The sequence below is a fragment of the Balaenoptera acutorostrata genome, chromosome 3 (genome assembly GCF_949987535.1).
Source record: "Balaenoptera acutorostrata chromosome 3, mBalAcu1.1, whole genome shotgun sequence".
NCBI lineage: Eukaryota > Metazoa > Chordata > Mammalia > Artiodactyla > Balaenopteridae > Balaenoptera > Balaenoptera acutorostrata.
Genome location: NC_080066.1, coordinates 63,717,024 through 63,821,930, shown reverse-complemented (window position 1 = coordinate 63,821,930; position 104,907 = coordinate 63,717,024). Strand labels below are relative to the sequence as shown.

At 50.8% G+C, this 104,907-nt stretch overlaps 3 protein-coding genes across 19 annotated transcripts; 2 read left to right on the top strand and 1 right to left on the bottom strand.

The window, feature by feature from the left end:
- The first annotated feature begins 5,076 nt into the window (after positions 1 to 5,076).
- LOXL1 (lysyl oxidase like 1) lies at positions 5,077 to 29,031 on the top strand. The gene is made up of 7 exons (XM_007197743.2): positions 5,077 to 7,131; positions 20,460 to 20,568; positions 23,350 to 23,487; positions 23,979 to 24,135; positions 24,727 to 24,822; positions 26,432 to 26,547; positions 28,693 to 29,031. Exons 1-7 carry the CDS (start codon positions 5,904 to 5,906, stop codon positions 28,697 to 28,699), a joined length of 1,851 nt encoding a protein of 616 aa, XP_007197805.2. The 5' UTR covers positions 5,077 to 5,903; the 3' UTR covers positions 28,700 to 29,031.
- Positions 29,032 to 43,140: 14,109 nt separating this feature from the next.
- STOML1 (stomatin like 1) lies at positions 43,141 to 56,591 on the bottom strand. 5 transcript variants are annotated; one of them, XM_057544519.1, is made up of 7 exons: positions 56,347 to 56,591; positions 54,598 to 54,704; positions 53,387 to 53,536; positions 52,903 to 53,133; positions 49,645 to 49,840; positions 48,965 to 49,177; positions 43,141 to 48,441 (listed from the first exon to the last, which is right to left on the bottom strand). In XM_057544519.1, the coding sequence occupies exons 1-7, from the start codon at positions 56,477 to 56,479 to the stop codon at positions 48,248 to 48,250; spliced, it is 1,224 nt and encodes a 407-aa protein (XP_057400502.1). In that variant the 5' UTR covers positions 56,480 to 56,591; the 3' UTR covers positions 43,141 to 48,247. The 5 variants fall into 5 exon arrangements, with proteins under 5 accessions (XP_057400502.1, XP_057400503.1, XP_007197804.1 ...); XM_057544520.1 differs by having other exon boundaries at positions 48,965 to 49,174; XM_007197742.2 differs by having other exon boundaries at positions 48,965 to 49,174; positions 52,903 to 53,106; positions 56,347 to 56,590.
- Positions 56,592 to 59,065: 2,474 nt separating this feature from the next.
- Positions 59,066 to 102,856, top strand: PML (PML nuclear body scaffold). 13 transcript variants are annotated; one of them, XR_009007638.1, is made up of 9 exons: positions 59,066 to 59,272; positions 60,988 to 61,454; positions 78,815 to 79,395; positions 81,288 to 81,358; positions 87,156 to 87,275; positions 87,684 to 87,784; positions 89,407 to 89,459; positions 98,159 to 98,309; positions 99,378 to 99,514. XR_009007638.1 is itself a non-coding variant. In XM_007197730.3 (9 exons), exons 1-9 carry the CDS (start codon positions 59,144 to 59,146, stop codon positions 100,160 to 100,162), a joined length of 2,616 nt encoding a protein of 871 aa, XP_007197792.1. In that variant the 5' UTR covers positions 59,066 to 59,143; the 3' UTR covers positions 100,163 to 102,856. The 13 variants fall into 13 exon arrangements, 11 of the variants coding, with proteins under 11 accessions (XP_007197792.1, XP_057399688.1, XP_057399690.1 ...); XR_009007639.1 differs by having other exon boundaries at positions 99,383 to 99,503; XM_007197730.3 differs by having other exon boundaries at positions 87,684 to 87,942; positions 99,378 to 102,856.
- The last annotated feature ends 2,051 nt before the right edge of the window (positions 102,857 to 104,907 follow it).

Genomic DNA, 104,907 nt, shown 5'->3' with positions numbered 1-104,907 from the left:
GACGGATATTTTGTTTTGTTTTTGTTTAACTTGGCAACAAAAAAAAAATCTAGAATCCATCTAAATGACAAGCACAAAAAATAATTTTTGGTGGTCCAGTGGTTAAGATACCGTGCTTCCATTGCAGGGGGCACGGGTTCAATCCCTGGTCTGGAAACTAAGATCCCACATGCTGCACGGTGCGGCCAATAAATAAATAAGTAAATAAATAAATAGGACTTGTACTCTCAGTTAATAACCCGTGTTTAAAAGTCACAATTACTAATATAGGGCATATCAGTGTAAAAATGATCTGATAAGCCAATGGAACGGAATAGAAAGCCCAGTCAAACAGAAGAATATTCAGTATATGATAAAATGGACTTTCAGATCACTAGGAATTCATTTATGGATTAATTTATGATTCATGTTGGGACAGTGGCTTAATTTGTTTTAAAGTTGTGTTCTTACCTCTCACCACATATGAGGATAAAATAGATTAAAGAGTTAAATAAAAAAGTGAAGTGAAATTATAAAATCTTGAAATTTAATTGAAAATGTATACATTCTTGATGAAGGCAAAGGTCATACAACGATAAAGTCTGAGATCATAAAGGAAAAATCAATAATTTGACAGCTTAAAAATGAAGCACTTCCGTATATCAGGAAAGTATTAAAAATACTGATGCAAATGACAAACTTCAAAAATTACTTGCACAATATGTGACAAAGTGATATACAAAAAGATGATAAATATACTACATTTTATAAATCAATACTAAGCAGATGAATGTTACAACAGAAAATAGTCAAAGAATATGATCAGGAAATTCACCATTTATTCATTTATTCAACAAATATTTATTGAGTGACTCAAAGGTCACAGAGTCAGCACAACGATTCACCTCTATTCAGGACAGTCACTCTGTTCTTGTCTGTTTACGTGTATCACTCTCACTAGACTGTGAGCTCTTTGGGGATCCCGCAGCCAGCACAGGGCCTGCATGCAGCAGGCACCCAGGGAACATGCTGACCAAATGAATGAATGGACAAATGAAAGAATAATTGGGAGAAACAGATGAGGCAGAGTAAGAGAGATGTGAAAGAACAGAAACGAATAGTAGAGACTGCAAGCCACTGAAACGGAGGGAGACAGAGAAAATGAATGAATGAAAGAATGAATGAGAAAATGGGGAGTATTGAAAACAGAAACAAAAAAAGGTAGAGTAACCCAGAAAGACCCAAATGGAAGTTAAAGATATAGAGGCAGGAAAACAAAAGCAGAGAGACAGAGAGAGAAAAGAGCCTCCCTTAACCTTGCCAGGCTGCTATTAGAACCACTGGGTTCCTGCCTCAGTTTCTCTGCCAGTTCTCCAGAGTTTGCCACGCTGCAGCCCAAGGGACTGGCATCCTGCTTGGTCTCACCAGCTCTCTCCTTTGGGCAGGGGGCTCTGTTAGCTCCTTCTCCCTACCGCATGCTGGCTGAGTGCTACCCACCCCCCAACCTTGACATAAGGGGCTCTCCTACCCAGCAGGCCCCACCCAACATCTTCGGCAAAATCCCTCCCCGCAAGGAAAGCCCCTGGGATGATATCCCCTCTCCTGTTCCTGTAATAATGATCTTCCCTGCCTCTGCCAGCTCTGGACCCTGGGATGGAGGAATGGGGGGCGGGGGTGGGGTGGAGTGGGGTGGACAGGGAATGTTACCATTCAGCAAGCCCCAGAGCCCCGCCTGTCTCTCCCAAGGGGAAGAAAGTCAGGAAGGGGAGAAGCTGCTGGGCTGGTGGCCGAGGGGATCAGGGGATCGAGGAGGCTTCCTGCCTCACAGAGCTTTGCCTTGATGCCCAGACTATTTTATCAACTCTGGTGTTTCCAATTCCCCAGGGAACCTTGGAAGCTACGAGGAAAAACAGAGTAGGAGGTGGCCAGGGCCACCGAATTCCCCTGGGTCCTAGAGAAGGGTGGGTTCCTTCCCTCCCCCACCTCCCCCCACCCCATTTGTCCCTCAAAAGATTCTGACCTCACCACCCCCATTTCCGGGCTTCTCCAGAGTTCCAGCCCTGAAGAGAGGCGCTTCCAAACCAAAGGCCCCCAGCCCCCTCCGAGGGCCCTTCCACAGCTGCCTTCCTTGGTTCTGGGGACCAAAGCCCCCCTGCCTCCCCGACCATTGCACCAGATGTGGCTTCGGGGGAGGGGTGGGCACAGGGCCCAGCTGGCAGTGGTCACTTGGTGGTCCTCTCCCTGCTGAGTCAGCGTGTTCTGTGCCAGCTCGCCAGGCCTCCTCACTCAGCACTTCCTCCAGCCCAATTCCTAGAGGCAGCGGCTGGGGCCTGCACAGTCCAGTGCTGGCTGGGCTGGGGCTTCCATCCCCAGTTCAGCACAAATCCCATCAATGGCCTTTGCTGAGCTGCCCACCCAGGTGCCGGGTCCTGGGCTCAACAGCCAGGGATCAGGGTGGGTGGGGGAGACCCAGGCCTGTCCCATGTGGGGGACAGAGGGCAGGGGCTCCCCGGAGCCTGCCTCATTGTTTTCCTCCAACCATAGAAACATTCTGACCCACAGTGGGCCTCCTGGTCCTTTCCTCTGCAAAGCAGTAAGGCATTCCACTGCTCCTGTCCTTTCTCGGCTTCCCAAACCCTCTACTGATTGGGTCTAAGGCCTCCTCGTTCCCCCACAGATTTTCCAGAGCCTAGAGTTCTAGCACAGGGTCAAAGGACACTGGCTGTCCCATGGGAAGCCCAGCAGCAGAGCAGCCCGGTCCAGAACATATTAGATTCTTAATAAAGTCACACACTACCAACAAGCTCTTTCAGCCCTATACCCCAGCCCTCCAAGAACCCTTGAGCCTGGTTCCTAGTGCCAGGGACTGGCAACAAGCCTCAACCACATGGCTACGTCTTAAAACTGTGGGTGTGAACACAGCCTGTATGGACTGGGCCTAGTAAGGAGCTGCCCACCACCCCATCACCTCCAGACAGCTCAGGCCCAGCCTAGCCTGGTGACTGGAAGCCCTCATTTGACCCTAGCTCTGCATCCTTTGCAGCCTGCCCAGTTCTCTCTCAGACCCCCACTCTGCAGCTTCCAATCAAAGGATGCCAGGACACCTCCAGCTACTTGGGCAAGGCCTTGCCCTGTGTGTGGAGAGGTGGAACTAGGCAGGCTCCCCTGGGCTCAGAGATCTGAGGGGGTGTTGCCAGCAACTTTGGGAGACCCAGACTGGAAGAGAGAAGGAGGACGAGGAGGGAGTGGAGAGGAGGGAAGAGGACAGGCCCCAGGGGTTCACCCTGAGCTGGGCACAGTGAAGGATGCTGAAGACAGATAAAACATATGAAAGGGACAGAGAAAATGGGGAAGGGGGAACACCTTTGGGGATGAACCCCTCCCTTCTCTCACCAGTCCAGAGGAAAGAAAAAATAGTGGCCACATGCCTGGTACTGTGCTGGGTACTTTTCATAAACCTCTTATTTCATCCTCCCAAATATACCACAGGAAAGGTATTATTACCCCCAAGTTATAGATGAAGACTGTAGCTCCGAGAGCTTAACGAGCTTCCCCGGGGAGCATCTGGAGGCCAGGCCAAGACCCCAGGTCTCCAGTCTCAGCAGAGATGGCTGGCAGGGCCGCAGCCCTGGCCCCAGGAGCCTGTGCAGAGGCCCAAGCTATGTTCAGAGCAGAGTTTATTCAAACAGAGCCTAACAGGAAACTTGGCTCCTCTGACTCACTCTGATTCGACCTTATTAAGAAACAAGAAAGAGCAGCAGGAGCCAGCATTGGGTAGGGTTTCACGCCAAGAGTTGGCTCCCAGGCAGAGGCCGGCTGAGCACAACAGCCTGTGCCCTGATCTCCCCACAGCTCCAAAGCCCTGAGGCAGCCCCTGTCCCCTGCCTGGCTCAAGAAGAAGGGTTCTGCCTTCTCCACTCTGCCAGTGGGGCTCCCCTACCTCACAGCCATCCTGTATCCTTCCTCTGTTCCTCGTCTTCCCTTCCCCTCCCTGCCTGGGGGTACCCTGAGGCCTGTTTCCACTGCTCCTCCTCCTCTCCTGGCGCTGCTGCCCATCTGGCTGGCGGGAGGGCCCTACAGGACCCCAGGGATTCCAAGCAGCTGAGGCCAGCACTGCAGGGGGCAGGCGGGAGGGAGGGAAAGCTTAACCCTCCTGGTCCCGGCCCTCAGCATCTGGTTCAATGTCCTGAACCAAACCAATTGCTCTTTGCAGGATTCCTGTCTGGAGTCTGAGATCAAACCCCATACCGGGGAGCTGAGGGGCCTGTGTTGAACGGTTGCTGGCTGGACTACGAGGGTAGACAGAGGCACCGAGTCACCTGAACCAAGCCTCATCCTGAAGCACAGTGGGATGGGGGAACAAATGCTGGCTGGCAAGGATGAGGAAGCAGGGGTCCAGGGTGTCTGAGGAATGTCCACTCTGGCTGTCTCCTCCCAAGGTGGTCTCCAGGCATTTCCAAAGTAGAAGGGGAATCTGGAGAGACCAAGTTAAGGGCAGGTTCTTCCTCCTTAGTGTATAAGCACAAGAGGGAAATTTCTGTCCTCCAGTTCCCATGACCAAGGTTGGAGAAGGCAGTCCAGGGGAGGCATTCAGAGTGATTTCTTGGATGCCAAAGTGTTCAAACTTCTGAGGCCCCTCTTATTTCTGCTGAGAGAATAGAGAACCTGCCAAAGCACTCTTGGGGACCATCTGGTCTAATCCTCCACTGATCAGATGTGACTGGATCAGAATGGGGAAAGGACTTGCCCAAGATCACCCAGCAACCTAATCACAGCAACTGGACTAGTCCCATTCTCCTGAATCCCCCTTTCTGCTATGTGCTTACAGCACATAGTGCCTCCCAATGACGCCTATCCCATATCAAAGACAGCCCCTGAGTTTCACTTTATCCATGTGCACACTCAGGTTATTTCTAGGTTATACAGGACAGAAACCACACAGGATGGGCAGGAAGTTGATCTCTCCCATGATTTCACAACTTCTGTTCAGCACAAGGGCATACTTCCGCTCTACAGACTGGGAGAGTAAGGCCCAGGGACGTGCCAAGAGGGAAGAAGCTGAAGCTCCATCTGCTTTGTGCTCAGGCCCAGTGAACTAAGGTACACCCGAGGTCCAGAATTAGAGAGTGGCTCAGCTGGGATTCAGCATCTCGCCCAAGAAGGCCCACCAACAAGGAGGGTGTCTGATCACTGGCTTTGGATAATGGGAGCCCAGGAATCCTGGGGAGAGGCTGGAGTGGACAGGAGTCAGGGGCTTATTCAAGCCCAAACAAGAAGCCAGTAAGGTGAGACCAAGGATGCTGGGTCCAAAGCAAAGAGAAACGGCCAAGGTGGTGCTGACACCTCAGCCTTGTTATGGCTGCCAGGGCCCCACTCACCGGGCCTGAGTCCCCAGAGGTCCCCTCCTACTCCCTTCTTCATTCCCTTCCTCAGAGGCAGGTCTGGGGCTTGGCTGGGAGCTCCAGGGACTGAGGGAGCACAGCAGCTGTGGGACAGGCCACATAGCTAAAACCCGGCGGGCCATAGGGCCCCGCGGAGGAGGCCCCAGCAGGCGGACCAGGCTGCCCGAAACCTCCCTACGCTCCCAGCCTGTTGCTTATTCATTCAGAGTGGGAAAGCGCCAGCCCAGCGGCCAGCCAGTGCCGAGCTGGCCATGTAAGGCCCCCAGGCGGTCCTGCCTGCCCGGTGCCCTGCAGAGAGCCTCGTGCAGCCCTGGGCACCGCCCCTGCCCTGCCCTGACCCCTTGGCCTCGAAATGCTGTCATCGGAGGAGCCGTCCCGCTCGGGACAAGGCCAGGATGGACAAAGCTAGAGCTGGGGCAGGCAAGGAGCCGTCCTGTCCTCGAGCCCGTGGGAAGAGAAGCACGCACAGGGAGCCACTCCTGAGAGCCTCTCAGTCCACCAGGCCTCTGCAGAGGGGCCACCATGGCTCTGGCCCCAGCCAGTTGGCAGCTGGGGGCCCTGGTGTGGGGCGCCTGCGTCTGCGTCCTGGTGCACGGGCAGCAGGCGCATCCAGGGCAGGGCTCGGACCAGGGACGCTGGCGGCAGCTGATCCAGTGGGAGAACAACGGGCAGGTGTACAGCCTGCTCAACTCGGGCTCAGAGTACGTGCCTGCTGGGACTCAGCCCTCCGAGGGTAACTCCCGGGTGCTGCTGGCGGGCGCCCCCCAGGCCCCGCATCGGCGCAGCCACGGGGGCCTCCGGCGTCGGCAGGCCCCGTCGCTGCCCCTGCCCGGGCGCATCGGCTCGGACACCGTGCGCGGCCAAGCGCGGCACCCATTCGGCTTCGGCCAGGTGCCCGACAACTGGCGCGAGGTGGCCGTCGGGGACAGCACGGCCATGGCCCGGGCCCGCACCTCCGTCTCCCAGCAACGGCACGGGGGCTCCGCCTCCTCGGTCTCGGCCTCGGCCTTCGCCACCACCTACCGCCAGCCGTCCTCCTTTCCGCAGCAGTTCCCCTATCCGCAGGCGCCCTTCGTCAGCCAGTACGAGACGTACGACCCCGCGTCGCGGACCTACGACCAGGGCTACGTGTACTACCGCGGCACGGGCGGCGGTCTGGGCGCAGGGACGGCGGCCGTGGCCTCGGCGGGGGTCATCTACCCCTTCCAGCCTCGGGCGCGCTACGAGGAGTACGGCGGCGGCGAGGAGCAGCCCGAGTACCCGCCGCAGGGCTTCTATCCGGCCCCGGAGAGGCCGTACGCGCCGCAGCTGCAGCCGCAGCCGCAGCCGCAGCAGCCGCCGCAGCCGCCGCAGCCGCCGCAGCCGCAGCCGCAGCCGCAGCCAGCCGACGGCCTGGACCGCCGCTACTCGCACAGCCTGTACAACGAGGGCACCGCAGGCCTCGAGCAGGCCGGCACCGCGGGCCTCGAGCAGGCCTACCCCGACCCGGGCCCCGACGCCGCGCAGCCCAACGGTGGCGCCTACGGCGGCGACCCCCGCCTCGGCTGGTACCCGCCCTACGGCAACATGCCACCCGAGGCCTACAGCCCGCCGCGAGCCGTGGAGCCGCAGCCCCCCTTCCGCGTGCTGGAGCCTCCCTACCTGCCGGTGCGCAGCTCCGACGCGCCCCCGCCGGCTTCAGAGCGCAATGGAGCGCAGCAGGGCCGCCTGAGTGTGGGCAGCGTGTACCGGCCCAGCCAAAACGGTAGAGGTGAGTACGACCCGCCCCGACGCCCAGGCCCTCCTTCATCCTTTACCGAAGGCCTCCCCCAGCTGCTAAGTAAGGACCCCCACCCTCCTCCCCATCGGCAGCCCCAGTGCTTCCCACCTCCCGGCCTTCGCCCTGTCCACGCATCATCATCGGTGCCACGATTTGGCTAGGCAGGCCGGGGCTCTGACTTGGGGGGTAGGGGGTGGAGGGACTGCACAGGCTTTGGAAAGAGACACCTTCCAGACCTGGCTTGGGTCATCTGAGGACAAAGTAAAGGAGCCCCTCTCCCCTCCTCTTCCTCATTCCCATCAGGTCATGTCCTCCACTCTTGGAGGTGCCCCTCTGCCAGCCTCACAGGGTGAAGCAGGGAGCATCAGGGTCAGAAAGGCCTTAGGGGACGCCTCTGGAGGTGTGGCAAGTTCCCGGTCACTGGCCATATGTGAGCTTGGCCTGAATGAACAGGAGGTTAGAAGAGAGATTCTGGGCTGACAGGAGTGCAGACTAGACAACCCAGAGTTCCTTCAGGGGCACACTGCAAGGCCCAGACTAGAGAGGCGAATGGGGCACCGGCCTGGGCACCAAGAAACTTACTAATCGAGATAAGTAATATTTTAATGCATTTTTAAATCCAAAATAATGCAAAAAAATGAACAAAATATCAAAATTTTAAATAGAATCAGTTACGGTGCCATGCCAAACTATTCAAGCATGAGGCAAACTGAAAACTCAGCACTACTGATCGTCTTTATTTGAAATTTTGTTGTTTTGTTCATCACAGATTTTTTTTTGCGTTAGTTTTGATTTTTAAAAATATTGCCTGAAATGTTACTTCTCTTAGCTACTGAGTTTTTAGGCGCCCTCTTAAATTTTGCACCCCAGGCCAGGGCCTCAGTCACTTCACTCAGTTCACCCTAGTCCTGGCCCTGGGGGAGAGTCCCAGGAGGCAGCTGTGGACAGGGGTGCAGGGGGTGTTGAAGATATGACCTAGTCTTGGGAAAGCCCAAGCCATCTACACACGAGGACTCAGTGGAAGGGGCAGACTTCCTTCAGATGAGCAACTCCACATATGCTGATAGCAGGCGGGCTACCTTGGCAAGGGCCCACTAGTGGTCTGGCCAGGGCTGAACGGCCATTGGTCCTGCTGTCCTAGAATTCCCCTTCCTGTTTCTGTCTCTGCAAGTCCAAAGTCAGCTTTGGTCAAGGTTTTCCATTCAGTCCCCAATGCATATGCGTTCCACCCCAGCCTTGCCGCTTTCAGGCTGCAATTAATACCCTGATTCTTTACTCCTGACTCTCTGCTCCACAACAACGTTTCTGTGCCTGGCGCACCAGGTGAGGGCTGAGCACTGCAGGGCTCAGGGGCACAGGTAGTGCACCCCCAGCCTTTGCTCCTCTGCCTCTGTCCGCACGGGGACGCTTCCTTGTCTCCAGCCATACTGACCTTGGGTGAGAGAGGCTGCCGCTGGGGTGCAGGGGTGGGGACTCCCGTCTCTCTAGGGGCTGCTGGAGCCCAAGGCTAGGGGAGAGGAGTGTCCACACTGGCAGTACTCACTCCCTCACATTCAAGGCGTAGCACTCAATTTGGGTGCTGAATCCCACTTTGAGAACCTGCAGGAGCTCAGGACAGGAGCTAGATGGAAGGCCCTTCTGTGATGTGATGAAGGATGCATCCTCCTGCCACGGTGGCCTCACCCACATCTGATCCTCACCAGGGCTTGCAGCATCCCTGCAGCAGGGTTTCTTACAGCTCTGCATCAACTGCTCCCAGAGCTCCGTGGAGGAGAGCATGTTTTACCTATAGGCTAAACTTTTGTGGTGGCTTTTCTTAGAATGCAAGACCGCAGAGTGGGGCTCAGCCAGAAGGGCTCCACCTCTGGGCAGAGGAGAAAACCGAGGCCTCAAATAGCACTGCTGGCAGAGCCAGGCCTGGGACTTGACATCTACGCCCCAAGCCAGTGGGTTTTCTAAGGTCCTTCTTTAGCCTCTCAGTTCTTAAGGTTCAGAGGGGGACTGGCCAGAGCAAGGCTATGTTTGGAGCGGGGGGTGCTTGGTGCTTAGCAGGGCCTCTGGCCATTGCCCCTGAGCCCCAGTGTTCAACTGGGATTAAAGACATTTCTCCCTGGAACGCAGTATACTAGATGCCAAGCTGACTCCAGGCCCTGCCCTGAGGAAGGAATAGAAAAGGGGGCACCTCAGTGCTGTGATTGGGCAGGCACTGGGGGGATGGGTTAGGGGACCCAGGGGAGGGGCCTCCCCAGTCGGGGGTGCTAGGAACTCAGGGAGGACTTCCAAGAGGAGGAGGTGCCCAAGCATTGCCGCAAGCTGTCAGCACCCTCCAAGTGCCCCTTCCCTAGTCATGGGGGGGGAAGGTTTGTGTGGGGCGGTGCAGGCTAAATCGGGGCCCACAGAGAGGCCAGAGAGGGAGCAGACCTTCTCCCCCATCACTTGTTTCCCTTCCCACCCTGCTAGGCTGGGACCATGGAAAATCCCGGTTTGGGGAAGGCCAAGCCTTGTGCTTGAGATCAGACCCCCAGGCCTGGTGTGGGAGTCCAGAGCGGATTCTCCGAGACTGACCTCATTCCTCCTGGCCGCACACCCAGGGGTCTGAGGCTGGGTGCTGGCAGCCCGCGCGCGTGTGGGCGTGGACGTGGACATGTCCTCACAACACCAAACACATGTGCGCACCACCCACGTCCTCCACGTTTGGGCAGTTTCCAAGCGCCTGTCCAGAGCCTGGTTTCTTCCTCGGGTGCCTGCACCCCCTTCCCTCCCACCCCGGGAAGGGGGGCTGCCCAAGGCCTCCTGCAGTACCGTTGTCTCTGAAACGTGTAACGGGAGGGAAGGCGAGGAAACAGAGGCCCAGGTCACGTACCTGGTCTGCCTGTCACAGCAGATCTGTGCAGAGGCCTGGAGGGTGGCTGCCTGCTTCCCAGCCCCCTGCGCTGGGCCCCTCCCTCTCCCAAGCCGGGCCCTCTTCTCCTAGCCTCCTGGTCCCTGTTCCTGCCTCCTCACAGCCTCAGCTTCTCTGAGCTGGTGGTATCGGTGCAGACTAAGATGACTTCTGGCCCTAGAAGACCACGGCTTTTCTCTCAGGGCCTCCCCCTTACACCCTCAGCCTGATTCACTGCCTCCGGCCACCCTATGAAAGTAACGTGGAGCAGCCGCCCTGGCTGTCCTCCCGGGGCATCTCTGATGGCTATGCCCACCTTGCCTGGCGTGGGTCCTCCTTCCCTGTCCTCACACAACCAATCAGAGCGGTGACTGCCTCCTCCCTGGTCCCTTCCAGTCCGTCCTACGCGTGGGGCAGATACACCCTTGCATTGCTGACCATATTACTCTCCTGCTCAAGAAGCCTCTGTGGCTCCCAAGGCCTTCAGGACAAAATCTCAGTGCCTTAGCCTTTTGCACCGGAACCTGAGGCACCTCCTTCCTCTCCTCTCCTCCTTCTCCCTCTCTCAGGCCTCCACAGCCCCCACGAGGATCGTGCTGCTCCTAGGCCTAGGTGTTTCATGTCCCTGCACTCACACAGGGGTGTTTCTAGGGTATGTCCCTCTCCATCCAGCCTCCTGCACCCAAGAGGCCAGACGGGGCCCCTTAGTCCCTGAGAGCATCCCTGGCTCCCTGCTGCACCCCCTACTACCTGCCCCTCGACTCAGGTTGCCCACCCACCTCCACAAGGCTTGGAGTAGATGCAGGGAAGGACAGAGCAGGCCTGGCCACCCAGAGCATCCAGAGTTAGATCCCCCAGGCGACGATGATGACGACAACTTCAGCCATTGCAGAGGAGCCCTTGCTGAGCTTTGTGGCTTGAATGTGCAATTTCATTCACCCGCACAGCCTCCTAGAGGGGTGGGGATTATGGTCCTCTGGTACAGATGAGAAAACTGAGACCTGGGGAGGTCTCGCAGCTGGATGCAGCCGAGCCAGAATTCAAACTGAGCCTGTCATCTCTGCATTGCACTGAGTTGACCCAGGAGGACCCTCACACCACCTGCAAGCCAGCTGGGGCAGGACTTGAGCCTGGACCTCAGTTCCCCCAGCCACCTCCAGAGGGATAATTCTGTTAGCATACGTTGGACATTTTATACATCATCTCTTAATTCCCACAGCAACCCCACCAGCCAGATGCTGTTATCCATCCTGTTTCATAGATAAGGTGACAGGCTCACTTGCTGATTGTCACACGAACTCTTAGTAGTGAAACCAGGATATGAGTCTGCATGACTCCCCATCCTTAGTTCTTAACCCCCATGCATTATTTTTTTTTCTAAATTTTCATGTATTAAGGCTTACCTTGCACATCCATTTGGTCATTCAGCAGATACTTGACTCCTACCATGTTCTGGGCACTGGTTGCGACAGAGTGAGATGAAACAGAGAGAGTGCACAGCTTTGAGCACGTCCCCAGTGAGGTGTTAGCGTGAAGCCTTGTCATTCCCACTCTAGACTCCAGAACATTTGTTTAACAAGCACATCTACGGCACCTGACACTGTTCTTGGAGCTTTACAATTAGCTTAATCCTCATAACAACCCTCGGTGTTGTTATTACCCCCATTTTGCAGATGAGGAAACTGAGGCCCTCGGAGGTTAAGCCCAAGGTTGCATAACTGGTGACTGGTGGAGGCAGAATCACAGCTCAGCATCCCTCCTTCCTTCCCTGAAGTTGTCTCAAGTTGCTCCTTCAGAAAGAAATGGAGTCTTCAGGCTGAGGAAGTTGGGGTAAAGGGTCAGACAGCTATGGAGATAGAGGGACCTGGGTCCTCTTGTTACTCCCCTCTTTGGCAATGGAAGGTCACTAGTGTCGGAACAAACAAGTCGTGTCCGGGGCAGCCTCATCGCAGGCAGATTTCCTGTCTCCTCTTGTATCATTTAGTTGCAAGGCCACATCCTCTCTCCCCTGTTCTCAAACTGGACCATCCCTGCAAGAAGAGACAGCTCCCATTTTAAATAATCATAATAGCAACTGATATTATTGAACCCTTAATATGCACCAGACACTATGCCAAGCATTTTATTTTTATTTCCTCATTTAGTACCCCCAGCAACCTTGTGAGGTAGATGATATTTTACCCCCATTTTACAGAGGAGGCAACTGAGGCTAGAGAAGTTCAGTAACTCATCCAAGGTCTCAGAATTCATCAGCAGCCAAGCTCGGACCCAGGCTGACTCTCTCCCCCACTGAACCATCCCAGCCTTCCCTCTGCTTCTGCCCCTCAGGGAAGGGTATGTCTCCACGTTCATTGTTTCTCTCAGGTCTAAACCCCCTAGGACACAAAAAGTTGGATTTTTTGCCTTCAGTTCACAGGCCCCACAGAGCCTTTTGGGATGGTGGCTGAGCAGGGTGGGGAGTCCTTCGGGACTTACAGGCACCGGGCTACTGCCGCACTTGGCCCGGGAATTCTGGCCTCTCGTCCCGGCCTTTCGTCTCCTCTCCTCCCTCTCTCCCCACCCCAGGGACCCCCATCTCAATCTCCTCTCACCTCCAAAGGGGCACTTCTCCCTAGTAGTCCCAGCCCAAATCCACCCCACTGCTGTCCAAGCCAAGAGCACATGGAAAACTCCCCAGGGCAGTGGCTGGAATGGCAGGAGAGGAAGGGCGGGGGGAGAGGAGCGGGTGGTCCGCCCAGGCAGCCCACACCTGCTTCCAATTCTGTGCCCGGCATTCCTGCGGAGTAGCAAGCCGCTTGGGAGGAGGCTGGAAGGAGAGGCTGGGTCTCGTGCCTCCGCTGCCCTGACCTAACAGCCTCCTCACCACAGGCAGCTGGACCCAGAGGGCCTTTTTGTCTGGATCCAGGATTACAGGGCCGGGGCTGCACCTGGGTCCCTCTCCCCCTTACTGATGGACACCCAGAAACTGGGCATTTAGGTATCGCCTGAAAATGGGAAGAGGGTGTCAGAACACCAGAGCAGGAAGGTACACGAATGCAGAAGTCGAGGCCTGAGAGGCCTTTGCCACCAAAGTCTCAGGAGACAACCCACCCTTCCTCCCCGTTGTGGGCCAACTGGAACCATGGGTTTTCCAACCCCAAAGCTAATCCTTTTTCAAAAGAAAGGGCTTTTGGAGTCTGTCCCAGCCTCTGCCTGATAATGAAGGCTGTGCTCACACAGGCAGTGCCAACAGACCCTTTGTGGGGTGCCAGTATTTGTGCTTGTGCTCGCTGAGGGCGTACAGGTGCCAGGCCCTGAGCTGGGTACAGGGAATTCAGGGGCAGCCTGGACCCAACCCTGTTCTCACCGAGGTCTCAGCCCAGCAGCAAGAGACCAGGCAGGCAGGATGCCGCGGCCCAGACCCACTTCCATCTCACCCAACTCACCAGCTCTCAGAATACGCTGTGCACCAGAGACCTGGGCCAGCAGCTGGGCGGCAAGCAAAGGACAATCCCACCCTCCCCTTCCCCCAGGGGCTCTCGCCTGGCTGAGGAGAGCAGATATCATCTCATGAGGAAATTCAGCCATTCAACAAATATTCATGGAGTGCCTTACTTTGTGCTAATGCTGGTCTAGAGCTGGGTATTCATTAGTTTTAAAAAAGAGACAAAATCCTTGTCCTTGTGGATCTTGTATTTTCATGGGTAAACATAATAAGTAAATAATAGAAGGGGGTAAGTACTGTGGAAAAAATAGAGATAAGTCAGGGAGGTCTGGAGTGTTGGGAGAGGTTGCAAAGGTAGTCAGGGTGGGCCTCATGAAGGTGACGTTTGAGCAAAGACTTGAAGGAGGCAAATGAGTGATCCATGCAGCTATCTGCAGGTGGAGCATTCCAGACAGAAGAAACAGCCAGTGCAAAGGCCCCAAGGCAGGAATCCCCTGGGGCTTTCAAGTGTGTTCCAGTGTGGTTAGAGCAGCGTGGCATGGGTGTGGGTGCATTACGGGAGACAGATCAGAGAGGCAACTGGGTCCAGACCATGGAGAGCCTGTAGGCCACTGTGAGGACTTTGGCTTTTACTCTCCATGCATTGGGGAGCTCCTGCAGTGACATTTAAACAGGGTCTCTGACTGCTGTGCTGGGAATGGACAGTGGTGGGGGCAGGGAGGGGGAGTCTGAGAGGAGGCTGGTACAGAGATCCAGGTGGAGATATTGGTGGCCGGGCCAGGGGTAACAACGGAGGTGGTGGGCAGTCAGTTTTGGGATATATTTTGGAGATAGAGCTGATGGGATTTTCTGATGGATTGGATGTGGGGTGGAAGAGAAAGAGGGGTCAGGCATAACAGAAAGGGTTATGTCCTGTGCAGCTGAAAGGATGAAGTTGCCATAAGCTGAGAATGGAAGGCCATGGGCCGAGTGGGTTTTGTAAGAAAGATAAAAAGTTCAGGTCACTGTGAAGGGTCTGAGGGGCAGGGAGGGAACCCAGGAGACCGTACGATCCTCAGGGGCTTCTGGAGGTGGAGAGAGGGGCACTAAGCAGGGCCTGCAAGGGTGGGCTGGCAGGAAGGTAGGGGCTGTCTTCACACTGGGAAGAGTGTGAGTGAGTGAGGTGTGCAAGGAAGTGGCAGAAGGCTTGAACAGAGGGGAAGGGAGCTTACCTCCCCAAAGGTGAGCGGCAGCCTCCTTCCAGCTCAGCCCCGGCTACTTCCTGGGCAGTTTGCTCAATTGAACAAACACACATCCCCACCTCTGAGTCTGGTCCTGCCACTCAGAGGAGCAAGGCCATCGCTGCCCGTGAACTGCCTCTCCCAGCCTGGTGGGGGCAGCAGGCCCCTGCTGGAAGAGGGAAGAGGGAGGAGCACCGGGTGGTGGCAGAGGAGGGCCTACAGGCTTTATGACCATCCTGGCTCCTCTGCCTGGGCTGTATTGCCCTTCATGGTGGACCGCAGCAGATCCTGCAGCCACCTTGCCTGCCTGCTCGTCACTCAGGTGTGGCACTGCCAGGCTGATGCTGACAATTTAATGTCCTGATTATTAGATAATAATTTCTCAGGACCCAGAGCGCTGGCTCCCGCCCTGGAGGCCCTCCCAGCTCATCTTTATTCAGGCCATGTTCTGTGAGCTTTCCGCTTTCCCCACCTAGGGGCTCCTCTGGAGTCTGGCCGCTGGAGCCAAAATATCCCGCTCTGCGCATATTTCACAACCCACTGACCGTTTCCTGCTGGACATTGTTTATCCTCCAGCCCCAGGCTCAAGAGATTAGGGCTCTTTTGCATTCTGTTTTCCTTCATCTGCTTCTTGTGAGCAGGAGGCCTGGGGAGGAAAGATTTCAAAGGAGACGAGGTTTAAGGAACCCACAGAAAAAGGGAAGCCAAAAGGAAAACAGGTGAGGCGTGGGCAAAGCAGCAGGAATGTAACCTCAGACCCTCCACTCCGGGCAGCCGCCAGGAACTGCTGAGCAGAAGAGAACAGAATCCTCCTAAAGCAGGAAGGATTTAGGTCAGACGGTGGGAGAATTTCCTGGCAGCTAAAGTATCGTCTGCAGAGGTTGTGAGAGGTCTTGGGCTCTTGCCCAAGGCTGGGGAATGGACTGAATAGCTCCTGAAAATATTTTAATCTCCAAGTGTTTATGGAGCCATCAGAACTGCACTCAAGGGGCAGTTAGTCTAATCTCCCCATCGTCCACATGGGAGACTGACCCTAAGAAAGGGAAGGGACCTGGACAGTAGGGCGTTGGGCAAGATGGCAAAATTGCCTGCTGGAGTCTTTCCCACAGGAGGGCCCCGGCTGAGTCCTGCCAGGGAAGGGGAGGACAGTCCTCGGCTTCCCACGGGCTGGCATGTGGGCCAGCTGGCAGCTCCAGGCCCAGCCTGGGTGAGGTGGGAGGACATCGGCCCTGCAAGAGGCCTCGTGAAGGGGCCCTGGATCCCCCACAGAGGAAGCTCCAGGGGCAGAGCAGGGATGCAGAGTGCTGGTGCTTATCCCTCAGCTCTGTGTCTTCACTGCCCTGGAGGGTCTGATGGGGCCCCCCGAAGGCTGAAGGGCTTCCTCCAGACCAGAGGCTGCCTGCAGAATGGCCTTGGGACCCGATTCACTCACATCCAGCCCCTCCCCAGCCAAATAGCCTGGCTTTGGTCATCCCAGGGGTCTTTGCTACCCTCTGACTCAGTGTCCCCCCAATCCTGGTCCAGGCTCTCTGCAGCCTGAACCCCCGTGGTCAGCACATTGCTTCTGAGGAAGAGTTCTCACAGCGGGCCGGCCCCAGGCTCTAGGGCATGAGCAAGGTGGAGGACAGTCAGTCTGCATAAATGGAAGCAGTGAGACCTAGAGAGGGGCCAGGCCCACCCAGGGCCACGCAGAAGGTCTGTGACAGCAGGGTAAGAAGTCTGGCTCCTGCCTACCTCCTGGGCATGGAAGGCAGGATGCTGATGGTGACCAGGCCTCCCTGGGTAGCCTGAACAAGACCATCCACCCAGCCTTTGAGTGGTCGGCCCCATCCGCAGGGGTCCATCCCTGGGAGACTGGCTAGATGGGCCATGGAGGTTGCATACTGTGGAATCCTACTAGCAATGACAAGCAATGAACTTGACATATCTTAAAAGTTTACATTGGAAATCAAGAAACAGAATGAGACTATAAGACAATGTCATTTATATACTTCAAGGATACATACCCGCTTCCAACACACTGCAGATTTTACACAGAGACACAGATGTTCAAAGATACGTCTGAGGGTCAGGGTAAGGATAAAGGTTAAAAAAAAATTAATTACAAGAGGGGCCTTGCATAGACCAGTTTAGTTTGTTTGTTTGCTCTGAAATGAGAATTATGATCAATTCAGTTCTCTGCATTTATGAAAACAGGAGTCTGTGGGAAAACTTCCCACTGGAACCTACTTTATAATGTCTCCAGTGCCGGGTCCAAGGGCTGGATGACTCCGTATGTTCTGGATAAGAGATCCCAGCCCCCCAACACAAAAAATCATATCCCATGACTGATGGTTCTCCCTGCCTTTGAGTAAGCTTTATCCTCTCTCCAGGATCTTCCCTTAAAATGCACACTTCTTGGGGTGGTGGGGAGGGGTGGGGAGCACAGGTCTGGTTGTAACCGGACTTCACCCAACATTGGCCACCCTGCCTGGAAGGCCTGGTTGTACCCCACAAGCCAGAGACAGCAAACTGGTACCCTATATCCACAAGCCCCGACTCAAGCCTTCCCTCATCCTCCTTCCAACATCACACAACCCACCCACACACCCAAGCCCCTATGAAGGGGCTGAAAGCCCAAGCCTGCAGGCCCTGCTGCTGATGGAATGCCTCCTGGGAGAGCAGTGGAGAAGGAGGCATTGTTCCTTCCTGGGAAAACATACCAGCTGAGGGAGGGGGTCTGCTGTTCCCAGGGACCTCTGCAGGGATCCTGAAGGGGGTGGGGGGGAACCAAACCTGAACTCCGAAGGCTGCTCTCTTTTCCAGCAGCTTACCCCAGGGCAGTGAGGGTGTGACAGGGGTGGAGGGCGGGCCAGGGGGAGCTGGTTAGGGGAGTCACAGGATCCCTGTGATGGTCAGAGATGCAGAACAAAGAACATAAAATAATGATCAGGGTGATTCCATTTAAGTTCTGGAAAAGGCATAACATCTAAGGTGATTAAAAAAAAGATCAGTGGTTACCTGGGGAGGAGGGAGGGGGGATTTACTGGGAAGGGGCTGGAGGGAACTTCCAGGGATGATGGAAACAATCCATAGCTTGATTGTGGTGGTAGCTACACCATGTATACATTTGTCAAAACTTACCAAACTGTATGCCTAAAATCTGTGCATTTGACTGTATGTAAATTATAACTAAAAGAAATCATTTTTATAAAAAGAATAACAAGTAGAGTCCTGGAAGGAGGTTGGGACCTAAGAGCTCCTCCTGGGGCTTCCCTGACTTGCTGTGTGACTGGGCAAATTCATTGCCCTCTCCGACCCTCCGTTCCCTCCAGCACCTCTGTGTGCCCTGGTGTCCTGAGGGAGACAGGGTGAGGAGCACGCTCGTGGATGATTGGAACAGTATAGTATGAAGCCAGTAATCATTAAAGAAGCCTGCCTGACAGAGACTGACTGCCTAACGGTCAGTCAGCCCTGAAGCATGGTGGATTGCCCCACTGAGGGGGTGAGTGGGGCCCAGGCCCTGCCCTCAGGGAGTGCATAGTCTGGAGGGGAGTAGACACAAGTAAATACGATAGAATCTAGTTTTAGATCGATACAGATCTAGTAGTGAGACAGAAGTGTGTGCAGCTTGGAATGTCACTGCCAATCAGGGAGGACTTCCTGGAGCAGGAGGCACCTGCCTGAACCTGAGATTCCTCCACAGTAAAAGGAAGATGGTCATCTTTGGCTCAGTATAGGACCAGGATCAGGACTCAGTATGTGATCATAGCTGGGGTGCAGTCAGAGGCCAGGAGTGGTACCAGCCCTTGCTGGCCCTGAATACCCCTGGCCTCTTAGCTGGCTCTTCCAGCTTCCCTGGACTGCATAGCCAACTCATGAGATGGCCTAGAGAGGAAGGGTCGGGCCAGAAAAGCTTTGTAGAGCCATCTGTGCAGTGTTTATTGAAACCGGGCCTGGGGTGGGGGGTGGTAGGCCATCTGGTGCCAAATGCTGGGTCTCATGAAGCTTCAGGCCCAGCTGACCCACCACCACATGTTGCTGAGGGAAAGGCTCTTTGGTAACGGGAAAGGGGACCATTCCTGTCTTCTTCACCTCCCCCCTCCCCCACACACAAGCTTCTAGGGACCAGAGGGTGAGAAACAGCTTGATACGGAGGTGGCCCTTGCTTTCAAGGCCTGAGGATCCCTTGGGAAATGACTGCAGGCATTCTTGGGGGCTTGAGTAATGGGGCCTAGGCTGGCCAAGACAGCCCCCATCAGCCAGGAGCCACCTCATCCTCACCCACCCTTGTGTTCCAAGCTTCCTCTTCATTCCGAGTAGGTGAGATCACACCGGCTGCTCCTGCATGAGGCCGGGGCCCCAGGGCGAGCAGGGGTAGGGTCTGGGAACCCCAGGCATGTGTTTGTGAGGGGTGGCGTAGCAGACACCTCTGGGAAAGGCTTAGAAGCCAGAGTTCCCCTCCTCTGCCTCATCTTCTGGACCTATAAGCTGACAAGAGGGTTTTGGCAGCAAGAAGGGGCTAGAAGCCTGTCTGCATGACTCAAGCCCCTTCACTGTGCCTGCCCCCCAAGAACTGAGGGCTTGAAAGAAGCTAAGAGGAACTTACAGCTTCGTTTTATCATTTATCTGCCAGAATCCCTGCAGCCTGAGAGGGGAGGGTACATGGAGGTCCAGGCCCATTCCCGTTTAAGCCGGTGGCTGAGCTGAGATGGAGCCCAGGGTTCTGGAGTCCCCCTGCCCACCTCCCACCCCACCACGTGCCCCACCCCTTCCACACACCCAGCATCAAGATCTTTCCTTCTTTATTCCATGTGGATAGGGTCTGGACACCTGAGTTCAGTTTCTGCTTATTCCTAATCATTCTCACTGGAACTAAGTTATGTACGGGGACGGGGTCAGGGTGGGAGGCAGAATGGACAGACCCCTGGCTCTAGCATAACCTGGGGAACAAGTGATCCAGGGGCTGGAGCAGACTCCAGACTTCCCCTGGGCACTGGGCTCTAGGCCCTGCAGGGCAGGGAGCCAGGCCCTCCTCAGATTGGAGGCCTGAGGCTGCAGACAGGGGAAGGTGTGGTCAGGTCTGGGGGCCAATGACAGGATGAAAGGAATCCTGAGAAGGGCGGGCTGGGCGCCCAGGCTGAGAATCCTGCCGGGTCAGCAGCCTGCTCTGGGGACATGTTTTCCTGTGAGCCCCTCCCTTCCTCATCACCCCCACTTCTGCCAACCACCGTTCACCTGGCTCTGCCCAGGAGCCTTCTGGGACCCACTTGGGGTCAGAAGGCCAGGGTTCTCTCTTGGCGGTTCACAAAGAATGCCAGCTGCAGGGGTGAGAGGAGCAGAGGGTGTCTGGGGTCTGGTGACCAGAGGCCTGGGAAATAAGGACACCAAGGGGAGTGTCTCTGTCAGGAAATTACTTGGTTCACTCAGTCCTCCCTCCAGGCCCTTGTTCATGCTACTCCCCCTGCCGAGAATACCCTTTTGTCTTCTCCCACCCCCCAAATTCCGCCCAGTCTCCCAGATCTGGCTCATGTCCCAGGAGACTCAGCGGTCCCAACAGCATGGAATTCCAGAGGTGAGCCCCTGCTCCCTGACCTCCCTGACCCCACACCTGAGCCTAGGGAGAATGGTTCAGATCACACACCTTGCTCACATTGGGAGGCTTCCAGGAGGAAGTGACAGCCTGTGTAGAGGAAGGAGAACAGCACAGGGCGTTTGGGGTTGGGGAGGTCTCTGGGCTTTAAACCTGACCAGCCTGACCCTCCTCAATGCCAACTATTACTCCCTCCTCCCTCTCTCCCTCTCCCCACTCCAGGTCTCCCTGACTTGGTCCCGGACCCCAACTACGTGCAAGCGTCCACTTACGTCCAGAGAGCCCACCTGTACTCCCTGCGCTGTGCTGCAGAGGAGAAGTGTCTGGCCAGGTAAGGAGATGAGGATGAAGCGTGGACAGTCCCCAGGAGTCACCCAGAACCTGTGTTCATGGCAGCCAGGCTGTCTGCAGGCTGCACGACCCTGGCCTCTTCATCGGTGGGCCTTGCCTGCCCCAAGGCAGTCAGGAGGGGAAGGGAATGAGAGTGATCCAGCATTTCTGTATACATCACTATATGAGGAACTTAATGGCATTTAATCTTCACACCAACCCCAAAGGTCTGTGTTGCCCTGTCAGTAACTGAGGAGCAGTGAGAGGAACTAAAACCTTCAGATCTGAGGTGTCTCATGAGAAGGTTCCTCGTGGGGAGCCCAGGGAAGTCTTATAGACGCCTTCAGGATAGAGGGCAGGATTATGCAGCCATCTCCACGGAGGACAGGTGTGGGTTGTCCAGCAGGGGCTGTGGACATGGGTGACAATGAGGCCTCAGTTATGTGTTGCACTAGAGAGAAGGGAAGGACACCAGTTTACTTGAACCTGGGAGGTGAGCACAGCCAACTCTCCATTATTCCTGGTTATTCTGCCTCTTGCAGAGCTTGCTTCTGAATTTATTGACAGCGAATGTTCTGCTCAAATATGAATGCTTTGGGGACATCTCCCTGTGCTTAAAGAACTCATTAAAGATTATATTGACCTACTTCTTTTGTTGACATCTGTGTATGTTGAAAGCTCCTATATTTCTTAATTATTTGCTTTTTTTAAACATTTGAACTCTATTTACTTTCACTTTTGAGTATCTGGGAAGCCCTTTAGAATCTCAACATTTTCTCACTAATGAAACCTCTGTTCACTGCCACTCAGAATAGCTGACCACAAATTGTTATCCGTCTGTAACAAGATAAGGAGCTTGCACTGGAATGTAACTCAACTCACTGCTTCCTTCGTCGAGAAAGTCTTGCTTCAAAAAAAGAAGTAGCAGCTGAACTAGACATTGTGATTCGTGATGTAGTTGTTTTACATGCTGGTGCAAGTTCCTTATCTCACAACAGACTGGCAACAGACAGTGTGCAAACTGGCACCAGTCCAGGGACCACACGTGAGTTCCACTCAGTTGGCCTGCCCACTCAGGTCTCGTCCCTGGGAAGAGAGCATAATGTACTGCTCCTGCTACAGTTCCTCCAGTGGGGAGGAACTCAGCCTCCACGGCCGTCCATTGAGGCTGAGTTTTGAGGAGTTTGAGTCAAAACCAAACTGTTATTCCGTCTTCATGGAATACCCCGTGTGCCCACACCCGAGCTCCCAGATGGGCTGGGGCGGAGGCACTGGGGCTCCGTCCTAGGGCTATCCTGGTCTAGCTGGAGAAAGTGGCCTCTTACCCAGAACCAAGTGACAGGGAGTGGAAGGAGAGCTAGAAGGAGCAGTTGGCAGGCTGGAACTGTGGGCGGCCAGAGGAGGGAGAGGTTGGCAAGGGCTGAGGCATCAGCGGAGGTAGGGTGTGGGATACAGACCTAGAAAATGCAGCAGAACTGAAGCCCTGGAGCAGCAGGGCCCTCGGAGATTATCGGAAGTGTGGGCTGCAGACCAGTGCCAGTTCACAGACAGCAGGCAGAACTCAGATGAGGGAAGGGACTTGCTCCAAGTCTCACCACGAGTTTGTGGCCAAGCTGGGCCTAGAACCCGGACCCTAATGGTTTCCCACGGTGTGCTGAGCCCAACAGAGGGGTAGGACTTAACTGAACAGAGGGAAGGAGGATGTTTTGTTCCAACACAGACAACGACAGATTCCAAGCCTCCCTCAGACAAGGCCAAGGGCCTTACGTCCTGGCAGACAGGAGCCTACACCGCCTGTTGTCCAGACATCCTCTCAGAGAGAGCTAATCCCCATGACTGGCCACCTCCTGCCTCTAGCCTTAGGGCCCAGACCTTAATGATTGCCAGGGAAGTGCCCCTGAGTCTGGCCAAGACAGCTGTCCACAGTCAGCTGAAGAGGAAGGAGCCTTCAGCTAGCCCTCGTTCCTACCTATGGGATGTGTGATGTGTGTCCCCTCACTGCTGCCCCTCAGTTTTCTCTCTTTTCCCTTCTCTCCTCACAAGGCCCATCTCAGTTGGCAATTGGGGGTCAGCAAGTGAATTGTGAACAGGCAGTCTACACCAGACCAGTACTTCCTGAGCATAAAAGGGCAGGTCGCTGGCCCTGAAGCCACACAATCAGGGAGAGGTGGCCTACTCACACTGACCCAGCTCAGGATGTGTATGGTATCAGGGTGTGTTGTAGGCAGCACTGTTAGATCTCACAGGCAGTCACGATTCCTCTGAGTGGGGCAATCAAGGCAGACTTCCTGGAGGAGAGGACCCGAGTTGGGTCTAGGAGGCTGGGCGAGTTCTGGGTCAAGTGAACGGCACAGGCAAAAGTACAGATTAGTGAAAGACTTAAGTCTGTTTGGGAAACAGTGTTTGAAGCTGGAACCCAGGTGTAGGGGGAGGGAGAAGGTCAGAATCTCCTGGATAGGGCTATTTTATAAAAGCCCTCCGAAGATTTTGATTTGCCCCCACCCTCAGGGGCTGTCCCCAGCTGAGAGTCACCTGCAGGCATCAGGGACCCTCAGAGGGTCATTATCAGGCCAAATGCTGCTTTAGAAAGACTCCTTTGGCAGCTGCCAGCCACATGGCAGAGGCCAGAAAGGAGGGGATGGCCCGCAGAGAGGAGCAGAGGCCTGAGCCTTGGCTGCAGGGCAGGGGTCAGATGTGAGAATCTTCAGGAACAAGCCGACCTACGCTGGGTGTTTGCGTCTGGTACCCAAGCCCACTCTGGTCTCCCCGCCTGTCCCCACAGCACAGCCTACGCCCCTGAGGCCACCGACTACGACGTGCGGGTGCTGCTGCGTTTCCCCCAGCGCGTGAAGAACCAGGGCACCGCAGACTTCCTTCCGAACCGGCCGCGGCACACCTGGGAGTGGCACAGCTGCCACCAGTGAGTGGGCTGCCTGGCCCGCCCCCTCTTCTGGGCTAGGGCCCTGGGCCTGAGTGCCCCTCCCCAGGAGCACTCTGGAGGGGCAGTGCTGGTGGGAGGGCCCCGTGAGCTGTTTTCTGCCAAGGATCCATCACTGGGGCAAGGATTTCTCAGAGAAGCCTTAGCAAAAGCCGCAATGGAAGATGGGACACAGAAGGATCGGTCTTGATAGGGGACGGAAGTCTCTAAAATACAGGGCATCACCCAAGGGAGGCCAGTACAGGTGGGAGCCCAAGAGGAAGTGAGGGGTCCTGAGGAGGTGCCCTCCTAGGGTGACTGGCTCGGTGAGGACACCAGAGATGCTGCCTGTGGGACACAGCCACCAAGGAGCCCCAGGAGCCCTCAGGAGGCGGTGTCACAGCAGGGTCACCTGGGCCCATCTCAGGAGGGGAACAGGCTGGGAAGCCAGGGGTGACTAGGCCCTCTTCTCCCTCTTCTTCTCCTGCCCCCAGGCACTACCACAGCATGGACGAGTTCAGCCACTACGACCTGCTGGATGCAGTCACAGGCAAGAAGGTAGCCGAGGGCCACAAGGCCAGCTTCTGCCTGGAGGACAGCACCTGCGACTTCGGCAACCTCAAGCGCTACGCGTGCACCTCTCACACGCAGGTTGGGCTGGAGAGGCAGGGCAGGGGCTCTGAAGGACAGGGGGAAGCCCGCCAGGGATGGGGAGGCTGAGCCGAGCTAAAGACGGGCTAGTGCCAAGGCTCCTGGCCGCTCAGCTCAGAGAGTGCAGGTCTTCTTGCCAGTCCTGAAGCCACCAGAGAGCCCCTCGGGGACTACCCTCCACCTCCATTCCCAGGGGTGTCTGCTCATGGAAGGAGAGGAACATTTCAGCGAATTCTGGATGGCATGATATTCCATTTGCCTAGCTGTCCACCCGAATCCATCTTTCTGTCCAAACATCCAGAGAGTGTCCATCTATCCTGCCTGTCTGTCTCTCTATCCATTCCTCCATCCATCTCTCCCAGGCATCCCCCCACCTTCATTTCATCCCTCCATCTGACTATTATATCCATCATCTCTCTGGTCCATCCACCCAGTGGGCTTAGGACGGGGCAGACCCACTCTGAGCAGCTACCCCGGGCCAGGGTCAGGACGAATCACAGAGGAAGGAGGGCCCCAGGCTGCTGAAATGGGCATGGGGTGGCTCTGAGGAGTGCACAGCACCCCAACCTCTCTTCCTGTCCCTTTTCCTAGGGCCTGAGCCCAGGCTGCTATGACACGTACAATGCAGACATCGACTGCCAGTGGATTGACATAACCGATGTGCAGCCCGGGAACTACATCCTCAAGGTGGGGCCCCTGGTTGGAGGCACTCCTCCAACCTGATGTTCACGCTCGGTGTCCCCGCCTCTGACATAAGCTTCACCCTCTGGGCATATCAGCTGATGATGTCCCTGAGGCCTGCACTTCCCACCTGAAGGTTTTAGCCTCAGGCAGACACAGCCTCTTCCCATAAAAACACCGAGGAACCTTCGGCCCAAGTGTGGTGATCCTAGAGGAGGTGGTGACTCTGTCTTCCCTAAGTGCCAGAGGACTTGGAGAGCCATGGGGTCCATTCCCCTGTCTGTGGGCAGGGCAGGCTCTGTGCCATCTGGGAGAGGACACTGCCCTCCCTGAGAGAGACCCTCAGCTCCTCATAGGACGCCTGCAAAGCCAAGGGCACTTGTGACCAATAGTTCCTTCCGGCCTGAACCCCTCCTCCATGTACACTCACTCCAGTGCCCCGTCCCTTGCGGAGACAAGTAGAAGAGCACGTTAAGGACACACAGCCCAACATGGAACATACATGCAGGCTGAGCGGGGGCCGGGTCATCATGACCTCACCGGGGGAAGACAAATCTTAGCCTCCTCTTTGCAGGTGCAAAGCGAGGGTAGGGCTCACCCTACGAGGGCCCCTGGGCCCACTGCTCTATGCTGGAGTAAAGGAAGAGCAGAGAAGGTGGGCCTGGGAGGTGGCTTTAACCTGCATGAGGACAGGCTGCTGGGTGGCTGCATTCAGAACACAGCAACCTGGAAGCAGTTGGTTGCACCCCATCCTGAGCACCTCTCAGTGGGCTCGGTGGGGCCTCTGCTCAGCCTCACCCAAGGGCCAAGACTGTCAAGGGTATTCTTTTCCTTCCCTTATTCATCCACTCTCAACAAACTCGTGCAAAGGCCTTTCTGAGTTCTAGGTTCCGAGGATTCAAGACACATAAGTAATGCACAGTTCCTGCCCCTAAGGAATGTAACTTAAATATAACATCATTTCCTCTCTTCTTAAATGCTCTGCAAATAAGGCTGGGTGTAGCCCACCCCAGCGAAGCCCTCCCCTATCAATCCAACATTTAAAGGATTTCCTTGTGTCCGGACAGTTCCTCTGCAGACAGGTTATGCTTGGGTCATCATCTCAATGAGTGTCAGGTGCCCTGGGCTCCAGGGCAGGAGATGCTACCTGGCATCAGACAGGCCTTCCACGGGTCACCTAGACAGGCATGCAAGGTGAAAGGGTGCAAGCCTCGGATTCGGGGAGACCAGGCATGGGGTCCCTGCTCGGCCCCTCACTCACTGCTGGGTTCCCTCGGGCAGTGGCTCTGAATGCCCCATGCGGGGCCCCCTGGCCTGGGCTCTGACTCTGGGGAAACCTATCTTCCAAGAAGGATGATCCAGTGATGCTTCCTTTGACTATGAGCTGTCTCTCTCTTCATTCCTCTCTCTGTCTCTCTGCATCTTCCCCCATCTCTCCATCCGTGTGTCTCTGTCTCTGTGTCTCTTGGTCTCTCATGGTCTTTCTCCATCTCCCTGTCTCCCTCTCTCTGGCTCCTCTGTGTCTGCCTGTCTGCCTCTCCACCTTCCCTGGTGACCAAGTGAAGCACAGCCTCACGACCAGATCCCTTTTCCTTCTGTTCCTTTCCTTCTTCAGGTGCACGTGAACCCAAAGTACATTGTTTTGGAGTCTGACTTCACCAACAATGTGGTGAGATGCAACATCCACTATACAGGTCGCTATGTTTCTACAACAAACTGCAAAATTGTCCAGTAAGTGCTCTTCCCCCAACTCTCCGTCCCCCAGCCCCTCTCCTACCTAAGGAGCAGGCAGGGCCACGTGAAACACGTAGGATACCTGCCCTGTGGGTCACCTGGATGGCCACACACAGCTGCGGCTGGACCAGCCCACAGGCTGGGCAGGAGGAGCCTCGTCCGTGCCCACCCCAAGCGGAGCGCTCAGGCTGCGGGCATTGATCCGGGGCGTGGCTCCCGATCTCTCCTCAAGTGGAGACCAGCAGCAGGCAGCGGGGTTGGGTGGAGGTGCACGGGCTCTGCAATCCTAGTTCTGTGACCCCCTCACTCTGTGACATCGGGCAGTTCACCTCACCTCTCTGAACTACTTTTCTCTTCAACACTTCCCACGCAGACTTGTGAGGAGGATTTAAAGGCCTGACGTCTGTGTGTGTTCCAGGACCCTTCACACCGGTGCTCAATGAATGGCAGCTGTGTGATCATTAGTGTCCGTATCAGGTGGATTGAATTAAGCAGTCAGATTAGAACTGATGCTGGTTGGAATCACTTCTAAGCAGTCACCAGTCCCTGGGCCCAGATGTGGAGGCAGTTGATAAACTCTGCGGCCCAGGCCTTTGGCACATGGCTCCTCAGCTGTTGCTGCCCCGGACTGGCTGTCCTCAGCCTCTCTCCTGATTCCTCACATGAAGTACTTTGCAGAGGGACCCCCTGCTTACGAACTCATTAAAAACCCCATCCCACTCCATGTGAATTTTAAATGCTTGATCAGGTCAAAGCAACTCTTGTCCATTTAAAAAATAAAGAAAAAAAGAGGAGTCTCCTAGAGCTTTAGTCCATCAGCTGAGGAACAAATGGCAGGGACTCCAAGGCCCAGAGAACCATCTTTTCCCAAATATGTCTGCTTATTAATGGTTGATAGGTATGAGAGGTTTAGGCTATCACCAGGGTCAGGGCTCAGTGTGTGACCAGGATTAGGGCTCAGTGTGTGACCAGGATTAGGACTCAGCATGCGACCAGGGTCAGGGCTCAGCGTGTGACCAGGCTCAGAGCTTGGTGTGTGAGGGCTCAGTGTGTGTTTAGAGGTAGCCCTTGCGCCCTTGGCTGCTACCACTAAGCTAATGTTCACAGCCCTCCACCACACCGTGAGAACAGTAGCCTCTGGTTCAATTCAGAGATTAGGTTCCTCATTCACAGAATTAGATCAGAATTATCCAGGTCACAGAGCGTGTTTGAAACAACTGACTCCCGCCCCATCCCTGGCAACTTAGCCCTTCGGCAGACCTGGGTTTGCAGCACCTTCTCGCTCCTCAGGGCTTGTCTTGTTCAGCCATTAAAAATCCAGGAGTCATGTAAACGGTAGAGGCTTTCTGGGAAGCCATTCTAGGGAAGGAGAAGGAGGGCAGGGGGAAGGGAGGCAGGGGCATACATGGGCTGAGGGGTGCAAGGGAGGTGGGGAGCCTACATGCCCTCTTGTCCCCCCCTGCTGCTGGGAAAGGTACATCCAAATAGCCTCCCACTTCCCCAGGTGGCACCATGAGCTGGGCCCCTCAGCGGGGCGGACAGAGAAGTTGCCCTGCGCCCCCCTCCAGCTACCCAGGGGCCTGTGGGCACAGGGCATGCCGAGGCCCTTCCTCCCGAGCCCTTTACATAAGTGCTTGGGGAGGCTCAGGTCTCATTAGTGTGTCTCCTCGACCCTGACCACGGGCGGGCAGCTGGGCCAGCGCGCAGGAAGCCGGACGGAGCGTTTCCAGAAAGGCCACGGGACTGACGCCTGTGGGTTTCAATCATGTTTCTGAAGAGGAAAAAGGAGGCCTTTTTTTTTTTTTTTTTTCAGAAGTACTGAGTTAGAGAAAACAAGAAAGTATTTCCAGACAGTAGCAGCTCTGCTAATGGCCTAGAAAAGAATCTGGAACTCAGGGCATGGGGAGGGGTGACGCCGAGACCGTGCCCTGCATGGGAGTCCGTGAAACCCCTCTTTTTGGAGCCCCTTTTCCTGAGCCCAGATTACTGATGGAAATGGAGGCCCGTGCCTGCCCTCCCACTGTGGGATCCAGGCTGTGGAAGGGAAGCGCTCAGCTGGGGAGGCAGTGGGCGCCTTGCTGACAGTTGAGCGAGGGGCCCACGCCTCAGCCTGCCTTTGACGTGCTCTCTCTCTTTCCTTAGATCCTGATCTCGGAGAGGGTGCGCAGATGGCCGACCTCCCCACCTCCCAAAGCAGGCCCTGCTCCCCAGGCAGCCTCCCGCCAGGACAGGCCCGGCCCGAGGGGCCCGGCCACCACCCACAGGCAGGGGCAGCTGGACGCTGGGAGCATCCTTCCCTGCCTGCCTCAGGGAGCGAACGTGGACCAAAACCACAGGGATTCCGGACGCCAGGCCCAGTTGTGTACTTAACTTTCCCCTACAGCGTGATTTTGTTGGTTGTTGGTTTTTATTTTTTATAGTTTGGCCATACCACAGAGCAAGATTGCCCAGGCCTGGGCTGAATAAAACAAGGTTTTTCTACTCTGTGGTTCTGCACGTAGTCTGCCGGCCGGGTTGGCCAAAGCTAGGTTGGGCTCAGAGGACATCCTTGGGCTTCGTCCTTCCCTAGCAGAATGTGGAAAGGGCAGCCACCACCGTCTGAGGACCACAGCTTGACCAAGAGGGCCTCAAACCCACTGTGGAAACCCCACAGGGTTTATCTCAGGGCCCAGCCTGCTGCGTGGGAAGAAGCCCACATCCTGCTGGGGGAGGGGCCCTGGGTATCTTACCCTCCACCACCACCCACCCTGCAGCCTCCCACTCCCACCCCCCTACTCACTCACACAGTCACCCACTCCACCTGCCACTTGCTCTCTTACTCTCATATTGAGCACCTACTGAATGCCAGGCCTGTGGCGGGACTGAGCACACCCAGGAGAATCAGACACATTTCCTGCTCACAGTGGGGCGGGTGCACCCACCAGTGTGAACCCCATACCTAGTGAGACAGCCCCTGGGGGCAACTGTGGAGGCTTCATCTGGGAGGCAGCGTCTCCCAGGAAGGGAAGGGAGAAGAGTTTACTTGGGAGAGGCTGATGGGGGCGGTGGCCCTCTAGCCCCTGTCCTGGCAGTGGTACCCCGAGCTCCTGGACACTGGATCGGGGCAGGGAGAAGCAGAAGGAAGGCACCTCCCCTGTTCCTTCCCCTCCCAGAAGCCCTCAGGACACCTTTGCACCCACCTGCCTCCTGCCAGCTCCCTTCCTTCCCAGGGGAGTAACACTAGTGAGAAAGGGAGAGAAACTTTGTCCAAGAACCAGGGCTCTGTGTGAGCTGTGTGACTTTGGGCAAGGCATACTACACCTCTGGGCCTCAAGTTTCCCCATCAGTAAGACAGGAATGCTCTCCTGCCTGGCCCACATGCTGACTTGGAGAGCCGGTAAGCTACTCCTGCAGAGGCAGGTACTGGGTGAGCTGCAGGGTGTTGGACCCACCCCTCCAGATCACTGTGGTCTCCCCAGCCTATTGCACTCAGCGCTCAGAGTTCTCCAAGGAGAAGGGGGTCCGCCCTTTTGGCTCTCACGCTATTCATGCCTCAGGATCCCTGGCAGCAAGTAGGTGCTCTGACAGGGTGGAGAGGGGGCGCTTCTTGGAGCCATGCTGTGCCTCCAGAAGGACCTGGCCCCAGCCTACTGGAGCCCCTGGGCCACTCACCAGCCCAGGCAGGGGGTGGAGCGGAATGTGGGTGCAGCCCCTCTAGCCTTCCCTCCCTGAGTCCGTCCTGGCATGGGGTGAGTGCTGCGGCTCTGCCACTCTCCATCTGGGGCCGGGTGGCAGGACTGAGACGGGGTGCGGGCAGAAGCCTGTCATCCAGAGGTCACCGTTCTGCTGCACCCTGCACCCATGTGTGCCTCAGAGATGCTGTCCCGATTCCAGCCCCACCCCTCCTCTCCTTTCTAGGTGCCCCCAGGAGGGAAGGGGAGGGCTGAGACAAGGTCACCAAACTCCAGACTGTCTACCTATGAGATAGAGTCAAAAGTCCCCAGATCCCAGGTCAGAAAGCTGAAGCCTAGAATGGGAGCCTATCCCACTGAGGCCACAGGCTTCAGCAGATGCTCAAGGGAGGCTCCCGGGGAGGCACAGTGCTCTTGGTTCGGGGAGGGGGTGCTCTGGCTCTGGAAGGGCTAGAGGGTGGGGATGAGCGAGACCACAGCAGGAGGAACAGAAGGGGAGGAGGAGCAAACCACCTTCGTGCCTGAACCAGAAAAGGGTTGGTCCTTGGACGCCGTATTCCAAGAAAACAGTATGGGGCTTTCCTGGGCGGCGGGGGTCTGGGTGCCAAAGAGGCTCTCTCCTGGTCCACAGCAGTGCCTGTGCGCCCAGCCCCTCCCCTCTGCGCTGGAGGTCCCTCAGCCTGCTTCCACGGCACCTGCACCGGCCCCTCACCTGATGCCCACCCCTTGGGCCAGCCTCCTGAGGAAGGTTCCTGCTTGCCCTGCTGGTTCAGGCTGAGTGAGGTTAACAACATCTGCCCTTCCAGCTTGGGGCAGGGGGATCACTCCCCAGCTCCCACCGGGCATCTCCCCTTCATGGTCAAGATACCAAGGCGTCCTCCAAAGCCTCTGAGCCCTGCCGGTCACGCCCAGGGATGGGGCCTCCCCAGCTGCTCTCACTGTGGCTGCATCGGGTACACACCCAACCACAGCATTTGTTGGGAAGCCCTGCATGTGTCCCCACCAACCCCTGCCGTCCCCCAGATTTAGTCTTACAGGCAGTGTCTGCGGGCAGGGTTGGCACCAGATGGCCAAGGAGAATGAGAGGCAGTGCCCACACCCTGGAAACCTCACTGAAGTCCAGGGATTGGGTGAGGAGAGCAGCCAGAACCCGGGACCCAAGGGTGCATCTGACACACATCACCCTGGAAATAGCAGCAGAACTTTCTAAGAGTGAGAAAGTCCTGAAAAAGCTTTAACAAAGAAACTCAAGGTATGGAAGGCAGGGGAAGCAGGTATGGATTTTTGGTTCCCATATGCCCTGGCTATGTGAAATCACTTATTTAAAAAAAAATTTCTAAATAAAATTTAATCCACTTTGAGCCTCTGGCTACCAGGTGGGAAATTCAATGTCCTGAGTAATTTTACTCCCACCCTGGAGGCCTCAAAAGGCCCAGAACATCAGAGAGGGGCCCTGCGGTCTTCGGTCCCATCTAGTCACTGCATGCAGGCTCGTTGACTGAACCCCCGAGGGCGGGTGTCTCCACTTCCTGCAAAGCTTGGGCACAAGGACACCCAAGCAGCGTGTCCCTCAAGGTTCATACCTGCTCAGGGCACCACCAGGAGCAGGACACCCTCCTTGCTACTAGCAGAGCCATGGCCCCCATCTCCCAAGTCTGGGGGAAGCTGTCTTGACCTCTTTCCTCTGCCTGCTTCCACCACAACCCCCCTAACTCCTCACTCCTTTCCTCCTCCTAGTTGGGGCAACCTTCCATCACCCCACAGTGTGCCTTGGCTCACCGAAGCCACCTCAGATCTGGCCCTTGGGGTGGGGAAGCACAAGTACCTCCTGGGGGTGGAGGGAGAAAAAGAGCCAGCAGGAGAATACCACTAATGATGATGATGATGATGCTTAACTTCTTGAACAGTTAACCATGGCCAGGCTCTGCCCTAAATGCTATACAAAGGTTATCCTATTTAATCCTCACAATGACCCTACGAGGAAGGCACTGTTATTATTCCCATTTTGCAGATGGGGAAGCTGAGGCATAGAGAGTCATGTAACTTGCCCCAGTTCCCTCAGCTAGTAAATAGGAGAGCCAGGGTTCAAACGCAGGCAAATTTCTGGAGACAGGGGCGTGGCTTCCACCAGATCCTCAAAGGCATCTGAAACCAGACAAAAAGCCCCATGCCAGTGCTTTGAAGCATAGCCAGGTCACTGTTCAAACCTTCATCTCCTTCCTCCTCAGCTCTCCGGATTCATGACTCCTGGAAACAGCAGCTCAAAAAGTGGCTGGGCAAGGAGAAGCATAATTCCTCCTAGAAGTAGTGGAATTCATATTTAGATTGTTCTTTATGGGAAGAAGCAAATTAAAATAGACAACCCATCAACTGGTCTAATCAAGAAAAATAATACAAAATGTAAGGTTAGAAAGGAAATATTAACACAGCTATGGAGATGACTTTTGTTAATGTACTTTTTAAAAAATATTTATTTATTTGGTTGCGTCGGGTCTTACTTGCGGCACGTGGGATCTTATTTGCCCCACAGCATGTGGGATCTTAGTTCCCCAACCAGGGATCGAACCCATGTTCCCTGCATTGGAAGACGGATTCTTAACCACTGGATCGCCAGGGAAGTCCCTGACTTTTGAAATTTAAGAGAATAGTACATACATTCTCCATGCTTATTAATTAGTGTTTCAACATTAAATAAAAATATTCTAGGAATATATTTGTAAATTGCCAAAATTGACTCAATGAGTGAAACACCTATAACTACAGAAGAAATTTTACAGGTCATCTCTAAAATAGATCCGAGATGTAGAGAGTATTCTCATGAATTCTTTCAAACTGGAAAAACAGGTCATTTCTACTTCTCTATTTCAACTTTTCCCAAGCATATGGAGGAAATGATAGATGGATTTTATGCTTCTGAATTGATTTTACGAAGCTCACGTAATCCTGACACTCAAATCTGACAAAGATAAGCGTGCTACCCTACCCACCTTCATGATGATAACCACAGACCAGTTTTACTTTGGCAATGGATACAAAACCCTGGATAAAAGGCCAGCAAATGGAACCCTGTATTATGGTGTTGCCTAATGCTGTCAGCGTTGCCCACAATTGTCCAGCACCCAGTGTTTGGCATGCTTTCCCGTGCCCCAGATCTGTGCTGGGGCAAAACTGGACCCGATATTTGGATCCAGGCAATTTGGACACAACATTCCCTTTTTATGGTCCTAAGTGCCCCTCTTAGGAAGCAGAGAAAATAAAATGGAGCAGGTGTGCAAAGCTTGCAAAAATACAAAAAGGCTACAGCTTGAATAATTGCCGCTTGTTGGAAACTTGCGGTCAGCTAGAATACTCCGTTAGGTTGATAATTTGTCATTTCTTTTCCTTTTTGAGAAGTTCTTAAGTGTTTGTTTGTTTTTAAATGTTACATTCTCTGCTTTCTCCCTGCTGGGCTTGGCAACGTCTGATTAAATAGTTAAGTCCTGGCGGAATTCCCTCTTTGCTGTATCAATATGCATACCCCCCAAAAACTTGGGGACAGTGCCTGCGGGGACCTGGGCAACAGAACCCTGGGCCCAAGGGGCTTGATCCAGCTGGCAGCGCACCCCTGGCAGACAAGAGAGGTGGGTCCTTGGCCTCTGTCTGGGGTCCCGGTAGCCTGGGAGTTTCTCAGCCAGCAAATAGGACTGTCACTGCCCCTGGAGGCCACCAGATGGCGCAGGACTCTATTTCCAGAATATGTGACATCAAAGGCCATCTTATTTCTTTTTTTTTAGAAATATGATTTCTATAGGATAATTTTTAAAAATTACCTTATTCATTTATTTTTGGCTGCGTTGGGTCTTTGTTGCTGCACGCGGGCTTTCTCTAGTTGCGGCGAGCGGGGGCTACTCTTCATTGCGCTGCGCGGGCTTCTCACTGCAGTGGCTTCTCTTGTCGTGGAGCACGGGCTCTAGGTGCACGGGCTTCAGCAGTTGTGGCTCGCGGGCTCTAGAGCACAGGCTCGGTAGTTGTGGCACAGGGGCTTAGTTGCTCCGCGGCGCGTGGGATCTTCTCGGACCAGGGATCGAACCCACGTCCCCTGCTTCGGCAGGCAGATTCTTAACCACTGCACCACCAGGGAAGCCCCAGGCCATCTTATTTCTGATTCAAAGCTATTGTCTCTTTCACTTTTGAAATATAATTCAGGCATATTAGGGAATAATCCGCATCCAGTAAAATTCACCCATTTTAGGCATACATTTTGACGAGTTTTGACAAGTATGTGCAGTCGTAGAAAACCCCCCACAATCAAGATGTAAAATATTCCATCACCTTAAGTTTTCTTATGCCTCTTTGTAGTCAATTTTCTACCCTCACCCACCATCCCCTGGCAACCATTAATCTGCTCTCTGTTCCTACAGTTTTGTCTTTTCCAGAATCTCATATAAATGGAATCATTCAGTATGTGGCCTTTTGTATCTGTCTTCTTTCTCTTAACATAATGCTTTTGAAACTCCTCCATGTTGTTGTATGTATCAGTAGTTTGTTCCTTTTTATTGCTAAGTCGTATTCCACTGTGTGGACCACAATTTGTTTTTCCATTTATCAGAAGATCTGTCTTTGGGTTGTTTCTGGTTTGGGGCCATTATGAAAAAAAAACTGCTGTCAATATTCACCTACAGGTCTTTGAGTGGACGTACATTTTCATTTGTCTTGGGTAAATACCTAGGAATTAGGTTTAGTCATGTAAGTGTTATGTTTAACTGTACAAGAAACTGCCAAACTGTTTTCCAAAGCGGCTACTGCTCCACGAAGTGGCTATTGCCAGCACTTCGTATCGTGTGTGTGTTTTTAAAACCATTCTAGCAAGTATGTAGTGGTATTTCGTTGTGGTTTTAATTTTCATTTCCCTAATGACTAACCATGTTAAGCATCTGTTCACATACATATTTTCCATCATATCTCATGCTTGATTTAGTTTCTGTTCAAATCCTTTGCCCATTTTTAATTGACTTGTCTGTCATTATAGAGTTGGAAGAGTTCTTTATTCCGGATACAAATCCTTTATCAGTTATATGTTTTGCAAATATTTTTTCCCAATCTGTGGTTTGTGTTTTCATTTTCTTACCAGTACCTTTGGAAGAGCAGAAGTTTTTGATTTTGGTGAAAGCCAATATAATCATGTTTTTTATTTCTTTTATGGATTGTACTGTTTATCTTATCTAAGAAATCTCTACCTAAACAGCCATATTCTCTTCTATTTTCTAATATAAAGCATGTAACGCTATAATTTCCAAGTGCTGCTTTAAATTTTGATATGTTGTTTTCACTTTCATTTAATTAAAATGTTTCTAATTACTCTCATGGTTTTTTCTTCTTTGAATCCTGAGTTATTTAAAAATGTGTTGTTTAATTTGCAACTATTTGGGGTTTTCCAGATATCTTTTTGTTATTGATTTATAGTTTAATTTTATTATGATGAGAGAACAAACTTGCGTGATTTTAATTATTTTTAATTTGTTGAGACTTGTTTTATGGCTCAGCATATGGTCTGGCTTGGTGCAGTTCCATATGCCTTGAAAAGAATGTGTATCCTGCTGTTGTTGGGTGGAGTCAATCCTATAAATGTCATTCAGATTAAGTTGGTTAATAGTGTTATTCAAGTTATCCATAGCCAGGCTGATTTTCTGTTTAGTCACTCATTCTATCAAATATTGAGAGACAGGTGGATTTGCCTATTTCTCCTTTCAGTTCTATCAGTCGTACTTGTATGTATCCTGATGGTCTGTTCTCCAGTGCATATACTTTGAAGTCGTTTTTCTTCTTGATGAACTTGACCTCTTTATCATTATGTATTACCCCTCTTTATTCCTGGAAATATTCTCTGCTCCGTAGTCTACTTTGTCTCGTGTTAATATGGACACTTGAGCTTTGGATCAGTGCACGTCTTTCTTTCATTCTTTTACTTTTAACTAGCTCTTTATATTTAAGATGGGTTTCTTGTAGACAGCCTTGTGTTCTGGAGGGTTTTTCCCCCGCTGTTTGCCTTCAGAGGTCACTGCCTGCCTCCACCTCGGAGCGGGTCCCTCTACATGCTCTTGCTCGCCCCCTGGTGGTAGACTGCTGTTGCTGTGTCTCGGTCCTCCTGGCCCAGCCTCACTGAGCCTGCGCACCTGGGGCTCAGAGGGTGGGCCTTGGCAGTGTTCCTGACGGTCGTCTGTGGGTCTTGGACAGGAGAACCTTTCCTGCCCCTCCCACAGGGACAAGTGGGTGCGTTGACTTACCCTTCCCCCAGAAGCAGTGGATCTTAGTTTTCTGCCTCTCTTTCAGCAGCCCTGGGACCAAGTCTGCTGTGGCCTGCCCTCGCCCCCCTCTCACACAGTGGCTTTGAGAGAACTTCCTTCAGGAAGAAGGTGAGGTTGTGAGCCTGCCCTGCAGCAGCAGCCAGTGACTCCTTGCACGTCTGTGCCACCAAGGGGGTCTCTTCCCTCTCCCACTACTGCTCTGCCTCCAATCCTCCTTCTGGGAAAGAGCTGGGAGGTGGGGAAAACTCCCCACCCCCATAGATGCTCTCCCCAAGGCAAAACCCTTGGGCTCTTTGGAATTCAATTCTCTTGGTTGTCTATGATGAGCTCAGTTCTCTGATGGGTTTAAAAAATTATAGTTTTGCAAATTACCTGGCTTCTTCTTCTTGTCAGAATGGGAGTGACATTTTCTTGTGTCTTTCTACATCCTAAGAGGAAGCGAAACTCCGCTTTCACTTCTACGTGCAAATAATCAAAGGGGTTTCTGTACACCAAGTGCCCTCTGAGTGAGTCCTAACGCTTTCTCAGGCAACATCTGTGGCGTGTCTCACGGGTTTTTTCATTTCCCCATGGTTTGGGTTGTATTTGCTGTCACTTGTGTAGCTAACTGACATTTACTGAGCCCTCACTATGTTCCAGCACTAAGTGCATTAGCCCATTTCAAACCACCCCTCTCTTTTTCTCTCACGCCCACATCCAATCTATCAGGCTATCCTTTGGCTCTATCCTTAAAATATACCCAGTTCAAAACTAAAAACAGACTTAACAAGGGCCCAGCCATATGCCAGAGAAATGAAGACTTATTTTCATGGAGGAACTTGTATACGATCGTTCACAGCAGCTTTACTTGTAATAGCCCAAACCTGGAAATTACCCAGATGTCCTTCAGAGGGGCAAAGGTGAAACCAGCTGTGGTGCATCCACACCATAGAATAGCACTCGGCAATAAAGGGGTGAACTGCTGACACATGCAACACCTAGGCTGCATCTCCAGGGACTTAGGCTGAGTGGAAAAGCCAACTTCAAAAGAATACATACTGCATGAGTCCATTTATGCAACAATCCTGAGTAACATAATCACAGAGATAGAGTGCAGATTAGTGGCTATCAGGGTTAGGAACAGGAAGGAGGGCTGTGGCTATAAATGGGTGACACCAGGGATCTCATGGTGATGGTACCATCGAGCATCTTGATTGCTGTGGTGGTTACTCCAGGCTACACACGTGACAAAATTGTGTAGAGCTACACACACACACACACACACACACACACGTGCACACGTATAACCAGTGAAATCTGAGTAAACTTGATTGATTATGCCAATGTCAGTTCCTTGGTTTTGATGCGGTTCTGTGGTTATATGAGATGCTAGTATGGCTGGGAGAGGGGCACATGGGACTTCTCTGTGCATTTCTTTGCAACTGCTAGTGAATCTATAATTTCAAAATAAAAATAATAAAATATGCATAACTATAATCCAACCCCTTCTAATCGCCTGCCCTACTGCCAGCCTGGTCCAAGCCACTATCATCTCTTGCCTGGATTATTACAATGGCGTCTTAATGGGTCTCCCTATTTTACATACAGTCTGTTCTCAGCAGCTTTTATAATGTAAGGCAGTTTCCGTCATTTGTGGAAATAAATGAAGACCAGCCAAATGAGAAAAGCAAAGTCTGTTTTTTTGGAGCTTGCAAGGGAGTCAGCCACCATCGCTCTGTTTTGGCAGAGACTCAGAGACAGGCAGAGGAGTGGAAAGCTCTGTAGTGGAAGACAGGGAAGGCTTCAGGTGTGCCCTGACCGGAGGCTGCGAGCCCCAGGAGCTGGAGGCAGGCTAACCAGAAGGGGGCAGCCTATGTGATTGGTTAGGGATGCATATTTGGCTTTCTCTGGTTGGTCCCAAGTTGGAAGCAGGGACAAAAATTAGTGAAGCTGTGAGTTATTAATCGAGTCCTGACTATTGGGGGCTGTTACGGAAGTTATTGTTTTGCTTCCTGGATTGTCACTCGAGATAGCAGGCTGGCTTCCTGGGAGTCTGACTTCTGGCAGGCTGGCTTTCTGGGCTGACTGTTGCATATAAGGGGTTGGTTTCCTGGCACGTTGCTGCAGGTTGAGGATCAGAGTTGTTTTTATATGTGGTCTGGCCCTTGTCTGTTTGTACAGTCAGTCCCCCACGTTCCTCTCCTAGAACTCTCCAGCCGCATCCCACTGCACAGAGTCCTTACAATGGCTACAAGGCTCCACATGAGCTGGCCCCATTTTCACCTGTAGCCTCATCTCCCACTCTCCCCCGCTCTCCACTCCAGGCACACTGGCCTCTGTGCTGTTCCAAAACATGCCAGGCCCTCTCCCAAGGCACTGGTGGCCTTCTAACATACTGTATGACTTTATTATTATTTTTAAAATAATGTATATTTAGGCGAAGGGGCAGTGATCAGGGGAGCTGGTATCAACATAAGCTGCCTTCTGGAACCTTCATCCTCTGTGCCTGAGTCGCAGACTGGGTTTTTAAGGTGCCAAAGCTGAGTTTGGATAATCGAGGCTGTTTGCAGTTCTTCCCAGCCCAGTATCCCGTTCAGCATGGGTGTAAAAATCAGTTCCGGATGAGCAGGCCCTCATGCGGTACCCATGTCCTTTCTTATTCTTAATGCTTGTTGTTTATGTCTGGCTCTCCAAACTAGAATGTAAATTCCACAAGGATAGGCATCTTGGTTTATTCGTTCACTACTATTCCAACACCTATGACATTGCCTTGTCTAGCACAGAGTGAGTGCCCAATACAATTTTTTAGAATGAATGATTCAAAGAATAGGGGGTTATGCGTGTGTGCAGATATATTTAATGACATCTACTAATTCTTATTGGGTGCTTGGAGTTTACTGGGCATTGTGCTTAATGCTTTCATATATTATCCCATTTTTATTCTTTATAGCTCTCCTATAGGGTAGGTATTGTCAGGGCCACTTAATTGTTCAGGTAAGGTAGTCCCAAGGGACACAGTGCCCAGAGTTCCAGAGCTTCTCAGGAACCTACATAAATGATTAAAACCTGAGAAAAGTCTGACTCCAAAATGCAAAAACTACAGAATAACCCAAGTGAATAAATGTTTAATCAAATGTCTACAAACTGTCATAAACTGTTAATTTATGTCATTAATTCTGTGTCAATTTCTTTAATTATTAAATGTAGTGTTCATAAGAACTTCATTCTATTTGAAAATAATTTGTAGATTTTTTTAAACTCTGCAAGTACTTCCAGAATGCAAACGAATGCCCACAGAGTGCTGAGAACTTGCAGATAATTATACTGTGAATGAATTACTTAGTCAAATAATTTCCAAGGCAAACTTACGAAAATCACTTCATATTATTTTACAGTAATATATTATATTTAATGTAGCAATTCTGTGCATTTTAATAATTGATTTGGGGGAGGAACCTCCAAAACTAATAGCACCCTATCCTAGGAAGGTCTTAAAATGGCCTTTGATATAATTAGCCCCATTTCGCAGATTTAGCTCCATGATCTGCAGTCTCCTGGTTACTCTGGTCAACCTCCCCCAATTCTCCTGGCTAAATTCTCGCACTTTCCTGTCCCTCACTTCCCTCCCTAACCCCATCACCGCTCAGCCCGCCCTGGGCCTGGGTGCACACAGGGATGTGTGTATGTGTGAACGTGTATGGGGACAGTCAGGCAAGGTGAGCATCTCCTAGGCCTGCACCTCAGGCTCTGGTTCTGCTCTGCACTTTTTCTCCACGGTGGCAACTCCTCTGTCCCCGAGATCCTTCCCAGCCCTTGCAAGCACATCTGGAAAGAGAAAACCAGCCATCTCCCAAACTGCCACAAGACGGTGCCACAAGCTCATGGCTGGGCTTCTGTGGGCTCCCTTCAAGGGGAGGAAACTCAGACCAGGACAAGGCGCCCGGGAGGCCACGTGGGTGCCCTCCCCACAAGCGTCTTCTGCTCCTCAGGGGTGACTCTCAGGGCCCTGTGCTGGGCCCTGCGGCAGGCACAGCGGTTTGGCTCCTACTTCCTCTTGCTGCCCCTGTCTCCCTGTTTTGTCTCTCCTTGTTCATCTTCCAGCCTCCCTCTCTGTCTGTCTCTATCTTTCCCTCCCTCTCAGTCTCTCCCTCCATCTCTACCTCTGTCTCTCCTCTCTCCCTATCCCCACCTGTCTCCCTCTGTCCTCTGTCTGTCTCTCTCTACCTCCATCTTCCTCGGTAAATCTAATGCTGCTTCATCTTATTCAACAAGTCCATTTTAAAAACCAGCTGCTGGGACTTCCCTGGTCATCCAGTGGTTAAGAATCCGCCTTCCAATGCAGGAGACGCGGGTTCACTCCCTGGTCGGGGAACTAAGATCTCACATGCTGTGGGGCAACTAAGCCCGCGCGCTGCAACTACTGAGCCCGCGTGCCGCCATCTACAGCGCCCTGGAGCCTGCGTGCCACAACTGGAGAGAGAAAACCCACGTGCCACAACTAGAGAGTAGCCCATGCGCCACAACGAAGAGCCCGCGCCACAACGAAAGATCCCACATGCCTCAACTAAGACCCGATGCAGCCAAAAAAAATTAAAAATAAAGGAAAAAAAGAGAAATAACTATAAAAAAATAAAAATAAAAACCAGTTGCTGGTGCCCATTATATGGCGGACACTGTGCCAGGCTCTGGAAAGTCGATGGCAGGACACTGGACTCACAGTCCAGGGGAAGAGGCTCCCAGCAGAGGACTGTGGTGGGCAAGTCCCTTTTATCCTCAGCCTCCTCCCTCCCCTCGCCCCTCCCTTTCCTCTCTGTTCTTCTCCCGTCTTCTCGCCTTTCCTCTCTCTCTTTCCAGCCTCTCTCCTGGCTGAGTGGCAGAGAATCTGGGGCAGCAGATGGGGAACGTGCCCCTCTCTGTCTACCCCTACACAGTCCACACCCAGCCCCATACAGTGGAGTCGGGCTTAGCAGAGCAACACAAAGCCCCAGGATCTTGAGACCCCCTTTATTCTAAGCCATTCCCACTGCCCCACGGCCCCCACTGATGTAGAGGAAGAGTCATGAGCTGGGAGCTATGAGACATAGGTTCTGGGCCCAGCCATGCCACAGATCCCTCTGGGAAGGCTTTCTCTGGGCCTTGGTCTTCCCATCTGTGGACCAATCATCTCCTGCTCCCTTTCAGCTCTGCACCCTAGTTCTCCAGGACTGTCCCTACCTGGCCACCTTCTAGGCTCACCTCGCACTCCCAGCTTCTCTTTGTCAGTCTTGAAGACATTGGCCTGTGGCCATCACTAAACGACTTGCTGTCATGGCTGGGGAGCTGGACTCCACTTGGCCTAGGATGGGAATCAAGAACCACTCAACAGGATGAGCCAGAAAACTTCGCCTTCCAGCTACCCCTCAAACACACAAATCTCCCCAAGTCCCCACCCCCTCATCACTCTCATTTCATGGTTTTTGGCTTGGAGGCCCCACCGAAAGGCTAACCCTGCGAGGCCTGTGTGAATGACCCAATGACTAAGATTTTACCACCAGCACTTCTTTCCCTTGAAATCGTTACAGTTAATAAACATCCCAGAGCCGCACCCCTACCCCACCCCGTCCCCATGTGCTAGGCTGTATGTGGGGGAGGGGTGGGGTTTGCCCCCATCCTTATTTCCTCCCTTCTTTCTCCAGGATTGAGGGAGGTGTCAGTCTTCGTCCACAGCTAATCCCTCCATCAGGGCTCAGGGTACCATTCCCTTCTCTTCCTCTAGAGTCTACCTCTCTCTCTCCCTACTGGATCTTTCCCCTCAGCATAATACCCTCTCACTTCCACCTTAAAAATACCCACCTCTATGCTAACCAATGCAATTACACAAGAGAAAGCATTTTAAAGCACTGAAATGAGGAGGTGACGTTTGCAGGTGATTGTATATCGAAGATGAAGTACTATGAATAAAAATACAGTTAGTAAGGTAAGAATTAAGTTAGTACGGTACAGAATTCCTACAGAGCAGTAAATTGCATTCTGATCAGATAATATAATGAAAGGAAAGACCTTATTTATAGTAATAGTATCAGAAAAGGTAAAGTACCTGGGAATAAGCTTGATAAGAAATGTTCAAGACCAATATGAACACTGTAAAACTTCTGAAGAACATTTAAAAAAAGACATAAAAACATGCCAAGTTCACAGATAGGAAGAGTCAGTATCATAAAGATTGCAATTTTCTGAGTTACTTCACACATTTAACATGATCTCAATAAAGATATAAACAATTTGTTTTAACTAGACTGGGTAATTCTAAAGTTTATTTTTAAAAAAACAAAAGAAGAAGAAGAATAGGCAGGAAGAATTTTTTTTTCTTTTTCTTCTCTTTTCTTTTTTAATTTGGCCGGGCTGCGCGGCTTGCAGGATCTTACTTCCCCTACCAGGGATTGAACCCATGCACTCTGCAGTGAAAGCGCAGAGTCCTAACCACTGGACCACCAGGGAATTCCCAGGAAGAATTTCTTAAGAAGCATTAAAAAGTATTAATCTTACAGATATTAAACATTTTATGAAGCCTCAATCATTAAAACCATGTGGCCCCAGTGCATGGACAAACATTAGTCCAGTGGAACACAACAGAAAACCCAGATATGGACTCCAAGACAAACAGAAATACATCGCACTGAAAAAAAAATGTGATTCTATATTTTATGTTTTATGCTCATTTAAATCCCGAGTGGGTCAAACAGCTACATGTAAAAAATAAAATAATGGGAGTACATGGAATTCCTTTATGATCTCAGAATGGAAGTTTTTCTTATGACTTAAAACCTAAAAGCCATAAAATAAAATATCATTTCAAATACATTTGTCAAATTTCATGGAAAAGTATCATAAGCAAAGTCAAAATACAAACAACAAATTGGGTTAAAAAAATTTTACAGCTCATATAAAATACAGCTAATCTCCCTAGCATTTAAAGAGCTCCCAGGTGTCAAAACAAAAATAGAAACAACCAACACTAAAAAAATGGACAAAGTAGATGAAATAACAGTTCACAGAAAAAGAAACGCAATGGCTCTTAAACATATTACAAAATATTCAACTTCACACAAAATAAGAGAAATGAAAAAATTTAAGTTTCGAGGTAATTCAATGGGGAAAATATATCTTTTCAACAAGAAGTGCTAGAATAATTGGATACCCATGGGGGGGAGGGAAGGGGGGGAAACACCTCAGCCTTTTATCTCATACCATACACAAAAAGTAACTCAAAATGGATCACAAGCCTAAAAGTAATAGCTGAATCTATAAATTTTTAGATTTTAGAAGAAAACATAGGGGAAAATCTTCAAGACCTTGAGCAAAGACTTCCAGGAAAGGACACAAAACCTCTAACCATTGAAAAGTTATAGGGCTTCCCTGGTGGCGCAGTGGTTAAGAATCTGCCTGCCAATGCAGGGGACACAGGTTCGAGTCCTGGTCCGGGAAGATCTCACATGCTGCAGAGCAACTAAGCCCACGCGCCATAACTACTGAGCCTGCGCTCTAGAGCCTGTGAGCCACAACTACTGAAGCTTGTGCGCCTAGAGCCCGCGCACCGCAACAAGAGAAGCCACCACTAGCCGCAACTAGAGAAAGCCCGCGCGCACCAATGAAGACCCAACGCAGCCAAAAATAAATAAAATAAATAAATTTAGGAAGAAAAACCTGGATTAAAAAAAAAGTTGTAGACTGGACTTTATCAAAATTAAAATCTACTGCTTTTCAAGATAAAGCACTATGAAGTTAGAAAGGCAAGCTACAGACTGAGAGAAAATATTCCAAATATGTGCTAAAAAACATGTATCCAGGATTTACTAAGAAGTCTTAAAGCTAATATGAATCTATACCGATAAGATAAATAAGCCATTTTTTAAAGTGAGAAAAAATATTGGAGACATATGCCCAATAAGCACCCAAAAGGAGGCTCAAAGTCATCAGTCACACCCAGTGAAAAAGACTGACAGCACCAAGTGTTGGCACGACTATCTTGGAATTGGTTTGTTAGTTTCTTGACCCAGAAATTCTACTCCTGAGTATTTACCCAAATGAAAACATATAAAGACATACAAAGACTTGTACACAGACAGATGTTCTCAGGAGCTCTGATAATCAAAACTGAAAACTACTCAAATGTCCATGAACAGATGAATATATAAATTGTACATCTATCCATACAACAGAATATCACTAACAATAAAAAAGAACAAACTACAAATACACATAATAACACAGATGATTCAAAAACACTAAAGGGAAAGAAGCTAGACACAGAAGGGTACACACGGTATAGTTTCACTTGTATGAAACTCTAGAAAAGTGAAATCTAATCAACAGTTACAGAAAGCAGATCAGTGGTGACCTGGACCTGGGGGGGCGGGGGCGGGGACAGTGAGGCTTGAATGGGAAGGGACACAAAAGAACTACGTGTGAGTTGATGGAAATGTTCTGTATCTTGATTGTGGTGGCTGGTGGTTACACGGTGTTCACATTTGTCAAAACACATCAAGCACATTTAAAATGGGTGCATTTTATCATATCATACTTAAAAAAGTAAATGCTAGAGAAAGACAGCAAAAACCCTGTGCTTTTGCTGGGACTGAAAATCCAAGTCTTAAAAAGCAATAAACAATTGAACAACTTTAAAAAATTACACTGAGATGCAATTTTTCACTTACTAGACTATCAAAAAATCCAAAAGTTTAAAAACACATTGTGTTGGCATGGCTATGAGGAAAAACAGACTCTCACTCACTGATAATGGGAGTGTAAATTAGAATAACCCCCAGAGAAGGCATTTGGGCAATATTAAATTAGAAACGCTTTGACCTAGCAATTTCCTTTCTAGGACTTTATCCCACGGATGAACTTCAACCACAGGTGAAACGGCATATGTGAAAGATTATTACTGCAAGATTGTTTGAAATAGCAAAACACACACAAAAAATCTGAGTGTCCATCAATGCAAACCAGGTTAAATAAACTATGATACACCCATTCAATGGAATCCTATGTAACTGAATAAGGAAAGTCTAGGCGTGCTAATATGGAAAGATCCTCAACTGTAAGGTTAAGTGAACAAATCAACATTGTATTTGCTATGCTGCCATTTCTGTAAAAAAAAACAAAAAACAACCAACCCCCGTCCAGAGAGTAATATATTTGGATTTTCTTGTATATGTATTTTTTTTAAACCTCAACTTCTGGAAGAATAACCAAGAAACTAATATCATGGGATACCTGTTTGAAAATATGTGGATGGAATCAGGAGTGTGAGGGACAATTTTCATAGCACGCCTTTTTAAAATTCTCTATTCAAAATTAAATACTTATTTAAAAGTAACATCAGAATAATACATTATATATCAATATAGCGTAATAATATAACTATTTATCACTATTCATCAGGTTATCTTGAGGAAAACAAATACAGGAAGTGCCTAGTGCAGTACAGGGGCATACTTGGCACAGTATCAGTTACTACTGTTACCCCCTACCCCCAAAATCCCTGCATACATCCCCCTTCAGACTTTAGGTTCCACTTCCCCAAATCGGAGGTGCCCACTGCCTCTTCCTGTGCTCTCACAGGGACTTTCCCCTCTGCCGAATGTCCTTCCCCCATTTCCTTTCTTCTCTCATCTCCATGTAGCTGTGAGTCTCAGGCATCACCTCCTCAGGAAGCCTTCTTTGAGGGACACCCTCCCCCTCCCTCCCCACACCTTGGCCCCATTAGGTGCCCCTCGTCCCCCACTGGGGACTACAAAGTCTGCTGGGTCCTCCGAAACTCAGAGGCCTTGAACCTGTGGGCTCCCTTTCCTGGAGTGCTGGCTTCACCAAGGAATGAGTTCCCCTTGACAGGAGGGTATTAACTGCGGGCAGCAGGCTTTGCTCTCCACCCACACAGACATCTAGAAAAGTTTGTTGCCCCTGTGATGCTGGTCCTCCAACAGCCACGGAGAAAATCTGAGTTTCGGTTTCCCTTAAGCTTTCAAGAGGAAGACGCCTGGGGTTTCCCCTCTTCCCCCTGGGGCGCTGTGTGCAGTAGCAATGGACGGCTCAGGCAGGAAGCTCATGGTCCAGCAGGGAGGGTGGGCACTTACACAAGACCCCTGACAGACACAGTGGGGAACAGGCACAACGACAGCGCCAGAGTAGAGGGGGAGACCCGGCCAAGCAGAGAAGATCACGCCCCACCAGGGCTCACGGGCAGTGGGAGCGTGGCCGGTGGGGATTGGAGGGAAGGCTTTTGAACAGGCAGCCCTGGCTGGGCGGCCTCCAGGAGTGGAGAGAGGGACAGAGCAGGGGCAGCAACCTGGGGCTCTGGCCCTCCAGGAAGGGGCCCTGGGGCTGAAACCGGAACCCAGTGGTGGTTTGGTCTACGCTGGGAGGACCTACAAGAGGCCAAGGCGGGCACTGGCAGGAACAAAAGGGCAAACTGGATGGAGCCTGGTGCCAAGGCAGCTGGAGAGGGCCCTGAGGGGAAGGCTTGGTGCCAGAGCACAAGCCAGAGGCTGCTCCTCAAAGAGGAGCCTCAAATTTCTGTGGTTGTTTTTTTTTTTTTTTTAACAAGTCTCTCCAGGATGTGAGATTCATCATTTCTTAGAACCCGAGATGCCTAAGGCCCCCCCCTTCTCTGGGGTCCCTGAGGTTTGGGCCCGAACAGTAGGGAAACAGTGACCAGGGGTAAAACAGGAGGGGCAGCTGAAAGCAGCTCCTACCCCTCTCTTGAATGTGATACGAGCCCCCAGCCCTGCCTTCGTTAGGTTAATGTTTGCCAGACCAGCTCTGTCACACCCACACCCCCTCTTTCCTGCCAAACCTCTACCCTGACTATAAAGAGGAACAGAGTGCCCTGCTTCTGCCTGCTTTGAGACCCATGGCAGGAAGGGGAACTGTGGGTGACTGAAGAACACTGTCAGGGCTTGTGCCACCCTTCAGGGCCTGGGCCCCAGTCCGGCAGCAGGGGCATCACCTCAGAGACCCTCCGACCCACCTCCATTACCCCTATTTCTCTCCAAATACATTGTAAACATCACATTTATTTGAGGTTTTCACACCTCCGGAAAGCACAGGAACAGCAGGGCTCTCCTTCATGCTGCCCTGGGCTCCAGTCCGTCAGGCATGCAAGACCGAGCTGGGAGATGAGTCAAGACATCTTCACGAGCAGGGCCGGGGAGGAGCCAGCCCCTTTCCTGTCCCCATCCCCACCAGCCTGGGCCTGGACTGCAGTCAGCGGGGCGGACCCAGCCCATCCCCAGATCCCTCCCACTGCAGGGACCTCTTCTCGGTGGCCGCCTTCCCTCTCCCTCCTCCAGCCTCTCTGACCCCGCTTCTGGAGCTTGGAGCCTGAGCTGCATGCACTGCCCCCTCACACTGGGACCAAACCCGCGGCTGTCAGGCTGTTTTCTGTCAGCCCTGGCTCTCCAGTCAGGCAGCCAGCAGAGCACAGCAGGCCTGGCTCTCCTGTCATCGCGCTGTGTACCCAGCTCAGACCGGGTACTCGGCAGGGGACCAGGATCAGCAAAGGCTTGTCCAGAGAACCACTGTGGGTGAGAAGGGCAGGGCTGCCTGACTCGGCCTTTCCCAGTCTCCAGGGTCTCCCAGCCTCCACTCATTGGCTCTTGCTGGGCCTGAAACTTCTCAGGGCCTCAACAATCCAAGGTGCAGTGTCAATGACTCCTCCTCCAAGATGCCCCCCTGGCTTGGTGCCAGGCTCGGGGCTGGGCTATGGACAGTCAGACAAACCTGCTACTTCAAGGCTCTGAGGACAGCCTCCAGCTTCATGGCCACAGCCAGGTCGCCCTTCACCTTCAGCCGTCCGCTCATGTAGGCCCCCAGGGGCCGCAGCTCCCTGCACAACAGGGCCTGCAGGTCCTCCTCAGCCATCTCCACCACCACATCAGGGATGGCATCAGGCACCCCATGTCCCACCCTCCCTTGCCCTGTGGGGAGAAAGAAAACTGAGCATTAGTAGGGGGATGACTATGCTGCAGGGGGTAGAAGAGGTTAGCATGTCCCACTGGAAGGGGTGGAAATAGTGGTTAAGCGTTCAAGTTCTAATACCCTGGGTTCAAGTCCCATTGGCTGTGTGACCACTCAGAGCCTCAGTTTCCAAATTGGTGAAATGGGGACGACGATAATCCCTAAATCATACGCTGATGATAAGTAGGTGAGATAATGCACAAAACAAGCTCAGCACTGAGCCTGCCATGAACAGGTCTGCAACGTGTGTGGGGCTCTTGGTACAGGAAGCTCGGCCATCTGAGTTGTCCTGCTGACGAGGACAGGGTAGTGAGACCGAGGCCTGGATAGTCAATGTCCGCAAATGGCATCTGAGTCCCTGACTGCTATGGGTTTGCCCTAAACTGCTGGCAGGAGCAGGGCCCAGTCTGAAAAAGGATCATGGGTGGTAGGGGCTATGAGCAACCCGGGTGGGAAGGAAGAGAGCAGGGAGGGCAGCTGCACCTGTAGTGAGGTCCAAGAAGTAGATGCTCTGAGTGCCACTGGACAGGACGACATTGAACTGGTAGCAGGCCCCAACCTGGCTGACCAGGGCCTCAGACAGGAAGGGCTTCAGAGCCATCAGCAGCCCCTCGGCCACAGGCTGCTTGGGGCTGGACCTGGCACCACCATGAGGGGCAGACGGCTCAACCTCGTTCACCATATCCAAGGTATCTGCTGGGGGGTGCCAAGGGGATTGGGGAGGGAGGCAGAGAGAAGGAGGTCAATGTGCTGCCAAGGTCAACGTGTGGCCTCCGTACCTTCGCGGCAGTTCCCTCTTACACTCTCTTCAGGCCCACGTTCAGTTTCCTCCTCATTTTCCTAAGAAGCTGCCCTTGAGTTTTTAGCCATAACCCCAAATCCCATTTCTAAGCTACTCCAGCCTTGAATCCAAAACTCTTTTCTGGATGCTGTTGCTTCCTCCCATGGAGGCTCCCAAAGGCCTCCACACACTCAGACACCTGGACTCTTCTCACTGCCTTAGCTCTGGTCAGCTCTAGAATCGGGGTGGCCTGAACAGCTGGGCGGGGTGTGCACTGCACAAGCTGCTTGGTTAAGGGAACAAGCAGCAAAGTTCAGCCTGTGCTGGACGCCAAGCTGAGCGCCCTGGGGAGCACCCTCGCTCTTTCCCCGAGGCTCCTTACCCGGCTCGGGGAGTGGGGCACCTCCTGCCACTGAAGACATGCCTCCTCCCAGGAAGTGGAGGGCCAGCTGCTGCAGGGTGCTGTCCAGGCTGGGCCCAGCTGGACTGTCCTGGGGCAGCTGGAGCACGGCCTCCACTGCCAGCTCCACGCGGTCCACCTCCAGCCCCCAGGCCCTGGTCACGTCGTTGATCTCCAGCTGGAGGATGGTGTGGGGAGAAATGGCACTCATTCAACAAACCTTTCCAGAGCACGTTCTTTAGGCAGGCTGGTATGGCCATGGTGGCACATGAGGCACCAGGCCTGCCCTTGAGAAGTTCCCAGCCTGGGACGGAGGCAGAGGGCAATTACAACCCAGCTGTGGGCAGCTGGTAGTGAGCAATCAGGAGAGGGTGTGGGGCAGGGAGGAGGGGGTGATGCCAGGAGGAGGAGGAATCATCCAGGTGAAGGGGCATCAAAGGAGGACCTTTCCAGGCAATGGGAACAGCAGGTGCAAAAACGCAGAAAGGAGCACCTCAAATGTTCGGGGAACTGTGAGGAACCACAGTTCCATTTAGCTGGACCCTGAATTGTGGCCTGGGACACCAGAGACAGCCGAGGGCTCAGAGGAGGCTACTCCCTCTCACTTGGATTTATTCTGAGGCACAAGGAGTCCCGGAGATGAGTATAGCAGGCAAGTGTCAGAGCAGTCTTGCGTGTTGCAAAGATTCTCTTGGCTGCTATGTGGACACTGGATTGGAGGGGCTGAGGGTAGAGGCATGGAGACCAGGTAGGACGTTGTTTCAAACTGCAGGCAAAAGTGATGCAGATGCGGTGTCAGGCAGAGAGGCAGCTGTGAGCCGAGACACATCAGGGGAGGGGCACAACTCTGTAAACTCTATTAAGCTACAGAAGGACACTAGAGAAATAGAACCGCTGGGCTTGTCGGCTGCCCGGATGTGTGAAAACAAGGAGGGCGGTGAGGAGTTGGAGGGGTCACGTTTCTAGTATGGCTTCCTGCACGGATCATGAATGCGGGCGTTTATCCAGAGAGCATACACAGAGGAAGACACAGATTTGGGGGTGGGTAGGGAAGGAATGGTGACTTTTTAAACACGTTAAGCTTGAGGTGTCTACAGGACGGCCAACCGCAATTGGATAAGTGGGGCCAGGAAGCAGGGCACAGTGGGACTGGATCAGAGTGTTGAGAATAATTAGTGTCTAGAGTTAGCAAAAAGCCTCAGGTGGGTAAGCTCTCCTGGGAGGTCACAGGTGAGAAGAGACCACTGAGGGAAACCTGGAAACAGAAGGGCAGGAGAACAGGGAGTAACCAGGAGTGTGGAATAACGGAAGCCCGAGGAAGCAGAGGATCCAAGAATAAGAGAAGGATGGGTCCATGGAGTCAAAGGCTGCCTCCAGGTGAAGTAAGGGGAGGACTGAGAAGTGCCCCTGTGCTAGCAAGAGGGAGGTCACCATGAGGTCGGCAGTGACGTCAGTCTTAGGAGCGTGGGGGGAGCCTAGATTAAGGACAGGAGGGGAGGAAGGAAAGGGGAGAGAGGGGTTAAGAGCTAGAGGGGGTCTGGGACAAAGGGAGAACATGTGTCCTTGCAAAAAGGCAAGAAGAGGCTGAACTGAGGAAGGGAGCCGAGTCCTGGGACCAGAGCACTGCCCGGTGCAGAGGAAGCAGATGCTTCCAGTGAGGCAGGAAAACAGCACAGATGTAGATGAGTTTGAAGGGGTGATGCTGGAGGAAGCTGAAAGAGTTCTCACTCTAGAGTGTTTTCTCCTGAGGATTAAGAGGCAAGGCCTGTGGCAGAGGGACGGGTGGGGTGGCAATGGGGGAGGCTGGGCTGGGGCAGTGAAGGGTGAAGCGGCTGGCCTGGAGCACGCGGGTAAGCAGCTAAGGAGGGCCCAGCAAGTGAGAGGTGGGGAGCGTGCAATCCCTCTAGAGGAAAAGTACGCAGAAGTGGAGGCGCGGTGAGAATGAGAAACGTATGCCTGAAACAGGCCTTAGGGAGGTGTGCTGGATTTCCTGAGATTTCATTTTAACCAGGCACTGACCCCACTTTACCAGGAGCCAACTCAATCTGGGCAATGGCCCTACATGACTCTAATGCCCTGGTATGGGACTCACTCCCTCAGATGGCCTCTTTTGGCTTTGCTGCACCAAAGCCATGTACAACAAGGCCGAGAGCAATTTTCTCTTCCTAAAGGTAGATCAAAACTGAATGTGGTTTCCTGAATAAAAATTATCAAATTGTGATCTGAGTTGTATAAGACTGAGCACTGGGTTGGGGGGGTGGGGGGCAGATGATCTGGCTCTGGTCCAGCTCTGCCCTGACCACAGCTCTTAGGGGCAAGTCAAATAATTTCTGAGCCTTAGTTTCCTTCCTCCAAAATAAAACAATAATACCAGCCTTTGCAGCAAAATGTAAAGCAGAGATACACTGAGGCAGGCAAAATGCTATGCATATGAGAGCTTCTCTTGGGAATTTCACCCAGATGATTTACTTCCTGAAGGGATTGCGACCTTCAGGCGGGACTGGCATTACCCCACTCCCCTTCCTGTCCTTTAACCCTGGGGAAAGCAGATCTTAGGGGAACGAGGGGAAACTTCACCCACGGTCCCCTGCCAGGACACGGGAGAAAGCACAAGGTGAACGTGAGGAGCAGGGGACACGCCTTCACGTGTGTATTTCAACCCCATCTTGTCACAGGAGGGATTTGAGGTGAATGCTACTGTAATTGCTCACACTCAGAGAAGAGGCAGGAAAAAGGTCCAAATGTCCTCAGGTCCCTTTGTTCTCTTCAGAACAAAGAACACAAACCCACAAAAATGCACATGCTGCCTTGAGGAGCATGGAATTCCCCTGAAGGTGACTGGGCCAGGAAGGCCCCTGCTCCTTTCACCCACCTGCCTGCCCCGAGGCTGCTGAGTGCCCCTGAGGCCCAGTGTTGTCATGGCAATGCCTGCAGAGCAGTGAAGAGTAAAACCTCAGGCAGTTGGGGCAGGACCCAAGAATTTGTGTCAGGCCACTCCCCCGTCCCAGCCCCTTCACCTCTCAGGGGTAGATGTGCCCAAGATCCCTATGGTCTGTGCCACCTTCTGTTCCTCAACTCACAGTCCCACCCAGACCACTGACTCTTCAAAAGTTGTTACACTCTTGGGACATAAGGTAAACTGAGGCCCAGAGTGATCTGGTGCTCTGCTAAAGTGCCCTGGCAGGCAGAGCTGGGCCGAGGTGCCAGCCATCGAACTCTGCCCTGTGTGGAGCTGCCTACCAGGAGCTGGTCGCTGATCTTGAGCTTCTCCATCTGGATCTCCCGCAGAGGCCTCTTGAGCAGAGCCTTGGTCATGGCATTCTGGGCCGTCATGCGTGTGGCTGTGTTCAGGTCCTTCACTGTCATCACCGACAGTACCGGGTCCCAGATGCGGAACTGGACGTCAGCCCCCACAGACAGCACAGCCCCATCCTTAGAGGCCAACTGTTGGGGGAGGCCATGAAAGAGGGGCTGGGGGTGCAAAGAGGCCAGGCCCACTGAGACCACCCAACTTGACCCACTCGCCTGGTCACTAGCTCCTCAAGAGCAAAATGGTATCCCCAAGTGCATGGGCTTACGTATATGGATCACGGATATCCTCCCAGCCCCCTCCCCCTTTTTCTGGTATCTTCCTCATTCCTCACCCCTAATGGCTACTCACAGGCCAATACACCCAGCATAAGCCCCCACTCCCTCCGTCCAGGGGAGCCAAGAAGCCCCTCACCTTGCAAGGAGGGACACTGAAGGCTCGTGTCCTCAGATCCACCCTCTGAAAAGAGTCAATGAAGGGCAGGAGGAGAACCATACCGGGTCCTTGAGGGGTGCGGATCCGGCCCAGTCGAAACACGATCATGCGCTCATAGGTGGGCACGATCTGTCCACAGCAGCAAGGGAAAGGGTTGAAAGCACTGAGCTGCTGCTGGCAATGATGTCTCCCCAGGTCCCTCCCTCACCTCTCCCTCTGGCCTTGTTCAGTGTCAGGTATCCTGAGCTCTGTCTTTAGATGAAAAAACCAAAGCTCTGAGAGGTTAACTGACGTGCTCAAAAATCACAAAGCCCCCAAGTGAAACACGCAAGATCTGAACGCAGTTCTGAATGACTCCCAAAGCCATGCTCTCAACTGCCATACTGTATTGACTTGATCCTCAGTGAAACCTTCCACCTGTGTGATCTGAAGCTAGACATGACTCAAACCAGGAAACTGTCTGCCCTTGTCTTAGTTAAGGGAAAAGCTGGGCTGCTCTAATAGCAGCCCCGAGCAAAGGGCTTTGCCAACTTCAGGTTCCTGGAGTCCTCAAACAAGGAAATATGTCCAAATTGAGAAATGAAGGCTCAGAGAGGCAGTGACTTGCCCAAGGTCACATGATATTTGTTTCAGTGGCAGTTTGGGGACTAGGATTTAGGACCTTCTAAGGACTCCCTTCGAGACCACACCAAACCCCAAGCTTTCTAGAGACACTGGCTGTTGCCTGGGGCCGCACGAGGGTAGGCTTCCACCTTCACTGCAGCTCTCAGGTGCAATCCTCAACTCTAGCTCATCCTTTCCCATCTGCACCATCCCTTGTTGAAAACGAGGCCTGACTTCCTATTACTCATCACCTGCTGGGCCAGGTTGAGTGTTTTTCATTTCTATTTAACCTAACCCAAAGGGAGGAAGATATCTGCGTGCACCTTAAAGCCAGTGTTCAGACCCCCAAACTTGGGAGTTTGGGAAAACTTGTTTCTGCCACTTATTGGCTCCCAGTATGACTTTGGACAAGTCTGAGCTTCAGTTTCCTCATCTGAAAGGTGAGAATGAACAGTTCTTGTCCAGCCCATTTCACAGAGCTGTGATAATATTTAGGGGAAGGGGGCAGAGGATGGGGAATTCACCCACCAATGCCAAAGCTCTCAACATGGCCCAACCATTCTGGGGGCTGACCCAGCCAGCCTTACCTTCAGGGCAAACCAACCAGAAATGGGGAAGGTGATCAGCAGCAGCAAGAACCCCAGGAAACTGATGAGGCCATGGCAGAGGCAGGAAGGCCAGCTCTGAGGTGCATCTGGGGACAAGAGAGCAGAGGTAGTCAAGGAATGCCAGCTGGGTCTGGCAGGACAGCTGCTGGCTGAGTGAACTCAGTCAAGTGTACCTTTTGCCCACCTCCCCTTCCTTTTCAGGGCTAAGATGTTCTTTCCTAGCTCACAATTCTTCACTCCACTTTAGTGCCGTGCCCTAATGACCATCAAATACTCGCCTTGCCTAATACTACTCCTATATCTTTGGGCAGGTGCTAGTTAAGGACTGTTCCTTCCTCCCATACACCAAAACAAATCTGTCCCAAGTCCCACCCTCACAAGGCCTATTCTCTGCTAGACGGTAGTCATTGGAGTTGAGAAGCCAATCACACGATGCTCTCCTCACTGGGCTGAGCAGGAGTCAATCCTTTTGTCTGATTTATATTGCCTCCCATAGCTGGCAAAGCCAGGAGTACCTGGGCATCTGTAAACACACGCTGGGTTGAACTGAATGCTGCTGGCATAACACCTCCTCTACTATCAGCCCCAGAAGTGTGCTTTCAAGGAGTCCTTTTGGAGACAGCCTAAGGCTATCTGGTGAGGGGAGAAAGCACAACTCCAGGTGGCATCACTGGACCTTAGCCTAAAGGGATAAAGCATCAATTGCTCTTCAACAGATGCCAGAGATGAGGGCAAAGCTGTTCTTTCCTAGCTCACAATTCTTTACCCCCCTTTAATGCCCTCTGGGCCATGCCTCGCTTGAAGCAGCTTCAGGTGAGAGGTGGGGGGCGGAGAACTAGGAAAATGAGATTCATCTGAACCACAGGTCCCTGCCCCTGTGAACCAGAAGCCCAGAATGGGAGTGAAAGCTGAGAAAGCCCCAGAATCTGGGAGAGGTTATTTTCTGCTCTCTTTCCTCTCCCAACCCTGAACAGGAAGCAGACAGGAGCCTCTGCTCCACACTTCCAGGAACCCTATACTTCTGGGCTCTCTGAGCCCCAGAAAGCTAAATCTCCTTTCTTGCCTCGTTCTGACCCATGTGGCCCCTGCAGGAAAGGAACCCTTGGATAGAGGCAGCTTTCATTAGAGGAGGGTCACAGAGGAGCCACATCCTCTGAGGTTTTGGTTGTTAGGCTGTGGCATGTGGGATCTGGCCTACGGGCCAAGGGAATTACTCAAGGATTTGGAGCAAGACAGGGCCTGGAAGACATGACAGGCACCTGAGGGCCTGCCTTTGGGGCCTGTGCATCTCCACCAGGAAACAGGGAGATGCTCAAGCTCAGGGAGTCTAGAGGTGCCCCCTGAGGTGAAGATTCTGCCATTTCTCTGCAGCCAAGTGCCCTTGGCGTGCTGGTGACCTCCTATGCCTAGACCTTAGTTTCTTTCTAGGCAAAATGGAAACCGAAAACCTCTGGGCTGATAAAAGCCGAGGAGAAACGAGGTGGGGAGCGGCTTCTTGGAAGATGAGAGAGCTCTGGTACTGCAGCCCCGTAGCCCTCGGAGGGCTGCATCAGCAGTAGCATCCCAGCGCCTGGTCCAAGCCCTTCTCCACATTGTGGAGACCCCGTCTCGGTCCCTCCTCTTAGGATGTGAGCGCGCAAGACCGGCTGACTCCCGAGAGGCAGAGAGTTCGGGCCCAGGGGTGCCAGCCGATCTCTCCCGGGTCCGCTGTGCTGGGCGGCCACTCACCGGCCCCCGGCCCCACGCCGCCCGGCTCCGGGGACAAGCAACCCTTCTGCGAGCCCAGGAAGCCGAAGCTCGACTGCTGGAAACGGTCAAAGTCCCCCAAGGGCAGCGCCCGGTACCCAGACCTGCCGAGCATGGCTCCTAACGGGGGTTACGCCCCGCGCCCCAGCACGGTGCGGAGCCTGACCCGCCGGCCGCTACACTGCCCCGCCCCTGCTGGTCGCCGTTCCCGGTTTCGCTTGCGCGGCCATGGGCGGTGGCCCTGGCGCAGGAGGAGGAAGCAGGTCGGGCTCGGCTCTCACCGTCGCACAGCACCCCCTGCGCTAGGAGGACCGAACTGCGGCCGTGGGGCAGGGACGGCGGGTAGTCTGTGTTCCTAGAAGCCCGCAGGAGTCCGTCCTCCTACACCCTGCTCCCACTAGGCCTTAGAAAAGGAGCAGGAAGAGAAGTTGAGCTTTGTAAGGGGGTTTTCAGGAGCTGAATCTTCTCTAGAAGCATGGAAATGCTACCAGCCTTCTCAGCACAAACTCAAAAACTAGGGACGGATTTTGGGAAGGTTGCCCTTATATGGAATTAGGGTTTCTCCAAGGCATGATAAACAAATTATTCCTCTTTGTGTCCCCCCAGCCCAGCAAGCAGGGCCTGGCACAGAGTGGATCCCAGTGCTTATCTGTTGAATGAAGGAGTAGCCAGGTCATTGTGGGTCAAGGTGGGGCAGGAGGGCCTGAACTTGGGCACAAAAAGAAAGAAATTTCGTGTGCACACCTCAGGGAGCAAGGCAGAGTAAGGAAGGAGGGGATTGCACAGCGCTAACCCAGGGCAGCCCTCCAGAGCATCACAGAGGTGAGATCCTCAGTCTTCCAGATGCAGAAGCAGCATGCCCCTTGATCCAGGTACCCAGAGGTAACTTGTCTGTCCATGGCTTGAGAAAACCCAAATGCAAATGGTGAATTTACTCTGAGAAGCATTCATTTCCAACAAGGTGTTGGGCAGGCTGTCTTCCAAAGCGGGCAAAGAAATTAATAAAGCTTTCCTTGTCTCACACATGCCAGCCCTCAGGCCCCTCAGTCCACTTCCAGGTCCCTTCTGCAGATGAGCCGCTTACCATCTTTGGCTTTTACTAGTTTGATGGCCTGATTCTAAACCCCTGGGGTCACTGATCAAGCTGCAGGGTAGGGTAGGCTCCTGAGGCTTTGCACTGTCCCTGGGAAGTTAGTTCTCCCCGCATCCCCCCACCCCCACCCCCACCCCAGACTATAAGCTTTACAAGAGATAGGCCCTGTCACCATCCCTCTAGTCTGTCCCAGACTGGAACTGAGCACAAAATGGGTACACGGGAGTCAGCACAATGACTGGGATGCTTTGAAGTTTGAAGACAGGGGTATTGGCCCAGTGATGCCACCTGGAGTTGTGCTTTCTCCCCTCACCAGCTTGGAGCTGGGCTTCTCCTTTGGCCAAGAGCTAACTTGCTCTCTCCTCATTTTTTTTTTTTTAATAAATAAATTTATTTATTTTTGGCTGCGTTGTCTTCGTTGCTGTGCACGGGCTTTCTCTAGTTGCGGCGAGCGGGGGCTACTCTTCGTTGTGGTGTGGGGGCTTCTCATTGCGGTGGCTCCTCTTGTTCCAGAGCACAGGCTCTAAGCACGTGGGCTTCAGTAGTTGTGGCATGCGGGCTCAGTAGTTGTGGCACATGGGCTTAGCTGCTCCGTGGCATGTGGGATCTTCCCAGACCAGGGCTCGAACCCGTGTCCCCTGCATTGGCAGGAGGATTCTTAACCACTGCGTCTCTCCTCACTCTTCTCATACCTGCCCACCGGCTCTTCCCATTCCCTCCCCACTCCCTACTGCCTCGGATTCACCAGCCCTTCCAACTGTCACACAAGGCATCATCTTGTTCCCCTCATCTCCACTCAGTGTCCTCCTAGCGTCTGTGACTCAGGTCTCTCCCCACATCCCACGGCCACTATCCTAGACCAGGCCACCTGCCCCTAGGTTGTCAGAATGACTGTCCCAATATACACAACAGATCATGTTGTTCCTCGTTTCCAAACCTTTCACCGACTCTCTGTTGCCCGCAGTACTTGTCCATCTGCTTAGCTATCACCTTGCCCCAGGCCACTCCTGGGCCGACATTACTCATGGGTCCCCTCTTAAATCTGAAAATAACCAAAACTGAAACTGAAAACTAGTTGTTTTCTCTCAAAACTAGTTTCTAAACAAGCTCTCCTGTTTCAAACCTCCATGCCTTTGCATGTGCTGTCCTCTCTGCTTAAAGTGTCCCTCCAATTTCTGAATCCCTGGCGAATTCCCACCATTCCTTCATGTCCCAGCTGAGGGATCTCCTTTCCAGCCAGTCTCAATACTGTGTGAAAATCTCCTTTTGGGGGCCTGCTCCTCCATTAGACCTGGGGTTCTTCCAAAGTAGGAGCCACGTGTGGCTCACCTCTGCGGCTCCGGCTCCCAGCTGAGGGCTGGCACAGAGCTGTGCCAGTGTGAGATGAATGAATGTTTCAAAACCGAGGGCGGGGGCTGCCTCCTTCCTGGTCAGCTCTGACACTGTCCAGCTGTGCGTCTACTCCTCTCCTCCCTCTTCCTCCTCCCTGCTCGGGGCGAGTCTTCAGAAACCACAGTCGATTTCTCCGCCCCTAAAACCGCCCACAGCTAGTGTCTCACTTCCTCTCGGGAGGCGGACCCTCGGCGGGCCCCTCCCCTTTCGGACGCTTCGGGAGCTCAGACGTCTGGCGCACGCCTCTCCCGCCCTTCAACATCAAAACCGAGAATCGAAACTGCGCTGGATTCCATGCAGCAGGAGGCTGCACCCGCCCGATCTCCGGGGCCCCAGCAGGACCCCGCACTGCCCCACGCCCCCACCATGCCTCCCCCGGAGTCCCTCTCCGAAGGCCACGAGCCCAGCCACAGCCCCACAGAGGTACTAGTACTGCGTTTGGGGAGATGGGGTTCAGGCTTTGTTGATTTTGCTTGGGGGAGATGTGGAGAGGGACAGGGGAACTTGGCCAGGTACCTTAAAGAGTGATACAAAGAAGGAAGACCAGGCATGAGGTCCTGACCTTCTCGGTTTGGGGTAGCTGTCACGGAAAGTAGAAAATGGGACGAGGATAAGTTGGGGGGGGGCTCTCTGGGCTGCGATTCTCCACGAGCGGGGGGGGGGGGGTAAGATGCTGAGGGTCAGTGGCACCCCGGACCGGACTCTTCCGCCCCCACGCTGGGACCTTCCTCTTATCCCCTGCCTCAGACGAAGGACCACCTATTAGGGAGAGTAGTAGCCTTATTGCACCGGCCTGGGAACCCCCAACATGTCCCAGGTGTGGAAAAACATGAACCCTAGTTCCCAGATCAGAAAGTGGGAGAGAGGTGTCTTGGCTAAGGCCTCAGAGTTCCTGTGGTCTCTCCTTTAGGAAGCTTCTTGGATCCTTTTCTTGGAGCACCCTGCTCCCCTAACCCCCATCCCCAAGGGGTTTATTAGGGGTTTATTAGTCTTCTGCACAAACTCCCTAGCCAACCCCGACCCCCAAAGGAACTACTTAGATCACTTGCTCTATGTTCTTCCAGGCCCTTTTTACTGTCCTTCATGAAAGTACAAATAACACCATATTGCAGTAACTTTCATTATTTGCATTTACACCTAGGAATAATATTAACAATACTAGTTAACATTTATGAATATTTCTCATGGGCCAGGTACTGTATTAAGTACTTTTTTTGTGGTAAAATGTTATCAAATATATATATTATGTATGTTTTCTCCATTTCTAAGTGTACAATTCAGTGGCATTAAATACATTCACAATGTGTAGCCATCACCACCGTCTATTTACAGAATTTTTTTATCCAAACAAAGTCTGTACCCTTTAAGCAATAGCTCCTCATTCCCCTCTTCCCCCAGTGGCTAGTAACCTGTAATCTACTTTCTCTGTGGATTTGCCTAGTCTAGATATTTCCTATAAGTGGATTCCTACAATATTTGTCCCTTTGTCTCTGGATGATCTTACTTAGCATAATGTCTTCAAGGTTCATTCATGTTGTAGCATGTGTCAGAATCTCCTTTTTAAGGCTGAATAATATTCCATTGTGTGTGTATACCACATTTTGTTTATCCATTCGTCTGTTGATGGACACTTGGGTCGTTTCCACCTTTTGGCTATTGTGAATAATGCTGTGTACAGAATAATGAGTGTACAAGTATCTGGGTACTTGTTTTCAGTTCTTTGGGGTATATATCTAGGTGTGGAATTGCTGGATCATACTGTAGTTCTATGTTTAACTTTCTGAGGAAATATCAAAGTGTATTAAGCACTTTATGTGAGGTTATATGATGTACACTTAATGAATCTCCTTTTTAAACTTAAGTTCCTTGAAGGCAGGGATTTGTCCTATACATCCTTGTATCTCAGGGCCTAGTACTGTTCTTAGGAGAAGTAGATGCTCAGTAAATTGTGGAGTGAGAGTGGGAAGGCCTGAGTAAGTGGAGGACTGGGATACTGATAAGCCTGGATTTTGCATCATCCAATGACAGCCTGGTATGGAATAGGAAGTCCCACTCTGAGCCTGCAGCCATAGGGGCGGGTGTCCATTGGGTGGGGACTCCTGGGACTTCAGATCTCACCTCCCTCTCTGATCCCCCAGCAAGCCACGGAGGAAGAGTTCCAGTTCTTGCGCTGCCAGGGCTGCCGGGCAGAAGCCAAGTGCCCCAAGCTGCTGCCTTGTCTGCACACGCTGTGTTCAGGATGCCTGGAGGAGCCAGGCATGCAGTGCCCCATCTGCCAGGCTCCCTGGCCCCCAGGCCCTGATGCGCAGGCCTTGGACAACGTCTTCTTCGAAAGCTTGCAGCGGCGCCTGTCGGTGTACCGGCAAATCGTGGACGCGCAGGCACTGTGCACCCGCTGCAAAGAGCCGGCCGACTACTGGTGCTTTGAGTGCGAGCAGCTCCTCTGCGCCAAGTGCATCGAGGCGCACCAGTGGTTCCTCAAGCACGAGGCCCGGCCACTGGCGGAACTCCGCAGCCAGTCGGCGCGGGACTTTCTGGATGGCACGCGCAAGTCCAACAACATCTTCTGTTCCAACCCTAACCACCGCAACCCTACGCTGACCAGGTGAGCAGGCCTGCCCAGGGTGGGATGAAGCATCTAAGAGCGAGGTAGAAGGTGCGGGGAACAGAGATCCAAAGTCTCATAGCCGGGAACGTGGGTCAAGGAGCTTCTAACGTCTTGCAACTCAAAATAAGGTCCACAGACCAGCAGCATCAATAGCGATGACCACAGTTTATGCTGTCCCGTGCGAATGGATGGATAGCAATAGTTTACAATTTCCCCTTATAAGAAATAATGCTGCAGAATCATCTTTTCACCCATATCCAGTCATTTCTTCAGGATAAATTTTTAGAAATGCCATTTCTAGGTGAAGGGTTATGAAAGTTTTACATTTCGATACATGTGGCCAAACTGCCCTTTAGAAAGTCTTATAGTGGAATTTTCCAGAAGCACTGCCATGGAGTCTCAGTATAGCTGGATTCTAGAATGAGATGTGGGTAGTTAGTTTCTGTCTGAAAAGTCAAAACCGGAACACGGCACTTCCTGTGAGTGTCTGTATGAGAAAAAAAAAAAAGTCGTGTCCAATATTAATGATTTTTACTAAACAGCACAGGATTTTAATTCAGGATTTTTTGGATACATAATACATTTATATGGTGCAAAAAATTACAAAGAAAATTTATAGAGAGGACAAAGTCTCCATTCCACTCTGTCCCCCATCTGCCTAATACCCACCACTTCTCCCTCCCCCATCCACGTTTAACCATGGTTACCAGTTTTGAATGTTTCCAGAGTTTGTGAGTATACACACAGGTAGGAGTATATAGCCTTATAGGTCTTATTTTTCCTCCTTTAAGCAAAAAGGTAGCATACCTATGTGAACTTTTAATACTCCCCCCCACAATAGATAGCTTGTATAAGATTCTTGGGGATCTGCTTGCAAAGTGAAAGTATTCTTTGCCCATTGGGGGCACACTCAGACAGAGCTCCATTCCTGCTAAACTGACTGTGGCTTGCTTACTTCCTGCTTGGAGATTTACCACCTGTACTACCAGATTCCTCCACAGCTGATACTATTATTGGAATTTGGATTTCTTTGTTTATTGTTAAGGTTGAGGTCCAGTGGCTTTTCATATGTTTGTTGGCCATTGAGCTTCTGCATTTGTGAATTGCCTCCTGAGGTCCTTTGCTTCTTTGTTTGTTTACTTTTAGGAATTAGTCTTTAATTGTAAGAGCTTGTTATAGTGCAGATATTTTTCCTGTGTTGACCTTTGTCATTCATTCAATATGAGGTGTTGTGTTTAAGTTTTTAGTTCTATGTAGTCCAATCCACCAGTCTCTTCCTTTATGGTATCTGGCTTTGATCATCCTAGGAAAGATTTTTCCCACGCCAATGTTGAAAATATTTACTTATACTCTATTTTAAATAATTTGTTTTTATAGTTAAATTTTTCATTCCCATGGAATTTATTTTTGTGCGTGGTATAAGGTAAGAACCCTTGCTTTGCATTTCTCTCCAAATGGAAAGCCAGTTCTCTCAACAACTTTTATTGAATAATTCACTCTTTTTGTTTGTTTTTTACCATTTTTTAAAATCGAAGTATAGTTGATGTACAATATTCTATGTTACAGGTGTACAATATAGTGATTCACAATTTTTAAAGGTTATACTTCATTTATAGTTATTATAAAATATTGGCTATATTCCCCATGTTGTACAATATATCCTTGTAGCTTATGAATAATCCACTCTTGCTTTGATCTGAAATGCCCTTTAAATCTTGTACTAAATGTCCATGTAGTCATGAATATGTTTGTAAATCTCTGTTTTGCACCAAACTATTCTTATGCTAATCCTTACTACTGTAAGGAGTTCTGTAGCTTTATATTTGATAGGGTGAATTCCCATTCTTCTTCAAAAATAATTTTGCTTTCATAATTTGTACAGTTGCTTTTGCTCTTACAATTCATGCAGTTTCAGAACTTACATATTCATTGAGATTTTGACTGAGATGGCATTAAATCTTGGAAGAATTGGCCTCATCTCTGGTTATATCTTTGCGTTTTATAGTTTTATTCACAAACATCTTGAACTTTTAAATTATAGTGAAATTTCTAATATGTAATAATATTATGAATGGAATCTTTTTCCATTATAATTTCTAACTGGTTATCATTAACATTCACTAATGCTATTAATTTATGTATATTTATATTACATCTAGCCATCTTATTGGGCTCTTTTATTCTTGTAAGTTTTTCAGTTGATTTTTTGGATTTTCTAGGTAAACAGTCATATCACCTACAAATAATAAAAACTATTTTCTTTCCAGTATTTATACATATTACCTCTTTGTAGCTTTGTTTCATTGGATTGGCCAGAACTGCCAGGACAGTATTGAATAATGTGAAGCAGTGGTTAGAAAAGGCAACTTTGTCTTGTACCTATCTTTCATGAGAAAGTTTCTTATGTTTTCTTGTTTAGTATGATGCTTATTATTGATTTCCTTAGGTGACTTTTAAAAATCACATTAAGAAAGTTGCCTCCCAGTTCTAGTTTTCTAAGAGTTTTGTTGTTGCTGTTATTTTGTTTTATTTTTAACTCAGGAATAGATGTTCTTTTGGACTCTGAAGATGTCCTTTCACCTTTTAATATGATGAATTATATCAATAGGTTTCTTTATGTTGAACCATTTTTTAATTCCTGGGAGGAAGAACTCTATTTGGTCATGATATACTATTATTTTAATTTCTAGCTAGATTCTACTTAGTACTGTTTTATTTAGGCTATTATCTATATTTATAAATGTGATCAAATTTTATGAATATGTATGATTTCCTTGTCAAGTTTTCTTATTCATTTGATAAGACAACTCTTTCAATGAGTTTGCAAACTTTTTTGAACATGATAATATATGTAAATTGCTTAGCATAGTGCCTGGCACATATTAAATACTCAATAAATGTTAAAATGCTACTCATAATTTCTCTGCTGTAGACTAGTTTAAAGAACATAGCAATTCAAGCTTATAGAAGTTTCTTGAAAAACTATCTGATACAGGTACCTTTTTTGAAGAGTAGGTTTTTTTCCTCTTTTTTTTGGATCTTGAATCAGATTTTTTGGAATGTTTTCTAGTTCATCCTGAGTTATCTTTTATAATTTAAAAATCTCCTCTATACCTGTAATTGTGTTCCCTTTCTTATTTCTAATGTTGTATATTTGTGATTACTTTAGTGATCTTTTCAAAGCACTGGCTTTTTGGTCTTTCCTTTTATTGCTTACTGATATTAATGTTTTCCTTTTTTCTAATTAATCATTTTGTTTTTAATCATCATTATTTTCTTTCTTCTACTTGTCTCTCATTATTCATCATCTAACTGAACATTTAATTCATTTGTTATCCTTATTGTTTAATACATTCTCCTGTGAGTATGACATTGGCTGCATCACATAACTTTGATGTAGTGTAATCATAGTCAATCATTTCTCAAATATCTATAATTTCAGTCTTTTCTCTTTTTAAACATTTTTTCTTTGATAGATGAGTTTGGGGGAGGGAGTTTTCTAAAATTTTCAAGTGGCTTGTGATGTTTGATTTAAATATTTGATGTTAATTTCTACAGTATGGTCACCTAGTATTTGAGTTATATCTGGGACTATACTGATGTTTTCTTTGGGGCCTTGGACCATATTCCGTGGACTAGCATATTCCTAGGATTTTTAAAAAATGTGTATTCTTTGTAGAGATATATCATATATATCTCTCCTCTTTCTATTCTGGTTTAAATTTTTAACAAACATATTAGAACATGTGTGTGTGTGTGTGTGTATCTCTCACCATCAAGAGTAGATTACAACTGTTGTTCCAGATAAGATAAAACTTTTAGCATACTTTTTCTTCTCCCCTCTTTCTCTTCCCACATTCAGATATAGTTGAAATAACATGAAATTTTAGTTCTAGATTATTACCAAATTTTATGTCTTTTCTATTCTAAGCATCCTTTTTTGACAGTTATTAAGTGTCATCATCACATTATAACCCACTTGTTATCTATAATCTTAGATTTTAATTAGTTTCATTGCTCACAATAATTTTTTCTATAACATATCTTCCTCTTTCTTCAATTATTTAATGTTATTAATTTCCCATTTGGCTGGAATACTTCAAGTAATTTTTTTTTGGTTGTTTTTCAGAGTTTACTTTCTGGTATCTTGATTGTCTTAACTTGCATGTCCTTCATTTGCTGTCACATTTATTTTTTAATTTATTTTTTATTTTTATTTTTGGCCATGCCACGCAGCTTGTGGGATTTTAGTTCCCTGACTAGGGATCAAACCTGGACCCTCAGCAGTGAGAGCACGGAGTCCTAACCACTGGACCGCCAGGGAGTTCTCTGCTGTCACATTTAAAGGAAAGTTTAGCTAGGTGTAAAATTCTGAGGTCACAATCACAAATCTTTCATCTTGGAATATATACACATTGCTTCATAAATTTGTGGCCTCCAGTGCTGCAGATGAGAAATTTAATTATTATCTAATTATTTTTCCCCTGTGGGTAATCTGTTTTTGTTTGCGAAGGATTTTTATGTAATTTTTCTTTATTCTTGAAAATGATTGATCAAGCTATAGGTCTTTTCTTTTTTCAATAATCCTCTCTGACGTTGTTGAACTGAAAATTCAAATCTTTCTTCAGCTCAAAGAAATTGTCTTCTACTTTTCTATATATTGATTTCTGTTCATTTGCTTATTTTTTCTTTTTATAACTATTGTTTTTTTGTGTGTGTGGCTTTTTTTTAATTAACTTTTTATTGGAGTATAGTTGATTTACAATGTTGTGTTAGTTTCTGCTATACAGCAAAGTGAATCAGTTATACATATACATATATCCATTCTTTTTTAGATTCTTTTCCCATATAGGTCATTACAGAGTATTGAGTAGTGTTCCCTGTGCTATACAGGAGGTCCTTATTAGTTATCTATTTTATATATTGTACTGTGTATATGTCAATACCAATCTCCCAATTTATCCCTCCTCCCCCTTTCCCCCACAACCCTTAAGTTTGTGTTTTACATCTGTGACTATGTTTCTACTTTGTAAATAAGTTCATTTGTATCATTTTTTTTAGATTCCACATATAAGTGAGATCATATGATACTTATCTTTCTCTGCCTGACTTATTTCACTCAGTATGACAGTCTCTAGGTCCATCCATGGTGCTGCAACAATTGCAATCATGTTTTTTTAATTGCTGAACAAGGTCAGTGTTCTCAGGATGCTTTTTCTTGTCAGCCTGTTCTTGTTTTCTCAGTGTATATTCTTAAATCTCCCTGAAAAACAAACTTAGAATTTTTAGAAGGTTTATGTTTCCTATATTACCCTTTTTTTCAGTGTGAGCCAGGAATCAGTTTGGTCCCCATTTTGGCTGCTGATTCTCTTTGTAGGTCCTGTGGTTCTGTGTTGTCTGCTCACATGTACATGTGGACATCTAGACTGCACAGTCTTAGTAGCTGATAGGGGCTGGCAGCAATTGTATAAACCACAGATTACATCTCCTACCCTGCAGTGAGGATGGGGCCTCTCCCAGAGCCCCAGATGGTGGTAGCTTACAGAGTGCTTCACCTCTAGGGTGGGGAGTGGATTTCTCCACAGTGGGCAAGGTACAAGGGGCAAGGAGGTCCAGCCAGCAAGAGAACAGGATTCTTTTCCCTTGAGCATGGTAGATGGCTTCAAAAACCTGACAGTATTGCTTAAAAATCGTACACACACAGTCACAATTCACAGTTGTTTCACAATCTACCAGTGGTTACTAGGAAAACTCAACTTGTTTCTTCTGCACAAAACCTCAGTGTCATAAATAACCCACAACTTCCTGCAGGTTACAAGTCAATAATAAACCATTCCATCCTTTGACATTGAGCTGACTTAGGGCTCACACTGGGAGCGGCATCAGAAGTGGCTTTAAACTTTCAAACTCAGCCTGGGAGTGTCCTCCCTGGGGCCATTGGCATTTGATCACCATGCCTGTGGAGTCCATTCTTTCAGCCCACATTCCTGCTATGTAGCAAGCCCCCTGCTAGGTGCTAGGGTATAAGTACAAACAGATACAGCCCTGGCCCTCTGAGGTCACAGTCTGCTGGAGGAACCAGATCTGCAGTTAACAATCAAGGCTGCAAAGTGCTTCAAGGAAGCCTGCTCACCATTGTCACTCTGTGCTGATAGTCGCCCTTAGGACAGTGTGATAAGACACAGTCCGCTCCCTCATATTTTCCCTTGCCAGACGGCTGACATCCCGTGTGTGCTCAGTTATTTAAGGGCAGAAGGAAGAAGGAAGGCAGGCACCAGGCATGTGATCTCAGAAAAGACCACCTGCCCAGCCTGGATTGGCTGGGGATGGCAGCTTCCAAGGGGGTGTCACACTTAGCCTGGCCTGTAAGGAAGCAGAGAGGGGAGGGAGCATGTGCAAAGGCAGAGGCACCAGCAAGTCTGCTGCATTTCAGGAACTGCAAGTAAAGGCTGTGCTGGAGGGCAGGGTCTGGAAGGGTGAGCTAGGGTCAAACATGGGAGAGTTGGAGGAGTTTGGACTCTATCCTACAATTTCCGGGACAAAGGAATGTTCTCAGTTTGCTCCATTTTCCTGCAGTTTACTCTTGTACCAGCGAGTATCCTGTAGAACACAGTGTGAATGGACCTTTGGGGATTCTGTTGGAAACCCACTGGTGGTATTAAGGCAGAGAGTGGGATAATGTTCAGATCCTCTTCTGCACTCTGGTACTTTGATTGAAGTGGGCAAGTTTAGGAGCAAGGAGACCAGGATTTTTTTTCTTTGGCTGCATGCTTATTTACATTTTACCCTATTCCATAAAGAATTTGAGATTTACCACCTTACTGTTGGATATATATGACCCAAGCGGAACTGAAGCAAAGAATCTGGACCTGGGGAAAGGGAGCTGCATTAGGAGGCTGAGCCATGGTGCAGGTGGGGGTGAGGCCTGCAAGAATGCAGAGGTGGCAGCATGGGGAGAAGGCCAGAGTCTCACACGGCCATGGCCTGCCTGACCTGGAGGTCAAGGTGGCTGCCAGCCTTTTCATCACATGTGCTGGGAGTGCCTTGCAGCCAAGGGTAATGGAGGTTTAGGACTGTCGATGAGACCCATGTTGGGGTGTCAGATCCCAAAGCTTGGCTGGATGGGGTAGGGGAATTAATCCAGGACCATCAAAACTTGTAGCGGGAAGAGCTTTAGTTACAGTTGAGTGGGGAAAATGAAAGACCTATTATTCAAGTTTGAGACGTATGATGAGATCATAAACTGGGAAAAGAGCTCCCAAGACCAGAAGTTGGAGTGATTGGCAACAGGTGGAGAGAGGCATCCTGGGCAGCCCAGGGGAGGGTTCAGGGCAGAGGTGGACGTCACGCAGTGGTGGCAGGAACCAGAGTGCAGGGTACAGACTTAAAATCAGCCTTGAGTGACGCTCCCCGATCCCTTGGTACCTGGGCAGCGCCTTTCAATAGGAAACTGAAACCTTTTCCAATATGGTCAGAGAATGGGCTCTTCTGGTTGGATTTAACCTCTTCTTAACACAATAAAGCACTTTCCTGTCTTTTGAGATGTTTTTTCCTGTGCTGTTACCTTAATTCCCTCCAGACCCTCCTATAAGATTATTGAGGAAGAGAGAATTGTTGCAAGAGGCCCAGACATTAATGGGAGCTCATCCCCAAATAGGAGATCTTATCCGAGCTAGGGCCAGGACAGGATGCAGGATTTCCTGACTGCAGACTCTGCAGAGTCTGTCCTGGTGCTGCCAGCCTCCACATACAGGTAGTTTTCAACTAACAACGCGGCCGAGTTGCAAAAAAAGGATTCTACAAGTTGCTTGTTTCGAGCTCAGAGTGTATCTTCCCTTACAATTAGCTTCTTCAAAGGAAGCATGCTATTTAAGCAATGTTAAATTTAATTTTCCTTGACTTTGATGAAAGAAAAAGATACTAAAGTAAAATTAGACTTGCTAAACTTCAAAGAAATATTTCTTCATCCTAAAATATTTCCTAAAAGACCTCTCTAAGATTAAGCAAAAAAATTACTAAGGCATCAAGAGGCTGGAGTCATTATAGTTTGTTTTTAATGAAATGCATCCATTTTAGACAGTAACAAAGTCTTTGCCATGAAAGATCAGGATGGTCCACTCCCATGTTTGTAGTCTTGGTTCCATGTCACAATGGCTGTAATTCACAGCACTGGTCCTTTCACTTTTAACACCACTTTTCATGGATTCTTTGTTTTGATTCAGCTCTTGGTTGGACGGATGTTGTCAATCAGCAGTTTTTCTCAAGAAGGACTTCTGTGTTCTGAATTCCTAGAGTGTCTTGGTGTTGAGAATGTCTATCAGTTGCTTTTACGCTTGCATGACATCTTGGCTGGGTGTAATATACCTGGTCACGGTCTTTCCTTTAGAGCTTTGTAGACTTTGCTGCATTATCTTCCAGCATCAAACGTCCACCAGGAGAGGCCTGAGGCCAAATTTATTTGCGTTTTCTGTCTCGATGCCTAAAGATATTTTTCATTCCTTAAGTTTATCAATTTAACCAAGCTGTCTTGGTGTGGAGCATATTGTATCAAATTATTCTGAAACCCGGCTTGCTCCTTTAGTTTAAAAATTCTGTTTATTTCAATGAAATTTTCTAACATAACCCCTCCTCCTCTTTCTTCCAATTCCTTTCCTTCTCATTTTCCTCTTGCTCTATTACCATTAGTATTACAGTTTTTAATTCATGATTTTATTTTTTTTCTGATTAGTAATCTTAAGAGTATTACCACAGTTTGGGGGAAACTTAAATATTTAGTGAGTATTGAATGAGTAACAAAGATCAGAACCACAGTATACACTCAGAGCTACATAAAATCATTTTATACCTGTTTTAATAAAAGTACTTCTGGAGGATATCAAAATTGTTTGTGTCACGTAAGGAGTTACTGCTTGTTTCTGATGTCACCAGATTCTATTAACATTTAATGATTAACTTTATAGTCATTGAATTTTGTAACAAATGCCTGCTTTGGCATATTTTTTTAAAAATAAATTTATTTACTTAATTATTTTATTTTTGGCTGTGTTGGGTCTTCGTTGCAGTGCGCGGGCTTCTCATTGCGGTGGCTTCTCTTGTGGAGCACGGGCTCTAGGCGCGCGGGCTTTAGTAGTTGCGGCACGCGGACTCACTAGTTGTGGCTCACGGGCTCTAGAGCACAGGCTCAGTAGTTGTGGCGCATGGGCTTAGTTGCTCCACGACGTGTGGGATCTTCCTGGACCAAGGATCGAACCCGTGTCCCCTGCATTGGCAGGCGGATTCTCAGCCACTGAGCCACCAGGGAAGCCCGCTTTGGCGTGTTTTACAGTTTAGATTTGTTCTGCCGAAGCTGTTAGAGTTGGGGAGGTATTTTGAGATAGGTACAACTAAATAGAAGAGCTGCCTGTTTATACCATATGTTATTTAATACAGTATTAAATTATTGTTACCTTAATATCCAATAGCATTTTTCTTATTCATGGCTTTAGTTAATTGATTGTTTGAGCTATTTCCATCTCTTTTGCCGTTTTATTTATTGAAATTAGGTTGGATTTAAGTGAAATAGCTTAATCAGATTAATAAGTAATCACTGTACTTATCTATGTGATAAACTTTGCCTTGTCCTCTTGCAACATTTACTGGCATGTAAATCCAAATTGTGTTCATGTTCACTAATATCCAATACTATATAATTATAGTGCATTATTATAAAACTCAGTGAATTTGCCCAAGTGATCTTTGTTCAAAAATTGAATCTCCTTCATTAACATATTACTTATGTGTTACCTAAGATATTTCTTGCACTTGATACTATTCTGACTGTATTTCCAAGGGGCATCATTGCAGTCACCTCAGTGTATGGTGATAATCACTTTTTTTTTTTTTTTTTTGGCTGCTCCACGCGGCTTGTGGGATCTCAGTTCCCTGACTAGGGATCAAACCAGGGCCCTTGGCAGTGAAAGCACGGAGTCCTAACCACTGGAACGCCAGGGAATTCCCAGATGATCACATTTTAGAAATACCATGTGGTGGCACTGGGAAAGGTTGATTGGAGAGACCAGAGGCAAGGAGGCCTATTAGGGGACAGTGCTAAAGGAGATAAGCCATAATTGGGGCAAGAACAAAGGCAGTATCAATGGGAACTGATGTGACAGATTTAGGAACCAGAATTCTACCTTAATCGTCTCTACATTCTAGCCCCATACCTGTACATAGCTGGTACTCAGTAATTTTTTTTAAGTAAATGAAGGTAGACCTTAACAAGACTTAATAATGAGTTATTGTTGAAGCAGTCGAAGAGGGGAGGAATCTGGAATTCCCCTTGATCTTTGGCTTGAGTGGCCTTTGAACAGTAGTGCCATTCACTGCCATAGAGAGGGCAGGAGAGGCAGGGCACCCATGCAGCAGTGCACCTGCTACCTACTGAATGAGTGACGTGGCCCAGCAGAACACTGTCCACCATGGATATGCCAGTCTTGAAAGCAGAGACCTACATAGAAAAGAGTGGGGAAGGGAAACTACAAACTTTCTCTTCCTCTTTCTTGGGTGTGGGACCAGCATTAAGACCATAGTGTGAAATAGACAAGGCTCCCTCCTCTCCTCTTTCTTTGCTGCTTCTCTTTTTTTTTTTTTTTAATTTATTTTATTTATTTACTTTTGGTTGCGTTGGGTCTTCGTTGCTGCTCGTGGGCTTTACTCTAGTTGCAGCGAGCGGGGTCTACTCTTCGTTGTGGTGCACAGGCTTCTCACTGTGGTGGCTTTTCTTGTTGAGGAGCACGGGCTCTAGGTGTGTGGGCTTCAGTAGCTGCGGTGCGTGGGCTCAGTAGTTGTGGCTCGTGGGCTCCAGAGCGCAGGCTCAGTAGTTGTGGTGCACGGACTTAGTTGCTCCGCGACATGTGGGATCTTCCCGGACCAGGGCTTGAACCCGTGTCCCCTGCATTGGCAGGCGGATTCTTAACCACTGCGCCACCAGGGAAGTCCCTCTTTGCTGCTTCTCTTAACTTCTGTTATCTTCCTCTCTGAGACGGCAGGTTTTCCAATCTCTGTCACCACCTTCTCAACTAATGAATAGTTGGAGGAGGGGAGGTCAACAGGAATAATGCTTTCACTCTCTTTGAGCATCCCAGTCTCTACAATTATGCATCTCCTCTCCTGGCTTCAGAAATCTTATTTCCTCAACTGTGTCACCCTGGAGATGGCAGAAAACCAGCCTCATTAAATGCATCCATACTACTGTGTAAATGACTGACGGATCCCTTTAATTACCCTCTAGCTAATTATTTGAATTTCCAAAGAAGGCTGCTCCTTTCCATACTCCACCAAAGTGCGAGCTCCCCTCAACCCTTGTTGAGATTGGGCGGTGAGGTGGAGAGTTTTTCCATCACCATTCAGGCAAGCCAGGGCCTGCCCTGGAGTTTTGCTCTGGGGCCATCTCTCCTCCACTAGTCCTGTTTTCATAGGAATTTTGCTTCCTGCATTCTGAGTTACCCTGTTTCCTAGGACAGCAGAAGTGCCATGCTGCTCTGGTCCTAGTGGGAAGTGTGGCTGGTCTAGGACGGCATGTCCCTACTGGGAAGGGAACAGCCCAGAGACCACACTCAGTGGTGATGTTTCCTTACTGCCTGAGGTTGAGAGGCTCACCCACCAGCAGCAGGGCTCTCCCCTTCCACATGTACACGTGTGGTTAATGCCCCCTCTTCTTTCACAGCTCCAGAATGTCCAACGTGTATCTGGCACTGTGCTGGTCACTTCACATACACCAGCCCCTCGTCTTTGTAACAGTCTATGAGAGAGCATCCTTATGCCCATTGTATAGATGGGGAAATTAAGACTCAGAGAGAGAAAGTAATTTACTCAAGGCCTCATAGCTAGGAATTGTGGAAGAGCTCAGATTCAGGCCTAGGTCGGGCCGCCTCCAGAACCCATACCCTGTCTGCTGTCACGTGGCCTCTGGGATGGCAGTTTAGACACAGGCAGCTTTTGGATGGGAAGACTGAGAACCCAGGAAACATGTTGGGGTTTCTATTAAGATATTAATCATGCAGTCAATTCACTGAACAGTCATAAAGGGATAAACAAAACAATATATCACAAGGCAGAAGAGAAAGAGCTTGTTGTAATTCCTAGAGGGGATGTTCTTTTACGGTTCCCCATTGCCTCCTATTTGAAGTCCAAACTCATTTGTTTAGAATTGATTACAGAAACTTTTGGAAAATCTCAGTAAGTAAAAAGGGGGAAGGAGGAAGAGAAAGAGGTAACTACTATCAATCTAGACTTTTTCCTTTCCTTCCTGCTGTCTCTATAATCATCTAAAACAGAATGAACAACACTTAGTGTTACAAAGTGTGCTTTTCTTATAATAGGAGGTCATGAATGTCTTTCCAAAAAATAGATAGTTTTGAATTTTCAGGCAGCTGCATATGTTGATAGTATGATTTCTTCCACTTCTTCAGTGGTTATAAGGTCTTTACCGTCATGAGAGTAAATAGTCAACTATTATGTCTCCATGGTGTTATTTTTCATATTTAACTCCGATTCATCAAAAATATGTCTTGGTGTAGTGTATGAAGCAAAGCTCGAACTTGATTTATTTCCCCCCCGTAGCCAGTTTTCATGATCTAATAGTTGAAAATCTTTTAATGTCCGTTAGTTTGGGATGCTTTGTTTATTATATAAAATATTACATTCTGATAGATGCCAGGGCCTCTTTCAGGACTATGTGGTCTGTTGTGCTGATCATTCTCCTGACTATTAGACTAGTATGTACACTTTTAATAATGGTAGTTCTATAATGTTGTCAGTGGCAGAGAAAATCCCCTTCCTTACACTGATTTTTCAAAAAATTTCTTAGCTATTTGATCTGTTTACTCCTTCATGTGAAATTTATTCTTTTTTCTTTTTTTCTTTTTTTTCATCATGTGAAATTTAGAATCAGTTGGTTGAGTTTTAAAATCTCATTCGTAATTTGGCTCAAATTGCTTTAAACCTTTATATTAACTTGAGGAAAATTAATATTATACTATTTAGTCTCTCCAGTCGGGACCTTGATACACTTTTCTGTTTTTAGACTTTCTCTCTTAGTGGGTTTTTGTCATTTACTCCATATAAGTTCTATGTATTTCTTACTAGGATTATGTCTAGGTATTTTTTTTTTTAGCATTTTTAAAATTGCTGTTGTGAATGAGAACATGGAAAAATTTTCCATATTTCTTTTCATTTGCTTTGCTGGGATAGAATTAAGCTGTTTTCTTCTCTTAATTCTGGTATAATCCAGCCACTTTGCTGAGCAACTTCTTATTGATTCCGTGGTGTTTTAGTTCATTCTTTCGAGTCTTCCAGAAGCAAATAAGTGCCCTTTTGCTTTCCAGAGCTACACCTCTCTGTCTGTGTTAAGTCTGGGTCCTTGTCATGGAGCTCCTTGTGGGTAGGTGCCCACCTCACCTCTGTCTCCCCCAAAAGTGCCAAGCACACAGTGGGTGCTCAGTAAGTGTCCTTTGAATGAGGGTGAAGGAACCCTAGGCCAAGGAAGTCATCCTTGGTCTTGGGTGGCAGGCCCAAAATGGGTCATTCTGATTCAGGGTTTGCACCTCAGTCTTACCAGAAAGTTGGGGGCTTTGGACCCCAGGGCGTCCGATGCAGGCCCCTCAACATAGACCTGAAAATTGTCTCCTTCCATCCAGAGGGGCAGGGGTGGCTGGTTTCCCTGGGGAGACCCCATTTGGGGCAGAAGGGGCTTAAGAAGAGGATCCAGCAGAGACTGTGGTCCCCCCAGCAAGTCTTGCTCTCCCTCCAGCCAGGCCACCCTAGGGGTCCCCTTCCCAGGCCTGGAGCACTCTTTCTAAGGAAGAGTCACTCACCTCGGTCTCAGCCCCTCTCCCATGGATCCAAAGCTAGGAAAATGACAACTGGTTCTAGTTCTCCCTTTATTTCTATAGCCTATCTAATTGCCCACATCTAGTAGAATTCTGTTCTTTAATTAAAAACATAGGTAATATCAATACATTCACAAGGTTCAAACATGAGAGCAACCTAAAAGGCATACAGTGAAATGCCTCACTCCACCTCTTCCCTGCCCCATCCTGTAAATACTTTTATTAATTTGTATCCTTCCAAGGTTTCTTTATTCAAATGCAATCAAATATGAATATATTCTTATTTTTCTCCATTCTTACACAAAAGGCAGCATCCTATAATGCACTTTGGGTTTTTTTTTGGCTGCGTTGGGTCTTTGTTGCTGCACGCGGGCTTTCTCTAGTTTCGGTGAGTGGGGGCTACTCTTCATTGTGGTGCATGGGCATCTCATTGCAGTGGCTTCTCTTGTTGCAGGGAATGGGCTCTAGGCACACAGGCTTCAGTAGTTGTGGTGTGTGGGCTCTAGGGCGCACGAGCTTTAGTAGTTGTGGCACACAGGCTCAGTAGTTGTGGCGCCCGGGCTTAGTTGCTCCACGGCATGTGGGATCTTCCCGGCCCAGGGATCGAACCCGTGTCCCCTGCATTGGCAGGCAGATTCTTAACCACTGCGCCACCAGGGGAGGTCCCCTATAATACACTTCTACGCCTTGATTTTTTTACTTAAAATGTACATTGTCATAATTGAACACATTATATGGTAGTCACTGTTCTAACCTTTTATATATATTAACTCATCGAATCCTCCTAATACTCCTATTATTATCCTTATTTTGCCAGAGAGATTTTTCCATATAATGAACTTCCTCGGTGTTTTTCAGCTGCATAGTACTCCATTGTACGGGTGCATTGTAATTTGTGTAACTCATTGCCTAGTGATGGGCACTTAGGTTGTTTCTATTCTTTGCTATTATGGACTGTGTTACGTTGTACAAATGTTATTTTTTATATATGGAGATAGAGCTGCAGAAAAGATATCTAGAAGGGAGAGTGCTGGGTCAAAGGATAAATACATTTGTAATTTTGATGAATACTGCCAAATTGCCCTCTGTCGAGTTATTCATTCCTTTCATAATTGCTTAACATTTCTCATTAGTAGTGTCTAATTAGGGAGCACTAATATTTCAGTCAATTATAATCATAGTCTTTTTTAAAGACATTCATGTAGGGCTTACCTCATTTGATCCTCTCCAGCACTCCCATATGAGGTAGGAATTATCCCTATTTTACAGGTAAGAAAACTGAGGTGCAGAGAGGTTAAATGACCTGCCAAGGAAGGGCACAGAGCTGAGGTCAGATCCACATCTGCCCAGCTTTTTTCTCTGCTCCACCTGCCACTTACCACAGCCACTGGCCCTGCCTCTGGGTGATGTGGGTCTCTGTTACTTAGATCCGATTTCCTGAGGCTGGAGGAGCTCAAGGCTCATGACCCAGTGGCAACCCCCATCCCACTTTCCACACACTTTTCTGTCTGCAGAAAAGCTTTGCTAGCATGGCATAAGTCTCCTGTGTTTGAGCAGGAGGGTCAAGCCCTGGGACCTTACCACCTTGGGTGACTTGGGTAGGTAGGTTGAGAGCTGGCAAAGCTGAGGACTAGTACCTGGTGTCAAGATTTTAGAATTGGATCGGCCAGCAGGCTCTCTGTTGGCAGTTCTGGGACAAGTTGATCTCAGTAATTAAGGCCAAAGTGGCCCCAGCTAAAATCCTTTCTCCTGGCCTCAGGTGGGCTAACTTATTATTTTCATTGCTGGTGAGAGTAAATTACAGCAGTATTTCTAGGGAAGTGACTAATATTTTTCCTGGTAATATTTGAAGAAGTAGGACTGCAGTGTTTCAGAGCATGGACTCTGAGCCAGGCTGCTTGGGTTTTTATATTAGTTTCCTGTTGCTGCTGTAACATCTACCACAAATTTAGGAACCTAAACCATTAGAGATATATCGTTTTGTACCTCTGGAGGTCAGAAGTCTGAAATGGGTCTCATTGAGCTAAAATCATGACGTCAGTAGGGCTGTGTTCCTTCTGGAGGCTCTTGAGGAGAATCCATTTTCTTGCCTTTTCCAGCTTCTAGAGGCTGCCTGCATTCTGCATTTCATGATCCCCTTCCATCTTCAAAGCCAGCAGGATAGTGTCACTGTGACCTCTACTTCCATCATCACCTCTCTCTTCTCTCACTCTCCTGCCTCCTGCCTCTTTCCTTTATGAGGACTCTTGTGATTACATTGGGTCCACCCAGATAATCCTGGATAATCTTCCCATCTCAAGATCCTTAATGTAATCACACCTGTCAAGTCTCTTTTGCCATGTAAGGTACCATATTCAGGTTCCAGGAATTAGTACTTGGATGGGGGCCATTATTCTGCCTACTACAATTTGCATCTGGACTCTACCACTTACTAATTGTGTGACCTCGGACAAGTTATTGTACCTCTTGCTCAGTTTCCCCATCCTTAAAATAGGGATAATAATAATCCCCACTCCATAGGATTGTTAGAAGGATTAAATGAGTTGATATTTGTCAAATGCTTATAATAGTGTCTGACACATAGTAAATGCTATGGAAGTGTCTGCTGGCTAAAATATATTAAATAAATAAAAATATACATACTCTTTGATCTAGCAATCCTATTATTTTGTAATGTATTTCATAGAAACAAAAGGATGCATGCATTAGGCTACAGAAAGCATTGTGCATATTGGGGAAAAATGCACAAACAGGAAATCACTGGAATGTCCATTAACAGGATGAATGAATCAGTGTGGTCCATCTGGAATGTCAAGAAGCTATTAACGAGAATACATCAGATCCATACTTGCAGACCTAAAGGAGTGTCCTGAACAAAAGTTCAATTAAAGGAGGAAGTTACAAAGGTTTAGCATGCTCTTATTTTTTTTAAGAACATCAACCTGCCCAAAACTGTGGTAGATATTTGAGCCAATTATTTAAACTCTGAATGTCTTGGTTTCTTTATCTGTGAAATGAGGATAACAGTAATTCTCCCTTAAGAAACTCTACGGAGGATTAAGTGGAATGAAATGTATCAAGTCCTTAGAATTCTGCTAGCAGCATAGTCTGGATATTTATGTAAAGCTGTTTGAATAGAGAGAGGTGTGAAGGATGCACCCAGGGTGCTCACCTGATTGCCTCCGAGGTGGGGAAAGGAAATTCAGAAACGCTGGGAAGAGATGATTAACATTCTTGTTGTATGTCTTGGCATTGTTTCACGGATGGAGGCTAGCTATTATTACTTTAGTAACTTTTGACGTTCTAATACGTTTTATTGGTAGTTTGGATACTATCACCATAGCCACAAACACTGAATTGAGAAAAGCACGAACGTAGAAACATACCATGATTCAAAGTTTTGTAATTTTTGAAGAGGAATTTAATAACGAATATAAAGAGAAAAAAAGCAGGCGAGCCCTAAATCAGGCCAGCCTTATGTGTCCGCAGCATCTACTGCCGAGGCTGCTCCAAGCCGCTGTGCTGCTCGTGTGCACTCCTGGATACGGGCCACAGCGAGCTCAAGTGCGACATCGGGACGGAGATCCAGCAGCGGCAGGAGGAGCTGGACGTCATGACCCAGGACCTGCAGGAGCAGGACCGCGCCTTTGGCGCGGCGCAGGCGGAAATGAGCTCGGCCATCAGCCAGCTAGGCCGCGTGCGCGCGGACACCGAGGAGCTGATCCAAACGCACGTGCGCCAGGTGGTGGAGCACGTGCTGGAGCTGGAGCGCCAGCTGCTGGAGGGGGTGAATGCACGGTACCAGCGTGATTACGAAGAGATAGCAGGCCAACTGGGCCGCCTGGATGCTGTGCTGCAGCGCATCCGTATGGGCAGCGTGCTTGTGCAGAGGATGAAGCTCTATGCTTCCGACCAGGAGGTGCTGGACATGCACGGCTTCCTGCGCAAGGCACTCCACCAGCTGCGCCAGGAGGAGCCCCAGAGCCTGCGAGCTGCCGTGCGCACGGACAGCTTCGATGAATTCAAGGTGCGCCTGCAGGATCTCGTCTCTTGTATCACCCAGGGCACAGGTAAGCCACCCTCATGGCTACCCTGTTTACCGTTTAAGGGCTTGGGCCTTGCCGCTGCCTCTTGGGAAAGGCGGGGTAGAGAAGATCAGTTCCATATGACAGAAAAGGAAACTGGGGTGGGGGGGGGGTTTATTAAGTCTCTTGGGTTTGATCACATCATAGGTTACAGGGTGCAGGATAAATCTGGGGGAGAGGAGGCACTGACACGAGGCTGCAGCCACCCAGAGGGGTCACGTTTGACTGATTAACAAGGCCCTATGGATTAGCTGCGATCTTGTGACACTAGAGGAAGTTAAGAAACGACAAAGCTGAGAACCAGACCCTGTATCATTTTAGCCCCAGAGGGACCAACCACTTCAGGAGGTTCTCTTAAGCCACCTGTGTCCAGCAACAGAGAAGTTAACTGGAACATGAGGTATGGGCAGAGGGGCTGAAAACCACTCCCCCCATCCCCCTGTGGTTGGGTGCTTACCCAGAACCATGCTAGGGCTCAGTGGAGGAGATCTTTTTCCCCTGGGATCGCCCGCCATCTGCACCAACTGCAAACCTTTATGGGCCCTGCCTTGTACTGGGCACTTGGGAAGTATGGAGACAGCACACCAGTTCCTGACCTGGAGTTTTCCAGTCCAACTGGGAGACAAGGTTGGGGCACATTACATAGCTGGAGAATGAGACAGTGCTTGGCTCTGCAATACAAATCCAGGAGTTGCAGCACCTTTATAGGAGCTGGAGATATCAGGGGGGTTCCAAGAGACACAGGGGGTGCACAAGAGGGCCTCCAGGGTGGGGAGGCTTTAATGGCTCTTTGACAAAATCTCTAGGCTGGACTCTGAGTTCTGGTCAGCTGGTGTGAGGATGCCCTTACTGGGTAAGGGGAGGGAGGCTACAGAATCCGAAGGTTCTCAGGTAGGTGCCAGTGATGGAGACCTTGCTCACTCCTGCCCTTGGAGATAGTGGACGTGGGCTCATAAAAGTGCAGTACTACAGTGGGCATGGACTTGTGCCTTCTCCACCTAGGTGGTGACTGTTACCCCATGTACAGGAAATGACCTGCGTAGAGTTTAAGCAGCTTGCCTTGGGTGTTGTAACCGGGCAGTGGCAGAGAAAGGAGTTATTTTATTCTGAAGCATGAGAGATTTAGATTTAATAAAAACAGGGTGCAGGGCTTCCCTGGTGGCGCAGTGGTTGAGAATCTGCCTGCCAATGCAGGGGACACGGGTTTGAACCCTGGTCTGGGAAGATCCCACATGACGCGGAGCAACTAGGCCCGTGAGCCACAATTACTGAGCCTGCGCGTCTGGAGCCTGTGCTCTGCAACAAGAGAGGCCGCGATAATGAGAGGCCCTGCGCACCGCGATGAAGAGTGGCCCCCACTTGCCACAACTAGAGAAAGCCCTCGCACAGAAACGAAGACCCAACACAGCCATAAATAAATAAAATAAATAAAATAGTGTTTAAAAAAAAAAAAAAAAAAAGACCTTCATTTAAAAAAAAAAAAAAAAAAAAAAAACAGGGTGCAGGTCAGAAGAGTATCACGGAGCTCTCACTATGCAGGGAAATCAGTGAGCAGTAACGGTGTTAGGATTGTCCATGCTTTGCCTTGGTGATAGCCCCAAGATGGAGAGAGCTGTGCTTGCAGTTTGGAGCCAAAGGCAAGCACTCTCTAGTGCTACCTCTCTCTTCCTTCTGGCTGAGTTCATGCCCATTGCAGTCAGGGAGCTTTCTTTCCAATTACAGCCCCTCCATGGAGCTGCCCCAGTGCTGCCAGAGGCCCTGGAGAATGGGTCTCCAGGAAAAGCAACGGGGATGTTTCCTTTGTCACTGTCCCGAGACAGGATGCTTCTCACCAGGGATGTCTCTGACTTGCCTGTGACCTTCTCTGTGTTCTCCAGATGCAGCTGTTTCCAGGAGAGCCAGCCCAGAAGCTGCCCGCACACCCAGAGACACTTTTGACGTTGACCTGGTGAGATGGGCTTGAGGTCTGAAGGGGAGGTGGTATGTCCTGCCGGTCAGGTGGGTTGGGAGTTCCCCTGTGTAAGGAAGGAAACTGAGTCTTGCTCTCCCTGTGTCTACAGGCAGTAGAGGAGGGAGAGCACCTGAGAGAGGGACAGCAAGGACCTGGACTGGGGCCTTCAGTGGGAGGGAACAAAGGAAGGGCTGGCTGGCTGGCTCTGGTCTCCCAAATGCCAAAGTGTAGCTCTTGATGGGTTCAGGAGGGGTTAGGCCCAGGGATGGACAGGAGATAAAGGAAGTGGTCGCTGGTAGGCAGGCCCTTGATAGATGTGGCAGATGACCCTCCCCTCCGTGTGCCCCACCCCAGGTATGTGGACCTTCCCCTCGCCTCCCCCCACACATGGATCTTGGAGACAAATGAAGAATGGGGCCAGGAGTCAGACAGTGATCACAGCAGCCTGGGTTCCATCGGTGTGATTTCAGGGCCAGCATAGTTCCAAGAACCATAGTTTTCAGGGTTGGGAAGTGCCCACACTCCCTCTAATGTTGGCATCACCTCTGCAGCACCCCTGACCTGCGGCTGTCCAGCTATCATGCACACCCTCCAGGGACATTCTTGAGGCAGCCACTCCCATCTCTGGACTGCTCTGACTTAGAGTGCATCCCTGGGTGGAAATGCAACGGCATCCCTTTAATCTGTCCTCTTGGGTGCTTGCATGCATGGCTCCTCTCTGCCAGGATAAGCTTCTTCAGTTTCTTCTTGGACCGGGCATCTGGTCTGCTCCCCATCCTGGTCATCCAGGTGTACGTGCCTATTGAGGATCTGGGCCCAGGACTGACTAGTCCTCCATGGAAAGCAGGTCTTATGGTGAGGGTGATCAGCCTTTCTAGCTTTGCCATGGCATGGCCTACAGGAGAGAGAGATTGCTGTAGGCTGAGGCAATCAGGAGAGGCTTCCTGTTAGGAGGCAGAACTTAGGATCTGAGAGTTTCAAAGCTAGGAGAGATCTTGGATTCTAACCTTCTCTTGTACAGAGGATGAAGCTAAGGCTCCCAGAGAGGGTGTGACTTAACCTGAGGCCACACAGCAAGCTAGGGGCAGGACTTGAAGCCACTTCCTAACGGCCTTGGGTACTGCATTCCCATATACCCATATACAAAAGTAAAAAACACCAGGGGGGAACCTCCCCGGTGGTCCAGTGGTAAAGACTCCACACTTCCACTACAGGGGGTGCAAGTTCAATCCCTGGTTGGGGAACTAAGATTGCATGTGCCTCACAGCACACCCTAAAAAAATAAATAAATAAAAATAAAATAAGATGGTGCATTAAAATAAATAAATAAATAAAAATAAATAAATAAATAAAATAAAACAAAAATCATTAAAAAAAAAAATAAAACAAAAAAACACCAGAGGAGTTCTCTGGTGATCTAGTGGTTAGGATTCCAGGCTTTCACTGCCGTGGCCTGGGTTCAACATCCCGCAAGCCACATGGTGCAGCCAAAAAAAAAAGTTAAAAAAGGACATTTTAGCCCATTTTTTTTTAACATGAAAAAACACATTTTATTGCACCTAAGTTATAAGAAAATAAAATTTCTAAGTGAATCAAACCATAGACACAATCCCTTTAAAGGTTGTTTTCCTCCATCATGTCAGGTTGTTACATAACTAAAATTAACCAACTTGAATCTGATTGTTTTAAATCAGATTATAAATAAAACAAACAAAAAAATAAACTGGAGGAGGGAAAAAAAGATCACCTAGGATACAGTGTTAAACCACTTTCACAGTTCAGCTTGAGTTGTGGCTCTTGGAGAATGAGGCAAACCATTTGACTTTTTCATGCATTTTGCTTATTTGCGTGTGACGCCTTTACTACAAAAACTGGATAGTTTCTGCTTTGTCAGTTACTCAGAGCAATAAAACTGTAACAGTTGTTTCCCCAAGTACTGTAAAACACTAAGACTGACCAGCAACTTTTATTTTAATTTTGTTTTATATATTTTTAAAATATTTTTTCAGTTTTTTTATGTATGTTCATCCATTCACCACAACCCTCAAAAAGAAAAGTTTCTCTGCAGAACAGGCAGCAACAGCTCTGTTCCAAGGAATGTGTTTTAATTTTTGCCCAGATAAAAGAAAATAAGCTTTGCACACACTCTCAATTCTTTACTTGCAGGCATACTTCACTCCTTATTTTCTGAAACTCTCCCATTCAAAGCCTGTTAGAGGCACAGATGGTTCAAGTTTCAGTTAGCCCATTTTTTGGATAAACAATACAATCACATGGTCAGAAATAAAAACCTAAAAGTAATAATGTCTCTCTCCCACCTTGTCCCCTGTCTGTCCAGTTCTTATACCCATATTCCTATCTTTATTAATTTTTACATATCCTTCCAAAATTTTTTTATGTAATTACAAGCAAATATGACTATATATATTTGCTTTCCTTTTTTTTTTTTTGTACAAAAGTAGCACAGTATCACATATACATAGTATTGTGCCCTAGGCATAATAGTATTTGGGAATTCTTACCTTATCAGTAGACAGGGAGCTTCCTGATGCCTTTTTGCATCTGCACAGTGGTCCATTAAGTGGATGTAGCATGGTTTATTTTTAGCTGACTCCTTGGCTATTTAGGTTGTTTGGGCATTACAAACAGTGCTAGAATGAAAAATGTCCCCAAAGAAATCATATGAATGATAGTTTAAAGTGCCCTGGGTCCACAGATTGCGCTGTCTTCCAGGTGCCAGTTGCTGGTTAATGAACAGCAAGAGAGCCCGTACTCCCTTGTGTGAATAAGGTCTAGGCATTTTGCCAGGTCTTGTCTTGTGACCTCTCACTACCAACTACTAAGCAGTTTGAACTTGGAGCCTCAGAAGAATCCTCTTCCTGCAAAGTCTCTTGCTTTCACTTTGGTAATAGGCTTGGGGGTGAGGGTGGATGGAGCTGGGGAATGGAAGTGGGTCACATACCATGCATGCAAAGGACAGGTGTGGCCGCTTGAGGGTGGCAGGCATGGTCTGGTTGTGCCAGAAGAAAGGCAACTCTTGGACCCACGTTCCTGCCTTAGGAGGCAGGAACTGGGCTTCTAGGGCCAACACTCATCCCTCTTGAAACTGCTGGTGTACTTTCATCGCCACCCTGTGCCTGTAGGCGGAGAGGATGCAAAACACCAACAGGCTTAACTAGGAGCACTTGGGTGGGATAGTGGCTCGGACATTTTCCCTCCTCCATTTCTCACAGGCTCTTTTTGCAATGACGTCACAATACAATGGAAAAAAAATAAATTGCTTTAAAACTATAAAACAACTATAAATCAGTCATCATGATTTTTTTTCTTTACTGAGCCCTCATGTGTGTCCCCTGCTTCACTAACATTGCAGGGGGTGTCAGGGATGTTGGGACAGAGGTGGAGAGGAGCCCAGCCCTGTCTTGGGGGAGTTCACAGCCCAGGTGGAAAGAGGTTCTCTTACATGCCAGCAGTTTGCAGAGACACACATGAAGGATAGACCAGGACCTTTTCAACTCTTTCATTTTTAATGGTGATCAAATACATACAACATAAAATTTGCCTAGAAGTGGAATTGCTGGATCATATACTAATTCTGTTTTTAATTTTTGAGGAACCACCATAGAGTTTTCCGTAGTGGCTGCGTCTTGTTCTGCATTACCACCGACAGTGCACAGCGGTTCCAATTTCTCTACATTTCTCATTCACACTTTTTTTAAAAATAGTGGCCATCTTAATGAATGTGAAGTGGTTTAAACTTTTTTGACCACAACCCACTGTAAAAAATATATTTTACATCTAACCTACAGGTATACACATGCACATACCTGTAGCTAAAACAGAAGTTTTGCAAAACAAATTATGCTTATAAACATGGGAGCTACTCTAATTTTCTGTTCTGTACTATTCTATATAATACAAAAAAATGCTAGTCATGACATTGCTTTCATGATCCACTCATGGGTCACAACTGTAGTTTGCAGAACACTGGCACAGAGAGTTCTGTGGAGATTGTGTACTTTCCCTAGAGGCCTGGGAGAATATGACCTGGGAGATCATCCCCTCGCCCCTTCCCACACACAGGTGCGCTCTCTGATCCAGCTCTCCTCCCTTTCTGTAAAGATGTGGAGAAAAAGAAACCCGGGAAGCAAGGAGGAGGGAAGGAAATCAGTCCATTATAGCCAATGATTTGGGAGCCCACATTTCACATGAAAGCACTCGATACCAAGAAGAGCCCCACCTCAGGGTCCCAGTCCCCAGCACATGGCCTGTCGTGCGGGGCTTTCCCTGCCTTCCCCAGCCTGGGCTCGGCCAGGTAATCCCTGCTGTTCACCCCGTGAGGGTGGGCCTGACCACGTCCCCCACCACACGGGAGGGACAGAGCTTGTCCTGAGGAAAGCACATCCCTCGCCTCATCCTCTTACAGCCCAGTGCCTGGCTTTTCTCTGCTCAACCCAGAGCCCCCTCCAGCTGTGTGGGAATCCCCTTCCTTCACTGGGTGGACGGACTGCAGGCTCCTGATGGATGGTCATCCACTGAGCGCACAGGGGGTGTGAGGTGCCAAGGGGTCAGGACTGCAGGCAGGAGTGGCAGGCCAGGGCCCGTGGATTGAACCCCGGAGTCTGGGCCTCCCCTTTCGGAGGGACACTCCCCATGTCACCCACTTGGTTTCAGCAAAAGGTCCAGCTTATTCTTCAGTGTCACATGGTAGAGGAAGATGGTACAGAGGGATGTTAAAGGATACAGTGGGTGCAGGAAGGGAACTTGGATTTCGAAAACACGATTCAAGCCCTGGTCCAGGCCCTTATTAGGTATGTGACCTTAGGAAATCACTTCACCTCTTTGTGCCTCGGTTTCCTTCTCTGTAGATTGGCAATAATTGTAATATAGTACCATCCTCTTTTTTTTAACTATAATTTTATTGTAAAATTCACATAAGAAAATTCACCATTTTAACTATTTTAAAGTGTACAATCCAGTGACATTTAGTACACTCACAATCTGGTACAGCCATCCCACCTCTAGTTCCAGAGTACTTTCATTACCCCAAAAGGAAACTCGGTACCCATGAAGCAGTCACTCTTCACTTCCCCTCCCCCAGCCCCTGGCAACCACCAATCTGCTGTCTCTGTGCATTGGCACTTCTGAATATTTCATATAAATGAAATCATACAGTATGTATTCTTCTGTGGCTGGCTTTTCACTTAGCCTGATGTGTTCAAGGCTCATCCACGTTGTGTGTGTCAGAACTTCATTCCTTTTTATGGCTGGATAATATTCCCCTGAATGGCTGTCCCACATTTTGTTTATCCATTCATCAGCTGATGGACATTTGGGTTGTTTCCACCTTTTGGCTATTGTGAACAGGTGACAGGGAGGCCAGTGTCAGCTCAGTGGAAGGATTTCCTCCCTGTTATGACTTTGCAGCTGGAGACGAACTGCTTCCATTAGTAGTGAGCACTTTGTCCCTGGAGTTGTCTAGGCTGGGCCTAGTTGTCAAGCGAGCCTTGAGTTGTTGGGCAGTGTGATCCCTGAGGTCATCTTCCAGCCCTGTTAGGATGCACAGGCATTGAAGTGGTCCCTGGATGCCAGCACCTCAGGGTCACAAGGGGGTGAAGTCATGGAGGCTGTGGGGAGGACTTCTGGTCCCCAATAGGCTCTGGGCTTTGGACTGGGCAGCCTGCACCTGTTTCTGGGTGAGGCCTTGGGGACTGGGCTGACCCCAGGCCTGGGGACCTGGCCCTGGTCCTGCTGCCTGGTCATTTCTGACTACCCTCATTTCCTGACTTTGCAGCCAGAGGAGGCGCAGAGGGCCCAGGTGCAGGTCCCAGGATTGGCTGTGGTACAGCCGGTGCCAGGGGCACACCCTGTGCCACTGTACGCCTACTCCATCAAAGACCCCTCCTGCAGAGAGGTAAGGTTCTCCCCCGCCCTCCCCTCCCCTCCCCTTCCGAGGGCCCAGATCCTCCTAGGCGGTAAGAGGTGGAGCTGAAGTGAGAATCCAGACCTCAGTAGGCACCTACTCTATGCTCTCCCTGCTCTTGGTTGCCCTGCCAGGAAGCTCCTTTCCAAGCATGAGCCCCTCCCAGGGCAGTCAGAGGCCAACAGAGGTCGGTGGTCAGTGGTCACCAGCAGGGCCAGTGTGCATGCTGACCTGGGAGGGCATCCTGTATAGAGAGGTGTGATCTGCATGGCAGATAGCAGAGGGAACAGCAGGAGCAAAGGGCACGGGGGGCACAGGTTCCTGCCACCCAGGTCTGGTCTCTGCCCGCTGCCCCAGTGGGAGGCTCCTGACCCTACCCTGTGACTCCCCGCTGCACAGGAGGTCTCCAACACAGCCACACCACAGAAGAGGAAGTCCTGCCAGACCGAGTGCCCCAGGAAGGTCATCAAGATGGAGTCTGAGGAGGAGAAAGAGTCAAGGTTGGCTCGGAGCTCCCCCGAGCAGCCCAGGCCCAGCACCTCCAAGGCAGTCTCGCCACCCCACCTGGACAGGGCCCCCAGCCCCAAGAGCCCCGTCATAGGAAATGAGACCTTCCTGCCCGAGAGCAACCATGCGACCAGCGACCCTGGGGAGGCAGGTAGGGAGGTGGGTGGGCAGCAGAGGCTGAGGCCTGCACGCTGTCCTCCAGGGGCTGGGTGGGACCCCTCTTCTGCATCCTGACCCTACCCACGGAGCCCAAAGCCAACAGCATTCCCTGTGTGTCCTGCCCTCAGCTGCCACCAAACGGGGAAGGGAAAGCCCAGGGTTGGTCTGGGGGGTGAGAGTGGATAGTTTAGGCTGTGCTTTGCTGGGATGCCAGTGTGACGAGTGTGACGGGCCAAAGACCACATCTCCTTAGTTCCTTCCCCTAACACACTGTTCACACTCTTACAGAACCCAGCACTGTGCCTCTGCACGGGGTGGGTCTCCCCAAGAAATGTTTGTTGGTGGGTGCCTGGCATGTGCCCAGAGAGGACTTGGGTAAAGTCCACATCCATCGGTTCCCAAATTTTTCTGCCACCTGCCTAAGGTACCTCGTTTGTCCTAGATACCTTTTACGGCCCCTGCCAGGGAGGGAGTCTTTTCACATGAGTTGAGGTCAACCCATAGAATTCTGGAACGTTCAAGACAGTTCTTCCTGGATCTGTTTAACCCAGAGTCCAGCTTTATTTTCATTCTAGGTCCCACACTGACCCCTGTCCCTGGTCACACTGAACCCCGACCCTGGTCACACACTCAGCCCTGACTGATAATCCTTGCTCACAAATACTATTGTAATCAGAAGGTTTTGATTAACCTAGATAAAGTATCCTTTTTTAAAATTAATTAATTAAGTTGTTTATTTATTTATTGGCTGCGTTGGGTCTTTGTTGCTGTGCGCGGGCTTTCTCTAGTTGCGGCGGGCGGGGGCTACTCTTCCTTCTGGTGCACGGGCTTCTCATTGCAGTGGCTTCTCTTGTTGTGGAGCACAGGCTCTAGGCATGCGGGCTTCAGTAATTGTGTCACGCGGGCTCAGTAGCTGTGGTTCGTGGGCTGTAGAGCGCAGGCTCAGTAGTTGTGGCGCACGGGCTTAGTTGCTCCAGGGCATGTGGGATCTTCCCGGACCAGGGCTCGAACCCGTGTCCCCTGCATCAGCAGGCGGATTCTTAACCACTGCGCCACCAGGGAAGCCCAATAAAGTATCTTTTAACTCAAACATCTCGTGGCTCACAGAGCTGAGAAGTGGAACAAACCAGTGTGCTGCTTTAGGACGGCAAAAGGTTCCAAACCAGGTGGTGCTTGTCACGCCCCCTCCACAGGTAGTAAATTCTGAATCACTCCAGGGCCAACAGCTGAATTAAGTGTTCACAGGCGAGGCACAGTAGGCAGTGATGGAAAGCCACCTTGAATAACGCCTCTGCACAAGCAGATCCACACGCTGAACGTTCACATCCCCCCTTGCAGGGCACACGTCACCCACCCGGTCCACTGGCCTGCAAGGATCCCCACGGGAGAACACCCTGGGCCCCATCCACGGGCACCCCTGGCAGGCCCTAACATTGTCTCCCCTACCCCATTTCAGAGGAGCGCGTCGTGGTGATCAGCAGCTCGGAAGACTCAGATGCCGAAAACTCGGTGAGTGGCTCAGAAGTTCGGCCTAGGACTCCTGCCTCCCCCCATTCCAGGTCCCAGGGGGCGCAGCCACAGCAGGTGACTCTCAGACTCGCCTTGCGCCTGGGGAATTTACCAGCAAGGCAGTGAGTCCTGAGCTGTCCAGAGGATAGTCTCCAAATGCCAGCTGTGGTCTGGATCACCCCGACCCTCCCTCCATACCAGGGCAGGAGCCTTCAGTAATCATATGTACTCTTGTGAAAAGCTGGGAGAGGGCTTCCTTCCAGAGCTCTGTCTCATTTCTGGACTAGCCAATGCCTGTGTCTGGAGCTTCCTTATGCATTTTCTGCCCTCTTAAGTCCTCGGTGAGGAGGGTGGACAAGCGTTCATCCCCTGGTTAATGGCAGCTGTTGAGGGCTCTCTGGGGGTGTGAGGGCGCAGGGCAGCCCCGTGCAGGGCCCAAACAAGCACGTGGTGACTCCATGTAAGAAGAACTTCTTTAAAGCCATCCCACAATGGAACAAGTGACCTTACGGGTTGTGACCCTTCTGTCCCTGGAGGTTTGTTAATGGAGGCTGGGCTGTCACCTGTCCAGGGGCAAAAGGGATCGGAATAGAGTGGAAGGTTGGACTGGGTGGCCCCTGAGGTCCCTTCCAGCCCTCAGTCTGAGGTTCTGTGTTGGAAAGCGTGTGGAGCCCACGGAGACCGTCGCACCTCCCTCCTCGCCAGCCCACCCCCCGCCGAGAGCTCACCGAGCGTCCCAACCCTGCCGGGCCTCTCGTCTGCCCCGTGGCACATGCCGACCCCCGGCTTGGCCTCCCCACCATCCTGCCGAGCAAGCTGCCGTCCCTGATGCCGAGTGTCCCGGACAGCCTGCCGCTCACCAGGAGCAAGCTGCCATCCACCGTGGGATCAACTTCCTATCACGTAGAGCACAAAGAAACCCGCGCCTTCGCCACATCTTACGCCTGCCCCTCAGAGTGTATTGTGCCCCCATGTGGACTTGTTCTCCCTCCCAAGGGCCGGTCCAGGCCACCACCCCGGCCACCACCGGGACTCCCAGCCAACCTGCCAATCCCCAGGAGTGTCCCGCCCGCCTCCAAAGGGCCAGCGGCCAACCCCGCCGGGCGGGACAGGCAGCACGATCCCGCGGGCGCTCCCTCCGCGGCTCCCCGCGTGTAGCCCAGTGGCTCAACAACTTCTTTGCCCTTCCTCTCTCTGTGGCTCCCCAGCTTGATGCCTCTCTTAGGGGGGGGCTCGGGGGAGGCAGAGCACCCCAGACTCTTGGAGCAGGAGTCTCCCCTGGGGACTCTGGCAGAGCCCCCATGGAGAATCCCCAAGTCCAGGTCCCACTGGAAGTCCCTCCAGATGCATTCCCACCACCCCACCCTCCAAAGAGGCCTCCCACCAGCACGGGCCCCCCGCAGACAAGCCTCTGAGAGCCCCAAGTGCCTCCCTCCTCTGCAGCCCTGACCCTGGTCACCTTCCTCTTGTAACCTTGTGGCCAACACACGCCCTCTGCTCCCCGAGCCCCCTCCACCCTGCTGCCCAGCCCACGCACCTAAAGGCCCTACACACGGTAGGCATCCAATACATCATCAGAGAGTGAACCAGGGAATGAATGGCTCCATGGACCTCTGGGCAAAGAGACCAGTCCTCCCCAGCCAGGGGGGCGTGACTGAGATTCAGGCCCTTGTTCCTCACATCCTCGGGCCTCTTTGCCCAAGACAAGGAAGCTTCTCACACCCTTTGCACCGCCCACTGCCCCATCCCCCCACCCCAAGCCTTCCCACTGGGCCTCTGCCAGGATGTAAGCCCACGAGGGCAGGGACTGTGTCGCTCCCAGGCCCTGGCAGGTGCGGCTGCTCAATAAATACTTGTTGAACGATCACCCTTGCAAACCCTTCTTCCATGACCATCAGATTTCCTGCTGGGCTTAGCTCTTCCCTGCAGGTGGTTTTTGTCTCCTCCCTGCACTGACGCTTGGTTCACCTGTGAGGCTGCTATGTCCCTCTTTCCCCCACATCAGAGGTGGGAGGTGGGGTCCAGGCCCTCTGTGCCTCCTGTTTGGGTCCCACCGTCTGGCAAGATCCCCTGTGCCTTTGAGGTTCGGGCTCTCCAGATGAACCCCACTTTCCCCAGCTCATCTCAGACATCCTCCTGCCTCCCCCCACGTAGGAAGACTGCCTCCTAGGTTTCCTCTCCCCACGCAGGTCCAGCTTTCCTGGGTGACTTCAATATCCACCACCCTGGTCTCTCCTCGCCTTGACCTTTCAGGGTTCTTTGCCCCATTCCCCTGCAGCCGCCAACCCTATCCCCCATACCCCCTCCCCCCAGACCTCGCCATCACTGAGAACTTTCCATCTCTAAACTGTCCCACGCAGACTCTGACCACAGCCGTCTGCTCCTTGAGCTCTCAATCCGTTCCTTCCAGGACCTCTGCCCTCTCCCTTCCAGCTCCTTCTGCCTCTGCGTCTGCCTTCTGCCCACCAGCCAGCAAGGTCCCCCATTTCAGCCAACCTTTCAACAGGATCTCAGTGCCCTGCCTCCCCCACCCCCGGCCTCCTGGTAGCCTGCCCTCCAAAGACAGCCCTGGAAGGATTCGGTAGCGTTCCCCCGCTCCACGCCGCCACCTGGAGGCCAACTTGGCGTTGGAGAAAAGTCAAGGCCAGGAAAGCTACAAATGATTGTCTCCTGGGCTCCCTGGCCTCCTGCCTCAGCATGCCCCTCTGCTCTCCACGGCCCCTCTCTGCACCTCCACTTCCCTAGCTCTGGTCCCTCATCCCCGCCCCCCTCGCTCTCGCCAATGGGCCGCACCTTCTGCCCTCGGAGGATGACAGGTGGCATGGGAGCAGCCCCCATCTCGCTCTCTGATGACATATTGACCCGACCAGGTTACATCCTTCCCCCGTTCCTTCTGTTAGGGTGGTGGGGATGGCCACCTCCCTCTAGGACTCACTCCCCCTCTTCCTGGCCCCGCCCTCCTGTCTCCTTGGGAGCCTACTGCATCTCCCCATCCTCATTTGTGTCTTCAAACACATCCTATGGGCTACAGCTAGGCACCCTGAAGAAAGTCTTTCCTATCTCGGCACCCCCCCACCCCAGACCTTCACCCCCTTGGTGCTCCTTCCTCACCCCACTCCCCTGCCCTTCCCCACCATGCCAGTGAGCCCTGCCACCAGCGCCAAGGTAACCTCCACGCCTCCGAGTCCAGTGGTCATCTTCAGTCCTAACTCCCCAAAAGACTCTGCATCCCTTGGGTTCAGGACACTTCCACCTGCAACTCTGGCTGCTCCTCCCCACTCCCCCTTCAGGTCTCTTTGTTCTTTTAACCGTTGTTCTCCAGCTTAGGTCCGGGCCTTCTTCTCTTTCTAGTCTGTGTACTCCCCCCATGATCTCAGCCACACCCACGGCTTCACTATGGGCTCCTGCCCGCCGGACCAGTAGAGCCAATGGCGTCCTGAGGGCTCCACTCGGATGCCCCACAGAAGCCTCAAACTCACCTCTCTGCCTCTCCTCCTCTCCTCCCAGTAAGTTGCACCATCTGCCTAGTTACAGAAGCCACAGACCCCAGAGCTGCCCAGGACTCCCCCTATGCTTTTTATTATTCCTCACAGCCAATCACTTTTTGAGTCTTTCCATGTTCTAAATTCCTCTGAAATCTGGACACTTCTTTCTATCCCACAATCTTAATAAAATTAAAACAAGACTAACCTTGGGTAGCGACAGAAGCCTGGGAAGGAAAGAGCGAGAAAAGGATTGGAACGCCCTTAGTCTTGCCAGACTTCATGGGTGTCAGGTGGAGGCACTGAAACCAGCAATATTTTGGGGGTGGGGAGGGACAGGGGGTGGTTAGTCTAGGGCTTAGCTGTCAGCAAGGAGCCACTGGATGATATCTGAGGTTGATCAACTCAGGAAGGAGAAGCACATTTCAGGTTATGAAGAATTAGACGATTAGAAGCAGCTGCTCACATTTGGCGAGCAGGTCTGGAGGCAAAAGAGCCAGAGGATCACTGCCTTTGTGTAGGGGTTCTTCCGACAAGTTTTTCAAATTAACCATTACACGAGTCCGAAACTTGTTGGGAAAAAAAAATGTAAAAAGAACACAAATTAGATCCCCCTAAGTAGGTGCATCTCTCACCCACCTTCCAGATCCCTGGTGCTCCCAGAGTTCCTTGGAGGAAGGGAGCAGGGCAACATTTGCAGGGTGCTCCAGACTCCCCTGTCCTCCCCTCTCTGCAGCCTTTATCTAACCTTCCAGTGTGTGAGAGTTGTAGAATACTGGTCTGCTAAGATGCTGCGTTTCCAAGTGTACCAGGGCGTGTAGGCCCCCTGCTCGGGCTGCAGCTGTGTCAGTGGCTGGAATCGAGACGTCGGGGGGGGGGGGGTCGGTTCTGGCACAGACCTGGCGTGGTGGGCAGGGCTGCTGGGGAGAGGCTGCCTGGGCAGCAGGGGTGTGCTGTAGGAGACCCCGCCCCTGCTGGGAGAGGCAGTGGGGCTGTAGTCTTGGGGTTCAGGGGCGAGACACAGGTCTGATGCTGGAGACCTGGAGTGAGGACTGTGCTTAAAAATGAGGTGGGTCAGACACACGTCTGCTGCGGGCCCCGTGTTAACGGATCCGAAGCTGAAAAAGATAGATGCTCTCATCCACTCTTCAGACAGAAGACTCACCCCAGTGCCCGACAGCAGCAGGACCAAGTGGAATCAGGAGGAGGCCTAGCTGAGGGGGCAGCCCCTGGCAGAAGTGGCAGTGGTGACCGGCAGTGGAAGGGAGGCCTGTGGGAGCAGCTGATCCAGGGGAGGGACCGTGATGCTGGTGAGTGTGCGTATCAGAAAAAGAAACAGGTGCTAAGCCGAGAAGATGGGAGCCGTGTCCTCCGATGGGCGGCAGCAGCCTGCAGAGGGGCCAGAGCAGTGGGCAGAGGGCAGTAGGGGCCACAGGCTGGCGAATGGGATCGTTTAGGTTAACAGATAACATGTGAAGTATCTCTGGGGCCTTCAGGCTTTGCAAGAGCTGTGGTTTTGTGTCTGCAAAATACAGCAGTGCGTGCCTTGCCACACTGATCCCAGCTGTTGCTTAAGCTCGGGTGCTAAGAAAGTTCCTCAGGAGCTGGGGACTCGATTAGTATTAATGTCAGATACTAGATAGGTATCTTCAGGTGAGGATGTTGAATATCAAAGAGTTTGGCTCCTGTCTGATTTGCTGATGCCCAAACGTGGAATAAATCAGTAATTAGGACAGTGGTTGCCAATCCTGGCTGTACACTGGTGTCACTTGGGGGGTTTTACCAAGGACAGATTCCTGGGTCCCACCCCCAGAGATTCTAACTGACTTGGTCTGGGGTGCAGCCTGGACATCAAGATTTTTTTAAGCTGCTTCTGCACAACCAAGGCAGAGACTCACTAAATTGGGGGAGTCAATTGCACATTTGTGTCAGAGAAATGCTGCCCATTTGTATACGTATCAGCCTTGAGCAGAGGTGAGGTGTACATTGCTGGGATATGATCCAGGTGCGGAGGGGAAATACTGGATCTTCCCAGCTAAACCTCCTAGACTTCTGGAAGGTGATGTCAACCCAGCTGCTTCCTATGAGCACCTTGGACTGGCCATTACACCTGCTGTGTTGAGTTGGGATGTGATTGATCTGCTAAGTTGACTGTGATGAAGATAAGTGAAATAGAGCTCGTGAACCTGATTGCCTGTGTGTCCTAGTTGCCTGTGTATCCCGAAAAAAATCCCAGATCCCACGTGGCTCAGTCTGAACGCAGTTTTGCAGTCAAAGAAACACAGTCCATTAACCAAGTGTCCAGTATTTACTCACATCTTTCAAAGACTATTACAGGGGATCCAACTCATAACTCACAGCAGCACTCCTTAAATCCTCCACCACTTCACCCTAGCCCTCATCATCTCCCACTCTCTGGTCCCTCAAAGCCTTATCCCACTTTTCACTTTGAGTCCTCACACATGGGCTCTGGTCTCTTCCCCGCTCCAGTTCCTTCTGTTGCCATTCCTTTCCCTTCCAAGCAAATCTCAGCTTTTTCCAATGAAAGGCCCTCTCCTAGATTCTTGGGTTCTGGTCTCTGCCACTCTCCCCTCTATCCCCCACTCCCCATTATCCTGCTTGTGGAATAAGGTTGGGAAGTGGCAGTGTCGGGGTGTGGAACAGGGGCAGAAAATGAGCAGGGCCAGAAAGACATCCTGCACTGGAGCCTCTATGTGCTGATTCTGTTAACTCTGGGTCTTTAAAAAAGTCTTTTTTAATTGTGTCAGTACTTCCCAGCTGTACTGCTGGGATTTAAGGCAGGGAGGGGGAATTGCGTTTACAGCTGGCTGGAGTTCAGTGGGAGGCATTCCAGTGAGACCAGTCCCATGGGGTAGCCATACTTTATGGAAGTTCCCAAGAACAAGAGGAATCTGGGAGGAAGAGGAGTCACGGCTGGAAGATTCAGCCCTCCCTCCCCTGACAACTCAGCGGAACGGGGTGTCCTTTTATTAAGGGAGCCAGCAGGTCTTCAATAAGTTCAGGATGAAGGATATTTCCATGACTATAAAAGAGAAAATGACCCCAGGACCATGGGAAGCTCTTAAAAAATGAGGTTCTCATGGCTATCATAAATGACCCTGGTATAAAGATGGGGGAGTTAGCTCAAGGATGCAGCTGTGCTGCTTGCCAGGGAACTCAACCCTTAGAAGAGAATATCTGAAGAGAAGACTGGCCCTACAGCCTGAAGAGACAGTACCAGAAGACAGATGGAAGCACCCTGGGCCACTGCAAGGGCTTCTGCAGTTTGGAGCAAAGAGAAGAAGGAAGAAGGAAAAGCCCAGCGTACTGTGTTGGTGGGTGGCAGAGAGGACTCGGCCAAGGGGACAGCTCTTCAGCTGAAGCCCAGGGGAGGCCATAGCAAGGGGAGTCCAGCTCTTTCCACCAGCCCAAGTGTGAGAGCACCCCTGCCTTGTGATCAGAACAGGCACCGGAAGATTGGAGATAGAAAACAACTTGATTCTCCCATGGGGGAAGAAGGCAGCGTCTCCTGTCTACAGGCTAGCAACTTTAAGGAAGACTCCTGGAGAAGGCTCCTTATAGGGAGGCAAGGGAGCCGTGACAGCGAGACAGAGACTCAGAGCAAGACAGGCCAAAGGGATGTATGGCCAAATCGAGAATACAGATATGCAAGGCATATCTTTTGTCAAATTAGGGCCTCAGGTATAAAGTCCCAGAACTCACAGGCTGCTGTAAGCAAAACCGGCTCTAGATGGACTCAGAGTGAACGTCTGTTTCTATCAGTGACTAGGAGGAAGTTGGTGAGCCTGGGGTAGGGCTATGAAAGGCAAATACAGATCACCCCCTCTCAGGAAGCACATTTTAATTGTGATTAGTAAAGACTTTGCTCTTGGCTGATGTTTTGGTAAAACAAATGTTTCACCTGGAGGGTGGAAAGGCTTAAGAAAGTGTGCTAATTCTGCCCCAGACCAGGTATGTTAGCCAGAGGCCAGAGTTCAGGGAGGCCTCAGATGGCCCCAGGTGAGGCCGACTCCATCAGCCACCAGGGACAGTTCCTAAGGGGGAAAGATCGAGGCCTGCTCTGGACTCTGTCCCAGCAGTGCCCCCAGCCAGCCCTATGACAGTGGCCATGTCCCTCCCGGTGTCTGATTAGTGTCCACAGGTGGCATTCACAGGAGGTTCTGAGCAGGCCACCAAAGACTGAATGTCTGGCTTTGGCAGGTGTGCAAATGATAAGCAATTAACTCTACATTACGAAAGACTCCACCTCTCTCTTTAGCCCCAGCCCTGGGGTTTAAACTCTTATAGCCAGAGCTCTTCCCCACCCCCAAGGCCTTTCAACAGTGTTCTTGCCTTGGTGCGGGAGAGAACAGACCCTCAGGTGCCAGCCTAGGAGGAGGCCTGGCCTCCGGCTTCCCTAAGCACCATCTCCTGGACGCCAAACCTGGGGAGCCTTCTCTCCACTGTTCTCACAGCCAGGCTCTGTGTGTCCCCCTAGATGTGGCTGGCGTCCCAGAGGCCCAGCAGCCCTCCCCTCTCCTTTGTGCAGGACACTGGGACCTCAGCTCGCTTGGGGGACAGGAAAAGCCAGGCACCTTGCCCCTTGCAGAGAAACACCTGAGGTTCGAGATGAGCCTCCTTCCCCGTCCCAGGTTTATGATGTTTGTTCTGAGTCTGCTCAGAGAGACGAAGTCAGGAGCAGACACGTCGGGCCCTGCCAGCCTCAGCACTGGCACCTTCCCTGATCCTCCACGCCCAGCCCTGCTCGCCCGTGCGCACACTCACCCACACAGTATCACATTTTCACACACACGTGTGTCAACACAGGTCCACAAGCCCACACCCCTCGTGCACACTCAGATGCACACACACACGATATTTGCATTCATTCCCACACATTTTTCACGCACACTCACACTTGCCCGCGTGATCTCATCCTACTCACGCACTAACGCACATGCCCTGGTTCACACGCACAACCCTCACACATGCACGTTCACATCCATTCATGCGTTCGCTTGGAGACCCATCTTCCCTTTCCCAGTAACATGCCCTCCCTCAGGTGCACACAGATGCCCCCACCATACCCACGTGCTTGAGTCCCCCCTGCCACACTCATGCACGCACAAGCATGCACGCCTGCTCACGGGCACGGGCTCATGTTGCCACCGCGCTCCCTCTCGCCCCCCCTGACCTGTTGGTTTTTCTGTGTTGCAGTCCTCCCGAGAGCTGGCCGACAGCAGCAGCGAGTCCAGTGACCTCCAGCTGGAGGGCCCCAGTTCCCTCGGGGTCCTGGACGAGAACCTGGAGGACTCCCGAGCAGAAGACAGGCCCCTGGTTTTCTTTGACCTCAAGATTGACAATGAAAGTGGGTTCTCCAACGGCCACCCCCCACCCCTTTCTAGCTTAGTCCCTGAGTCCCCAGGCTAAGTGCAGACAGAGCGATCTGCAAGTCCGGGAGAGCCCTGAGCTCTGGCCGATGGCTGCAGCCAGAGAGTGGGCAGAGCACTGGGCTTCCCAGGTATTTGAACTTGGTTCTTTGAATAAGGATGTCTGCTTTGACCAGTGCCTAAAGGCTTAAGGCAAGAGCCTCCAGGGTTCCTGCCCACCTCACCCCCATCTTAGGGAGCCTTGGGAACACACTTCTAAACAGAAACACGATGTGAAAGTCGCTGCTGTGAGACCAGCAATCCAAGCACAGCCTTAGGCCATGGCTACACATTTCTGAATACAGGGCCCATTCGTTCCATGGTAGCTGCACAGGGAGGCCAGCAGAGCCAAGGTCCCAGAGAAGTATGACCCCTTCTCCCGTAACTCCACAGTGCTTTCCCTGGCCCTGCAGAAGGCCAGGCCTTGTCCTGTGGCCTGGGCTCAATGTGGTGCCAGCCCAGGCAGACGGAAGCAGCAGGTGTTTCCACAGGACAGAGAAGCAGTTTGCAGACCTCACTGGAAGATTCTGGGCCATGCTCTGCATGGAGTGGACTGGGCAGGTGTGCTGTCTGACCCAGTGCTCTGACAGCTGAGGCCCTTAGCTATGTGACCGATGGGATTGGAGGCCAGGGGAAAGGGAGTGGAGGGCTAGGCAGAGACAGTGAGGGGTCTCGAGTGCAGGTGGGTGGAGGCTGGCAGAAGACAGACAGGAGGGACCCGGAGTGAAAGCGTTTGGTGAACTCGGGAAGGTGGCAGGGCAGGAGGGAGCTGGACTCCAGCAGGGGAGCAAGGGGGCGTGGAGGGCAGCCCCGCCTCTCCTTCTGAGCCCCGTCCCCATCAGAGCCAGGGTCAGGGCTGCATTTGAGGCTGATGTTTGTTTCCTGCCAGCAGGCCCCAAGGTGGGGTCTCTGGATGGGGGGGGGTCGGCAGCCCTAGAGGACCCCCTGCTCCCGGTGGTGCCCCGTGGTGCCCTTGGGGCCTCACGCTGCCCTTCTCTCCTGCCCAGCCCAGAATATTAGCCAGCTGGCGGCCGTGAACCAGGAAAGCCAATTCCGCGTGATCATCCAGCCCGAGGCCTTCAACATCTACTCCAAGGCCGTCTCCCTGGAGGTGGGGCTGCAGCACTTCCTGTGCTTCCTGGGCAACATGCGCCGGCCCATCCTGGCCTGCTATAAGCTGTGGGGGCCTGGCCTCCCCTACTTCTTCCAGGCCCTGGAGAACATGAACAAGCTGGGGGAGTTCCAGAACGCCATCTCAGGCTTCCTGGCCGCCCTGCCCCTCATCCGGGAGTGCGTGCCCGGGGCCAGCAGCTTCAAACTCAAGAGTCTGGCCAAGACCTACCTGGCGAGAAACATGAGTGAGCGCAGCGCCCTGGCAGCTGTGCTGACCATGCGCGACCTGTGCCGCCTCCTCGAGGTGTCCCCGGGCCCCCAGCTGGCCCCGCACGTCCACTCCTTCAGCAGCCTGCAGTGCTTTGCGTCCCTGCAGCCCCTGGTGCGGGCGGCTGTCCTGCCCCGGGCTGAGGCCCGCCTGCTGGCCCTGCACATGGTCAACTTCAAGGAGCTGCTGACCGCACACCGCCGTGATCCACAGGGGGGCCTGAGGAAGTACAACCGCTTCCTGTGCCTACAGACCCCCTCGTTGCCCGCAAGCCAGCCTGCACTCAACCTGCAGGCTCTGGGCGCCTACTTCGAAGGTCTGCTGGAAGGGCCGGCCTCAGCAGGGGCAGAAGGCATTGCTACCCCTCTGGCTGGCCACAGCTTGGCAGAAAGGGCTTCCCAGCAGAGCTGAGAGGAAGGGATGACTGGCTCAGACTCTTCTGGGGACAGAGAGGGATGGGGTCCCTGAGCCAGGCCCCGCCCATCACAGCATTCCCAGGTCCTGGTCCCCAGTTCTCCTTTGTCATTTGGTCCAGAATCAGTTTCCTTCTCTGGGACCAAATTCCTCTTCTCTAAAAAGCCCACAGAGAAGGTTCCAAGGCCAAGCAGCCACCTGCCAAGCAACCACCGCACAGATCCCTGTGCGGCCCTGGGAGCACGGCTAAGTTAGCTCACCAGACCCCTGGCCCCTCTCCTCCAGGTGCCAGAACCAGGGAGGTCCCTGGTGGAGAAGGCCTGGCCGCTGGGCTATCGAAGTGGCCCCCGTATTGCCCCAGCCACCCGATTCCCACTCCCAAGGGTGTCCTTGCCACTCCTCCCTGACCCCTGGCCATGGCCCCAGGGGGGACCTGCTGACAGCACCCACAGACACTGCCTGCAACACCAGCGGTCCCAGGGGTACCAAAGTGCCTTTCAAACCAAACCACCCTTTAGGGATTTGGGTTCTCCTAGCTTTTGCCTGCCCAGAGGCCAGCTCTGTTCACCTCCCCTCCGAAGTATTTTCACCCACAAAGGGCCTCCTCTCAGCAGAGACAGGGGCTGCTGCTTGCTCCATGCCTGTCCGTGCTTCCAGACTGTGACCCTTCCAAGCCTGCTTCCCTCCTCCTGCCCACACAGATGCCTCCCCTTAGTCGAGGCTTTGCCCTTCACGCCCTCTGCACTGCCCCCGGCGCCCAGCCCTCCTGAGGTGTGTCCTCCAACCCAGCGCCGCTTTCAGTGGACTCCAGGGACCCGCAGCATTGGAATCTCCCAGCAAGCTGCTTTAGTGCATTCTCCAGACAATTCTGATGCCTGCCAAGTTTCAGAACCATTGCTCTGATAGACTGCTCCTCCAGGGAGAAGCAGTGTGGAACAGCAGAGAAGGTCCTGGCCCTGGCCCTGACTGTGTGCATTGAGCGGAACCCAGGGAAGGGCCCCTTCCTGAGCCCCCACGTCCCCACCTATAAAATGGGCTGGTTAGCCACCATGGTCCTAGAGCTCGCATCCAGCTCTGCCATTCTGGGGTTTTAGGAATGGACAGCAGGCCTCTGAGGCAGTGGTCAAGGAGGTTTTCATTCTTGAACCCTTGGTCCCAGCCCTAAGCTAAGGTCCCCAACCTTGTGGTCACACTAGAGGTCAGCAGCAGAACACAGGCAGGTCAGGCCAGTCTCGTCTGACTAGCAGAACCACTGTCCCTTCCCCTCTGCCCCTCTCCCATCCCTCTTCCTTGGCCCCCTGATACTGGGATGCCTCCATGGCCTCAGCTTTCATGTGGGTGAAGGCTTTGCACCCACACCCCTGCCCCCATCCAGCGGGGGCCCTGAAGACCCACTGAGGGATCACATAGGAACGTGCCGCCACGTTGAGAGTGCTGGCTCTAACAGTGAACTCTGATGCATTTCAAATAAGATTCCGATTTAAAGTAGGTGCTGGCTCTGAAGCTCAGTAAGACAGGCTGGTGGGTGAGGGGAGGAGGGGGCTGGAGCCTCACTCTGGCTGTGATGACCATCTTGGCAGCAGCAAGGCAGCGCCTGGGCCACTCCTCACAGCTTCTTCCCCTCAGCCCCACCTCGGGACTGAGCCTGCTGATTGCCAGCTCCAAGCCCAGCCTCACAATGCTTTCTACCTTCAGATGGAGTTGATCACAGGTTTTACAGCAAAGGGCTGTTCTGCCCTCTCTCCACTGTCCCAGCCTCCAATAAAGATGCGAATCGTCAAAGCCTGATGCACCAATCACAGACTCTGCTCAGCCCACCCCAGGAGCCACTGAGCAGCCTCTTGCTTGGCGAAGGGGGCACTTGCTGGCATAGCTGTTCTTTGTGGGGGGGTCTTTCAGGACTTAGCAGAGCTGAGCGCCCCTTGTTGCTCAGGTATGGGCCTCAAGGATAAGAACCCCCATTCCAAGTGGGCAGACCAGGGTGGGCCTGTCTGGGATCATCTCCAAAGCGGGGAGCCACCTGGAGGGAAAGAAGCACCAGCTTCAAGAATTACCCGCTAGAGGGAGTCAGGGGCCAGAAACCAGGGTCTGTAGGAACTTTACCTCTGCCCCCTGCTGGATAATCCTGTACCCTGGATGTCACAGATGGAGTTCTCATTAGTGCCTGCAGGGATTCCCCTGGCACAGGCAGTGTAGGAATTAGCACCCCCATGGCCTGGGTGACGAGCCAGGTAATGTGATTTGAGCAGTGCCAGTACCCTTAGCCCCACCTACCTGTCCCAGGTGCCCAAATTCCAGTCCTGGAGTTTTAGTCTCTCATTGCAAATCTAAATATGTCTCCTGTGCTTCATCTTTGAATTCTATCTCAGGTTTATCCATGTCAACTAACCACAAGCTTGCTGGGCTAGAAGTCAGGACACTGAGTTTCAATCCTCACTTAGTTGCCTCTGACTCTAGTCTGGTGCATCAAACTCGTTGATGCTTAGGCTCTGACTCTGTAAAATGGTATAATATGGGTTGTTTTACCTCATAGGATCTTGTGTGAACCAATGAGAAAATGTTTGTGAAAGTAGCCTTTTAATGTATGAAGAGCCACACAAATGTAAGATCTTATTTTACTGACAACAAAGATGACAGTCTTATTGCTTTATAAGTTATAGAAAAGTAAACAGATATTGGATCTTAGCCAACAAAGGACTTCGGCTTGTCTTCAAGGGAATAAAGAACAAAAGCTGGCATGGAGCAGACAACTTAGTGGGGCGGGGGGGTCCTGGGTCCCAGGGAGCCAGGAAGGAGAGCAGGGGAGTCTACCTTGGAGTGGTTGAGCAGTAGGTGACTTTGTGTCCCAAAAACACCCAGATGGGAGGTTTCAGCCACACAGACCTGGAGCAGACAACAGCTTTCCTGTGGCAGCCCAGCTCAGCCCTTCCCAGCCCTCCCCTACTCTCAGGCCTCTTTTTGAGGCCCAAGAGCTCAGTGACACCCCCAGGAAGGTCACTTGAAAATCTGCTTTAACCTCAACCTTGCTCTTCCTTTTTTTTTTTTTTTTTAATTAATTAATTTATTTTTGGCTGTGTTGGGTCTTCGCTTCCGTGTGAGGGCTTTCTCTAGTTGTGGCAAGTGGGGGCCACTCTTCATCGCGGTGCGCGGGCCTCTCACTATCGCGGCCTCTCTTGTTGCGGAGCACAGGCTCCAGACGCGCAGGCTCAGTAATTGTGGCTCACGGGCCCATTCGCTCCGGGGCATGTGGGATCCTCCCAGACCAGGGCTCGAACCCGTGTGCCCTGCATCGGCAGGCAGATTCTCAACCACTGCGCCACCAGGGAAGCCCCCGCTCTTCCTTTTAACTGCACAAAACTCAGCCGCTGCTCCAGTGCTTGGCCCTGCTGTTCCCCCACCCTGCACCCTCCCCTCATCTAGCCCTGGCCAGCCCCACCTCCACCCTTGTTCCTACCCTAGACTCACTCTGACCCCTAGTGCCAACCTTGACAATTCTCCATAATTCAGAGTTGACCTTTCACCCTGCACCTCCCGCAGGCCCCGCCCCCACCCACCTCCTCTGACCTTAGGCTTGTCTCCACCTCACACCCCGGCTGCCCTATACCTAGAGGAAGGGGTCCTTTCTCACCTCTCTTCAGTCCTCACAATTAAGGGAACTACACAGCTAGTGACATGAAATGTCAAGTCAGAGAGAGTCGCACCTTGTGGATCCTGCCCAGATGGAAGGGGAGCTGAGCTAGAGCAGCTCCCAGACTCACCAGCAGAGGGCGCTGCAGCCTCACAGGGCCTGGTGTCGAGGCTGCTGCTCTCTGCGGATGGCGAGGGGTGTGGTGTCAGATAAAGGCTCTGGGTAGCAGCAGTCTTTTCCAAAGTGCCACGCATACTTCCGGTGGTGTGGGAGATATCTTTAGGTAGATGGTGCATGGAGAAACATTTTTAACGTGTTAACCGCTTTGTATTTATTTTAACATCTATTAGAAAAAATATAGCCAGCCTCTCAACACCGTGATTTCTGGAACATGGTTGCTCAGAATGATGCTAAAATGGGATTCTTTACAGGTCTAATCTAAAGACAAATATGAAGTAACTACAAGCTCAGAAGGAACACAGGTATAGCAAAACTTGTGACTGTGGAAGTGGGGGACTTAATTTTGGGAAATACTGGGTTACCAGGGGCATTAGAGTAAGGATTAGAGCTAAGGTTAGGTCCCACGTTAGAACCGGAATAAGATGGGGTGGGGTTAGGAGTCGGGGTGAGGCCTAAGGTTAAGATTTGGGGTTATATCAAATTTAGGGTCATATTTGGTCATTAAGGTTAGGAATTGAGTTAGGAATTTAATTAGGAATGGAGTTAGATAGGGAGTTCCCTGGTGGCCTAATGGTTAGGATTCGGTGCCATCACTGCTGTGGCCTGGGTTCAATCCCTGGTCGAGGAACTAACTGAGATCCTGCAAGCCTCGTGGCATGGCCAAAATATATATTTAAAAAAAAAAAAAAAAGGAATGGAGTTAGAGTCACTCTTCAAGATACAGGTGTCACTTGAGCAACAGAAAAGTCCATGAAACTGTGGACAGATGGGCAGGAACTTCTGAGGAGGACCCCCTAATACAGAGCCTCAAGTGTAGTCAGACTCCCTCCCCATCCTCTTCTAGAAGCATCCAGCAGAGGTTCCACCTGAGCTCACTGAACCCTGGAGAGAGCACAATGACCCATCCCATCCAGGTGTGAAAGGCTCCTGGACA

What these genes read in the sequence shown, in the direction of transcription:
- LOXL1 (XM_007197743.2), top strand. Translation starts at nt 5,904, where the DNA reads ATGGCTCTGGCCCCAGCCAGTTGGCAGCTGGGGGCCCTGGTGTGGGGC. An exon ending in GCCCAGCCAAAACGGTAGAG is followed by an intron (nt 7,132 to 20,459) that starts GTGAGTACGACC and finishes TCCCCACTCCAG; the next exon opens with GTCTCCCTGACTTGGTCCCG. An exon ending in CCGGGAACTACATCCTCAAG is followed by an intron (nt 24,823 to 26,431) that starts GTGGGGCCCCTG and finishes TTCCTTCTTCAG; the next exon opens with GTGCACGTGAACCCAAAGTA.
- STOML1 (XM_057544519.1), bottom strand. Translation starts at nt 56,479, where the DNA reads ATGCTCGGCAGGTCTGGGTACCGGGCGCTGCCCTTGGGGGACTTTGAC. An exon ending in CGGCGTGGGGCCGGGGGCCG is followed by an intron (nt 54,705 to 56,346) that starts GTGAGTGGCCGC and finishes TCTTGTCCCCAG; the next exon opens with ATGCACCTCAGAGCTGGCCT. An exon ending in TCAGTGTCCCTCCTTGCAAG is followed by an intron (nt 53,134 to 53,386) that starts GTGAGGGGCTTC and finishes TTGCACCCCCAG; the next exon opens with CCCCTCTTTCATGGCCTCCC.
- PML (XM_007197730.3), top strand. Translation starts at nt 59,144, where the DNA reads ATGCAGCAGGAGGCTGCACCCGCCCGATCTCCGGGGCCCCAGCAGGAC. An exon ending in TTGTATCACCCAGGGCACAG is followed by an intron (nt 79,396 to 81,287) that starts GTAAGCCACCCT and finishes TGTGTTCTCCAG; the next exon opens with ATGCAGCTGTTTCCAGGAGA. An exon ending in CAGCGACCCTGGGGAGGCAG is followed by an intron (nt 87,943 to 89,406) that starts GTAGGGAGGTGG and finishes ACCCCATTTCAG; the next exon opens with AGGAGCGCGTCGTGGTGATC.